The sequence below is a fragment of the Homo sapiens genome, chromosome 19, assembly GCF_000001405.40.
Source record: "Homo sapiens chromosome 19, GRCh38.p14 Primary Assembly".
Classification (NCBI taxonomy): domain Eukaryota; kingdom Metazoa; phylum Chordata; class Mammalia; order Primates; family Hominidae; genus Homo; species Homo sapiens.
In genome coordinates, this window is record NC_000019.10 from 37,271,491 (window position 1) to 37,409,024 (window position 137,534).

General features: G+C 48.2%; 2 protein-coding genes across 76 annotated transcripts, besides 20 other annotated features; both read left to right on the plus strand.

The window, feature by feature from the left end:
• Positions 1,594-2,131: an enhancer, noted in NCBI's record as "H3K27ac-H3K4me1 hESC enhancer chr19:37763986-37764523 (GRCh37/hg19 assembly coordinates)". NCBI's record gives its function as "activates a minimal SCP1, AML or CMV promoter by ChIP-STARR-seq in naive and primed H9 embryonic stem cells {active_cell/tissue: H9 hESC(naive and primed)}" and the evidence as "EXISTENCE:reporter gene assay evidence [ECO:0000049][PMID:30033119]".
• Positions 2,132-2,668: an enhancer, noted in NCBI's record as "H3K27ac-H3K4me1 hESC enhancer chr19:37764524-37765060 (GRCh37/hg19 assembly coordinates)". NCBI's record gives its function as "activates a minimal SCP1, AML or CMV promoter by ChIP-STARR-seq in primed H9 embryonic stem cells {active_cell/tissue: H9 hESC(primed)}" and the evidence as "EXISTENCE:reporter gene assay evidence [ECO:0000049][PMID:30033119]".
• Positions 9,202-9,733: an enhancer, noted in NCBI's record as "H3K27ac-H3K4me1 hESC enhancer chr19:37771594-37772125 (GRCh37/hg19 assembly coordinates)". NCBI's record gives its function as "activates a minimal SCP1, AML or CMV promoter by ChIP-STARR-seq in primed H9 embryonic stem cells {active_cell/tissue: H9 hESC(primed)}" and the evidence as "EXISTENCE:reporter gene assay evidence [ECO:0000049][PMID:30033119]".
• Positions 9,734-10,264: an enhancer, noted in NCBI's record as "H3K27ac-H3K4me1 hESC enhancer chr19:37772126-37772656 (GRCh37/hg19 assembly coordinates)". NCBI's record gives its function as "activates a minimal SCP1, AML or CMV promoter by ChIP-STARR-seq in primed H9 embryonic stem cells {active_cell/tissue: H9 hESC(primed)}" and the evidence as "EXISTENCE:reporter gene assay evidence [ECO:0000049][PMID:30033119]".
• Positions 15,315-16,297: an enhancer, noted in NCBI's record as "H3K27ac-H3K4me1 hESC enhancer chr19:37777707-37778689 (GRCh37/hg19 assembly coordinates)". NCBI's record gives its function as "activates a minimal SCP1, AML or CMV promoter by ChIP-STARR-seq in naive H9 embryonic stem cells {active_cell/tissue: H9 hESC(naive)}" and the evidence as "EXISTENCE:reporter gene assay evidence [ECO:0000049][PMID:30033119]".
• Positions 25,568-26,079: an enhancer, noted in NCBI's record as "H3K27ac-H3K4me1 hESC enhancer chr19:37787960-37788471 (GRCh37/hg19 assembly coordinates)". NCBI's record gives its function as "activates a minimal SCP1, AML or CMV promoter by ChIP-STARR-seq in naive H9 embryonic stem cells {active_cell/tissue: H9 hESC(naive)}" and the evidence as "EXISTENCE:reporter gene assay evidence [ECO:0000049][PMID:30033119]".
• Positions 41,347-92,965, plus strand: ZNF875 (zinc finger protein 875). 71 transcript variants are annotated; one of them, NR_138103.2, is made up of 9 exons: positions 41,347-41,822; positions 52,043-52,080; positions 52,718-52,775; positions 53,306-53,446; positions 75,700-75,826; positions 76,287-76,382; positions 86,472-86,549; positions 87,051-87,171; positions 90,619-92,957. NR_138103.2 is itself a non-coding variant. In XM_047438686.1 (9 exons), exons 6-9 carry the CDS (start codon positions 53,432-53,434, stop codon positions 92,283-92,285), a joined length of 1,905 nt encoding a protein of 634 aa, XP_047294642.1. In that variant the 5' UTR covers positions 46,392-46,696; positions 50,695-50,742; positions 50,948-50,989; positions 52,043-52,080; positions 52,718-52,775; positions 53,306-53,431; the 3' UTR covers positions 92,286-92,965. The 71 variants fall into 71 exon arrangements, 42 of the variants coding, with proteins under 42 accessions (XP_047294642.1, XP_047294639.1, XP_047294641.1 ...); NR_138111.1 differs by lacking the exons at positions 41,347-41,822; positions 87,051-87,171 and adding exons at positions 46,392-46,696; positions 50,695-50,742 and having other exon boundaries at positions 90,619-92,965; XM_047438686.1 differs by lacking the exons at positions 41,347-41,822; positions 86,472-86,549; positions 87,051-87,171 and adding exons at positions 46,392-46,696; positions 50,695-50,742; positions 50,948-50,989 and having other exon boundaries at positions 90,619-92,965.
• Positions 46,154-46,253: a silencer, noted in NCBI's record as "silent region_10554". NCBI's record gives its function as "represses an Ori minimal core promoter by ATAC-STARR-seq in GM12878 lymphoblastoid cells {active_cell/tissue: GM12878}" and the evidence as "EXISTENCE:reporter gene assay evidence [ECO:0000049][PMID:35858748]".
• Positions 46,434-46,643: an enhancer, noted in NCBI's record as "active region_14541". NCBI's record gives its function as "activates an Ori minimal core promoter by ATAC-STARR-seq in GM12878 lymphoblastoid cells {active_cell/tissue: GM12878}" and the evidence as "EXISTENCE:reporter gene assay evidence [ECO:0000049][PMID:35858748]".
• Positions 46,755-47,652: an enhancer, noted in NCBI's record as "H3K27ac hESC enhancer chr19:37809147-37810044 (GRCh37/hg19 assembly coordinates)". NCBI's record gives its function as "activates a minimal SCP1, AML or CMV promoter by ChIP-STARR-seq in naive H9 embryonic stem cells {active_cell/tissue: H9 hESC(naive)}" and the evidence as "EXISTENCE:reporter gene assay evidence [ECO:0000049][PMID:30033119]".
• Positions 48,725-49,373: an enhancer, noted in NCBI's record as "OCT4-NANOG-H3K27ac hESC enhancer chr19:37811117-37811765 (GRCh37/hg19 assembly coordinates)". NCBI's record gives its function as "activates a minimal SCP1, AML or CMV promoter by ChIP-STARR-seq in primed H9 embryonic stem cells {active_cell/tissue: H9 hESC(primed)}" and the evidence as "EXISTENCE:reporter gene assay evidence [ECO:0000049][PMID:30033119]".
• Positions 49,374-50,022: an enhancer, noted in NCBI's record as "OCT4-NANOG-H3K27ac hESC enhancer chr19:37811766-37812414 (GRCh37/hg19 assembly coordinates)". NCBI's record gives its function as "activates a minimal SCP1, AML or CMV promoter by ChIP-STARR-seq in naive and primed H9 embryonic stem cells {active_cell/tissue: H9 hESC(naive and primed)}" and the evidence as "EXISTENCE:reporter gene assay evidence [ECO:0000049][PMID:30033119]".
• Positions 62,166-63,108: an enhancer, noted in NCBI's record as "H3K27ac-H3K4me1 hESC enhancer chr19:37824558-37825500 (GRCh37/hg19 assembly coordinates)". NCBI's record gives its function as "activates a minimal SCP1, AML or CMV promoter by ChIP-STARR-seq in naive H9 embryonic stem cells {active_cell/tissue: H9 hESC(naive)}" and the evidence as "EXISTENCE:reporter gene assay evidence [ECO:0000049][PMID:30033119]".
• Positions 62,904-63,013: an enhancer, noted in NCBI's record as "active region_14542". NCBI's record gives its function as "activates an Ori minimal core promoter by ATAC-STARR-seq in GM12878 lymphoblastoid cells {active_cell/tissue: GM12878}" and the evidence as "EXISTENCE:reporter gene assay evidence [ECO:0000049][PMID:35858748]".
• Positions 63,109-64,050: an enhancer, noted in NCBI's record as "H3K27ac-H3K4me1 hESC enhancer chr19:37825501-37826442 (GRCh37/hg19 assembly coordinates)". NCBI's record gives its function as "activates a minimal SCP1, AML or CMV promoter by ChIP-STARR-seq in naive H9 embryonic stem cells {active_cell/tissue: H9 hESC(naive)}" and the evidence as "EXISTENCE:reporter gene assay evidence [ECO:0000049][PMID:30033119]".
• Positions 63,224-63,323: an enhancer, noted in NCBI's record as "active region_14543". NCBI's record gives its function as "activates an Ori minimal core promoter by ATAC-STARR-seq in GM12878 lymphoblastoid cells {active_cell/tissue: GM12878}" and the evidence as "EXISTENCE:reporter gene assay evidence [ECO:0000049][PMID:35858748]".
• Positions 93,944-94,144: a silencer, noted in NCBI's record as "peak3463 fragment used in MPRA reporter construct". NCBI's record gives its function as "represses an SCP1 promoter by STARR-seq MPRAs in K562 erythroleukemia cells {active_cell/tissue: K562}" and the evidence as "EXISTENCE:reporter gene assay evidence [ECO:0000049][PMID:32103011]".
• Positions 98,979-99,118: an enhancer, noted in NCBI's record as "active region_14544". NCBI's record gives its function as "activates an Ori minimal core promoter by ATAC-STARR-seq in GM12878 lymphoblastoid cells {active_cell/tissue: GM12878}" and the evidence as "EXISTENCE:reporter gene assay evidence [ECO:0000049][PMID:35858748]".
• Positions 99,139-99,188: an enhancer, noted in NCBI's record as "active region_14545". NCBI's record gives its function as "activates an Ori minimal core promoter by ATAC-STARR-seq in GM12878 lymphoblastoid cells {active_cell/tissue: GM12878}" and the evidence as "EXISTENCE:reporter gene assay evidence [ECO:0000049][PMID:35858748]".
• Positions 99,359-99,668: an enhancer, noted in NCBI's record as "active region_14546". NCBI's record gives its function as "activates an Ori minimal core promoter by ATAC-STARR-seq in GM12878 lymphoblastoid cells {active_cell/tissue: GM12878}" and the evidence as "EXISTENCE:reporter gene assay evidence [ECO:0000049][PMID:35858748]".
• Positions 99,609-121,576, plus strand: ZNF527 (zinc finger protein 527). 5 transcript variants are annotated; one of them, NM_032453.2, is made up of 5 exons: positions 99,609-99,736; positions 102,668-102,741; positions 107,630-107,756; positions 108,787-108,882; positions 116,816-121,576. In NM_032453.2, exons 2-5 carry the CDS (start codon positions 102,709-102,711, stop codon positions 118,387-118,389), a joined length of 1,830 nt encoding a protein of 609 aa, NP_115829.1. In that variant the 5' UTR covers positions 99,609-99,736; positions 102,668-102,708; the 3' UTR covers positions 118,390-121,576. The 5 variants fall into 5 exon arrangements, with proteins under 5 accessions (NP_115829.1, XP_005259386.1, XP_005259385.1 ...); XM_005259329.5 differs by lacking the exon at positions 108,787-108,882; XM_005259328.6 differs by lacking the exon at positions 99,609-99,736 and having other exon boundaries at positions 107,630-107,746.
• Positions 99,699-100,008: a silencer, noted in NCBI's record as "silent region_10555". NCBI's record gives its function as "represses an Ori minimal core promoter by ATAC-STARR-seq in GM12878 lymphoblastoid cells {active_cell/tissue: GM12878}" and the evidence as "EXISTENCE:reporter gene assay evidence [ECO:0000049][PMID:35858748]".
• Positions 121,577-137,534: the final 15,958 nt, after the last annotated feature.

Consider the following 137,534-nt stretch of genomic DNA (forward strand, 5'->3'; position numbering starts at 1 on the left):
CAAGTGTCAGGGACCCATCCCCGGGCAACGGTGGCTTTCACTTTGACCCAAGCGGCGGCTTGGGCCTCGCGCATGCGCACTGGCGAGGCCGACTCCCCCCGCTCCAGCCCCCCTTACTCCGCAGAGTCAGGCTGCGGACCCTTTAAAAAATGGCGGCGACGCGGCGGCTGCGGGGCCTGGGGCGGCGGTGCTGGAGGTTGCGGCGGCGGCGGTGGCGGCGCAGCCCGAGGCGGCGGGTGGGAAGAGGACTGCCAGAGGGGCCTGCGGGAGACCCAGGGTCGGACCCATAGGAGTCCTGTGGTGAGGACCTCCTTGATCGCTCTTCTGCTTCGGTTCCCGCGAAAGGAGGAGCTTCGGGATGCCGGCTGGGCTGCGCGGACTCCTCTTGGGGTCCGATGATGGATCCAACCGGGTGATCGGGAATGGGGTTCCAATGCAGTGAGGCCGAAAGGGTCTCGCCGGGGCACAGAAAGATCCCCAGGGCCGCAAGGCGTGCTGTCGGCTGCAAAGGCACCGACCCATGAGCCCACTGCCTCCCTCCCTCCTGGCAGGAGCAGGGGCCTGCCTTCATCTCCAAGGCCCGAGGGCTCCGGCATCCCGACGCGGCTTCCGGCGACACGGGCCAAGAGAGACAGAGGCGAGTCCGAGCTGGTGCCAGCGTGTCCACATGTGGCACTGTCGTCCCCCAAGAGCACATGCAGGTAGCGTGTGTCTTTGAGGCCGTAGGGGGCGACGACGAGACGGACAGTGATGTCCAGGCGTGCGCCCGGGGGGCCACTGGAGACCTGCCCCACAAAGCGGAGGAAAAGCCAAGCGCACCTGAAAACCTGCGAGACAGGGCCTGTGCGCGAGTCCACGCCACGTTCAGGGAGGCCCGCCAGAGGAGCCGAGAGGTTTGGACAAAGTACACCCCACCCCCAGCCCGCCGCCGGCTAGGTACCCCTGACGCAACCTCCCCTGCACCCAGCCAAAACCCAGTCCCGTTGGCTCCCTGACATCCGTGGCAGCCAAAAGATTCGGTGCTAGAAGGCACTTTCCCCAGGAGCGGAGGAACCGGTTGGCCCTCAAGAATCAGAGAGGAAGTGCAGGTGGGATGCAACACCGCCTTTCCTAGAAGGCCAATGTCAGGAGCGGTGGGCTTGCCTCCGCCTCTTCCTGGACCGAGCGTGCAGCCATCACTTGGGCCATGGAGACCGAGAGAGCTTCCCTGTCCCACACAGGTATGGAAGCCCAGAGCTCCAGGATCACCACAGCTGCCCAATCATCCAGAAAGAGGTGTGGAGAGGGAAACAATCATGACGCGGACCGCCACGAGGTTTCTCCCTGATGGACGGGGAAGTCTTGTTTGTGGAAGACACTGAGCCACACTAAGAAGCCGCCAGGCTTCTCAGAGACGGGGCAGACACAGCAAGAGGGAGGTCAGAGCAGAGGCCAGAGCCCAGGCAGGATACGGGGGGGCCATGCCACCACCACCGGCATCCGGGGAGGAGTGTCAAACGGGTGACTCGGCCAGGAAGGCCAGCCTTTGAGAGACAGACATGCTTGCCCCATCCCCTTGCCGGCTTCCTTCTCCGTCCCTGCGTCGAGCTGTGGCTACATTTCTCGATGAGGGCAGAGGGCGACAGGCGTGACAACCACCTTCTTGAAGCTCTGCGGGCACCCTTCCTGCGGGTGGACAATGAGCGCCTGGGAGGCCGTTGTCCTTGGTTGGGGAGCGCTCGTCTGGATCCAGCCTAGCAAAGAGGCTGCTCCGGATGGGGAGGGGATGAAAACCCTGCGGGTCCGACACCCATGCCCACGTTGCCCAGGCCTTCACAGACCCCCAAACTGGAACCGCCGGGACGACGACTGCCAACCGGCCACACGACCCAGGCAGAGACGCGGGGAGACGCTGACCAGAAGAAAGGCCGACGTGCAAGAAATCCACCCTCCGGCGCACAGGGCCCATGTGTCCCAAGGCGCACGCATACACAGACGGACAGAGACAGAAAGAGAGGGCGACCGAAAGAGCGAGAAGGGAGAGAGACAGAGAGAGAGAGAGAGAGAGAGAGAGAGAGAGAGAGAGAGAGACAGAAGTCGGCACACAGACACGCACTGCGCGCGCACACACACAGACACACACACAGACGCATCCCCCCAACACACACACACACACCCATAACGAACACACACGTACAGCAGGGAACACCCACCCGCAGGCAGCCCCTGAAGCTGCCGGGTTCTGCTCTCCGCGACTAAGAGCCACCGGTGAGAGAGCAGCCCACGGGCACACAGGCGGACCTGTGCTCGTCATCACAAGGGCTCCACTTTTGGGGAGACTCACCCGCACACCGTCCGCGCACGCCTGAGGCTGGGATCCCGCGCTGCCTCGCCGGCGATCTGTCTGAGGTTTCTTCCTCCTGGGGTTTCTTCCTGCTGGTGGACCCTCCGCGAATCCCGGCCTCCGGAGACCGTCCTGGTAACTACCCTGGCCAGGACTGGTCTCAGCCCAGACTCAGACGCACGATCACACAGGGCTGCTACTTCGCCAAGTGTCAGGGACCCATCCCCGGGCAACGGTGGCTTTCACTGTGGCCCAAGCGGCGGCTCGGGCCTCGCGCATGCGCACTGGCGAGGCCGACTCCCCCGCTCCACCCCCCCTTACTCCGCAGAGTCAGGCTGCGGACCCTTTAAAAAATGGCGGCGACGCGGCGGCTGCGGGGCCTGGGGCGGCGGTGCTGGAGGTTACGTCGGCGGCGGCGGCGGCACAGCCAGAGGCGGCGGGTGGGAAGAGGACTGCCAGAGGGGCCTGCGGGAGACCCAGGGTCGGACCCATAGGAGTCCTGTGGTGAGGACCTCCTTGATCGCTCTTCTGCTTCGGTTCCCGCTGAAGGAGGAGTTTCGGGATGCCGGCTGGGCTGCGCGGACTCCTCTTGGGGTCCGATGATGGATCCAACCGGGTGATCGGGAATGGGGTTCCAATGCAGTGAGGCCGAAAGGGTCTCGCCGGGGCACAGAAAGATCCCCAGGGCCGCAAGGCGTGCTGTCGGCTGCAAAGGCACCGACCCATGAGCCCACTGCCTCCCTCCCTCCTGGCAGGAGCAGGGGCCTGCCTTCATCTCCAAGGCCCGAGGGCTCCGGCATCCCGACGCGGCTTCCGGCGACACGGGCAAAGAGAGACAGAGGCGAGTCCGAGCTGGAGCCAGCGTGTCCACATGTGGCACTGTCGTCCCCCAAGAGCACATGCAGGCAGCGTGTGTCTTTGAGGCCGTAGGGGGCGACGACGAGACGGACAGTGATGTCCAGGCGTGCGCCCGGGGGGCCACTGGAGACCTGCCCCACAAAGCGGAGGAAAAGCCAAGCGCACCTGAAAACCTGCGAGACAGGGCCTGTGCGCGAGTCCACGCCACGTTCAGGGAGGCCCGCCAGAGGAGCCGAGACGTTTGGACAAAGTACACCCCACCCCCAGCCCGCCGCCGGCTAGGTACCCCTGACGCAACCTCCCCTGCACCCAGCCAAAACCCAGTCCCGTTGGCTCCCTGACATCCGTGGCAGCCAAAAGATTCGGTGCTAGAAGGCACTTTCCCCAGGAGCGGAGGAACCGGTTGGCCCTCAAGAATCAGAGAGGAAGTGCAGGTGGGATGCAACACCGCCTTTCCTAGAAGGCCAATGTCAGGAGCGGTGGGCTTGCCTCCGCCTCTTCCTGGACCGAGCGTGCAGCCATCACTTGGGCCATGGAGACCGAGAGAGCTTCCCTGTCCCACACAGGTATGGAAGCCCAGAGCTCCAGGATCACCACAGCTGCCCAATCATCCAGAAAGAGGTGTGGAGAGGGAAACAATCATGACGCGGACCGCCACGAGGTTTCTCCCTGATGGACGGGGAAGTCTTGTTTGTGGAAGACACTGAGCCACGCTAAGAAGCCGCCAGGCTTCTCAGAGACGGGGCAGACACAGCAAGAGGGAGGTCAGAGCAGAGGCCAGAGCCCAGGCAGGATACGGGGGGGCCATGCCACCACCACCGGCATCCGGGGAGGAGTGTCAAACGGGTGACTCGGCCAGGAAGGCCAGCCTTTGAGAGACAGACATGCTTGCCCCATCCCCTTGCCGGCTTCCTTCTCCGTCCCTGCGTCGAGCTGTGGCTACATTTCTCGATGAGGGCAGAGGGCGACAGGCGTGACAACCACCTTCTTGAAGCTCTGCGGGCACCCTCCTGCGGGTGGACAATGAGCGCCTGGGAGGCCGTTGTCCTTGGTTGGGGAGCGCTCGTCTGGATCCAGCCTAGCAAAGAGGCTGCTCCGGATGGGGAGGGGATGAAAACCCCTGCGGGTTCGACGCCGATGCCCACGTTGCCCAGGCCTTCACAGACCCCCAAACTGGAACTGCCGGGACGACGACTGCCAACCGGCCACACGACCCAGGCAGAGACGCGGGGACACGCTGACCAGAAGAAAGGCCGACGTGCAAGAAACCCACCCTCCGGCGCACAGGGCACATGTGTCCCAAGGCGCACGCACACACAGACGGACAGAGACAGACAGAGAGGGCGACGGAAACAGCGAGAAGGGAGAGAGAGAGAGAGAGAGAGAGAGAGAGAGAGAGAGAGAGAGAGAGAGAGGTGAGAGAGAGTCAGAAGTCGGCACACAGACACGCACTGCGCGCGCACACACACAGACACACACACAGACGCACCCCCCCAACACACACACACACACCCATAACGAACACACACGTACAGCAGGGAACACCCACCCGCAGGCAGCCCCTGAAGCTGCCGGGTTCTGCTCTCCGCGACTAAGAGCCACCGGTGAGAGAGCAGCCCACGGGCACACAGGCGGACCTGTGCTCGTCATCACAAGGGCTCCACTTTTGGGGAGACTCACCCGCACACCGTCCGCGCACGCCTGAGGCTGGGATGCCGCGCTGCCTCGCCGGCGATCTGTCTGAGTTTTCTTCCTCCTGGCGTTTCTTCCTGCTGGTGGACCCTCCGCGAATCCCGGCCTCCGGAAACCGTCCTGGTAACTGCCCTGACCAGGACTGGTCTCAGCCCAGACTCAGACGCACGATCACACAGGGCTCCTACTTCGCCAAGTGTCAGGGACCCATCCCCGGGCAACGGTGGCTTTCACTGTGACCCAAGCGGCGGCTTGGGCCTCGCGCATGCGCACTGGCGAGGCCGACTCCCCCGCTCCACCCCCCCTTACTCCGCAGAGTCAGGCTGCGGACCCTTTAAAAAATGGCGGCGACGCGGCGGCTGCGGGGCCTGGGGCGGCGGTGCTGGAGGTTGCGGCGGCGGCGGTGGCGGCGCAGCCCGAGGCGGCGGGTGGGAAGAGGACTGCCAGAGGGGCCTGCGGCAGACCCAGGGTCGGACTCATAGGAGTCCTGTGGTGAGGACCTCCTTGATCGCTCTTCTGCTTCGGTTCCCGCTGAAGGAGGAGCTTCGGGATGCCGGCTGGGCTGCGCGGACTCCTCTTGGGGTCCGATGATGGATCCAACCGGGTGATCGGGAATGGGGTTCCAATGCAGTGAGGCCGAAAGGGTCTCGCCGGGGCACAGAAAGATCCCCAGGGCCGCAAGGCGTGCTGTCGGCTGCAAAGGCACCGACCCATGAGCCCACTGCCTCCCTCCCTCCTGGCAGGAGCAGGGGCCTGCCTTCATCTCCAAGGCCCGAGGGCTCCGGCATCCCGACGCGGCTTCCGGCGACACGGGCAAAGAGAGACAGAGGCGAGTCCGAGCTGGTGCCAGTGTGTCCACATGTGGCACTGTCGTCCCCCAAGAGCACATGCAGGCCGCGTGTGTCTTTGAGGCCGTAGGGGGCAACGACGAGACGGACAGTGATGTCCAGGCGTGCGCCCGGGGGGCCACTGGAGACCTGCCCCACAAAGCGGAGGAAAAGCCAAGCGCACCTGAAAACCTGCGAGACAGGGCCTGTGCGCGAGTCCACGCCACGTTCAGGGAGGCCCGCCAGAGGAGCCGAGACGTTTGGACAAAGTACACCCCACCCTCAGCCCGCCGCCGGCTAGGTACCCCTGACGCAAACTCCCCTGCACCCAGCCAAAACCCAGTCCCGTTGGCTCCCTGACATCCGTGGCAGCCAAAAGATTCGGTGCTAGAAGGCACTTTCCCCAGGAGCGGAGGAACCGGTTGGCCCTCAAGAATCAGAGAGGAAGTGCAGGTGGGATGCAACACCGCCTTTCCTAGAAGGCCAATGTCAGGAGCGGTGGGCTTGCCTCCGCCTCTTCCTGGACCGAGCGTGCAGCCATCACTTGGGCCATGGAGACCGAGAGAGCTTCCCTGTCCCACACAGGTATGGAAGCCCAGAGCTCCAGGATCACCACAGCTGCCCAGTCATCCAGAAAGAGGTGTGGAGAGGGAAACAATCATGACGCGGACCGCCACGAGGTTTCTCCCTGATGGACGGGGAAGTCTTCTTTGTGGAAGACACTGAGCCACGCTAAGAAGCCGCCAGGCTTCTCAGAGACGGGGCAGACACAGCAAGAGGGAGGTCAGAGCAGAGGCCAGAGCCCAGGCAGGATACGGGGGGGCCATGCCACCACCACCGGCATCCGGGGAGGACTGTCAAACGGGTGACTCGGCCAGGAAGGCCAGCCTTTGAGAGACAGACATGCTTGCCCCATCCCCTTGCCGGCTTCCTTCTCCGTCCCTGCGTCGAGCTGTGGCTACATTTCTCGATGAGGGCAGAGGGCGACAGGCGTGACAACCACCTTCTTGAAGCTCTGCGGGCACCCTCCTGCGGGTGGACAATGAGCGCCTGTGAGGCCGTTGTCCTTGGTTGGGGAGCGCTCGTCTGGATCCAGCCTAGCAAAGAGGCTGCTCCGGATGTGGAGGGGATGAAAACCCCTGCGGGTTCGACGCCGATGCCCACGTTGCCCAGGCCTTCACAGACCCCCAAACTGGAACTGCCGGGACGACGACTGCCAACCGGCCACACGACCCAGGCAGAGACGCGGGGACACGCTGACCAGAAGAAAGGCCGACGTGCAAGAAACCCACCCTCCGGCGCACAGGGCACATGTGTCCCAAGGCGCACGCACACACAGACGGACAGAGACAGACAGAGAGGGCGACGGAAACAGCGAGAAGGGAGAGAGAGAGAGAGAGAGAGAGAGACAGAGAGAGACGTGAGAGAGACACAGAAGTCGGCACACAGACACGCACTGCGCGCGCACACACACAGACACACACACAGACGCACCCCCCCAACACACACACACACACCCATAACGAACACACACGTACAGCAGGGAACACCCACCCGCAGGCAGCCCCTGAAGCTGCCGGGTTCTGCTCTCCGCGACTAAGAGCCACCGGTGAGAGAGCAGCCCACGGGCACACAGGCGGACCTGTGCTCGTCATCACAAGGGCTCCACTTTTGGGGAGACTCACCCGCACACCGTCCGCGCACGCCTGAGGCTGGGATCCCGCGCTGCCTCGCCGGCGATCTGTCTGAGGTTTCTTCCTCTTGGGGTTTCTTCCTGCTGGTGGACCCTCCGCGAATCCCGGCCTCCGGAGACCGTCCTGGTAACTGCCCTGGCCAGGACTGGTCTCAGCCCAGACTCAGACGCACGATCACACAGGGCTCCTACTTCGCCAAGTGTCAGGGACCCATCCCCGGGCAACGGTGGCTTTCACTTTGACCCAAGCGGCGGCTTGGGCCTCGCGCATGCGCACTGGCGAGGCCGACTCCCCCCGCTCCAGCCCCCCTTACTCCGCAGAGTCAGGCTGCGGACCCTTTAAAAAATGGCGGCGACGCGGCGGCTGCGGGGCCTGGGGCGGCGGTGCTGGAGGTTGCGGCGGCGGCGGTGGCGGCGCAGCCCGAGGCGGCGGGTGGGAAGAGGACTGCCAGAGGGGCCTGCGGGAGACCCAGGGTCGGACCCATAGGAGTCCTGTGGTGAGGACCTCCTTGATCGCTCTTCTGCTTCGGTTCCCGCGAAAGGAGGAGCTTCGGGATGCCGGCTGGGCTGCGCGGACTCCTCTTGGGGTCCGATGATGGATCCAACCGGGTGATCGGGAATGGGGTTCCAATGCAGTGAGGCCGAAAGGGTCTCGCCGGGGCACAGAAAGATCCCCAGGGCCGCAAGGCGTGCTGTCGGCTGCAAAGGCACCGACCCATGAGCCCACTGCCTCCCTCCCTCCTGGCAGGAGCAGGGGCCTGCCTTCATCTCCAAGGCCCGAGGGCTCCGGCATCCCGACGCGGCTTCCGGCGACACGGGCCAAGAGAGACAGAGGCGAGTCCGAGCTGGTGCCAGCGTGTCCACATGTGGCACTGTCGTCCCCCAAGAGCACATGCAGGTAGCGTGTGTCTTTGAGGCCGTAGGGGGCGACGACGAGACGGACAGTGATGTCCAGGCGTGCGCCCGGGGGGCCACTGGAGACCTGCCCCACAAAGCGGAGGAAAAGCCAAGCGCACCTGAAAACCTGCGAGACAGGGCCTGTGCGCGAGTCCACGCCACGTTCAGGGAGGCCCGCCAGAGGAGCCGAGAGGTTTGGACAAAGTACACCCCACCCCCAGCCCGCCGCCGGCTAGGTACCCCTGACGCAACCTCCCCTGCACCCAGCCAAAACCCAGTCCCGTTGGCTCCCTGACATCCGTGGCAGCCAAAAGATTCGGTGCTAGAAGGCACTTTCCCCAGGAGCGGAGGAACCGGTTGGCCCTCAAGAATCAGAGAGGAAGTGCAGGTGGGATGCAACACCGCCTTTCCTAGAAGGCCAATGTCAGGAGCGGTGGGCTTGCCTCCGCCTCTTCCTGGACCGAGCGTGCAGCCATCACTTGGGCCATGGAGACCGAGAGAGCTTCCCTGTCCCACACAGGTATGGAAGCCCAGAGCTCCAGGATCACCACAGCTGCCCAATCATCCAGAAAGAGGTGTGGAGAGGGAAACAATCATGACGCGGACCGCCACGAGGTTTCTCCCTGATGGACGGGGAAGTCTTGTTTGTGGAAGACACTGAGCCACGCTAAGAAGCCGCCAGGCTTCTCAGAGACGGGGCAGACACAGCAAGAGGGAGGTCAGAGCAGAGGCCAGAGCCCAGGCAGGATACGGGGGGGCCATGCCTCCACCACCGGCATCCGGGGAGGACTGTCAAACGGGTGACTCGGCCAGGAAGGCCAGCCTTTGAGAGACAGACATGCTTGCCGCCCCATCCCCTTGCCGGCTTCCTTCTCCGTCCCTGCGTCGAGCTGTGGCTACATTTCTCGATGAGGGCAGAGGGCGACAGGCGTGACAACCACCTTCTTGAAGCTCTGCGGGCACCTTCCTGCGGGTGGACAATGAGCGCCTGGGAGGCCGTTGTCCTTGGTTGGGGAGCGCTCGTCTGGATCCAGCCTAGCAAAGAGGCTGCTCCGGATGGGGAGGGGATGAAAACCCCTGCGGGTTCGACGCCGATGCCCACGTTGCCCAGGCCTTCACAGACCCCCAAACTGGAACTGCTGGGACGACGACTGCCAACCGGCCACACGACCCAGGCAGAGACGCGGGGAGAGGCTGACCAGAAGGAAGGCCGACGTGCAAGAAACCCACCCTCCGGCGCACAGGGCACATGTGTCCCAAGGCGCACGCACACACAGACGGACAGAGACAGACAGAGAGGGCGACGGAAACAGCGAGAAGGGAGAGAGAGAGAGAGAGAGAGAGAGACAGAGAGAGACGTGAGAGAGAGACAGAAGTCGGCACACAGACACGCACTGCGCGCGCACACACACAGACACACACACAGACGCATCCCCCCAACACACACACACACACCCATAACGAACACACACGTACAGCAGGGAACACCCACCCGCAGGCAGCCCCTGAAGCTGCCGGGTTCTGCTCTCCGCGACTAAGAGCCACCGGTGAGAGAGCAGCCCACGGGCACACAGGCGGACCTGTGCTCGTCATCACAAGGGCTCCACTTTTGGGGAGACTCACCCGCACACCGTCCGCGCACGCCTGAGGCTGGGATGCCGCGCTGCCTCGCCGGCGATCTGTCTGAGTTTTCTTCCTCCTGGGGTTTCTTCCTGCTGGTGGACCCTCCGCGAATCCCGGCCTCCGGAGACCGTCCTGGTAACTGCCCTGGCCAGGACTGGTCTCAGCCCAGACTCAGACGCACGATCACACAGGGCTCCTACTTCGCCAAGTGTCAGGGACCCATCCCCGGGCAACGGTGGCTTTCACTGTGACCCAAGCGGCGGCTTGGGCCTCGCGCATGCGCACTGGCGAGGCCGACTCCCCCGCTCCACCCCCCCTTACTCCGCAGAGTCCGGCTGCGGACCCTTTAAAAAATGGCGGCGACGCGGCGGCTGCGGGGCCTGGGGCGGCGGTGCTGGAGGTTGCGGCGGCGGCGGTGGCGGCGCAGCCCGAGGCGGCGGGTGGGAAGAGGACTGCCAGAGGGGCCTGCGGGAGACCCAGGGTCGGACCCATAGGAGTCCTGTGGTGAGGACCTCCTTGATCGCTCTTCTGCTTCGGTTCCCGCGAAAGGAGGAGCTTCGGGATGCCGGCTGGGCTGCGCGGACTCCTCTCGGGGTCGGATGATGGATCCAACCGGGTGATCGGGAATGGGGTTCCAATGCAGTGAGGCCGAAAGGGTCTCGCCGGGGCACAGAAAGATCCCCAGGGCCGCAAGGCGTGCTGTCGGCTGCAAAGGCACCGACCCATGAGCCCACTGCCTCCCTCCCTCCTGGCAGGAGCAGGGGCCTGCCTTCATCTCCAAGGCCCGAGGGCTCCGGCATCCCGACGCGGCTTCCGGCGACACGGGCAAAGAGAGACAGAGGCGAGTCCGAGCTGGTGCCAGCGTGTCCACATGTGGCACTGTCGTCCCCCAAGAGCACATGCAGGCAGCGTGTGTCTTTGAGGCCGTAGGGGGCGACGACGAGACGGACAGTGATGTCCAGGCGTGCGCCCGGGGGGCCACTGGAGACCTGCCCCACAAAGCGGAGGAAAAGCCAAGCGCACCTGAAAACCTGCGAGACAGAGCCTGTGCGCGAGTCCACGCCACGTTCAGGGAGGCCCGCCAGAGGAGCCGAGAGGTTTGGACAAAGTACACCCCACCCCCAGCCCGCCGCCGGCTAGGTACCCCTGACGCAACCTCCCCTGCACCCAGCCAAAACCCAGTCCCGTTGGCTCCCTGACATCCGTGGCAGCCAAAAGATTCGGTGCTAGAAGGCACTTTCCCCAGGAGCGGAGGAACCGGTTGGCCCTCAAGAATCAGAGAGGAAGTGCAGGTGGGATGCAACACCGCCTTTCCTAGAAGGCCAATGTCAGGAGCGGTGGGCTTGCCTCCGCCTCTTCCTGGACCGAGCGTGCAGCCATCACTTGGGCCATGGAGACCGAGAGAGCTTCCCTGTCCCACACAGGTATGGAAGCCCAGAGCTCCAGGATCACCACAGCTGCCCAATCATCCAGAAAGAGGTGTGGAGAGGGAAACAATCATGACGCGGACCGCCACGAGGTTTCTCCCTGATGGACGGGGAAGTCTTCTTTGTGGAAGACACTGAGCCACGCTAAGAAGCCGCCAGGCTTCTCAGAGACGGGGCAGACACAGCAAGAGGGAGGTCAGAGCAGAGGCCAGAGCACAGGCAGGATACGGGGGGACCATGCCACCACCACCGGCATCCGGGGAGGACTGTCAAACGGGTGACTCGGCCAGGAAGGCCAGCCTTTGAGAGACAGACATGCTTGCCGCCCCATCCCCTTGCCGGCTTCCTTCTCCGTCCCTGCGTCGAGCTGTGGCTACATTTCTCGATGAGGGCAGAGGGCGACAGGCGTGACAACCACCTTCTTGAAGCTCTGCGGGCACCCTCCTGCGGGTGGACAATGAGCGCCTGGGAGGCCGTTGTCCTTGGTTGGGGAGCGCTCGTCTGGATCCAGCCTAGCAAAGAGGCTGCTCCGGATGGGGAGGGGATGAAAACCCTACGGGTCCGACACCCATGCCCACGTTGCCCAGGCCTTCACAGACCCCCAAACTGGAACTGCCGGGACGACGACTGCCAACCGGCCACACGACCCAGGCAGAGACGCGGGGAGACGCTGACCAGAAGAAAGGCCGACGTGCAAGAAATCCACCCTCCGGCGCACAGGGCCCATGTGTCCCAAGGCGCACGCACACACAGACGGAGAGAGACAGAAAGAGAGGGCGACCGAAAGAGCGAGAAGGGAGAGAGACAGAGAGAGAGAGAGAGAGAGAGAGAGAGAGAGAGAGAGACAGAAGTCGGCACACAGACACGCACTGCGCGCGCACACACACAGACACACACACAGACGCATCCCCCCAACACACACACACACACCCATAACGAACACACACGTACAGCAGGGAACACCCACCCGCAGGCAGCCCCTGAAGCTGCCGGGTTCTGCTCTCCGCGACTAAGAGCCACCGGTGAGAGAGCAGCCCACGGGCACACAGGCGGACCTGTGCTCGTCATCACAAGGGCTCCACTTTTGGGGAGACTCACCCGCACACCGTCCGCGCACGCCTGAGGCTGGGATCCCGCGCTGCCTCGCCGGCGATCTGTCTGAGGTTTCTTCCTCTTGGGGTTTCTTCCTGCTGGTGGACCCTCCGCGAATCCCGGCCTCCGGAGACCGTCCTGGTAACTGCCCTGGCCAGGACTGGTCTCAGCCCAGACTCAGACGCACGATCACACAGGGCTCCTACTTCGCCAAGTGTCAGGGACCCATCCCCTGGCAACGGTGGCTTTCACTGTGACCCAAGCGGCGGCTTGGGCCTCGCGCATGCGCACTGGCGAGGCCGACTCCCCCGCTCCACCCCCCCTTACTCCACAGAGTCAGGCTGCGGACCCTTTAAAAAATGGCGGCGACGCGGCGGCTGCGGGGCCTGGGGCGGCGGTGCTGGAGGTTGCGGCGGCGGCGGTGGCGGCGCAGCCCGAGGCGGCGGGTGGGAAGAGGACTGCCAGAGGGGCCTGCGGGAGACCCAGGGTCGGACCCATAGGAGTCCTGTGGTGAGGACCTCCTTGATCGCTCTTCTGCTTCGGTTCCCGCGAAAGGAGGAGCTTCGGGATGCCGGCTGGGCTGCGCGGACTCCTCTTGGGGTCCGATGATGGATCCAACCGGGTGATCGGGAATGGGGTTCCAATGCAGTGAGGCCGAAAGGGTCTCGCCGGGGCACAGAAAGATCCCCAGGGCCGCAAGGCGTGCTGTCGGCTGCAAAGGCACCGACCCATGAGCCCACTGCCTCCCTCCCTCCTGGCAGGAGCAGGGGCCTGCCTTCATCTCCAAGGCCCGAGGGCTCCGGCATCCCGACGCGGCTTCCGGCGACACGGGCAAAGAGAGAGGCGAGTCCGAGCTGCAGCCAGCGTGTCCACATGTGGCACTGTCGTCCCCCAAGAGCACATGCAGGCAGCGTGTGTCTTTGAGGCCGTAGGGGGCGACGACGAGACGGACAGTGATGTCCAGGCGTGCGCCCGGGGGGCCACTGGAGACCTGCCCCACAAAGCGGAGGAAAAGCCAAGCGCACCTGAAAACCTGCGAGACAGGGCCTGTGCGCGAGTCCACGCCACGTTCAGGGAGGCCCGCCAGAGGAGCCGAGAGGTTTGGACAAAGTACACCCCACCCCCAGCCCGCCGCCGGCTAGGTACCCCTGACGCAACCTCCCCTGCACCCAGCCAAAACCCAGTCCCGTTGGCTCCCTGACATCCGTGGCAGCCAAAAGATTCGGTGCTAGAAGGCACTTTCCCCAGGAGCGGAGGAACCGGTTGGCCCTCAAGAATCAGAGAGGAAGTGCAGGTGGGATGCAACACCGCCTTTCCTAGAAGGCCAATGTCAGGAGCGGTGGGCTTGCCTCCGCCTCTTCCTGGACCGAGCGTGCAGCCATCACTTGGGCCATGGAGACCGAGAGAGCTTCCCTGTCCCACACAGGTATGGAAGCCCAGAGCTCCAGGATCACCACAGCTGCCCAGTCATCCAGAAAGAGGTGTGGAGAGGGAAACAATCATGACGCGGACCGCCACGAGGTTTCTCCCTGATGGACGGGGAAGTCTTCTTTGTGGAAGACACTGAGCCACGCTAAGAAGCCGCCAGGCTTCTCAGAGACGGGGCAGACACAGCAAGAGGGAGGTCAGAGCAGAGGCCAGAGCCCAGGCAGGATACGGGGGGGCCATGCCACCACCACCGGCATCCGGGGAGGAGTGTCAAACGGGTGACTCGGCCAGGAAGGCCAGCCTTTGAGAGACAGACATGCTTGCCCCATCCCCTTGCCGGCTTCCTTCTCCGTCCCTGCGTCGAGCTGTGGCTACATTTCTCGATGAGGGCAGAGGGCGACAGGCGTGACAACCGCCTTCTTGAAGCTCTGCGGGCACCCTCCTGCGGGTGGACAATGAGCGCCTGGGAGGCCGTTGTCCTTGGTTGGGGAGCGCTCGTCTGGATCCAGCCTAGCAAAGAGGCTGCTCCGGATGGGGAGGGGATGAAAACCCCTGCGGGTTCGACGCCGATGCCCACGTTGCCCAGGCCTTCACAGACCCCCAAACTGGAACTGCCGGGACGACGACTGCCAACCGGCCACACGACCCAGGCAGAGACGCGGGGAGAGGCTGACCAGAAGAAAGGCCGACGTGCAAGAAACCCACCCTCCGGCGTACAGGGCACATGTGTCCCAAGGCGCACGCACACACAGACGGACAGAGATAGAAAGAGAGGGCGACGGAAACAGCGAGAAGGGAGAGAGAGAGAGAGAGAGAGAGAGAGAGACAGAGAGAGACGTGAGAGAGAGACAGAAGTCGGCACACAGACACGCACTGCGCGCGCACACACACAGACACACACACAGACGCACCCCCCCAACACACACACACACACCCATAACGAACACACACGTACAGCTGGGAACACCCACCCGCAGGCAGCCCCTGAAGCTGCCGGGTTCTGCTCTCCGAGACTAAGAGCCACCGGTGAGAGAGCAGCCCACGGGCACACAGGCGGACCTGTGCTCGTCATCACAAGGGCTCCACTTTTGGGGAGACTCACCCGCACACCGTCCGCGCACGCCTGAGGCTGGGATCCCGCGCTGCCTCGCCGGCGATCTGTCTGAGGTTTCTTCCTCTTGGGGTTTCTTCCTGCTGGTGGACCCTCCGCGAATCCCGGCCTCCGGAGACCGTCCTGGTAACTGCCCTGGCCAGGACTGGTCTCAGCCCAGACTCAGACGCACGATCACACAGGGCTCCTACTTCGCCAAGTGTCAGGGACCCATCCCCGGGCAACGGTGGCTTTCACTGTGACCCAAGCGGCGGCTTGGGCCTCGTGCATGCGCACTGGCGAGGCCGACTCCCCCGCTCCACCCCCCCTTACTCCGCAGAGTCAGGCTGCGGACCCTTTAAAAAATGGCGGCGACGCGGCGGCTGCGGGGCCTGGGGCGGCGGTGCTGGAGGTTGCGGCGGCGGCGGTGGCGGCGCAGCCCGAGGCGGCGGGTGGGAAGAGGACTGCCAGAGGGGCCTGCGGGAGACCCAGGGTCGGACCCATAGGAGTCCTGTGGTGAGGACCTCCTTGATCGCTCTTCTGCTTCGGTTCCCGCGAAAGGAGGAGCTTCGGGATGCCGGCTGGGCTGCGCGGACTCCTCTTGGGGTCCGATGATGGATCCAACCGGGTGATCGGGAATGGGGTTCCAATGCAGTGAGGCCGAAAGGGTCTCGCCGGGGCACAGAAAGATCCCCAGGGCCGCAAGGCGTGCTGTCGGCTGCAAAGGCACCGACCCATGAGCCCACTGCCTCCCTCCCTCCTGGCAGGAGCAGGGGCCTGCCTTCATCTCCAAGGCCCGAGGGCTCCGGCATCCCGACGCGGCTTCCGGCGACACGGGCAAAGAGAGACAGAGGCGAGTCCGAGCTGGTGCCAGCGTGTCCACATGTGGCACTGTCGTCCCCCAAGAGCACATGCAGGCAGCGTGTGTCTTTGAGGCCGTAGGGGGCAACGACGAGACGGACAGTGATGTCCAGGCGTGCGCCCGGGGGGCCACTGGAGACCTGCCCCACAAAGCGGAGGAAAAGCCAAGCGCACCTGAAAACCTGCGAGACAGGGCCTGTGCGCGAGTCCACGCCACGTTCAGGGAGGCCCGCCAGAGGAGCCGAGAGGTTTGGACAAAGTACACCCCACCCTCAGCCCGCCGCCGGCTAGGTACCCCTGACGCAAACTCCCCTGCACCCAGCCAAAACCCAGTCCCGTTGGCTCCCTGACATCCGTGGCAGCCAAAAGATTCGGTGCTAGAAGGCACTTTCCCCAGGAGCGGAGGAACCGGTTGGCCCTCAAGAATCAGAGAGGAAGTGCAGGTGGGATGCAACACCGCCTTTCCTAGAAGGCCAATGTCAGGAGCGGTGGGCTTGCCTCCGCCTCTTCCTGGACCGAGCGTGCAGCCATCACTTGGGCCATGGAGACCGAGAGAGCTTCCCTGTCCCACACAGGTATGGAAGCCCAGAGCTCCAGGATCACCACAGCTGCCCAGTCATCCAGAAAGAGGTGTGGAGAGGGAAACAATCATGACGCGGACCGCCACGAGGTTTCTCCCTGATGGACGGGGAAGTCTTCTTTGTGGAAGACACTGAGCCACGCTAAGAAGCCGCCAGGCTTCTCAGAGACGGGGCAGACACAGCAAGAGGGAGGTCAGAGCAGAGGCCAGAGCCCAGGCAGGATACGGGGGGGCCATGCCACCACCACCGGCATCCGGGGAGGACTGTCAAACGGGTGACTCGGCCAGGAAGGCCAGCCTTTGAGAGACAGACATGCTTGCCCCATCCCCTTGCCGGCTTCCTTCTCCGTCCCTGCGTCGAGCTGTGGCTACATTTCTCGATGAGGGCAGAGGGCGACAGGCGTGACAACCACCTTCTTGAAGCTCTGCGGGCACCCTCCTGCGGGTGGACAATGAGCGCCTGTGAGGCCGTTGTCCTTGGTTGGGGAGCGCTCGTCTGGATCCAGCCTAGCAAAGAGGCTGCTCCGGATGTGGAGGGGATGAAAACCCCTGCGGGTTCGACGCCGATGCCCACGTTGCCCAGGCCTTCACAGACCCCCAAACTGGAACTGCCGGGACGACGACTGCCAACCGGCCACACGACCCAGGCAGAGACGCGGGGACACGCTGACCAGAAGAAAGGCCGACGTGCAAGAAACCCACCCTCCGGCGCACAGGGCACATGTGTCCCAAGGCGCACGCACACACAGACGGACAGAGACAGACAGAGAGGGCGACGGAAACAGCGAGAAGGGAGAGAGAGAGAGAGAGAGAGAGAGACAGAGAGAGACGTGAGAGAGACACAGAAGTCGGCACACAGACACGCACTGCGCGCGCACACACACAGACACACACACAGACGCACCCCCCCAACACACACACACACACCCATAACGAACACACACGTACAGCAGGGAACACCCACCCGCAGGCAGCCCCTGAAGCTGCCGGGTTCTGCTCTCCGAGACTAAGAGCCACCGGTGAGAGAGCAGCCCACGGGCACACAGGCGGACCTGTGCTCGTCATCACAAGGGCTCCACTTTTGGGGAGACTCACCCGCACACCGTCCGCGCACGCCTGAGGCTGGGATGCCGCGCTGCCTCGCCGGCGATCTGTCTGAGTTTTCTTCCTCCTGGGGTTTCTTCCTGCTGGTGGACCCTCCGCGAATCCCGGCCTCCGGAGACCGTCCTGGTAAATGCCCTGGCCAGGACTGGTCTCAGCCCAGACTCAGACGCACGATCACACAGGGCTCCTACTTCGCCAAGTGTCAGGGACCCATCCCCGGGCAACGGTGGCTTTCACTGTGACCCAAGCGGCGGCTTGGGCCTCGCGCATGCGCACTGGCGAGGCCGACTCCCCCGCTCCACCCCCCCTTACTCCGCAGAGTCAGGCTGCGGACCCTTTAAAAAATGGCGGCGACGCGGCGGCTGCGGGGCCTGGGGCGGCGGTGCTGGAGGTTGCCGTGGCGGCGGTGGCGGCGCAGCCCGAGGCGGCGGGTGGGAAGAGGACTGCCAGAGGGGCCTGCGGGAGACCCAGGGTCGGACCCATAGGAGTCCTGTGGTGAGGACCTCCTTGAGCGCTCTTCTGCTTCGGTTCCCGCTGAAGGAGGAGCTTCGGGATGCCGGCTGGGCTGCGCGGACTCCTCTTGGGGTCCGATGATGGATCCAACCGGGTGATCGGGAATGGGGTTCCAATGCAGTGAGGCCGAAAGGGTCTCGCCGGGGCACAGAAAGATCCCCAGGGCCGCAAGGCGTGCTGTCGGCTGCAAAGGCACCGACCCATGAGCCCACTGCCTCCCTCCCTCCTGGCAGGAGCAGGGGCCTGCCTTCATCTCCAAGGCCCGAGGGCTCCGGCATCCCGACGCGGCTTCCGGCGACACGGGCAAAGAGAGACAGAGGCGAGTCCGAGCTGGAGCCAGCGTGTCCACATGTGGCACTGTCGTCCCCCAAGAGCACATGCAGGCAGCGTGTGTCTTTGAGGCCGTAGGGGGCGACGACGAGACGGACAGTGATGTCCAGGCGTGCGCCCGGGGGGCCACTGGAGACCTGCCCCACAAAGCGGAGGAAAAGCCAAGCGCACCTGAAAACCTGCGAGACAGGGCCTGTGCGCGAGTCCACGCCACGTTCAGGGAGGCCCGCCAGAGGAGCCGAGAGGTTTGGACAAAGTACACCCCACCCCCAGCCCGCCGCCGGCTAGGTACCCCTGACGCAACCTCCCCTGCACCCAGCCAAAACCCAGTCCCGTTGGCTCCCTGACATCCGTGGCAGCCAAAAGATTCGGTGCTAGAAGGCACTTTCCCCAGGAGCGGAGGAACCGGTTGGCCCTCAAGAATCAGAGAGGAAGTGCAGGTGGGATGCAACACCGCCTTTCCTAGAAGGCCAATGTCAGGAGCGGTGGGCTTGCCTCCGCCTCTTCCTGGACCGAGCGTGCAGCCATCACTTGGGCCATGGAGACCGAGAGAGCTTCCCTGTCCCACACAGGTATGGAAGCCCAGAGCTCCAGGATCACCACAGCTGCCCAATCATCCAGAAAGAGGTGTGGAGAGGGAAACAATCATGACGCGGACCGCCACGAGGTTTCTCCCTGATGGACGGGGAAGTCTTCTTTGTGGAAGACACTGAGCCACGCTAAGAAGCTGCCAGGCTTCTCAGAGACGGGGCAGACACAGCAAGAGGGAGGTCAGAGCAGAGGCCAGAGCCCAGGCAGGATACGGGGGGGCCATGCCACCACCACCGGCATCCGGGGAGGAGTGTCAAACGGGTGACTCGGCCAGGAAGGCCAGCCTTTGAGAGACAGACATGCTTGCCCCATCCCCTTGCCGGCTTCCTTCTCCGTCCCTGCGTCGAGCTGTGGCTACATTTCTCGATGAGGGCAGAGGGCGACAGGCGTGACAACCACCTTCTTGAAGCTCTGCGGGCACCCTCCTGCGGGTGGACAATGAGCGCCTGGGAGGCCGTTGTCCTTGGTTGGGGAGCGCTCGTCTGGATCCAGCCTAGCAAAGAGGCTGCTCCGGATGGGGAGGGGATGAAAACCCCTGCGGGTTCGACGCCGATGCCCACGTTGCCCAGGCCTTCACAGACCCCCAAACTGGAACTGCCGGGACGACGACTGCCAACCGGCCACACGACCCAGGCAGAGACGCGGGGACACGCTGACCAGAAGAAAGGCCGACGTGCAAGAAACCCACCCTCCGGCGCACAGGGCACATGTGTCCCAAGGCGCACGCACACACAGACGGACAGAGACAGACAGAGAGGGCGACGGAAACAGCGAGAAGGGAGAGAGAGAGAGAGAGAGACAGAGAGACAGAGAGAGACGTGAGAGAGAGACAGAAGTCGGCACACAGACACGCACTGCGCGCGCACACACACAGACACACACACAGACGCACCCCCCCAACACACACACACACACCCATAACGAACACACACGTACAGCAGGGAACACCCACCCGCAGGCAGCCCCTGAAGCTGCCGGGTTCTGCTCTCCGAGACTAAGAGCCACCGGTGAGAGAGCAGCCCACGGGCACACAGGCGGACCTGTGCTCGTCATCACAAGGGCTCCACTTTTGGGGAGACTCACCCGCACACCGTCCGCGCACGCCTGAGGCTGGGATCCCGCGCTGCCTCGCCGGCGATCTGTCTGAGGTTTCTTCCTCTTGGGGTTTCTTCCTGCTGGTGGACCCTCCGCGAATCCCGGCCTCCGGAGACCGTCCTGGTAACTGCCCTGGCCAGGACTGGTCTCAGCCCAGACTCAGACGCACGATCACACAGGGCTCCTACTTCGCCAAGTGTCAGGGACCCATCCCCGGGCAACGGTGGCTTTCACTGTGACCCAAGCGGCGGCTTGGGCCTCGCGCATGCGCACTGGCGAGGCCGACTCCCCCGCTCCACCCCCCCTTACTCCGCAGAGTCAGGCTGCGGACCCTTTAAAAAATGGCGGCGACGCGGCGGCTGCGGGGCCTGGGGCGGCGGTGCTGGAGGTTGCGGCGGCGGCGGTGGCGGCGCAGCCCGAGGCGGCGGGTGGGAAGAGGACTGCCAGAGGGGCCTGCGGGAGACCCAGGGTCGGACCCATAGGAGTCCTGTGGTGAGGACCTCCTTGATCGCTCTTCTGCTTCGGTTCCCGCGAAAGGAGGAGCTTCGGGATGCCGGCTGGGCTGCGCGGACTCCTCTTGGGGTCCGATGATGGATCCAACCGGGTGATCGGGAATGGGGTTCCAATGCAGTGAGGCCGAAAGGGTCTCGCCGGGGCACAGAAAGATCCCCAGGGCGCAAGGCGTGCTGTCGGCTGCAAAGGCACCGACCCATGAGCCCACTGCCTCCCTCCCTCCTGGCAGGAGCAGGGGCCTGCCTTCATCTCCAAGGCCCGAGGGCTCCAGCATCCCGACGCGGCTTCCGGCGACACGGGCAAAGAGAGACAGAGGCGAGTCCGAGCTGGTGCCAGCGTGTCCACATGTGGCACTGTCGTCCCCCAAGAGCACATGCAGGCAGCGTGTGTCTTTGAGGCCGTAGGGGGCGACGACGAGACGGACAGTGATGTCCAGGCGTGCGCCCGGGGGGCCACTGGAGACCTGCCCCACAAAGCGGAGGAAAAGCCAAGCGCACCTGAAAACCTGCGAGACAGGGCCTGTGCGCGAGTCCACGCCACGTTCAGGGAGGCCCGCCAGAGGAGCCGAGAGGTTTGGACAAAGTACACCCCACCCCCAGCCCGCCGCCGGCTAGGTACCCCTGACGCAACCTCCCCTGCACCCAGCCAAAACCCAGTCCCGTTGGCTCCCTGACATCCGTGGCAGCCAAAAGATTCGGTGCTAGAAGGCACTTTCCCCAGGAGCGGAGGAACCGGTTGGCCCTCAAGAATCAGAGAGGAAGTGCAGGTGGGATGCAACACCGCCTTTCCTAGAAGGCCAATGTCAGGAGCGGTGGGCTTGCCTCCGCCTCTTCCTGGACCGAGCGTGCAGCCATCACTTGGGCCATGGAGACCGAGAGAGCTTCCCTGTCCCACACAGGTATGGAAGCCCAGAGCTCCAAGATCACCACAGCTGCCCAATCATCCAGAAAGAGGTGTGGAGAGGGAAACAATCATGACGCGGACCGCCACGAGGTTTCTCCCTGATGGACGGGGAAGTCTTCTTTGTGGAAGACACTGAGCCACACTAAGAAGCCGCCAGGCTTCTCAGAGACGGGGCAGACACAGCAAGAGGGAGGTCAGAGCAGACGCCAGAGCACAGGCAGGATACGGGGGGACCATGCCACCACCACCGGCATCCGGGGAGGAGTGTCAAACGGGTGACTCGGCCAGGAAGGCCAGCCTTTGAGAGACAGACATGCTTGCCGCCCCATCCCCTTGCCGGCTTCCTTCTCCGTCCCTGCGTCTAGCTGTGGCTACATTTCTCGATGAGGGCAGAGGGCGACAGGCGTGACAACCACCTTCTTGAAGCTCTGCGGGCACCCTCCTGCGGGTGGACAATGAGCGCCTGGGAGGCCGTTGTCCTTGGTTGGGGAGCGCTCGTCTGGATCCAGCCTAGCAAAGAGGCTGCTCCGGATGGGGAGGGGATGAAAACCCTGCGGGTCCGACGCCCATGCCCACGTTGCCCAGGCCTTCACAGACCCCCAAACTGGAACCGCCGGGACGACGACTGCCAACCGGCCACACGACCCAGGCAGAGACGCGGGGACACGCTGACCAGAAGAAAGGCCGACGTGCAAGAAACCCACCCTCCGGCGCACAGGGCCCATGTGTCCCAAGGCGCACGCACACACAGACGGACAGAGACAGAAAGAGAGGGCGACCGAAAGAGCGAGAAGGGAGAGAGACAGAGAGAGAGAGAGAGAGAGAGAGACGTGAGAGAGAGACAGAAGTCGGCACACAGACACGCACTGCGCGCGCACACACACAGACACACACACAGACGCATCCCCCCAACACACACACACACACACCCATAACGAACACACACGTACAGCAGGGAACACCCACCCGCAGGCAGCCCCTGAAGGTGCCGGGTTCTGCTCTCCGCGACTAAGAGCCACCGGTGAGAGAGCAGCCCACGGGCACACAGGCGGACCTGTGCTCGTCATCACAAGGGCTCCACTTTTGGGGAGACTCACCCGCACACCGTCCGCGCACGCCTGAGGCTGGGATGCCGCGCTGCCTCGCCGGCGATCTGTCTGAGTTTTCTTCCTCCTGGGGTTTCTTCCTGCTGGTGGACCCTCCGCGAATCCCGGCCTCCGGAGACCGTCCTGGTAAATGCCCTGGCCAGGACTGGTCTCAGCCCAGACTCAGACGCACGATCACACAGGGCTCCTACTTCGCCAAGTGTCAGGGACCCATCCCCGGGCAACGGTGGCTTTCACTGTGACCCAAGCGGCGGCTTGGGCCTCGCGCATGCGCACTGGCGAGGCCGACTCCCCCGCTCCACCCCCCCTTACTCCGCAGAGTCAGGCTGCGGACCCTTTAAAAAATGGCGGCGACGCGGCGGCTGCGGGGCCTGGGGCGGCGGTGCTGGAGGTTGCGGTGGCGGCGGTGGCGGCGCAGCCCGAGGCGGCGGGTGGGAAGAGGACTGCCAGAGGGGCCTGCGGGAGACCCAGGGTCGGACCCATAGGAGTCCTGTGGTGAGGACCTCCTTGATCGCTCTTCTGCTTCGGTTCCCGCTGAAGGAGGAGCTTCGGGATGCCGGCTGGGCTGCGCGGACTCCTCTTGGGGTCCGATGATGGATCCAACCGGGTGATCGGGAATGGGGTTCCAATGCAGTGAGGCCGAAAGGGTCTCGCCGGGGCACAGAAAGATCCCCAGGGCCGCAAGGCGTGCTGTCGGCTGCAAAGGCACCGACCCATGAGCCCACTGCCTCCCTCCCTCCTGGCAGGAGCAGGGGCCTGCCTTCATCTCCAAGGCCCGAGGGCTCCGGCATCCCGACGCGGCTTCCGGCGACACGGGCAAAGAGAGACAGAGGCGAGTCCGAGCTGGAGCCAGCGTGTCCACATGTGGCACTGTCGTCCCCCAAGAGCACATGCAGGCAGCGTGTGTCTTTGAGGCCGTAGGGGGCGACGACGAGACGGACAGTGATGTCCAGGCGTGCGCCCGGGGGGCCACTGGAGACCTGCCCCACAAAGCGGAGGAAAAGCCAAGCGCACCTGAAAACCTGCGAGACAGGGCCTGTGCGCGAGTCCACGCCACGTTCAGGGAGGCCCGCCAGAGGAGCCGAGAGGTTTGGACAAAGTACACCCCACCCCCAGCCCGCCGCCGGCTAGGTACCCCTGACGCAACCTCCCCTGCACCCAGCCAAAACCCAGTCCCGTTGGCTCCCTGACATCCGTGGCAGCCAAAAGATTCGGTGCTAGAAGGCACTTTCCCCAGGAGCGGAGGAACCGGTTGGCCCTCAAGAATCAGAGAGGAAGTGCAGGTGGGATGCAACACCGCCTTTCCTAGAAGGCCAATGTCAGGAGCGGTGGGCTTGCCTCCGCCTCTTCCTGGACCGAGCGTGCAGCCATCACTTGGGCCATGGAGACCGAGAGAGCTTCCCTGTCCCACACAGGTATGGAAGCCCAGAGCTCCAGGATCACCACAGCTGCCCAATCATCCAGAAAGAGGTGTGGAGAGGGAAACAATCATGACGCGGACCGCCACGAGGTTTCTCCCTGATGGACGGGGAAGTCTTGTTTGTGGAAGACACTGAGCCACGCTAAGAAGCCGCCAGGCTTCTCAGAGACGGGGCAGACACAGCAAGAGGGAGGTCAGAGCAGAGGCCAGAGCCCAGGCAGGATACGGGGGGGCCATGCCACCACCACCGGCATCCGGGGAGGAGTGTCAAACGGGTGACTCGGCCAGGAAGGCCAGCCTTTGAGAGACAGACATGCTTGCCCCATCCCCTTGCCGGCTTCCTTCTCCGTCCCTGCGTCGAGCTGTGGCTACATTTCTCGATGAGGGCAGAGGGCGACAGGCGTGACAACCACCTTCTTGAAGCTCTGCGGGCACCCTCCTGCGGGTGGACAATGAGCGCCTGGGAGGCCGTTGTCCTTGGTTGGGGAGCGCTCGTCTGGATCCAGCCTAGCAAAGAGGCTGCTCCGGATGGGGAGGGGATGAAAACCCCTGCGGGTTCGACGCCGATGCCCACGTTGCCCAGGCCTTCACAGACCCCCAAACTGGAACTGCCGGGACGACGACTGCCAACCGGCCACACGACCCAGGCAGAGACGCGGGGACACGCTGACCAGAAGAAAGGCCGACGTGCAAGAAACCCACCCTCCGGCGCACAGGGCACATGTGTCCCAAGGCGCACGCACACACAGACGGACAGAGACAGACAGAGAGGGCGACGGAAACAGCGAGAAGGGAGAGAGAGAGAGAGAGAGACAGAGAGACAGAGAGAGACGTGAGAGAGAGACAGAAGTCGGCACACAGACACGCACTGCGCGCGCACACACACAGACACACACACAGACGCACCCCCCCAACACACACACACACACCCATAACGAACACACACGTACAGCAGGGAACACCCACCCGCAGGCAGCCCCTGAAGCTGCCGGGTTCTGCTCTCCGAGACTAAGAGCCACCGGTGAGAGAGCAGCCCACGGGCACACAGGCGGACCTGTGCTCGTCATCACAAGGGCTCCACTTTTGGGGAGACTCACCCGCACACCGTCCGCGCACGCCTGAGGCTGGGATCCCGCGCTGCCTCGCCGGCGATCTGTCTGAGGTTTCTTCCTCTTGGGGTTTCTTCCTGCTGGTGGACCCTCCGCGAATCCCGGCCTCCGGAGACCGTCCTGGTAACTGCCCTGGCCAGGACTGGTCTCAGCCCAGACTCAGACGCACGATCACACAGGGCTCCTACTTCGCCAAGTGTCAGGGACCCATCCCCGGGCAACGGTGGCTTTCACTGTGACCCAAGCGGCGGCTTGGGCCTCGCGCATGCGCACTGGCGAGGCCGACTCCCCCGCTCCACCCCCCCTTACTCCGCAGAGTCAGGCTGCGGACCCTTTAAAAAATGGCGGCGACGCGGCGGCTGCGGGGCCTGGGGCGGCGGTGCTGGAGGTTGCGGCGGCGGCGGTGGCGGCGCAGCCCGAGGCGGCGGGTGGGAAGAGGACTGCCAGAGGGGCCTGCGGGAGACCCAGGGTCGGACCCATAGGAGTCCTGTGGTGAGGACCTCCTTGATCGCTCTTCTGCTTCGGTTCCCGCGAAAGGAGGAGCTTCGGGATGCCGGCTGGGCTGCGCGGACTCCTCTTGGGGTCCGATGATGGATCCAACCGGGTGATCGGGAATGGGGTTCCAATGCAGTGAGGCCGAAAGGGTCTCGCCGGGGCACAGAAAGATCCCCAGGGCGCAAGGCGTGCTGTCGGCTGCAAAGGCACCGACCCATGAGCCCACTGCCTCCCTCCCTCCTGGCAGGAGCAGGGGCCTGCCTTCATCTCCAAGGCCCGAGGGCTCCAGCATCCCGACGCGGCTTCCGGCGACACGGGCAAAGAGAGACAGAGGCGAGTCCGAGCTGGTGCCAGCGTGTCCACATGTGGCACTGTCGTCCCCCAAGAGCACATGCAGGCAGCGTGTGTCTTTGAGGCCGTAGGGGGCGACGACGAGACGGACAGTGATGTCCAGGCGTGCGCCCGGGGGGCCACTGGAGACCTGCCCCACAAAGCGGAGGAAAAGCCAAGCGCACCTGAAAACCTGCGAGACAGGGCCTGTGCGCGAGTCCACGCCACGTTCAGGGAGGCCCGCCAGAGGAGCCGAGAGGTTTGGACAAAGTACACCCCACCCCCAGCCCGCCGCCGGCTAGGTACCCCTGACGCAACCTCCCCTGCACCCAGCCAAAACCCAGTCCCGTTGGCTCCCTGACATCCGTGGCAGCCAAAAGATTCGGTGCTAGAAGGCACTTTCCCCAGGAGCGGAGGAACCGGTTGGCCCTCAAGAATCAGAGAGGAAGTGCAGGTGGGATGCAACACCGCCTTTCCTAGAAGGCCAATGTCAGGAGCGGTGGGCTTGCCTCCGCCTCTTCCTGGACCGAGCGTGCAGCCATCACTTGGGCCATGGAGACCGAGAGAGCTTCCCTGTCCCACACAGGTATGGAAGCCCAGAGCTCCAGGATCACCACAGCTGCCCAGTCATCCAGAAAGAGGTGTGGAGAGGGAAACAATCATGACGCGGACCGCCACGAGGTTTCTCCCTGATGGACGGGGAAGTCTTCTTTGTGGAAGACACTGAGCCACGCTAAGAAGCCGCCAGGCTTCTCAGAGACGGGGCAGACACAGCAAGAGGGAGGTCAGAGCAGAGGCCAGAGCCCAGGCAGGATACGGGGGGGCCATGCCACCACCACCGGCATCCGGGGAGGAGTGTCAAACGGGTGACTCGGCCAGGAAGGCCAGCCTTTGAGAGACAGACATGCTTGCCCCATCCCCTTGCCGGCTTCCTTCTCCGTCCCTGCGTCGAGCTGTGGCTACATTTCTCGATGAGGGCAGAGGGCGACAGGCGTGACAACCGCCTTCTTGAAGCTCTGCGGGCACCCTCCTGCGGGTGGACAATGAGCGCCTGGGAGGCCGTTGTCCTTGGTTGGGGAGCGCTCGTCTGGATCCAGCCTAGCAAAGAGGCTGCTCCGGATGGGGAGGGGATGAAAACCCCTGCGGGTTCGACGCCGATGCCCACGTTGCCCAGGCCTTCACAGACCCCCAAACTGGAACTGCCGGGACGACGACTGCCAACCGGCCACACGACCCAGGCAGAGACGCGGGGAGAGGCTGACCAGAAGAAAGGCCGACGTGCAAGAAACCCACCCTCCGGCGTACAGGGCACATGTGTCCCAAGGCGCACGCACACACAGACGGACAGAGATAGAAAGAGAGGGCGACGGAAACAGCGAGAAGGGAGAGAGAGAGAGAGAGAGAGAGAGAGAGACAGAGAGAGACGTGAGAGAGAGACAGAAGTCGGCACACAGACACGCACTGCGCGCGCACACACACAGACACACACACAGACGCACCCCCCCAACACACACACACACACCCATAACGAACACACACGTACAGCTGGGAACACCCACCCGCAGGCAGCCCCTGAAGCTGCCGGGTTCTGCTCTCCGAGACTAAGAGCCACCGGTGAGAGAGCAGCCCACGGGCACACAGGCGGACCTGTGCTCGTCATCACAAGGGCTCCACTTTTGGGGAGACTCACCCGCACACCGTCCGCGCACGCCTGAGGCTGGGATCCCGCGCTGCCTCGCCGGCGATCTGTCTGAGGTTTCTTCCTCTTGGGGTTTCTTCCTGCTGGTGGACCCTCCGCGAATCCCGGCCTCCGGAGACCGTCCTGGTAACTGCCCTGGCCAGGACTGGTCTCAGCCCAGACTCAGACGCACGATCACACAGGGCTCCTACTTCGCCAAGTGTCAGGGACCCATCCCCGGGCAACGGTGGCTTTCACTGTGACCCAAGCGGCGGCTTGGGCCTCGTGCATGCGCACTGGCGAGGCCGACTCCCCCGCTCCACCCCCCCTTACTCCGCAGAGTCAGGCTGCGGACCCTTTAAAAAATGGCGGCGACGCGGCGGCTGCGGGGCCTGGGGCGGCGGTGCTGGAGGTTGCGGCGGCGGCGGTGGCGGCGCAGCCCGAGGCGGCGGGTGGGAAGAGGACTGCCAGAGGGGCCTGCGGGAGACCCAGGGTCGGACCCATAGGAGTCCTGTGGTGAGGACCTCCTTGATCGCTCTTCTGCTTCGGTTCCCGCGAAAGGAGGAGCTTCGGGATGCCGGCTGGGCTGCGCGGACTCCTCTTGGGGTCCGATGATGGATCCAACCGGGTGATCGGGAATGGGGTTCCAATGCAGTGAGGCCGAAAGGGTCTCGCCGGGGCACAGAAAGATCCCCAGGGCCGCAAGGCGTGCTGTCGGCTGCAAAGGCACCGACCCATGAGCCCACTGCCTCCCTCCCTCCTGGCAGGAGCAGGGGCCTGCCTTCATCTCCAAGGCCCGAGGGCTCCGGCATCCCGACGCGGCTTCCGGCGACACGGGCAAAGAGAGACAGAGGCGAGTCCGAGCTGGAGCCAGCGTGTCCACATGTGGCACTGTCGTCCCCCAAGAGCACATGCAGGCAGCGTGTGTCTTTGAGGCCGTAGGGGGCGACGACGAGACGGACAGTGATGTCCAGGCGTGCGCCCGGGGGGCCACTGGAGACCTGCCCCACAAAGCGGAGGAAAAGCCAAGCGCACCTGAAAACCTGCGAGACAGGGCCTGTGCGCGAGTCCACGCCACGTTCAGGGAGGCCCGCCAGAGGAGCCGAGACGTTTGGACAAAGTACACCCCACCCCCAGCCCGCCGCCGGCTAGGTACCCCTGACGCAACCTCCCCTGCACCCAGCCAAAACCCAGTCCCGTTGGCTCCCTGACATCCGTGGCAGCCAAAAGATTCGGTGCTAGAAGGCACTTTCCCCAGGAGCGGAGGAACCGGTTGGCCCTCAAGAATCAGAGAGGAAGTGCAGGTGGGATGCAACACCGCCTTTCCTAGAAGGCCAATGTCAGGAGCGGTGGGCTTGCCTCCGCCTCTTCCTGGACCGAGCGTGCAGCCATCACTTGGGCCATGGAGACCGAGAGAGCTTCCCTGTCCCACACAGGTATGGAAGCCCAGAGCTCCAGGATCACCACAGCTGCCCAATCATCCAGAAAGAGGTGTGGAGAGGGAAACAATCATGACGCGGACCGCCACGAGGTTTCTCCCTGATGGACGGGGAAGTCTTGTTTGTGGAAGACACTGAGCCACGCTAAGAAGCCGCCAGGCTTCTCAGAGACGGGGCAGACACAGCAAGAGGGAGGTCAGAGCAGAGGCCAGAGCCCAGGCAGGATACGGGGGGGCCATGCCACCACCACCGGCATCCGGGGAGGAGTGTCAAACGGGTGACTCGGCCAGGAAGGCCAGCCTTTGAGAGACAGACATGCTTGCCCCATCCCCTTGCCGGCTTCCTTCTCCGTCCCTGCGTCGAGCTGTGGCTACATTTCTCGATGAGGGCAGAGGGCGACAGGCGTGACAACCACCTTCTTGAAGCTCTGCGGGCACCCTCCTGCGGGTGGACAATGAGCGCCTGGGAGGCCGTTGTCCTTGGTTGGGGAGCGCTCGTCTGGATCCAGCCTAGCAAAGAGGCTGCTCCGGATGGGGAGGGGATGAAAACCCCTGCGGGTTCGACGCCGATGCCCACGTTGCCCAGGCCTTCACAGACCCCCAAACTGGAACTGCCGGGACGACGACTGCCAACCGGCCACACGACCCAGGCAGAGACGCGGGGACACGCTGACCAGAAGAAAGGCCGACGTGCAAGAAACCCACCCTCCGGCGCACAGGGCACATGTGTCCCAAGGCGCACGCACACACAGACGGACAGAGACAGACAGAGAGGGCGACGGAAACAGCGAGAAGGGAGAGAGAGAGAGAGAGAGAGAGAGAGAGAGAGAGAGAGAGAGAGAGAGAGGTGAGAGAGAGTCAGAAGTCGGCACACAGACACGCACTGCGCGCGCACACACACAGACACACACACAGACGCACCCCCCCAACACACACACACACACCCATAACGAACACACACGTACAGCAGGGAACACCCACCCGCAGGCAGCCCCTGAAGCTGCCGGGTTCTGCTCTCCGCGACTAAGAGCCACCGGTGAGAGAGCAGCCCACGGGCACACAGGCGGACCTGTGCTCGTCATCACAAGGGCTCCACTTTTGGGGAGACTCACCCGCACACCGTCCGCGCACGCCTGAGGCTGGGATGCCGCGCTGCCTCGCCGGCGATCTGTCTGAGTTTTCTTCCTCCTGGCGTTTCTTCCTGCTGGTGGACCCTCCGCGAATCCCGGCCTCCGGAAACCGTCCTGGTAACTGCCCTGACCAGGACTGGTCTCAGCCCAGACTCAGACGCACGATCACACAGGGCTCCTACTTCGCCAAGTGTCAGGGACCCATCCCCGGGCAACGGTGGCTTTCACTGTGACCCAAGCGGCGGCTTGGGCCTCGCGCATGCGCACTGGCGAGGCCGACTCCCCCGCTCCACCCCCCCTTACTCCGCAGAGTCAGGCTGCGGACCCTTTAAAAAATGGCGGCGACGCGGCGGCTGCGGGGCCTGGGGCGGCGGTGCTGGAGGTTGCGGCGGCGGCGGTGGCGGCGCAGCCCGAGGCGGCGGGTGGGAAGAGGACTGCCAGAGGGGCCTGCGGCAGACCCAGGGTCGGACTCATAGGAGTCCTGTGGTGAGGACCTCCTTGATCGCTCTTCTGCTTCGGTTCCCGCTGAAGGAGGAGCTTCGGGATGCCGGCTGGGCTGCGCGGACTCCTCTTGGGGTCCGATGATGGATCCAACCGGGTGATCGGGAATGGGGTTCCAATGCAGTGAGGCCGAAAGGGTCTCGCCGGGGCACAGAAAGATCCCCAGGGCCGCAAGGCGTGCTGTCGGCTGCAAAGGCACCGACCCATGAGCCCACTGCCTCCCTCCCTCCTGGCAGGAGCAGGGGCCTGCCTTCATCTCCAAGGCCCGAGGGCTCCGGCATCCCGACGCGGCTTCCGGCGACACGGGCAAAGAGAGACAGAGGCGAGTCCGAGCTGGTGCCAGTGTGTCCACATGTGGCACTGTCGTCCCCCAAGAGCACATGCAGGCCGCGTGTGTCTTTGAGGCCGTAGGGGGCGACGACGAGACGGACAGTGATGTCCAGGCGTGCGCCCGGGGGGCCACTGGAGACCTGCCCCACAAAGCGGAGGAAAAGCCAAGCGCACCTGAAAACCTGCGAGACAGGGCCTGTGCGCGAGTCCACGCCACGTTCAGGGAGGCCCGCCAGAGGAGCCGAGACGTTTGGACAAAGTACACCCCACCCCCAGCCCGCCGCCGGCTAGGTACCCCTGACGCAACCTCCCCTGCACCCAGCCAAAACCCAGTCCCGTTGGCTCCCTGACATCCGTGGCAGCCAAAAGATTCGGTGCTAGAAGGCACTTTCCCCAGGAGCGGAGGAACCGGTTGGCCCTCAAGAATCAGAGAGGAAGTGCAGGTGGGATGCAACACCGCCTTTCCTAGAAGGCCAATGTCAGGAGCGGTGGGCTTGCCTCCGCCTCTTCCTGGACCGAGCGTGCAGCCATCACTTGGGCCATGGAGACCGAGAGAGCTTCCCTGTCCCACACAGGTATGGAAGCCCAGAGCTCCAAGATCACCACAGCTGCCCAATCATCCAGAAAGAGGTGTGGAGAGGGAAACAATCATGACGCGGACCGCCACGAGGTTTCTCCCTGATGGACGGGGAAGTCTTCTTTGTGGAAGACACTGAGCCACACTAAGAAGCCGCCAGGCTTCTCAGAGACGGGGCAGACACAGCAAGAGGGAGGTCAGAGCAGAGGCCAGAGCACAGGCAGGATACGGGGGGACCATGCCACCACCACCGGCATCCGGGGAGGACTGTCAAACGGGTGACTCGGCCAGGAAGGCCAGCCTTTGAGAGACAGACATGCTTGCCGCCCCATCCCCTTGCCGGCTTCCTTCTCCGTCCCTGCGTCGAGCTGTGGCTACATTTCTCGATGAGGGCAGAGGGCGACAGGCGTGACAACCACCTTCTTGAAGCTCTGCGGGCACCCTCCTGCGGGTGGACAATGAGCGCCTGGGAGGCCGTTGTCCTTGGTTGGGGAGCGCTCGTCTGGATCCAGCCTAGCAAAGAGGCTGCTCCGGATGGGGAGGGGATGAAAACCCCTGCGGGTCCGACGCCGATGGCGACGTTGCTCAGGCCTTCACAGACCCCCAAACTGGAACCGCCGGGACGACGACTGCCAACTGGCCACACGACCCAGGCAGAGAGGCAGGGAGAAGCTGACCAGAAAAAGACTGACCAGAAGAAAGGCTGACATGCAAGAAACCCAGCATGCGGCGTACAGGGCACATGTGTGCCAAGAGTGACGCACAGACAGATGGACAATGACAGAAAGAGAGAGCGAGGGAAAGAGCGAGAAGGGAGAGAGACGTAAGAGAGCGATAGAAGTGGGCAGACAGACACGTAGGCGCGCGCACACATACACACACACACACACACACGCCCGTAAGGCATAGAGACCTACAGCAGTTAACAGCCACCTCCAGGCAGCCCCTGAAGCTGCCGGGTTCTGCTCTCCGTGACTACCACCCACCGGTGAGAGAGCAGCCCCAAGGGCACACAGGCAGACCTGTCCTCGACATCACAAGGGCACCACTTTTGGGGAGACTCACCGGCACACCGTCCGCGCACTCCTGAGGCTGGATTCCCGCGCTGCCTCCCCGGCGATCTGTCTGAGATTTCTTGCTGCTGTTGTTTTTTCCTGGTGGTGTACCTTCCGCGAATCCCGGGCTCCGGAGACCGCGGTGTTAACTTCCCTGGCCAGGACTGGTCTGAACCCCGACTCTGACGCACTATCCCACAGAGCTCCTACTTTCCCAGGTCTCAGGGACCCATCCCGGGGCAACTGTGGCGGTCCCTGTGACCAAAGCGGCGGCTCGGACCTCGCGCATGCGCACTGGCGAGGCCGACTCCCCCGCCCCCCTTGTTACTCCGGAGACTAAGGTCGCGGATCCTTTGCAAAATGGCGCCGACGCTGCTGCTGCTGGGAGTGGGGTGTCGACGGCCGCAGCAGTGTTGGAGGTATCGTGTGGGGTGAGGAATGGGAGAGGTTCCTGTGGGAGACCCAGGGTCGGACCCATAGGATTCCCGTGTTCAAGACCTCCTTGATCTGTCTTCTGCTTCAATTCCCAGTGGCGGAGTAGCTTCAGGGCGCCGGCTGGCCTCTCCGGAGTCCTCTTCGGATCTGATTATGGATCCGACCCGGTGATCAGTAATGGCGTTACGATGTAGTGAGGTGGGAAAGGTCTCGCTGGGGCACAGAAAGATCCCATGGGCCCCAAGATGTGGTGTCTACTGAAATTACACCGACCAGTGAGTCCACTGGCTCCCTCTTTCTTTGGTGAAACCGTGGCCTGCTTTAATCTTTAAGGCCCAGGGGGTCCGGAATCCCTACACTGCTTTGCTTGACATGTGCAGAGAGAGACAGAGGCGAGTCCGAGGGGGAGCCAGTGGGACCACAGGTGGCACTGGTATCCCCCAAGAGCAGATGGAGTGAGCTTGTGTCTCCGAGGCCGTATGGAGAGATGCTGAGACGGACAGTGGTGTCCCGGGATGCGCCCGCGGACCACTGGAGACCTCCTGCACAAAGCTGAGGAAAAGCCTAGCACACCGGAAAACCTGCGAGACAGGGCCTGTGCCCGAGTCCAAGCCACATTCAGGGACGCCTGCCAGAGGAGCCGAGAGGTTTCGACAAAATACACCTCACCTTCACGCCGCCACTGGGTAGGTACCACTGATGCTGCCTCTCCTGCACCCAGCAAAACCCTGTCCCTTTTGCTTCCTGACATCCGTGGCAGCCAGAAGATTCAGTGCCTCAAGGCACTTTCCCCAGGAGCAGAGGAGCCAGATGGCCTTGAAGAATCAGAGAGGAAAGGCAGGTGTGATACAACACCACATTTCCTAGAAGGTAATAGGCCAGCCACCTTCGCCTCCTGCTCTTCCTATACCAGTCAGGCAGCCATCACTTGTGACATGGATACCAAAGGAGCTTCCTTGTCCCAGGCAGGTATGGAAGCCCAGAGCTCCGGGCTTCCTGCCCAATCATCCAGAAATAAGTTTGGAGAGGGAAACAATCATGAAACCCATCCTCACGAAGTTTCTCCCTGATGGACTGAGAAGTCTTCTTTGTTGAAGACATTCAGCCAAAGAAGCCTCTAGGCTTCTCAGAAACAGGGCAGACAGAGCAAGAGGGAGGACAGAGCAGAGGCCAGAGCCCAGGCTCCATACAGCACAATGCCACCACCTTGGGCATGTGTGGAGGAGTGCCAAACCGGTGATTTGGCCAAGAAGACCAGTATTCGAGTGCAGAGATGCTTGCTACATCTCCTACCTGGCGTTCTTTTCTTTCCTTGTTTCCAGCAGTGTCTAGATATCTCAATGAGGGCATACGGCGAGAGGAGTGAGACCCATCTTCTTTGAGGTCGGTGGGCACCTCTCATGCAGGTGGATATTGAGCTTCTGTGAGAATTTTGTCCTTTGCTGGAGTGTGGTCGTCTTGATACTAGCAATGAGCCCGCTCACGATGGGGAGCCGATTTAATCCCCTGCGGGTCCGACGCAACTCCCCACGTTGTCCAGGCCGTCACGAACCCAAACTGGAACCACCGGGAAAACGAATGATAACCGGCCAGATGACCCAGGCAGAGACGCGGGGAGAGGCTCACCAGAAGAAAGGCCGTACAAGAAACTGCCCTTCAGCGCATATGCATCCAAACACACACGCACACGAGCACACACAGACGGAAACAGGTAGAGATTGATAGAGAAAGGAGACAGAGAGAAACAAGAGAAAGAAAGAGACAGAACCCAGACATACTGCAGTGGCACAGTAACATTCATCCCCAGGCAGCCCCTGAAGCCTCAGGGTTCTGCTTTCCGCGACAACGACCCTGGGGTGAGAGAGCAGCCCTTGGGCATACAAGCAGACCTGTCCTCGAGATCGCAAAGGCACGACTTTTGGGGAAACTCACTGGCACACCGTTCGCGCAGGCCTGAGCCTGGAATCCTGCGGTGCTTCCCAGGCGCTCCTCCTGAGGTTTCTTCCTCCTGGTCGACCCTCCGCGAATCCTGGCCTCCGGATACCATCCTGTCGACCCCGTGGCGAGGACTGGCCTTAGCCCGGAGTTCGACGTGCTGCCACAGAAGGCTCCTCCTTCGCGAAGCGTTCAAGGACTCATCTCCAGGCAGCGGTGGCGGTCTCTGTGACTTGAGCATCCGCTGATGATTCGCGCATGCGCTTTGGCAAGGCTGACTGCGCTCTACTCTGGGTCAGGCTGCAGCTCCTGAAAAAAAATTGCTGGGGCTGTGTGTGTGAATGGGGGTGTGCATGTATGTCTTCGGACGAACGTCCCCTGTTCGCTGGAGGGCGGTTTCTTGCACGTCGTCCTTTTTGGTGAGCCTCTTTCTCGGTCTCTGCCTGGGTCGTGTAGCCGGTCGTGTGACCGGAACCGGCAGTCATTTTCCTGGCGGCTGCACTTTTAGTTTCTGAAGGCCTTGGCGAGGTTTGGTGCTGTGTCAGACCCGCAGGCGTTCAAGTCACCTGCCCATTCTGAGTGGCAGAAATCCTAAAAATCCTCCACCCAGGAGCAGAGGACCCGGATGTCTCTCAAGAATTAGAAAGGAAGTGCAGATTATTGCAAAGCACATGGTAGCTAACACTGGATAAATGAGATGAACATTGGTTTGCTAATTACCCATATTTACGCCCCAGGGAAGGAGGGCCCAGCACACCATATGGGATACCGTGTTGCACTTAGGAACAGAGTAATCAGGTGGAGGCTATACCAGGAGGCTTTGTAGTAGCAAGAGTATGGGAGGTAACCCCTGGTTCTTGAAGGAGGGTGTGATTGGCCTGTTTGAATAATTCTGCAGGCTGGCTGGAACCTGACGCCCGCTACTATGCAGTAAGCAGGTAATGTGCCGGTCCTCTGAGGGAAGTGATTCGGCTAGGGCACCTTATTCAAAGGAGTACAACAGGGCAAGGAATTTGCAGTTAATCCATTCAGGCCTCCTTGTTTTCCCCCCAATGTCAGGGCACATATAATATTGAGCCTTAATCTTAGGTCTTATACCACACTTGACCCCTTGATGTCTTGACATCTCTTGGCGATACTGATACTTCTAGAGTGTAGAACTGTTACTGGATGGAAGGTCTTGACTGTAAGTTGTCCACGTTTCTGGCTTGTTGAAGAAAGCATTAAACAAACTACACGAAGCAACAAAAGAACGAAGCCACGAAAGAAGAAAGAAGCAACGAAACCGCAGATTTATTTAAGCGAAAGTCCACTCTACAGAGCCAGAGCCGGCTAGAGCAAGCGGCCGAAGAGCCCAGATTACAATGTTCTTTAGAGTTTTTATTAAGCCAAAGAATTTGATAACACCAATAAGTGCCCTTTCGAGGCCTCCAATTGGTTACACACTGTGAAGGATTGGCCCATGGCTGAACTCAGAGGCTGAACTGGAGACTTCTGTGTTGTTATCACAGGAGTGAGGATGTGGCCTGTGTGCTGCTTAACCTGGCCTAGAACTTGCTGCACCTGCTGTTCTTTTGCTTCCACCTTAACCCTTAGTTTATGCTAATTTTCTATTCTCCTGCCTCAGAAGTGCCTCCTTAGGAGGCCAAGCAGGCTCTTACCTGCTTCAGGTGAGCAGGTAACCAGGAGGGAGCGGACCACAGTTGCTATCATGTCTATGATTAGTGTTTGGAAACCTGTGCAGAGCCTTTGGCTCCACTTGGATGGGATAGCCAAGAGAACAGATATGTGGTTTTTGGATCATGATATGTCTGAATATTTGTGTAACCTTATGTATTACCATCAGTTTTTATTTGTTAGGCATGGTTATTCTTGCTCGTATTATTATTATTATTATTATTATTATTATTATTATTATTATTTTGATAGAGTCTCACTCTGTTGCCAGGCTGGAGTGCAATGCTGCCATATTGGCTCACTGCAACCTCTGCCTCTCAGATTCAAGCGATTCTCCTGCCTCAGCCTCCCAAGTAGCTGGGAATACAGGCACGTGCCACCACACCCAGCTAATTTTTGTATTTTTAGTAGAGACGGGGTTTCACGGTGTTGGCCAGGATGATCTCAGTCTCTTGACCTTGTGATCCACCCAACTTGGCCTTCCAAAGTGCTGAGATTACAGGCATAAGCCATCATGCCCAGCCAAAAATTTTTTTAATAAAATAAAATATGTGAGTATTGGCCAGGTGCAGTGGCTTATGTCTGTAATCCCAGCATTTTGGGAGGCTGAGATAGGAGGATCACTTGAGGCCAGGAGTTCAAGACCAGCCTGGACAACACAGCAAGACCCCACCTCTAAAGAAAAAAAGTGTGTGTGTGTGTGTGTGTGTGTGTGTGTGTAATATGACATAAACAAGTGTGGGTATATCAATCATTGTTCACCAGTTACTGATGCTGTATAACACACCACTCCAAACTTAGTAGTATAAGACAACCATTTTACTGTGCTCACTGATTCTGTGGGTTAGGCATTTAGAGAGCTCACAGAAGAGATGGTGTGCCTCTGCTCCTGATGTCTCTGGCCTCAACCAGGAGGATTCAAAAGCTGGGAATAACCTGATGCCTGAGGGCTGCAAACCTATGAAGCCTGCTTTGCACACATGTCTGGCACATGCAGTGGGAGGACTCAAAGACTCAGACTAGTAGCCTCCCCACATGACTTGGCTTCCTCATAGCATGGCAGCTCACAGCACTTGGAACTTCTTACATGATAGCTCGAGACTTCAAACACAGGAGTTTCAGCTAATGAGGTGAAGGCCACAGTGCCTCTTATGACTCAGCCTTGGGAGTCACACAGCATTGGTTACAAACAATAAACAAATCCAGATTCACGGGCAGAGGAGTTAGACTCCACCCTTAAAGTGGGAATTGCAAGATTCTAGAACAACATATGAGACAAGCCTATTGTTGCAACCATCTTTGGAGAATACAATCTGCAGCAATCACCTTTGGAGACTAGGAAACCAATGCAGTATTCTGAAACTCGTAATTCTGAAAACTAATGAATATGAATGGAAAGAATCAAGCATTTATCCTCCCTTTCCTACACATGCTATCCCTCTAAGTAATCAGATAGTTGATGTGTGGGGATTTTATTTTTATAAAAGGATTCCTGTAATGGAAATTTCAGTAATGGAAATAAAAGGATTCCAGTAATGGCTGAAAGAGAGACACAATAAGAAAGTGATCATTTTGCAGCTCCTAACAACAACGAATCTAGGCAATGATCATGAATGAATGCATGACATTATGCAAAAGGCAATCACTTTACAATGGATAAATCACATTGATGACACTTAAGCCCACTACCAAATCTAATCACAAAAACAGTGACAAGCAGACCTTGCCAAAATAATTGAACTTGAATTTGACCAAGCTTCTAGAGCAGAATTTCTCAACTCTGACACTATTTACACTTTGGACCAGATGATTCTTTGGGATTGGAGAAGGCTGTCCTGTAAGGTGTATGGGATGTTTAGCAGCATCCTGGCCTCTAGCCAATAGGTGGCAGCAATACCATCCTTCCTTGCAGTTGTGACGACCAAAAATATCTCCAAACATTGCCGAATGTCTTCTAGAGGTAAAAATAAAAACAAACAAACAAAAAACAAAACCACAACTGGTTGAGAACCACTGCTCTAGTTAATGACCAGATATTTTAGAGAAAATATACAGCATCTAATTTGTTAATCAGTACCATGGGGGTGTACTCAAAGGCAGTATGTGGGAACTCTATATGATCTAGTGTTTGATTTCTCCAAAATATAAATAGCAAGAAAAAAGGGAAGTCAATAGATTAAAAGACATATAAGAGCCGGCTGGGCGCAGTGGCTCAAGCTTTTAATGCCAGCACTTTGGAGGCCGCGGCGGGCAGATCATCTGAGGTCAGGAAAAGTTCTTAAAAGAACTATAAGAAAAAGAGTTTTAAGAAAAGTTCTTAAAAGAACTATATTTCATACTGAAATATTTATAGATGAAATGTCTAGAATTTTCTCTAAAATAATTGAGTGTAAATGGAGATGAAGCAAAACTGGCCATGTGTTACTTGTTAAGGCTGGGTTCACTGTACTAGGCTCTCTGCACATATAATGCTGGAAGTATCCATAATAAAGAGCTTGAATTTAAAAAAAAATTACCTCCTTCCAAGTACTACTCAAATCAGCAAGCACTAATTTGGAAGGACATCCATAAGGTCTTCCCTAGAAACACAAGCTAAAAAAAAATTACATATAATTCTAGTAAAGGCAAAAGGGAACAAAAGTCACTCAGTATATGTGTGTGTGCATGTCTGAGCAAGGAGAGAGGTAAAGGAAACTTACCAGACTTTTAAAATGGATAACCTTGGGGAGTTGAGAATATAAAATAACAAGAAATATACATATATTTGTCTCTGCCCCTAGCTCCTGGTCTAGAGCTCCTTAAAACCCTTGGGTACTAGGAGGATCATCTGTTCTAATATCTGGTCTTTGACCCTAGTTCCTGACAGAGTTCTCAAATCCCTTGGGATTTCCTGGCTGATAGGAACATCTTATGTTCTAATGAGGGGACTTCTTGGTGGGCTCCTGGATGGCCAAGGGATGTGATATGAGGGTTGGAATTTTCAGCCCCACCCCTTGACCTCCGGGGAGGGGACAGCAGCTTAAGGTTGAGTTGACTGACAATGGCCAATGATGTCATCAATCATGCCTATGTAATGAAGCCTCCATGAAAATCCAAAAGGACTGGGTTCAGAGAGCTTCCAGATTGCTGAACACGTGGGGGTTCCTGGAGGATGATGTGCTGGGGAGAGAGCATTGAAGCCCAATGCCACTTCCCACATATTTTGCCCTAGGTATTTCTTCATCGAAAACCTTTGTAATATCCTTTTTATTGCAAAAAAAGGATGCAATATCCTTTTTATTACTCTGTTACACCGGGTCCTCTTTTGGACTCCTCTGGCTGGAAGGAAAGCGTTTCTCTCATAATTTTTGCTCCCTGAACCTATCACACAGCTCTGAGACTTCCTTCCTTCCAAAGCCAGAAGATAAAGGGGGAAAATACCCCAGCAAACCTGTGGTCATCACGTCCATTCTTCACGTTTTTAACTCCCTTCACATCTGCCTGCTATTATTTGTATTTCTGAGTCTTCAGGTGGTTTCTTTTTGTATTCACTCTGGGGTGTTAAGTAGAAATCGGTGAGAGAGATGCTGAAATGTGCTTATCTCATCTTGGCCAGTAATAGAAGTCTGCCTTGTATATGTTATTGTATGTATGTGTATATATTAAGTTGTATATACACATATTAAATATATATACATATGTTATATTTATATACCCATACATTTGTTTCCTCATGCAATTTGTCCCAGCAGAAGTAAAAACTCATAAAGATATAAGTAAAAGAATATTTACAGAAGCATTATTTTTGGTGGCAAAAGTACTTTAATATCCTAAATGCTCGTATAATGGAAGATAATTTAACTCTTACAAAGAATGAGTTAGCTCTTTATCTACTATAAAGGTATCCTAATATCTTTATCCCTGAACTGATAACTGTGGCAGAGATCGCGCCACTGCACTCAAGCCTGGGTGACAGAGCGAGACTCCCTCTAAAAAACAAACAAAAAAAATAGTTTGTGGGACCAATTCCAATCCAGTCCAGGGGAGCACACACTGGCGACCAACATCCCCCATCAGGCCCCTTCTGGGTCGAGAGAATGCGCCTGGAACAGACTGGGAAACTCCAGCAGGCAAAGTAAGGTGCCAGGAATAAAGACACTGCCTGACACATTCTCCATGTTCCCTACACCTACTCCTCTCCCCACCACGCTTCCATCCAGCTCCAATTTTGCCCTTTCCCCAGTAGCCTCAGATTGAAACCTTGCAAGGAAGAAGCCGATTCTCAAAGTCACAGGCTTAGGAATCCGAGCAACAAAGAAAAATGAGCCCCTGCTCCCCCAACTCCCCCCTACTCCCCTCAGCACTGCTGCCCTGCACCTGCCCCCTCCTCCATAATTTGAACTGTCCTCCCAGAAGCTGGAGAGACGGCCCGCCTGTCAGGAAAGAAAGGACCAGCATGCGGCAAATGCCTGGGGTATGTAGGAGCAGACGGCGAGATTAGCGCAGGGATGTAAGAAACAAGACCAAAGAAGACTCCGCGGCAGACGGCACACTAGGCCTTCATAGGGGCGTGCGCTGGACAGGACCTCGCCAGTTACCGAAAGAATTGTCTGAGAAAGGCTCTGATCTGACCCGAAAGGCCCTTGGTTCCCACGGCAACGCCTCAGCGTCTGGCAGTAACAGGCTCTGTGCCCGGGCTCTCTGGATCTGCAGGTCCCGCCTCCGCCAGCCTCTCACAGCCCGGAGGCACCTCCCATTGGCGCCTGACGGGTTGGTTAGGGCGGCTTTTCTTCCGGCTGTGACAAATCCAGCCTGAGGAGCGCTCCTGTGTCTTTCTTAGTTGTTTCTTCCCGCCCACCTGCCCCTCAAAGCCACAACCCACTTGCACACCACCGTGTGGACACCTAAAAGCGACCGTCTAGATCTGAACCGCGCTGAGGGAATGGTCAGCTTCTCTCCCATTAGATGGCTTGGCCCAAAGGACCTAGCGACTGCCCAGACAAAAATTTCTTCTGACATGCTGCATGTGTCTGTGGTCTCTAAGAGTCAAAACCAAAGCCAAAAGAAAAAGACAACCCCGCCCCCCGCGAAACAACAACAACAACAACAACAACAACAACAAACACCACCACCAACCCACCTTTCACGAGAGGAGTCCTTGAGAAGAGCCTCTCCAGCCAGAACCAGGTAAAGGAATCTGTGCACTTGGCGGGACCCAGAACACACAGTGGCAGGGACTTGACAGCCACACTCTTACCCCATAGAATCTCCACCACTGACACACAGATCAGGATGTGTCACCCTGAGAGATGACACCACAGTTCTGGGCTTTCACAGATTGATTCCACACTCTCTCACTGATTCCACACACATCCCATTACTCACACCAGATTCCCTCATCACTGACCCTACATACCTACAATCATTGATTCCATGGACCTCATCACTATCCCAAAGACCACCTATCACTAATCTACAGACCCTCCCCTGTCACCCCAGGGACCTCAGATTTCCCATCCCCGATTCCAGGATGTATAGAACCTCATCTCTTACCCCCACAGACCTATTGATAAGAGAATACACTCATGGGAGACTGTGTTGACCATTTTACACATCCATTGTGTGTGTGTGTGTGTGTGTGTGTTGATTAATGGACTTAGGTAAACTTTAGCATTTTGGTAGGCAATGCAGTTTTTCAATGCCTTTTCATTTTCTTTCTTTTTCTTGTACATCTTTAAAGGCCTTACTCCAGGCAGTGTGAATTGCAATTTATTAATGCCTATCCCTTATTGAGTCCTTGTCATACATATTTGTTATTGATCATAATTCACAATTCTTATAACTCAGAGACACCAAAGACTCGCATAAAAAGAATGGATGTGGGTTTTTATTTATTTATTTATTTATTTTGGTTTCTGTAGATTACAAAAGTCATTCATTTATATCAAGTCACGAAGTGTATGCTTTGTTTTCTAAAAAAAATTCTAATTAAAAAAAATTTTTTTTAGACATGGTCTCCCTCTTTCACCCACGATGGAGTGCCGTGGTATAATCATGGCCACCACAGCCTCGACCTCTTGGGCTCAAGAGATCCTCCCACGTTAACCTACCTAGTAGCTGAGACCACAGGCATGCACCAATACGCCCACCTAATTATTATTATTTTTTTTATAGATATGTGGGTCTCACTATGTTGCAGAGACAGGTCTCAAACTCCTGGGCTCAAATGATACTCCCACCTTGGCCTCCCAAAGTGTTGAGATTACAGGTGTGAGCCACTGCACCCAGCTGATAAAATCTTAAAAAGAGTAAAATACTTTGGCATCTAATGGAAAATTTCCACTGAGATGATGCATCAGAAATTAAGGTAGAATAAGATGGTCCTAGGGCATCTGAAACAACGGAAACTCAATCTTGGACTGGGTATGGTGGCTCATGCCTGCAATCTCAGAACTTTGGGAGGAAAAGGTGGGGGACTCACTTGAGGTCAGAAGTTCGAGAGCATTCTAGCCAACATGGTGAAACACTGTCTCTACTAAAAATATAAAAATTAGCCTGGAGGTTGCAGCGAGCTGAGATCGTGCCACTGCACTCCAGTCTGGGCAACAGAGGGAGACTCTGTCTCAAAAAAAAAAAAAAAAAAGAAGAAGAAGTAGAATAAACAAAATCTTAATTTATTCATCAAGTATAAAAATGTGGACTAGACTCTGGAGGAATAATACATAAAAAGACATAGGCACTATTTTTTTTTGAAGTTTTATTGAGAAATATTAATAACATATCACAGAAGCCACCCATTGAAAGTGTAAAATTCAACGGTTTTCAGTATATTTGCACAGTTGTGCAAACAGCACCACAGTAAGTTTTAGATCATTTTCATTACCTTGAAGTAAACCCCATATCCCTCCAGTTCCCCCCAACTCCCCTAACCCCGGGCCACCACTAATCTACTTTCTGTTTCTATGTATTGGTCTATTTTGGATATTTTATTTAAATGGAATTACACAACATGTGGTCTTTTGTGACTGGCTTCTTTCACTTAGCATCATATTTTCAAGGTTTATTAAATGTTGCATGTGCAGAGGGGGCACTTTACATAAGGATAAACCTGGGAGTGGGTGCGTACTGATTTTGAAACTTCACTCCAAAATTGTAAAAGGGAAATGATTGATTTCAAATAGAGGAAAAACCTGTTCAAGCTAAAATCCTCCGTTTTCACCAGTTTGTAATGTGGGGTTTTATTGCGAAGAATGGCAAGGTTTTTATACATATTTTCTGCAAATTCTCCCTGTGTTTGGGAACAGTCACAGAATGTGGAGGTATGGGCTTCTGGACTCTGTGGCTGGAGATTCGAGTCCAGGAGAACTCAAGTCTCAGGGTAGGCAGAGAATAACAGTGCAAGAGTGCCAATGGAACCCTTTGAAATGGAAAATTTAAAATGTTCCCTCCCAAAGGAGTCCCAGATAACCACACAAAAGAGGAGTTTGCTGAGTCAGTCCGTCGCGATTCTCCAATAGGATGCAGACAGACTGGGAAAGAAGAAAGTTTATTTCTGCAACCGATTACATGGAGAAGGGCCAAGTAACTCACCAGACCAACTCAAAGTTACAAGTTTTTTTCTAGTGTTTATAGACATCTTAAGGTCCACGGTATGTGTGGGACTGCACCTACAAGCAGAAGTGTTGCATTCAATCAACATCTAATCTTTAACTAGGGCCTAGGGTCTGGAAAGATTTCTCTAGAGTCTTGGAAAGTTTCTGAATCTTAAGACAGGCTGAGGTGAATGTGTAAGAATGCTATTATTATTCGATCAGACTTTAGGATCTGAGAAGACCAAGGCAGGGTCTTAATGGGTTCGTTTTCGCATTCCATCCCTGATACTCAGGCACCAGTTTCTCCATTTCTTCAACGTTTAACTTATGCATTCATCAAAATTATAGTAAAGGGTTAGTGGAAACTGTTCTGGTTGCTAATGGAAACCTGGCCTGCCACACTGTGATCGGAACTAAAGCCCACTACAGAACACTGAAAATGCCTGCAAAACACTGACTTTACTGACAAGTCAATTAAATTACAGAAAAGCAAGTTCACCTCCCTGCCCGCTCTGTCCTCCGGAATTGCTAGGTAGAAACGTGCACATTGTCCTAGGTTCAGTTTTGCAAAGACGGAGTCCGTCAGAGAAAGCATTTGTTTGATTTCATGCATTTGTGTTTCCTTTGTCCATTTCCTTTATATTTATTTATTTGTTTATTTATTTTTTTGAGACGGAGTTTCGATCCTCTCGCCCAGGCTGGAGTGCAATATCGCGATCTCGGCTCACTGCAACCTCCCCCTCCCGGGTTCAAACGATTCTCCTGCCTCAGCCTCCCAAGTAGCTACGATTACAGGCATGTGCCACCACGCCCGGCTAATTTTTGTTTTTTTAGTAGAGACGGAGTTTCACCATGTTGCCCAGGATGGTCTCGAACTCCAGAGCTCAGGCAATCCACCCGCCTCGGCCTCCCAAAGTGCTGGGATTACAGGCGTGAGCCACTGCGCCCGGCCTATTTTATTTTAAGACGGAGTCTCACTCGGTCGCCCAGGCTGGAGCGCAGGGGCGCGATCTCGGCTCACTGCAACCTCCGCCTCCCGGGTTCAAGCGATTCTTGTGCCTCTGACTCCTGAGTAGCCGGGATTACAGGCGCCCGCCACCACGCCTGGCTAATTTTTGTATTTTTAGTACAGACGGAGGTTTCGTCATGTTGGCGGCCGGACTGGTCTCGAACTCCTGACCTCAAGTAATCCGCCCGCCTCGGCCTCCCAAAGTGCTGGAACTACAGGCGTGAGCCACCGCGCCCGGCCCCATTTCCTTTTATTTTATTCTTTTCAGACGGAGTTTCGGTCTTGCCGCCCAGGCTGGAGGGGAGTGGCGCGATCTCGGCTCACTGCAATCTCCACCTCCCGGGTTCAAACGATTCTCCTGCATCAGCCTCCGGAGTAGATGGGATTACAGGCGCACGCCACCACGCCCGGCTACATTTCCTTTATTTTATTTTTTATAATTTACTAACCTGGTTTTTTTTTTTTTTTTTTTTTTTTGAGACGGAGTCTCGCTCTGTCGCTCAGGCTGGAGTGCATTGGCGCGATCTCTGCTCACTGCAAGCTCCTCCTCCCGGGTTCACGCCATTCTCCTGCCTCAGCCTCTCCGAGTAGCTGGGACTACAGGCGCCCGCCACCACGCCCGGCTAATTTTTTGTATTTTCAGTAGAGACGGGGTTTCACCGTGGTCTCGATCTCCTGACCTCGTGATCCGCCCGCATCCGCCTCCCAAAGTGTTGGGATTACAAGCTTGAGCCACCGCGCCTGGCACTAGCCTGTTTTTTGATAACAAGACTGGCGGTGCACAAAGTTGGGTCTCTGTGTTCACCGGGAGGTGGGCATTGGCCAGGTGGGACGGTCTCCAGCGCCTGGTGCAAATCTCCACCAAAGTGCAGGAAACAGCATCAACTATTACTGCAAAGTTTTGGTTTGGCGCAGCGGGTAGACGTTCCAGCGCTGAAATGCGCAAGAAAGTTTTTGCTGCGCATGTAGGCGGGTCAGGCCCAAGCGCTTCTTATTGGCTAATGTGGAGCGAACCTGCACATCCATTGACTGAAAGCTCCGTCTATTTGAGGCTAACCGAGAGCGTCCCTTCCTTTTGTGTTGCCTGGAAACAGACTGTCCGCCTACTAACATCTGATCGCGTTTCCCATTGGTCGCCGTTTCCGGAAGCCCGCCCTCCCGTTTCCGGAAGCCCGGCACAGGCTGGGTCTGCAGATGGCGTCCGAGTGCACAGTGGCCAGTGTGATTCCGCAGTCTTGGGCTGTTCGGCCAAGCGCCCACCGGACGTGGGACGCTGGAGGGTCAGCAGCGTGGAGTCCTGGCCTTCAGCGTCCGCGGCTGGGAAATCGGCCATCGCCACGGCGGGAACTAGGACTGGCTGCGTCCCGGCCCTTCCCCATCCGTCCACCGGACTCGTGGGCGCCCGCACTGACTGTGATGTAGTTTCCTGACCTCTGACACGTATTGTCTCAAGATTAAAGGTAAAAACGGGACTTTTTCAGCCCACTCGGGTAAAATGCCCTTTTATTTCTAGGCAGGTGTTTTGTTGCAGAACGCCTCGAAGGGAGGGAGTGATCAGTAGGTTGAAGTTTATTAAATAAAATACATTACTAGTTTATATTATGTTTATAATAAAGCACCCCAACCTTTAAAAAAAATCTCACTTTTTGCCAGTTGTATTATTTAGTGGACTGTCTCTGATAAGGACAGCCAGTTAAAATGGCATTTTGTTGTTGTTGCTAATCAAACCAATTTTTAGTTTTGGTGGTTGTCCTAACAGCAGCAACTTCTCAGGCTTTATGAAATCATATTTGTTTTCTTTTTTTTTTTTTTTGAGACAGAGTCTCGCTCTGTCGCCCAGGCTGGAGTGCAGTGGCGTGATCTCGAGTCACTGCAAGCTCTGTCTCCTGGGTTCACGCCATTCTCCTGCCTCAGCCTCCCGAGTAGCTGGGACTACAGGCGCCCGCCACCACGTCCCGCTAATTTTTTGTATTTGTAGTAGAGACGGGGTTTCACTGTGTTAGTCAGGATGGTCTCTATCTCCTGACCTCGTGATCCTCCCGCCTCTGCCTCCCAAAGTGCAGGGATTACAGGTGTGAGCCACCGCGCCCAGCTTATAAAATCATATTTCTTGTGGAAAATTTCTGTGAAAGGCACAGCGAGTTAGTTTGGAATTGTTTTAAAGGAAGTAAGTTCCTGGTTTTGATATCTTAGTAGTAGTATTTTCCCCAATGTCTTTGAAATCTAATTTTTGGGGCACGTATGTAGAGTAACTTTTGTGAAAGAAACAACCAGTTAAGGAGGTTTTGGGATTTCCTTTATGAACTATAATGCTGGTTTAGATTTTTTTTTTTTTTTGAGACGGAGTTTCGCTCTTGTTGCCCAGGCTGGAGTGCAATGGTGTGATCTTGGCTCACTGCAACCTCCGCCTCACGGGTTCAAGCTATTCTCCTGCCTCAGCCTCATGAGTAGCTGGGATTATAGGCATGCACCATCATGCCTGGCTAATTTTGTATTTTTAGTAGAGATTGGGTTTCTTCATGTTGGTCAAGCTGGTTTCGAACTCCCGAGCTTGGGTGATCCGCCCGCCTGGGCCTCCCAAAGTGCTGGGATTACAGGTGTGCTCCACTGCAGCCGGCATATATATATATATATATATATATAATAAAAATGGTAATGACACTATCTCCTAAATCCTTTAAAATGTTAATTGGTGGATCTCTGACTTTTGTAGTATTTATTTCATAGTGTGAATGAGACACCTATAGGCGGCAGGTCTCTATCTTCATGAAGTGTGAAGATTTGGTGCTTTATAAAATAGCCCCCACATTGTTCATAGGCCTTATTCTTGATTCTCAGCTCCCCTCTGCTTCTGACATTGTTACTAAAATTAAGCTATGTTTTTGTGGTTATGTGAGAGCTGTGGAAATGTCCAGCATTAGCCACTAATGTTTCTCCTTGATATTTCTCCATATCTTAATACTGACCCTCAATCCGTTACTCAGATGGGTGTCCTTTTCCTGGATGTCTGGAAACTAAGACCGGCTATCCCTCTGACCTCCCTGCTGAACAACCATTTTTTTCCTCTCTCTCTTCTCTTGTCTACACTTGAGTTGGTAACCTCAGCTCTTTCATGAGCAGCCTTGATTCCTTTGACTCCCTCTAACTCAGAGTTTATTTTATTTATTTATGTTTTTTTGAGACGGAGTCTCGCTCTGTCACCCAGGCTGGAGTGTAGTGGTGTGATCTCAGCTCACTGCAAGCTCCGCCTCCTGGGGTCACGCCATTCTCCTGCCTCAGCCTCTCCCAGTAGCTGGGACTACAGGCACCCGCCACCACGCCCAGCTAATTTTTTGTATTTTCAGTAGAGATGGGGTTTCACCGTGGTCTCGATCTCCTGACTTCGTAATCCACCCGCCTCGGCCTCCCAAAGTGCTGGGATTACAAGTGTAAACCACCGCACCCGGCCATAACTCTGAGTTTATTACCTGCAGTTCCATCAGCCAAGTTTAGGGCCCATGAGAAGGGCCCATGAATGAAATTTTCACATACCTCTAGCCAAAATATAGTGTTTCCTTCCATCTTGAATACAGGCTGTAGAGCCCTTGGGTATGGGGCATTATTAGCAGTCAGACCACAGCAGTTTTTATGTCATCTGACAGCATCTCCAAATAGCCTTCATGGTTGTCACTGCTTCCCAATGACAATTCCAAATAACAGTTCCCAGTGATGATGTGCTACTTGCTATTGTTACTTAATGTGTTAAAGTGGCTGTTACAGACACTATTACTATGTCAGGAATTACACCAAAATTTAGTAGCTCAAACCATCATTTTATTATGTTTGTGGATTCTCATGCTTATAGTCAGGATTTCAGACATGGCACAAGGGTAGCCCACTTGTCTCTGTTCCGTGATGTCTGGCCTCAGCACAGAAGACTCAACAGCTGGGGTCTGGAACCATCTGGAGGCTTGTTCCTTCACATCTGATACCTGGCTTGGGATGTTGGAAGAGGGGGCTCAGCTGGGACTGAGTCCCTACATGTAGTGTTTCCATATGGCCTTGACTTCCTTACAGCCTGGTGTGGGGAAAAGAAAGAGGGATCAGACTGTTACTGTGTTTGTGTAGAAAGAAGTAGACATAAGAGACTCCATTTTGTTCTGTACTAAGAAAAATTATTCTGCCTTGAGATGCTGTTAATCTGTAACCCTACCCCCAACCCTGTGCTCACAGAAACGTACTCTGTTGGCTCAAGGTTTAATGGATTTAGGGCTATGCAGGATGTGCTTTGTTAAACAAATGCTTGAAGGCAGCATGCTTGTTAAAAGTCATCACCACTCCCTAATCTCAAGTACCCAGAGACACAAAACACTGTGTAAGGCCGCAGGGATCTCTGCCTAGGAAAGCCAGGTATTGTCCAAGGTTTCTCCCCTTGTGATGGTCTGGAATATGGCCCCGTGGGAAGGAAAAGACCTGACGTTCCCCCAGCCCGACACCTGTAAAGGGTCCGTGGTGAGGAGGATTAGTAAAAGAGGAGGGCCTCTGCACTTCAGATAAGAGGAAGGCATCTGTCTCCTGCTCGTCCCTGGGCAATGGAATGTCTCTGTGTAAAACCCGATTAACTGCTCTTTAATGCACCAAGATTTTTATGTATGTGCACATCAAAGCACAGCACCTTTTTCTTAACCTTGTTTATGACACAGAGATATTCACATGTTTTCCTGCTGACCCTCTCCCCACTATTACCCTATTGTCCTGCCACATCCCCCTCTCTGAGATGGTAGAGATAATGATCAATAAATACTGAGGGAACTCAGAGACCAGTGCCAGCATGGGTCCTCTGTATGCTGAGCGCCAGTCCCCTGGGCCCACTTTTCTTTCTCTATACTTTGTCTCTGTGTCTCTTTCTTTTCTCAGTTTCCCGTCCCACCCGACAAGAAACACCCTCAGGTGTGGAGGGGCAGGCCATCCCTTTCACCTGGCAGCCTCAGGGTAGTCAGAATTCTTAGGAGGCACAGGGCTCCAGGTCAGATGCTGAGTGATCTTTTATGAGGTAGCACAGCAAATCCACCCAGGATCGGGGAGAGAGGACATCGATTCTGCCTCTCAAAGGGAGGAGTGGCAAGAAATGTTGAGCCATTTTTTAAAACTACCACAGCAACATGCCTATTAATATGTCAGAAAAAATTAAAGCATCCTGATAGCTGCATTTCTAAGTAATTGGTCTCCTTTGAAATTCTGTGAATTGTGTTTTTGGTAGTATATGGCATTATTCTGAGGAGGGGTCAAAGACTCTCCCGTATGTTAGAACGGTCCTGCACAGAACAGGCTAACCCCCACCCACGTCCCCCAGTGTTTGAAATGCATAGTGTTTGCTGTGGTTTATTGGTCAGGGCAGGAGTTTCTCATTTAAATTGGCCTGTAACTTTTTTTTTGGTCTGATTTCCTTCTGTTTGTGCTGATATTCTCACCTCAATAGGAATCAGGAGCTTCTTTTGCTGTTCTTCTGTTTTGGATGCATTGGAAGGTAAGTTTCCTTGTGAACCATATTTTGGACTCATTTTGTAGGCTTTGCCAAATGGCCTTTTTACGCTCCCATTTTGCATTTTCTTTGGATATTCTCATAGATTCTCAGGGATATTTTCATATTTTACTATTCATGAATTTAGAAGTGTGTTTACTTTCCTGAGTTTTCATTTTCTTCTTTTTCTTCCGTTGTATGTAATTTACAGAGCAAATACCCACCAGAGAGAATACCGTAAGGGATGTGGAAAGTGAGTTTCTTTGCGCTTATCCAGTGATTGATTTTCAGTCAATGAGCATTCAGTATATGCCTGGGACTCTGGCTTTATTTATTAGCTTTCTGATGCTGAACCCATCAGTGAACTACTCTGTATATTTGATTCATCATGAAATGGTGACACCCAGGGTGGCTGATTTCCAGGTTTACATCAGTTGCCCCAGGGGAAGTGCCTGGCCCTTGTCTGGTTGTTGCTGCTCTAACTTTGCCCTGTTAATTGAAGAAATGCAGCTGTAAACACTTCCTGGGGTGTTGCTGGCATTTACTGTCCTCACAGTTTACAGGGAAGCCCATATTTTCAGCCTCTTCCTCTGCTTTCTGCCATTTCTAAACCATCTCACCCGATCTGGTGTAATCTTCATTGTGTGTGAGTTTGCACAGATGTAATTTGGGCCTACATGTGTCCAAAGCCTAATGCCCACCTCCCACCTCCACGAAAATCTGGAGCTCAGGACCCACTACCCTCCCCCACCCACTGCAAGCTTGAACATTTGATGGTGGAAACCCCGCCCTGAGTTTGTATTATGGTGGGTTCTCTTGGGTCTTGTTCTCTGTGGGTCTGTCCTGCGTTATAGTGTGTGGAGCCGGGGGGATTTTCACTGTGTTCCTAAAGGAGGGTCACAAGGAGTTGTTGGGCAAACGGTCTGATATTTCCTTTTTTTTTTTGAAACAGAGTCTCACTCTGTTTCCCAGGCTGGAGTTCTGTGGCACCGTGTTGGCTCACTGCAACCTCCGTCTCCTGGGTTCAAGCAATTCTCTTGCCTCAGCCTCCAGAGTAGCTGGGATTACAGGTGCCCACCACCACGCCTGGCTAATTTTTTAATATTTTTAGTGGAGACGGGGTTTCATCGTGTTGGCCAGGCTGGTCTCGAACTCCTGACCTCAGGTGATCCGCCCGCCTAGGCCTCCCAGAGTGCTGGGATTACAGGTGGGCACCTGGCCAAGGGGCTGATATTTCTTAAGGGCTTTCCCCAAGAAGGAAGAAGCCAAACCTACTCAGGCAAATCTTGTTTATTTATTCTTCTAGGTCCAGATTTGGAACAAGTCTCTCTAGAGATTGAACAGGTAAGGCTCACCTTTCAATAGTTACACCAAGAAAGGCCTAGCTGATGACTTAAGCTATGGTTTTGGGCTGCACGAGAGTGGTCAGGTGGACAGTAGGGAAGTCTACATGTAACCCAAACGGAAAAGAGAAAAGGCCCCTGAGAAATCAGGGGAAAGTGCCACAGTGTCTCTTTCTTGATGATGTCACTGGCATGTGGGTTACCTTCCCACTGTGTCCCCCAAAGGACATGAGGCCACAAACTGAAGTGCCCATGAACAGAGGAGCTGTGGGGACGGTGGTTTGATCGCTCCGTTCAAATGCACACCCCGGTGCATGTGCATCTCTTCTGATGCAGGGCCCCAGTGGGTAAGCTCTGTGCTTCTCCACACAGTGGATCAGGAGTGGAAACATTCTGTCTGTTTAGCGCTTGATGGTTTGGTGGTGACCTCATGTCATGGTGATTAGAGCCAATGATCCTAACAGTTTAAAATTGTTGAGCTTGTGGGTAGGTATTTGGGAGATAGTATGTGTGTTACCTAGTGTTTGTCATCTGCAGTGGTTTTGTTACTTTTTGCATAAACTGCGGAGAACGTTTACTAACTGCAGATGATAGAGAAATCACCAGTCACTCTAAAATCCTCCCATTTCTTGGTCTAGAGCTGCGCCTGGAACCCGCCGCAGGGAGGAGACCTGAAGACCAGAGGAAACACAGCAAGTAGGCCCTTTAAACCACTCACCTGTGTTGTCTTCTAATTTATTCTGTTTTATTTTGTTTCCATCATTTTAAGGGGTTAAAATCATCTTGTTCAGACCTCAGCATATAAAATGACCCATCTGTAGACCTCAGGCTCCAACCATACCCCAAGAGTTGTCTGGTTTTTTTAAAATTACTGCCAGGTTTCAACTGCAGATATCCCTGGAAGGAATATTCCAGATTCCCTGAGTAGTTTCCAGGTTAAAGTCTTATAGGCTTCTTCTGTTTTGAGGAGGAGTTCCTGTCAGAGAAAAACCTGATTTTGGATTTTTAGCTTTAATGCTTGTGAAACGCTATAAAAAATAATATTCTACCCCTAACATTAAAGTACTGTTAGTGAGAAATTAAAATTCCTTCAGGAGGATTAAACTGCCATTTCAGTTACCCTAATTCCAAACGTTTTGGTTGTTAGAATTTTCTTTAATGTTCATGAAGAAGTGTTTTATATTTTCCATCAAGATTGAACCTCTCTCTCTTTTTTTTTTTTTTAGACAGAGTCTCGCTCTGTTGCCCAGGCTGGAGTGTAGTATGGCGATCTCTGCTCACTGCAAGCTCTGCCTTCCGGGTTCACACCATTCTCCCACCTCAGCCCCTGGAGTAGTTGGGACTACAGGCTCATGCTACCACACCTGGTTAATTTTGTTTTTGTGTTTTTAGTAGAAACGGGGTTTCACCGTGTTGGCCAGGATGGTCTGGATCTCCTGACCTCGTGATCTGCCCACCTCAGCCTCTCAAAGTGCTGGGATTACAGGCCTGAGCCACTGTGCCCGGCTGTTTTTTCATTTCTATTATGATTTGTTCTGTGGAATGTCAGTGACTTAGCGGTATGTTTTTCACATTTTTATAAAGCTGAATAGTTCTGTATGTCAGCTCAGCACCCCTAGTGTCAGCCATGCTACTCTCCTGCTGTGCATAGATGGGGGCCCGTCCACACCCGAATCTCCTGGGTTCCCGCTGTCAGCACCCGAAGGTACCCACCAGATGTGTCTGTCGCTTCCCTCCATCCACCTCTATTGTGGTTCTCATGTTTCTGCCTCCCTAGAGACCATTTCTCTCCAGAGCAGTGCTTTCCAATAGAAATACAATGCCAGACACATACGTCATTTTAGATTTTCTAGTAGTCACTTTAGAAAAGTTAAAAAGAAACAGGTGAAATTAATGTTTTATTTCACCTAAAATGTTAGCATTATCCAAAATATCACTTCAACATCTTATCAAAATAAAAATTATTAATGAAATCATTTACTTTTTTTTTTTTTGAGACAGGGTCTTGCTTTGTTGCCCAGGCTGGAATGCAGTGGCACCAGCATAGCTCACTGCAGTCTCAAACTCCTGGGCTCAAGAGATCCTCCTACCTCAGCCTTCCAGGTAGTTTGGACTACAGGCACACACCACCATGCCATGCTAATTTTTTTTTTTTAAAGGCTGGGTCTCACTCTGTCAGCCGGGCTGGAGTGCAGTAGCACAATCTTGACTCACTGCAGCCTCGATATCTGGGGCCGAAATGATCCTCCCACCTCAGCCTCCCAAGTAGCTGGGACCACAAACATGTGCCACCACGCCTGAATAATTTTTGTATTTTTTTGTTAAGACAGGGTTTCAGCATGTTGTCCAGGCTGGTCTTGAACTCCAGAGCTCAAGTGATCCACCCACCTTGGCCTCCCAAAGTGCTGGGATTACACGCGTGAGCCACTGCACTTGGCCTGATTTTTTTTTTCTGAAGAGATGAGGTCTTGCTATGTTGCCCAGACCGGTCTCAAATTCCTGGCTCAAGCAGTCCTCCTGTCTTGGCCTTCCAAAGTGCTGGGATTACAGATGTGAGCCACCACACTGGCCCATTCTTTCTTTTATACTGAGTATTCAGAATTTTTTTAAAATGTGTTTTCCACTTACAGCATTTCTCAGGTTGGACTAGCCATCTTTCAAGTGCTCAGCAGCCACATGTGGCAAGTGCCTGCCTTATTGGACAGCACAGCTCTGGAGGGTGATTTTATGTACATCCCCACTGCTCTCTCTGCCTCCTTTATTCCCATCTACCCCACACCCCTGCAGTCTGTGACTATCGTGTCCCTCCTCTCTTCCTGTCTCTTGTAATCCTTTAATATGGAGAATTATTTCCAATTCCTTAACATCCTGCCTGATTTTTTTCTGTCTTACATTCAAGGGTCACAGTTTTCCTCTCACCCTCATTTCAGTCTTTTCCCATAACATGTGACGTGCCTTTTTGTCTTGGTTGGGTATTTATTTGCAATACAAGAATGATTGTTTTCTTTGATACATTAGTGACTCACATACTTTTCATGTTTTTTGAGTACCTCTTTCTTGAAAGAATTTCAAATTCTAAAGTTAAATTAGAAAGCTTTTTTTTTTTTTTTTTTTTTGAGTTGTAGTCTCGCTCTGTCGCCCAGACTGGAGTGCAGTGGCGTGATCTCATCTCACTACAAACTCTGCCTTCCAGATTCAAGTGATTCTCCTGCCTCAGCCTCCCGAGTACCCGGGATTACAGATGTGCACCACCATGCCTGGCTAATTTTTGTCTTTTTAGTAGAGCCAGAGTTTTGCCATTTTGGCTAGCCTGGTCTTGAACTCTTGACCTCAAGTGATCTGCCCGCCTCAGCCTCCCAAAGTGCTGGGATTACAAGGGTGGGCCACCATGCACAACCTAGACAGCTTATTTTATTTTATTATTATAATTTTTTTTTTTTCGAGATGAAGTCTTGCTCTGTCTCCCAGGCTGGAGTACAATGGCAGGTCTCGGATCCCTGCAACCTCTGCCTCCTGGGTCCAAGCAGTTCTCCCTGCCTCAGCCTCTCGAGTAGCTGGGATTACAGGTGCCCACCACCATGCCCAGCTAATTTTTGTATTTTTAGTAGAGACAGAGTTTCACCATGTTGGCCAGGCTGGTTTTGAACTCCTGACCTCAGGTGATCCGCCCACCTCGGCCTCCCAAAATGCTGGTATTACAGGCATGAGCCATTTTCCCTGGCCAGGAAACTTATTTCAAAAGGTGTGTATAGAGCCCCTTATGTTTCTACTTGATTTTTAAATGACAGGTCTATATGTTTTAGGATGTAATATCTCACTGTGTGTTGCTTTGCATCATTGAACATTTTTGGTAATTATTTTTATTTTCTATATATTTTAGAGATTTCATTAAACTAATACGGAATTTCATATTCAGGGGCAGGCATAGTGGCTCATACCTGTTTTCCCAGCACTTTGGGAGGCCGAGGCGGGCAGATCACCTGAGGTCAGGGGTTTGAGACCATCCTGGCCAACATGGCAAAACCCCGTCTCTACTAAAAATACAAAATTATTCGTGTAGTGGTGCAGGCCTGTAATCCCAGCTACTTGGGAGGCTGAGGCAGGAGAATCGCTTGAACCCGGAGGCAGAGGTTGCAGTGAGCCGTGATCTTGCCACTTCACTCCAGCCTGGCCCACAGAGCAAAACTCCTCAAAAAAAAAAAAAAAAAATCATACTCGCTCGTATCAAAAATGAAAATTTATTTTTACAAATTTCTATGTGAGTGATAGAATTATTTTAATGTCAGAAAGGTTCATAAGAAATGGGTGTAGTGATTGTGTTCTTTCCTGTGCTCGAATGGAAAATGATGAGGGAACACAATGTTAGAGTTGCAGTGAGAAGGGGCGGAAAGACCAGGTGCGGTGGCTCATGCCTGTAATCTCAGCACTTTGGGAGGCCAAGGCGGGCGGATCACCTGAGGTCAGGAGTTCAAGACCAGCCTGACCAACACGGAGAAACCCCATCTTTACTAAAAATACAAATTAGCTGGGTGTGGTGGTGCATGCGTGTAACCCCAGCTATTTGGGAGACTGAGACAGGAGAATCACTTGAACTGGGAGGTGGAGCCTGCAGTAAGCCAAGATCGCACCATTGCACTCCAGCCTGGTTAACAAAAGCAAAACTCTGTCTCAAAAAAAGAAAAAAAGAGAAAGGGTGGAAAAGAGGGATTCCAGAGTGCCAGGCACACAGATTTTCTGGAAGGTTTACATGAGGACTGCTGTGGTTTGAATGTGTTCCCCAAAGTTCATGTGTTGGAAACTCAACCCCTAATGCAACAGTGTTGATCAGTGGAACCTTTAAGAGGTGATTAGGTCATGAAGGCTCTGCCCTCATGAATGGATGAAGGTAGGGTGGGTTAGTTATCTTGGGAGGGGGTTCCTGATAAAAGGATGAGGTTGGCTTCCTCCCTTTCTGTCTTTCCCCTTCTCCCTCTCACATGTGGTCACTCTCTTGCCCTTTTACCTTCCAGCATAGGACAACACAGCGAGACCTTCACCAGATGCAGGCCCCTCACTTTCCCAGTGTTCAGAACCATAAACCAAGTGAACCCTTATAAATCACCCAGTCTGTGGTATTCTGTTATAGCAACACAAACAGACTAAGACAGGGACACTCAGTGAGCTCTTCTCTCTACTTGATGGAGCACTCCCTGCGTGGTGCCTTGTATTTGTAGACATGATGCTGTAAATGCTCTTTGAGTGTCTCGAAGGCTTTTATGTTTGAGGAGTTTACAGAGAAGCCCGTACAGGGTTCAGGTCCATTCTGTTGCTTCTTTGCTCCTTAGTTCCTCCCCTAATCTGATGTTAAATTAGATCATAGTGTGGTCCTTGGACCAATAGTATCAGTAGCACCTGAAAATCATGCTGGAAATACAGATTCACAGGCTGCTCCCCAGAATACTGAAGAAGAAACTCTAGGAGTGAGACCCAACAATCTGTGTTTAACAAGTCCCCAGGTGAGTCTGATGCACAAAGAAACGTGAGCTGCTGTATTAGATGGTGTTGAGTTCATGCCACCGAATCACTGACACACACATCTGCTCACTGCTTGCTCTTCGCACAGGCCCCTGGATCCTCCTGGAATCCCTGATCCCTGTTGCTCCCTTGCGGAGTTTTCTAGTCCCTCTTATTTGAAGCATGTCTTTCAGAGCCTCGCACCACCCAGCTTGGGTATCTGGTGAATTCTGTGGTCTGCATGTCCATGTTTTTGACATTCTGGGAAGGGTGGCCCAGGCTGTGATTTGCCATCTACTGCTGCAGGCTATGGATGGTATTCAGAAGGGAGGGGAGATGCTGTGTGCGTGTTCTGAAGGGTTTCCCACTAAATGGAGAGACTGACTCTCTCCATAAGTATTTGATTTTTACTTTATCTCCTCGTTGACTTCACAGTGTAAGTGCAGTTTGTCTCTACTGGGTGATGCATGCAGATAAATGTTTATGTGAACATAAGAAGTCTGCATGTGTGGGTGAACTCTCCACATCATGTCATTTATTGTCCATCATTACGTATCTGTGGTGTCTAGCACATTCCTCTACCTTATTTTCTGTCATTGTACCTACTTCTACCTGAACACGTATTAAATATCTTATTAAAAATACACAAATATTATGTTTCCTCAGTGGTTTTTTCCCCCTCACATTGGGCCCTCCTCTTCAGTGGACTACAGTGTGGTACCTGCAGGTCTCAGGCCTTCTGGGAGGTTCCAGCTTTTCCTGGATGCTCTCTCTCTCTGGCCAGCTCAGGCTGGAGCAGTGGGTGTTGGTGCCATCCTGTGGCTATAGGTGATAAACCAGGTTGTGTTTTGACCCCTAGTCTTGAATCCTGGAGTTCTCACATGCGTGGATTTAAATGCTGTGTCTTTCTAAGGGCAGATTGTGCCCATTTTCCTTCTCTGCCTCTCAAGGGACTGTTTGCTGTGTTTATTGACTTACCATTAAAAAAAATCATATACATTGATGAATTAGATTGTACTCCATAAATTATATATGTTTGAAAAATAAAGAATATTTTTTCAATTTTTTTCTGATTTTTACCTATCTTTTAAATTGTATATATTTATGGGGTACAAAATGATGTTATGATTTTTCCATACAGTGTGGAATGTTTAAGTCAAATTATCCTATCCATTACCTCAAATACTTGACTTTTTTTGGTGATGAGAATGGTGTTTATCACTTTCACTCATCAGCTCCTGATGTCTTCCATGCTAGGGACAGGAAAGGCTCAACACTTGACTTTCCCTCCTGTTTTCTTAGCCACTGTCAACCCTTGAATGTACCCTCCAGGGTTGCCTGTCACCTTTTACACCTAGCCTGATCCTTGTGCACCCACTTTCCTCTCAGGGACTGTCCTTAGGGAGTGACTTTATGCACAGACTTAATGTGCTCTTCCTGCCTCCTTCATCCCCATAAGCCCCCATCTCAGCCCCATCTGATTATTTCCTCCCTCTCTCATTTCCTGTTATTCTGTTGGTTTTCTAACCTGAAGGGTAACTGCTTACTCCTTAGTTTTCTGCCTTAATTTCTAAGTCATAGGCTACTTTCAGGCTAAAAGTTTTCCTCCAGCCATGGTTTTAGTCTCATTCTGTAAGTCTTGGTTTTTAGTTTTATTCATTTAAAATTAATCTTTAATAACTTTTTTGACTCATTGGTGACAGAGTAATTCCCTCTCTTCCCACCACACCACCCTCTGTCCCCAAGATTCTGGAAGTTTGTTCTTCCCCTTTTGTGATCATTGTTACTTAAAACTTTGAGTTTTTCAAATTAGAAGTTTCTTCTATAAATGTATATAGAGCTTGGCTGGGCGTGGTGGCTCACGCCTGTAATCCCAGCGTTTGGGAGGCTGAGGCGGGTGGATCACGAGGTCAGGAGATCGAGACCATCCTGGCTAACATGGTGAAACCCGATCTCTACTAAAAATACAAAAAAATTAGCCAGGCGAGGTGGCAGGCGCCTGTAGTCCCAGCTACTCGGGAGGCTGAGACAGGAGAATGGCGTGAACCTGGGAGGCGGAGCTTGCAGTGAGCCGAGATGGCACCACTGCACTCCAGCCTGGGCGACAGAGTGAGACTCTGTCTCAAAAAAAAAAAAAAAAAAAAGTGTATAGAGCTAATAACTCCTTGCTTTTTTTTTTTTTTTTTTTGAGAGTCTCGCTCTTGTTGCCAAGGCTGGAGTGCAATGGCACAATCTTGGCTCACTGCAACTTCTGCCTCCTGGGTTCAAGTGATTCTCCTGCCTCACCCTCCCAAGTAGCTGGATTACAGGCAGTGGCCACCACGCCCATGTGGGGAAAAGCAAGAGAGATCAGATTGTTACTGTGTCTGTGTAGAAAGAAGTAGACATAGGAGACTCCATTTTGTTATGTACTAAGAAAAATTCTTCTGCCTTGAGATTCTGTTAATCTATAACCTTACCCCCAACCCCGTGCTCTCTGAAACATGTGCTGTGTCAACTCAGAGTTAAATGGATTAAGGGCGGTGCAAGATGTGCTTTGTTAAACAGATGCTTGAAGGCAGCATGCTCCTTAAGAGTCATCACCACTCCCTAATCTCAAGTACCCAGGGACACAAAAACTGCAGAAGGCCGCAGGGACCTCTGCCTAGGAAAGCCAGGTATTGTCCAAGGTTTCTCCCCATGTGATAGTCTGAAAGATGGCCTCGTGGGAAGGGAAAGACCTGACCGTCCCCCAGCCCGACACCCCCAGCCCGACACCCGTAAAGGGTCTGTGCTGAGGAGGATTAGTAAAAGAGGAAGGAATGCCTCTTGCAGTTGAGACAAGAGGAAGGCATCTGTCTCCTGCCCGTCCCTGGGCAATGGAATGTCTCGGTATAAAACCCGATTGTATGCTCCATCTACTGAGATAGGGAAAAACCGCCTTAGGGCTGGAGGTGGGACCTGCGGGCAGCAATACTGCTTTGTAAAGCATTGAGATGTTTATGTGTATGCATATCTAAAAGCACAGCACTTAATCCTTTACATTGTCTATGATGCAAAGACCTTTGTTCACGTGTTTGTCTGCTGACCCTCTCCCCACAATTGTCTTGTGACCCTGACACATCCGCCTCTTCGAGAAACACCCACAGATGATCAATAAATACTAAGGGAACTCAGAGGCTGGCGGGATCCTCCATATGCTGAACGCTGGTTCCCCGGGTCCCCTTATTTCTTTCTCTATACTTTGTCTCTGTGTCTTTTTCTTTTCCAAATCTCTCGTCCCACCTTACGAGAAACACCCACAGGTGTGTAGGGGCAACCCACCCCTACACGCCCAGCTAATTTTTGTATTTTTAATAGAGATGGGGTTTCGCAATGTTGGCCAGGCTGGTCTCGAACTCCCGACCTCAGGTGATCTGCCCACCTTGGCCTCCCAAAGTGCTGGGATTACAGGCGTGAGCCACCATGCCTGGCCAACTTCTTGCTCTTTTTGCCACTACTTTTAAGCTGATATATTTGGAACTGAGGTAGCCTCATTCTACAGGTTTAGATCTGAAGTATTTTAACTATTGCTTCTTCCAGTGTATTTTCTGGTTTGCAGGCCAGTTTCTTCTTTAACTCATCAGTGACACAGTGGTTTGTATGGCTTTTAATTTCAAAGAATATTTTTTCAATTTGCTTTTTTGTTTTTTGCTGATTTTTATCTATGCTAATTTTAACTAGACATGTTCCCTTGATGGGCATGACTAGATTTTTTCTTCCCCACTGCGTTTATAATTTAGATGGATTTTCACATCTCAAGCCAGTTAAGAGTGTGGAAAATAGGACTCCTTAAAGCACAGATAATGACAAGTGGTTCAGATTTACAAGGGTAACTCAGGTGAGAGTGTATCATTGTACTTGGCACACAGCACTGAGTAACTATCACCTTTCATTTAAATGAATGCAGCTGTAAATGCTTTCCTAGATGTCTTGTTGATGTTTGTTAATTTCTGTAGAGTTTCATTCTGCCCCTTTCACTGTTTATCACTTGATCCTTATCACTTGAGAGTCCCCTTATTACTTGACCTGCTGTTACATTATGTTTGATTTATTACAAATACCCCATCAGCCTGGGTCTCTCTTTACTCCCTTTGTACACCTACATCTAAACATAGTGATTTGGATTATCTCAGGATCCCACATCCTCACTGTACCCCCACCCCCACCCCTACCATATCTTTCTTAAGTTTTCTAGTCCCTGCTTTTCATTTGTGCTTCTTAAATCCCAGCCCCATGCCTGACTGTGGTTCCCACTGAGTTCTGTGACAAGCATTCTACATTTATAGATATTAAATCTTTGGCCGGGTCATTTACCTGGGCTGGAATAGGGCTCTCGGCTGATCCTCCTTCCTAAACACCCTCTCAATGGGAGAGGCTGATACCCAACATGCAAACCTTGTTTTTTACTTCTCCAGGCAAAGGGATGTTGGAAGACATTCTGGAGGGGGTAGGGTGTGAAGATTTACAAATAATCTTTGAATATCTGCTTCATGATAGGTCTTGGAGGTGCCTTGTGGGTGTGGCTTTGGAGGGATGGTTACGAGGAAATTGTGGATATTAAGGAAGTCAGGAAAGGAAAAGATGACTCACTGACAATTCAACAATTGTCCTAAGGGACTTTCTGGCTGCTTGATGCCCTAGAAGCCAGGCCCTCACTTCTGTAAATGCTGGGGACTGTGGATACAGAATTTAAAGGGTCACCAAAAAAACTCAGTAATCAAGATAAACAATATTTTAATGTAATATCTTTAAAAATAAAATCAATGCAAAAAGAAAACACCCCTGTTGAACAAAACGGTCAGACTTATGCCTCCTTTCCAACACCGCCCCACCTCCACCCCACCCTCCGGAAGTTTCCTCCAAGCCGCACCTGTACCCCAGCCTCCAATAAAAACCTCGGGAATTTCCTGATCAAGCTTCGGATCCCCACCACCACCAGGGGATCTTTTGCTGTTCACCCCAAGTTCAGTCTGCATCCCCTAAAATCCTAGGGACACGCGACCAGTCTCCCCCATCTGCATTCCGGGAGTTTGCCCCAAACCAATCCTGCTCTCCGCGAAAATAGCCTTGGGGTTCCCTGTCCTGGTACACCCTCCTACTCTAGGGGACAAAGGGCCGGTGTCGCCTCCAAACTGGTGGTTCCCGCAGAGCATCGTCTCTCCCTGAGCCGCGTCTGTCCCGACCTGGCACCTGCTCAGGGAAGGGCGCATCAGGGCGGAGACTTGCGTAGTGAGCTCAGCTCACCCGCACCTTGAAGGTCAGCGCACACTGGCCACCCGCAGAGCACCGGGACCACATTTTGCAGAATCCTTCGGCAGTCCCGCGATGCCTTCGCGGTCAGCAGATCTCATTGGTTTACAGAGAAACTTGTCAACGTCACTTGGGCATCTTAAGAGTGGGTTCGTAAACTTGGTTGTGTGCGCTGTGCAGATGTCAGTCACCCTGTGTGGTGGGCAAAGCCGACTTCTCCGCCTCTGTAGCTCCGAAACTACAATCCCCAGAGGCCTCTGCGGTCACTTCCGCTCCCCTCCCTACCCTTCAGTGTGTAGCGTTGACGTCAGAAACACTTCCGGTCGGTGGCCCAGGCGCGTTAAGCTGGTTGGGACCCGGGAAGGCCTCCCTCTTAAGGTCTTTCCCACACCTCTGCACCTTGTTACCTGACTTTCGGCTTCAGGATCCGCAGCGTGCACCCGCGTTCCGTGAGTGCCCTATAGGCAGTCAGCATGCCCCTCTGCGTGTCCCTGTGTTACGGGGACGCCGGCTGGGAGCCGCAGAGCTATCTCAGAACTAGGGCGCTCTCCTTTGGGCACCTCCAGGCCATTTTCCTTTCATTCGAGCCCACAGGGTTAGAGATAAACCCTCACTCCGTTGCTTGGGGACAAGGGCTTCACTCCCTGTCCCGAGCTTGCGGCTGAGCTTGAGGGTGGCTGGGTCATCCTGGCCCCCCACTGGATGGGAATTGGCTGCTCTGGTGATTTCTGTGACATCCCAGACCCCAACTGTGGGGCTCTGGAGCGGACTGCGCTTCACTTCGTGGGGAGGGTGTTTCCACCTAGGCCACTCTTATTTCTCTTCACATCCCCAGATCTGTCTTCTGAGACTTTGCCCTTCTCCAGGAAGAGCACTCAGGAGACCAGGAAAATGGCCACAGGGCTCCTGAGAGCCAAAAAAGAGGTGAGAATTAACTGTAATTCTATCTTGGCTGTCAACAGAATGGGTCCCATTACCTTTTCTTGTCCTGGAGGCTGCCTTGTTGGTATTGGGCAAAGTCATTCCTAGCCCTAGTCATTCCTAGTCCATAGAACAAGGAGGATTTTGATATAGTCTTGTAGAGCGTCCGATTCTGTCGCTGTTCAGGGCGCCACTTGTAACCTGCACGGACCTGGTGGACTGAACAAAAGGAATAAAAGACAAGAAACAAAAAAGTATATTTGGAAGAAGGGGTCGGGGGCACTTTGTCTCTAGTGGACAAGGGCCCTGAGCTTTACACAACCCTCCCGTATTTATTGGTAAAACAGATAACAAGTTAGGGGGTGGTGATTGTCAGGTAATTGTCAGTTGGCCGTTTGGTTCGCAATTGCAAGACTGCATCCTTCCAACAATAGGCGCTAGATTTCCTGGTAGATCACTTCAAGGAGCCAGGCGCCAGGCAGTGATGGCTCTCAGCACATCTTTTGGTGGCAGTGTGCGTTTGCTCACATCCTGCATTCATGATAAACAGTTTACCGTTTAATCATATAACCTCCAGTGGAATGCTGAGTTGGTCACAATCCCTTTGGTCTTTTCGGCTCCAAACATAGTCTGACCTGAATTTTACCTTTGAGTTCATTCCTAGTCCTGGAAGAGTGCCTCGTTCTAACAGGAGTCTTCCCTCAGCATTCCTTTCTGCTCCATCCTTACCGCAGTCACTCATGAAGTAGTTAATTGTGAACAACACATATGGAGCAGTTTAAATAAAAGTAAAGAGACATACATGCGTAATTGTTCAGTGATGTGGATGAAGGGCAGGGACAGCACAGATGCCTGTGATTTCAAATGGTTAGGGAGGCCTCCTAGAAGTAGGGCTGTCTCAATTGCCCCTGACTGGTTTGTTAAGTTGGAGATTGGGGGGAAGGCATTCCAGTGGGAGGCGGCAAGGAAGCATAGATAGTTTCAGAGGCTGGACTCTCAGTGTGGAAGGATTATGGTGGCCAGTGGACTTGCTTAAGATTGAATTTTTTTTTTTTTTTTTTTTGAGACCGAGTCTCACTCTGTCATCCAGGCTGGAGTGCAGTGGCGCCATCTCGGCTCGCTGCAGACTCTGCCTCCCAGGTTCACACCATTCTTCTGCCTCAGCCTCCTGAGTAGCTGGGACTACAGGCGCTTGCCACCATGCCAGGCTAATTTTTTGTATTTTTAGTAGAGACGGGGTTTCACCGTGTCAGCCAGGATGGTCTCGATCTCCTGACCTCATGATCCACCCACCTCGGCCTCCCAAAGTGCTGGGATTACAAGTGAGATTACACCACACCCGGCTACCTATGCATATTTAAAAATCAACCTTGGCCAGGCGTGGTGGCTCAGGCCTGTAATCCCAGCACTGTGGGAGGCTGAGGCAGGCGAATCACGAGGTCAGGAGATGGAGACCATCCTGGCTGACACGGTGAAACCCTGTCTCTACTAAAAATACAAGAAATTAGCTGGGCATGGTGGCAAGCGCCTGTAGTCCCAGCTACTCGGGAGGCTGAGGCAGGAGAATCGCTTGAACCTGGGAAGCGGGGGTTGCAGTGAGCTGAGATCGCACCACTGCACTCCAGCCCGGGCAACAGAGTGAGACTCCATCTCAAAATAAATAAATAAATAAATATACATATGTTAAGATACAGACTATCTATTCACACATAGAACAAGGAGAATTTCGATATAGTCTGACCTGAATTTTACATTTGAGAGCACTTTCAGCTTCTGGCAATTGGGACATTTCCAAAATTCCAGATTCCCTGCTTCTCTGAAAATAAATCTGCCCTAAATCTGCACTGTTCTTTGGTGTCAGACAATTTGAGCTGAACAACGTCTTTATCATTTGGACGTGACCTTCAGAGTATCAGCTGCACTTTCTGCAGTGTCCTTTATACTGAGGTTGAAACCATTGACTACCTAACATTTCACCCCCCTCTCATTTTTATTACCTACCTGACCCCTGAAGGGTTTGCCTTTTCCACCTCTCGGTCAGGGTGGGGACAAATCAGAAAATGCTGAGTGCCAGGCTGAGCAGGGTAGACTTTGTCTTTGAGTAAGCTGAGTTTTGAAGGATGTTAAGAAGGGACTTGACATAAGGAAGTCAATGGTATGTGGGAAATAGTGATTGACTGTGTATAAGGACTTAAGGGGAAGCGTTCTTCTTTTTTTTGAAACGGATTCTCGGTCTGTCTTCCGGGCTGGTGCGATCTCAGCTCACTGCACCCTCTGCCTCCCAGGTTCAAACGATTCTCCTGTCCCAGCCTCCCGAGTAGCTGGGATTACAGGTGGCGCCACCAGGCCCAGCTAATCTTTTGTATCTTTAGTAGAGACGGGATTTCACCATGTTTGCCAGGCTGGTCTTGAACTCCTGACCTGGTGGTCCGCCTGCCTCGGCCTCCTAAAGTGCTGGGATTACAGGTGTGAGCCACAGCCCCCGGCCGAGGGGAAGCTTTTCTAAGCCCTGAGATTGGTGACGATGATGCCCCTGACTTAATTGAATGCAATTAACATTCATTAAGCACCAACACAGTTGCCAGGCTGTTTAACAGTCATTTTTGATATGGGTTAACTTGGTTATTTCAGATTTGCCTTGACTATCCTTATCAAGAAATCTGAGTGGAATTTAGACAGGAAAAGAGATTTCTTAATTCTGGACTCCAGTGGTGGGGATTATGCATTCCTGGATGTTATCAGAGCAACACTGAGAATTCTGTTTCTCATTTCTAAAATAGTTAATTCATTTGAGAGTGTTAATACCAGGAATACATAAGAAATCCAATTCAGGACATTTCCCAAGGTAACATTGAATATTTTTTGTGCGTACTTTCTCTTTTCTTTGAGGCGGAGTCATGCTCTGTCACCCAGGCTGCAGTGCAGTGGCACGATCTTGGCTTACTGCAGTCTCCGCCTCCTGGGTTCAAGCGATTCTCCTGCCTCAGCCTCCCGAGTAGCTGGGATTACAGGTGCATGCCACCACGCCCGGCTAATTTTTATGTTTTTAGTAGAGATGGGGTTTCGCCATGTTGGCCAGGCTGGTTTCAAACTCCTGACCTCAGGTGTTCCACCCACCTCTGCCTCCCAAAGTGCTGGGATTACAGGTGTGAGCCACTGCACCCAGCCTTTTTGTGTGTACTTTCTTCACCACTCCCAGTGTTACCAGGGAAGCATTCTTTCTGATTGGCTGGGAAAAGTCAGAAGTTTGTGGTAGCTGACTTTTCCTGTGCCACCTCCTTCATTCTCAGTAGGTCTACCCGGAACTGCCTCCTGTATATAAACAACTTGTTCTTCAATGTAGCTTTTTAACATAGTATTTACTCAGGAAAAATTAAAGGGCATGAGCATTTAAATAGTTGTTTAAGATGAAACCTCTGTGTCTCTCATGCCTAGCACACATGAAATGTTTGGTGCATGAAGGAATCACAACCTTAAGTAAACGATTTGAAGGAACTAAGTAACAAAGGAGTTTCTGTTGTTTGCTTTGGTTTGTTATTTTGGGCATGTGGTTAATCACATGTTTCAGGAGCGTTGGGTAGAATTTCCAGATACTCTTGATATGCATGGCATCTGAATTATACAAAATAATCAAAGCAAGACTATCTTAGGACATTAGGTATTACTGCCAAGGACCTTTGCCTGAGAGGATAAATTAAAATTTGTGTTAAATTTGTAACAATGAGATGAACTGGCAGGCACATTATGTTATTTTTTTTCTTAGCATTTTTCCTTTTCCTTGGTGCCATACAACAAACTTGAGTGTCTGCTATGTGCAGAACACTCAGTAGATTACAGTTAATGATGGGTAAAACACAGTCTGCACACTCAGGAGTCTTCCATTTTATTTTAGGATTCCTTTCTCATTTGGATTTAATTTAATTTTATATGCGCTCACACCCCTGCAAACATATTTTGACAGGCCCTAATGGTAAAATCATAATGGAGTAAAGTTACTGGCAGTGTATCTACCCAGCTCTATTTTTAAAGGTGTAGAAACAGCCAACACTTATCCCACTGAAAATAATTTCCATAGTAATCCATTGAATGGATGAACTCATCCATTGTTTCCCAATTTTTGGACTCCTGTTTCCAATGTTTAACTGTTGCAAATAATACTTCTATGATCAGCTTTGTACATGAAATTCTTATATAGGTTTTTATTCTCATACAAAATATGACAAGGTGAATAGACATGACTGTTTTGAAGCATTGGGCACCCACAGCAGTTGGAGATTTGAACCCTGCCAGTTTTTTTTTTTTTTTTTTTTGAGACAGAGTCTCGCTCTGTCACTCTGTCCCACTGCATCAGGCTGGGATGCAGTGGTGCAATCGATCTCGCCTCACTGCAACCTCTGCCTCCCAGGTTCGAGCAATTCTCTTGCCTCAGCCTCTTGAGTAGCTGGGATTACAGGTGCCCGCCACCACACCAGGCTAATTTTTGTATTTTTAGTAGAGACAGGGTTTCACCATATTGGCCAGGCTGGTCTCAAACTCCTGACCTCAAGTGACCCACCTGCCTTGGCCTCCCAAAGTGCTGGAATTACAGGCATGAGCACCGCGGCTGGCCCTGAACCCTGCCAGTTCTAAAGAATTTGAACTTCCAATTACTTCTTTCTTTTCTGAGACTCCCTTCTTCACCATGTGTTTCTTTATACTGTGCAATTTTTATTTTATTTTATTCATTTATTATTATTATTATTTTTGAGATGGAGTTTCATTCTTGTTGCCCAGGCTGGAGTGCAATGGCATGATCTCAGCTCACTGCAACCTCCGCCTCCCAGGTTCAAGTGATTCTCCTGCCTCAGCCTCCCAAGTAGCTGGAATTACAGGCATGTGCCACCGTGCCCAGTTCATTTTGTATTTTTAGTAGAGATGGGGTTTCACCATGTTGGTCAGATTGGTCTTGAACTCCTGACCTCTGGTGAACTACCCGCCTCGGCCTCCCAAAGTGCTGGGATTACAGGTGTGAGCCACCACGCCCAGCCCTACTGTACAACTTTTATTTGCTTTTATTTTAATTATTACACTGTGCAGATTTTGATTACCGGGGTAGACCTGCCAACTTAGGTCTCTTTCTTCTCTCACATGAAAGCTCACATAGTATCCTGATTTGTTTCCAAATGTTGACATGGTCCTTTGCCACCCACTACATGTTTCTGTAATCCTCGTTTTCCCCAACATTGCAGTAACATCACTTTTCAGAAACCTTTAGTGCCTCATTTCAGTGTCTTAGATATTTAGGACAGTCTTCATTTCAAATATTGTATCCTGTTGTCTGATGTCATGTTCTGATTATTCAGTCTGAAAGTGTGTTTATTGTTACCACAGGGGAGTCATCTTATGTGTACTTTTTTTTTTTTTTTTTTTTTTGAGACGGAGTCTGGCCCTGTCGCCCAGGCTGGAGTGCAGTGTCACGATCTCAGCTCACTGCAAGCTCCGCCTCCTGGGTTCACGCCATTCTCCTGCCTCAGCCTCCCGAGTAGCTGGGACTACAGGTGCCGACCACCACGCCCGGCTAATTTTTTGTATTGTTAGTAGAGACGGGGTGTCACCTTGTCAGCCAGGATGGTCTCGATCTCCTGACCTCATGATCTATCCACCTCGGCCTCCCAAAGTCCTGGGATTACAGGCGTGAGCCACCGCGTCTGGCCTTGTGTACTTTTAACTTAGATACATTTACTTTTTATCCACTCAGCTGAAAAAAGAGGAGAAAAATAAAAGTAGGTCAGGTCAATCTGTTTCCTTTCCCATTTAATGAATTCATGCCCAGGAGTGAGTGAGAAATGGGAGGACTGAATCTGCTGTTCTCCAAGACTAGCTTAGGAGTTTCTGACATCATGGGCATCCCAGCAAGCCAACGGTCACATTAGTCACCACGTATTTTTCATATCACGTGATCCCTCTATCAGTGTATCAGCCTTTGCTGTATAATGAACAATCCTAAACATCAATGGCTTAAAACAAAATCACTTATTAGCACATAATTTGGTAGGTTCATATTTTGGGCTGGCCGCAGGTAGGTTTTGCAGATTTCACCTGGTCTTGTCATTTTGCTGCAGTCGGCTGGCATTTTGACCAGGGCTGGAGGACTATCCATGTGTGACAGGAAGCTGGTTGGCTGGGGTGCCTAGTTTCTTCTTGGTTCTCTTCCATGTGGGCTTGGGCTTGGTCAAATGGTCTTGGGTTTCTCTATGCAGGAAGAGAGGACAGCCCCAATTAACAAGTAGTTTTAACGTTTTGGCTTTTGTCATGTTCACTGATGTCCTTTTGGCCAAAGGAAGTCACATGGCCAAGTCCAGAGTCGTCATAGAACGGGATAACATAAGGGAGTAGATACAGGGAGACATGATTTATTGGTCCCAATGATTCATACCCTTACCATGTGCAAGATTAACTCACCCCCCTCCCAAGATCCCCAAAAGTTTCATCTTGATTCAAAAGTCCAGTATCTTATGTGTAACAGTCTGGATGTAGCTAAAGCTTCTTCACTGGATCCTTTTTGAGTCAGATACCTGTATACTAAAAAGGCAAGTCATTTGTTTCCCTCCACCCCAAACATTCCCTACCTAACATACAGTGGTGAGAGAGAGATACTGCAGTAGATGCTCCCATTCAGAAAGGACAGGAATTAAGCATAGAGGAGGCCTCTCCATTTTGAACTGTTTCAGATCCTTTGGACTTCCTTGAAAGCTCTATGGGTTTCCCATGTACCAGATTTGGGACTGCTCTATTAAACAAAAGCTGAAATCACAGTCAGACAGGCCTCACATCTTTGGCAAGGTGTCGGTGCTATGGGACAATGCCCATAAGAATCTCAGAAGCCTTTTTGTCCAGCGTGGAGACTCCACTAGGCATCCCCTTAACACTTCAGAGGTTCTAAAGTTTGGGTCTTTTAGCCAAACTTTTGATTCGAACTTTACTCTGAGTTTATTTTTTTATTTTGAGACATGTGCTGGCTGGAGAGACTGAAGATGTAAAATAATTTTATTTCCAAGCTAGCAAGTCCTGACTTGTCTATATTTCCTCTGAATTACGCTTGCAAGCTGTATAATTGCTTCTTCAGCTCTTCTGTTTCTGGACATTATTATATGTCACTAGAAACATCCAACTGAATTTTTTTTTTTTTTTTTTTTGAGATGAAGTTTCACTCTTGTTGCCCAGGCTGGAGTGCAATGGAGCGATATCGGCTCACTGCAACCTCCACCTCCCAGGTTCAAGCAATTCTCCTGCCTCAGCCTCCCGAGTAGCTGGGATTACAGGCATGCGCCACCACACCTGGGTAATTTTGTATTTTTAGTAGAGACGGGGTTTCTCCATGTTGGTCAGGCTGGTCTCAAACTCCCAACCTTGGGTGATGCGCCTGCCTCGGCCTCCCAAAGTGTTGGGATTACAAATGTGAGCCACCACGCCTGGCCCAAGTGAAACTTTTAACAGGCTTTTTGGAGATCTCTTTAGCTAGATCCAAAAATTCATCAGGTATATTTTCTGTTTTCCAAGTTCATGCAGGCAATAGCTTTGCTAATATATAATACTAGTTGCCTTGTTCAAGCTGCCATATCAGTTTCATCACTCCTTTCCCAGTCCCCACTAGCAGTTTGTTTACTGGTTTTCCAGCCTGTGCTAATAGTTTTCCTGGATGCTTTCCAAGCCTCTGCCCATGTCCTGCTCCCAAAGCTAATGCCACATGTTTTAGGTATTTTGTTATGGCAGCACTTCACTTCTGTGTACCAACTTAGTGGCCTAAAGAACATAGCGGCTTAGGCCTGGTACAGTGGCTCTCACCTGTAATCCCAACACTTTGGGAGGCCGAGGCGGGCGGATCATGAGGTCAGGAGTTCGAGACCAGCCTGGCCAACATAGTGAAACCCCGTCTCTACTAAAAATACAAAAATTAGCCGGGTGTGGTGGTACACACCTGTAGTCCCAGCTACTTGGGAGGCTGAGGCGGGAGCAGGAGAATCGCTTGAACCCAGGAGGCAGAGGTTGCAGTGAGCCGAGACCACGTCATTGCACTCCAGCCTAGGTGTCAGAGTGAGACTATCTCCAAAAAATAAAGAATAAATAAAATAAAACCAAAAAAAAAAAAAAACCAAACAAACTTAGCAGCTTAAAATGAAATCATTTTTTCAAAATCCTGTGGGTCAGCAAGTAGGCCCGGCATGGCTGAGCTGATCCTCTTGGCATCCTCATGTGGCTGTAGTTAGCTGGCTGCTCAGCTACAGCTGGATGGTCTCAACCTGTCTGGTGGTTGACAGCTTGGTTGGCTGGGATGCTTCAATTCCTGGTTCTTCTCCATGTGGCCTCTTCAGCAGGCAAGCTCAGGTTATTCACATGGTGGTCTCAAGGTTTCTTGCACAGCGAGAAGGCCAGCCCTGAACTCAGATGCCTCTCAAACATCTGCTTGCATCATGTTTGCTGGTGTCCCACTGGATAAAGCAGGTCCCATGGCCAAGCCCAGGGTTAATTTAGGAGGAGACTGCATGAAGGGTAGAAACAGGGAGGCATGATTCACTGGGGCCATCACTGTACCCATCCACTGGTTAGATACAATGCTTTTGGCCGCAAGCAACAGTAAACCTAATTTAGGCTGTTCTAAACAATAAGTAACTTAGCCTATATAAAAAGAAGTTCACAGAGAGAGTGCACTTTGGGGTTGGTCCTTCAGCTCCATAAGCTTCCCAAGGACTGGGGTGCTTTCATCTCTGCAGTCTACCCTGTTCTCTACAGTGTCAGCCTCATCCAGGCTGGTTCCCCTCAAAGCCATAGGATGTCTGCCAATAGCAACTTTGTTTAATTCTCACAATGGCCCCATAAGGTAAGTACTATTATAATATCGATTTTATAGGAAATTGAGACACAGATATTAAGATATCAACGCAAAGTCATAGGGGAGGGAGGAGAGAGGGGACTGTAATTTGAACACAGTTTGTCTCCAGAGTTTGTGCTTTTAGCCACTGAGTAGTTGTTAAACTTTAGTGTGCATCAGAATTACTTGGAAGCCTTGTTCAAACATTGCTGGGCTCCCCCCGCAATTTCTGATTCAGTAGCCCTAGGATGGGGACTGAGAATTTTTATTTCTAACAAGTTCCCAGGGGATGCTGGTGCTGCAGGTTCAGGGAACACACATTGAGCCAGTGCACTAAGCCCTGCTGCCTCTTTTGGGTAATCTGTGCCCATGTTTCTGAGCATCAGGAAAAGTGCTTAATTCCTGTGACTCCATCTTACAAATGACGAAGTCTTTTGCTAGAATCCTACGGTAAGGCTTCTTGTGGCCTGTTGGTTACCATTCATTTTTCATATATTTATTTTTCAGCTGGCAAGCAGATGAATTAACTCCCCCAAGCTTCTAGCTGTGTTTCTACTCAGTGGGAGAGATTTGGAGTGAATCATGAGGGTCAACCACACAGTGTCTACAATGCTCCCTACATGCATGGTTCACAGACAAACCATGAGTTGTTCCGGGGCTGGAGGAATAACGGTTGTATTAAATGTGTTAAAGTAACACTAATTGCTCTGTGATGTAGCTCCTTCGTGGGAGATTTTCAAGGGGTGTATGTGTGTATGTTCTGAGAAGGGGTTGTAAAAGCAAATCACAACAGGGACTAGGCAGATACCTGAATAGCCTTTTTCTCTCCAGTGTTTAATGATGAACAGTTTCAGACATATGGAAAAAACCAGGAAGCCTTGTACATTGAACACTCACATACCCATCACCTAGATTCTCAGTGAGTACCTCCTTCTCATGAACTTTTCCTGATCCTCAATCCTACAGTGACCTCTCCCTCTTGAGATTACTCTGACCCAGTGATTCACAACCATCACACTACTTTTAGGAGCCTTTGAAAGTACAAAAGCCCCATCCCCTGGTTTTACGGATTTGTGGTGGGACTCAAGAATCCATAATTTAAAACACCACCCAGGTAGCTCTAAAATATAGCCAGAGAGAGATGAGGTATGAGAACCAAAGCCCTCACTCATCTGTGCTCTTCTCTTGCGATTAAGTACATTGGGACTGGCTGGGTTTGGGGACAGCTATCGATATAACTGAGTGTAGGTAGAGTCTTAAGGCCATTTCATAGTCCAGCCAGTGTAGAATAGTGGAGCTGGTAGGGGACAGGAAATGTAGGGAGGATTCCCTGGGAAGGGTACAGTGTGGAATTAGTTTTAGAGACACAATGTCATACCCTCAAGGAGTGATGGAGGCATTCTGAGAAGGGGATGCAAAATCAAAGAGACAAGGCATGTACCTAAATGAATGACGCTGGTGAGGCAGTCTCCAATAGTGTGTTGCGGCTGATAGACCCCCAGCATGAGTCACCGTCAGCCAACTGTGGTCCTACAGCAGTGCAAAGCCCAGGGTGGTCAGATTTATGGATTTTTAACATAACCCATAGATTGAGATTTTCATATGAAATCTTCCAACATTTAATTGATATAAACACAAGTTTTAAAGCAGTATATGGGTCAAATTAAACCCCTCTATGGACTGCAGATTGTACCTAAAGAGAATAAGTGTTGGGCAGGGAAGAATCCCAGTGCTAGATTTCCAGACTCATTTGGAAATCTCACCGAACTTCCATGCCAAGGACGGTTATATATTCCCATCCTCCAAAGTACAGCTTTCTAGGTAGCAGAGGTTCGTTTGAAACTTTGTTGCTTGTCTAATAATAATAAATCATTTTTGGTTATTTAAAAATATTTGACTGCTAAGTGTTTGCAGATTCTGTTGTAGACACCAGGGCAATCACAGTGATCCAGCCATGCACATGGAACTGATGTCTTAGTGGGAAGTCAGAAAATAGAAATGAATATAATGTATTATCTTAGAGTTAAGGCAACACAATAAAGCAGGAGAGGGGAATGAAACCCGCATGAGAGCATGGAATTTTACATAGAACGGCCAGGGACTGCACTGGGCATTTTGTCTGAGCCCTTCACAGTAATCCTAATCCTCACCACAAGCTGTGAGATAAGCACTGTTATTTTTAGTTCGCAGGAGAAACTGACGTGCTGAGCAGCTAATTCAGTGCCTGAGGTTACACTAGTTGTGGACAGAGATGGGTTCCAAATCCAGATAGTATGGGTTGAATCCACGCTCTTCATCACCACCCACTTTCCCTCCTTAGGCCTGAGCAGGCACGTGGCAGCATTTGGTAGAGGAAGGAGTGAGCCCTGCTGTAGGAACTATATATATTGGTGAGTTATTTGCCCCCAAGCCCCAGAGGCACCACTGCTTCAAGTAGAACAAATAGTGAGACCAAGTAGTCTCAGAAAATTTTCAAACTCAGCAAGATAATTCTTTACTATTTAGTTGTACTTGTGTGGTGTCTTCTTCTCCCTGCCTAGTTTTGAAACGCCCTCTAGGTAAGGGCTTTGGTTTTGTTTGCTCTTATCCTCCCTAGCAGCTAGCCTGGGATATTGACAGTAAGTAACAGGTGCATAAATGATGCTGGCTCGGCAGAGATAGGAGAATAATGGTCTTTCACTCCTTGGTGCCAAGGTCACAATCCAAAGTAGGGTCTAGAAATCTTTCCTACTTCCCTCAGGGAAGCCTTTTGACCTCTCATTCTTTTTTTTTTTTTTTGAGACAGAGTTTTGCTCTTGTTGCCCAGGCTGGAGTGCAATGGCGCAATCTCGGCTTACCGCAAGTAACTGGGATTACAGGCATGCGCCACCACACCTGACTAATTTTGTATTTTTAGTAGAGACGGGGTTTCTCCATATTGGTCAGGCTGATCTCAAACTCTCGACCTCAGGTGATCCGCCCACCTTGGCCTCCCAAAGTGCTGGGATTACAGGCATGAACCACCGGGCCTGGCCTTGACCTCTCATTCTAAAGTGTGGGAGGGAAAGACAGGCTCCTGGGTGAGCAGAGGTGTGTTTTGTGTTAAAGGCGTTCGTGGCATTCAGGGATGTGGCTGTGTACTTCACCCAGGAGGAGTGGAGGTTGTTGAGCCCTGCTCAGAGGACCCTGCACAGGGAGGTGATGCTGGAGACTTATAACCATCTGGTCTCACTGGGTAAGAATGGCCTCCCTTGGCACTTAAAATCTGCCCTACAGAGTATTTTCCACTCATCGTGAGGAAGGGCTACCTGCAGAGCACCTTTCCCTTAGAGTTGAGCTTGAAAACAATTTACTTTTTTCCTCTGGGTAAATCTGGATTTAGTAGAATTGAAAGCAGACAGATTGATTTATTCATGTTATGGATGACACTACATTTCCAGGCCTGTTTCCCAAGGCTTGTGCTCTCTCTTTATTTTGCTTCAAACCCAGGAAATTTTTCATACACCAAGTGTTCATAATATGCCATCTTTCTGACTGGAGTCACCTTTCCTTAGTCAACCCTTCTACTTCAGAGAGAGAACTATTCATAGGTCTTTTTTATCCTCTGGGTTTCCTCACCCATTTCAGCTCTGAGTTCTAGAATGCCCTCTTGAGCCCATAACCAACAATGTCCTCATTTTCTTCCCTATGAACAGAAATTCCATCTTCTAAACCAAAACTCATTGCTCAGCTGGAGCGAGGGGAAGCGCCCTGGAGAGAGGAGAGAAAATGTCCACTGGACCTCTGTCCAGGTGAGTGTTGAGTGTGGGGTAGACGGGATAATCCACAGCTTGGCAGATAGGAAGGAGGAGGCATCTCTCAGATACTGGGAAGAAGCTCTTCTTCAGGCCTCCTAAGCCAAGAGAAACGTTGCCTGACATGGTCTTCTTTCCGGAACATAATCTTCAGTTGAGGGAGGGACTTCCCTGGTTCCCTTGTCTCTTCCCTACACCAGGAAGCCTCCCTTCCTCATTTGTCTTCTCCGTAATGCTTAGTCTTTCCTCATTCACTGTCTTCTTTCTCACCTGATCTTAAAAATTGCATCTACCCATGAATGTTAAGTCTACGACACTTCTAGATACTTTCTAGCTACTCTTATGCTAAGATTAATTGATTAACTCCACCTCTCCAATTCCCATAACTTATTACACAATACTTAAGCTATGACTAATAATAAAATACATACTCATGTGCCAATGTCCCAGCTTAAGAAATAAAAAATGACCTAAACAGTCGAAACCCCTATTTCCCCTTCCCTGATGGTATCCTCTACCCATCCCTCCAATGGAATTGTTTTTCAGTATTAGGGATTTGTAATTCTCATGCATGGCTTTATCATTTCCTTCATATGTATGAATCGCTAAATCATCTATATTGTTGTTTGGCATATTTTAAAACTTTATATCAATGTCATCATATTATGTATGTATTTTGTTTTCTTCCCTGAGACTAATTTTGTACTATGTTGGTATATGTAGCTCTGCTTCATTCATTTTTGTGGCTATATAATATTGTATTTTATGCATAATTATAATACAATTCATTTATCCATTCCATTTTTGTTGGACAGTTACAGTTCTAACAGTGTATTCTTTTGACCCACTAAAGAATGTTGCTGTGAACCTTCTCATAGATATGTCCTTGGGCACATAAGCACCCGTTTATCTAGGATATGTACCTAGGAATAGGACAGCTGAGTAAAAGAATATGCACCTGGTCAGTCTGACAAGGTAATGCCAAACTATTCTCCAAAGTTGTTGTATTAGTGTTCTAGGGCTGCCACAACAAAGTACCACAAACTGAGTGGCTTAAACAACAGAAGTTTATTTTCTCACAGTTCTGGAGGCTAGAAGTAGAGATGAAGGTGTTGGTAGGGTTGGTTCCTTTTGAGGGTTGTGAGGAAGAATCTGTCCCATGCCTCTCCTCTAGCTTCTGGAGGTTTGCTGGCAATCCATGGCGTGGAGGAGCAGAGTCCCAGTCTCTGCCTTCATCTTCATATAGCATTCTCCCTGTGTGTGTGTCTCTGTGTCCAAATTTTCCTTGTTTGTAAGGACATTATTCATACTGGATTAGGACCCACTCTAATGACCTCATCTTAACTAATTACATCTGCAACAACCCTGTTTCCAAATAAGTTCATCTTTTGAGATATTAGGGGTTTGGACTCCAATATGTCATTTTTTGGGGAAACAGAACTCAACCTATAGCAATTGCTTACACTCACATAGCATTTTATTGTTTGAGGATTCTAGTTGCCCTACATCCTTCCTAATACTTTGTGTGGTCAGACTTTAGGTTTTGATCATCTTTTGGGTATGAAATGGCCTCTCATAGTAGTTGTAATTTGATTAGTTTTGAGTTTGAGCATCTTTTTATATGTTCATTCCTTGACTGGCCTTGGTGTTTGCTCTTCTGTGAAGCCTTTTCAATTCTTTTGCTTTTCTTCTTGTTGATTTGAATTTGAATTTTTAAAAATAAATCATTGAGGTGAACTCTTTATCAGATGTTCCAATCTGTGGCCTACCTCCTTGCTTTTTTTATTTTTTTTTATTGAGATGGAGTCTTGCTCTGTCACCCAGCCAGGAGTGCAGTGGCATGATCTCAGCTCACAGCAACCTCTGCCTCCCAGGTTCAAGCGATCCTGCTGTCTCAGCCTCCTGAATAGCGGGGACTACAGGCGTGTGCCACCATGCCTGGCTGGTTTTTGTATTTTTAGTAGAGACGGGGTTTCACCATGTTGGCCAGGCTGGTCTTGAACTGCTGACCTGAAGTGATCCACCTGCCTTGGTCTCCCAAAATGCTGGGATTACAGACGTGAGCCACCACGCCCGGCCCCCACTGGCCTTTTTTTTTTTTTTTTTTTAATACAGAGTCTCGCTTTGTTGCCAGGCTGGAGTGCAAAGGCGCAATCTCGGCTCACTGCAACCTCCGCCTATCAGGTTCAAGGATTACAGACGTGAGCCACCACGCCCGGCCCCCACTGGCCTTTTTTTTTTTTTTTTTTTTTTTTAATACAGAGTCTCGCTCTGTTGCCAGGCTGGAGTGCAAAGGCGCAATCTCGGCTCACTGCAACCTCCGCCTATCAGGTTCAAGCAATTCTCCTGCCTCAGCCTCCCGAGTAGCTGGGACTACATGCATGCCACCACGCCCGGCTAACTTTTTTGTATTTTTAGTGTTAGCCAGGATGGTCTCCATCTCCTGACCTCATGATCCGCCCACCTCAGCCTCCCAAAGTGCTGGGATTACAGGCGTGAGCCACTTTACCTGATGCCCTGCTTGCTATTTAAACAAACTGTGAAATAATTTGTCTCAATTTATAAAAATAATACAGAGAGTTTCCATTTACTCTTCACCCTGCTTTCCCCAATGATAATATCTTATATAACCACAGTACATTTCAAAACCAGGTAACTGACATTGGTACAGTACTATTGAGTAAACTAAAGACTTTATTCAGATTCAGATTTCATCAGTTTTTGCATGTACTCTTTTTTTTAATTGTTGCTCTATAGTAGTATGAAATTTCATTACATAAATAAGATTTATGTAGCCACCATCACCACAATAAAGATGTAGAACTCTTCTATCACTACAAAGAAAACTCTCCTGTGCTATCTTCCCTCCAATCTTAACCCCTGGCAACTACTGATCTGTTCCCCATCACTATAATTCTTTTTGCTTTTTTTTTTTTTTTTTTTTTTGAGACAGAATTTTGTTCTTGTCCCCCAGGCTGGAGTGCAGTGGTGCAATCCCAGCTCACTGCAACCTCGGCCTACTGGACTCAAGCGATTCTCCTGCCTCAGCCTCCTGAGTAGCTGGGACTACAGGCATGTGCCACCATGCCTGGCTAATTTTGTATTTTTAGTAGAGACGGGGTTTCACCATGTTGGCCAACCTAGTCTCGAACTCCTGACCTCAGGTGATCCACCCACCTCGGCCTCCCAAAGTGCTGGGATTACAGGCGTGAACCACTTGTGCCCAGCCTCAAATTTTATTTCTACTAAAATATATAATTATTCTTATGCTACATTTCTTCATGTGTCAGTCTTTTTAAATTTGTGTATTTTAATTAATTTGTCCACTTAACCTCAGCAGTTAAATTTGTTGGCATAATGTTCATAATATTCCCAAATTTCTTTAAAAGTGTGTATATTTCTCTAGTGGTGCTTCCTCTTTCATTCCCCATATTGTGATTTAAAACATTTTGGGGGTATTTTATCTAAAGGTTTATTAATTTTATGGATTTTTGCAAAGAGTCAACTTTTGGTTTCATTGATTTTCTGTAGTATTAATCTATATCCCATTTAAGTGATTTTTATTTGTATCTTTTTCTGCATTCTACTTTCTTTGGGTTTAATTTCCTCTTCTTCTTACTTCCTGAGGTAGAAGCTTAGGTCATTGGTATAGACCTTCTTTTCTAATACAATCACATATATATCTGTACATTTATTTCTAAGCCTTGCTTTAGCTGAATCCTACAACTTTTGGTGTGTTGTGTTTTCTTTATCATTTAGTTCATGATATTTTCTAATTTTCTTATTTTTTAACCTATTGGTTGTTTAGAAGTGAGCTGCTTAATTTCCAGATATTCAGGTATTTTCTAAATGTTTTATTTTTATTGGTTTTCAATTTAATTGTATTTTGTTGAGAGAATGTATTCTGTATATTTTCAATCTTTCAAAGTCTGTTGAGATTAATTTTATGGCACAGCATATGATCTATTTTTGTGAACATCCTATGAGCTCTTAAAAGGAATGTGTATTCTGCAGTTGTTGAGGGTACTATCCTATAAATGTCAGATAGGTCATATTGGTAATATTTTTCAGATGATTGATATCCTTACTGAGTTTTTGATCTTATTTTTCTATCCATTACTGCAAAGGTGTGTTAACATATCATTGTGGATTTGTCTATGTCTCTGTAGTGATCTCTAAGGTTTTGATTCATACAGTTAGTAATTTTGCTATGAGGCACATGTACATTAATAATTGTTACGTCTTCTTATTGACCTTTTTATCATTATGGAATTTCCTCCTTTGTTTTTTAGCAATACCGCTTGTCTTCAGGTCTGTTATCTGATATTAATATAGCTACTCCAGGCTTTTTTTTTTTTGAGACAGAGTTTTGCTTTTGTTGCCCAGGCTGGAGTGCAGTGGCACTTTCTCGGGCGTGGCTTGGAGATGCCACGACCAAACACCTCTTAAAGGCCTCCTGGCTTCAAGTGATTCTCCTGCTTCAGCCTCCTGAGTAGCTGGGATTACAGGTGCCCACTACCACGCCTGGCTAATTTTTTTCCTATTTTTAGTAGAGACAGGATTTCACCATGTTGGCCAGGCTGGTCTCGAACTCCTGGCCTCAGGTGATCCACCTGCCTCTGCCTCCCAAAGTGCTGGGATTACAGACGTGAGCCACCATGTCTGGCCCATTCCAGCTTTTTAATATTTACTCTTTCCGTGGCATACCTTTGTCCATTCTTTATATTTCAATCTTTTTATTTGCGTCTTTGTATTTAAAATGAGTCTCTTATAGACAGCATATAGTTGATTTTTTTCTTCTTTATCCAGTTTGCCAATCTCTACGTTTTGTTGGAGTATTGAATGCATTAGCACTCAAATGTTATTGTTGATAAGTAAGGTTATTTCTACTTTTGCCAGATTTTTCTTTGTTTTCTCCAATGTGTTTTTACTTGCTCTGTTTTCTTTAGCCTACTTTTGTTTTAATGTTTTAATAAAATACTTTTTAGATTCTTTTTTCTTTTTTTTTTTTTTTTTTGAGACATAGTCTCACTCTGTCACCGAGACTGGAGTGCAGTGGTGAGATCTTGGCTCAGTCATCCTCTGCCTCCTGGGTTCAAGGGATTCTCCTGCCTCAGCTTCCCGAGTAGCTGGGACTAGGGGCGCACGCTACTACGCCCAGCTAATTTTTGTATTGTCAGTAGAGATGGGATTTCACCATGTTGGCCAGGCTGGTCTCGAACTCCTGACCTCAAGTGATCTGCCTGCCTCAGCCTCCCAAAGTGTTCAGATTACAGGCGTGAGCCACCGCGCCCGGCTCCTTTTTCGATCTTCATGTTAATTTCTCTCAGCTATCTAGCTATGTATCTGCCTTGTGTGTGTTCATGACTTTTCCAGGGCTTACAATATGTATTTTTAACTTAAACCAATTAGAGTTATTATTTGTTTAAGGTAATGTAAGAATCTCACAAGAGTATGTTTACATTCCCCTCATCTTCAGTGCTGTTGTCATATACATTATTTCTGTAAACATCCTAAACCCAATACTACAGTGTTAAAATTTTTAAGCCATCGTATAGTAATACGTATTTTTAAAGAAATTAAGGTAAATGTATGTAGAAATATGTGTGTGTGCTTTATATCTGTCACATTTCTTATGCTCTTCACTCCTTAATGTAGATACAAGTTGCCATCTGATACCATTTTCCTTCATCCTGAAAGACTTCCTTTAACATTTAGTACAGTTACCTGGCATTGGATTTTCCATTTTAATCTGAAAAGATTATTTTCTCTCCAGTTTGCGAAAATTAACTGGAGATAGAATCGCTGGTTAACATATTTTTCTCTGGCATTGCAGTGTCTTCTGGCTTTCATAGTTTTGTAATTTTTGTTGAGTAATTATTATATTGTTCTTTTATATTTTGATCTTCTCTGGCTGTCTTCAAGATTTTCTCGTTATCTTTGGCCTTCAGCAGTTTGACCGTGATGTTTCTATGAGCCGTTTTCTTTGTGTTTCTACTACTTAAGCATTATGAAGCTTCTTGGCTCTCTAAGTTTTATTTTCTATTCACTGTGAGAAGTACTTGGCTATTATTTCAATATTTTTCCTGTCCCTTTTACTCTTTCCTCTCATTCTAGGACTCCCAATTTACCTGTATATTGGACTGCTGGAAATGTGTTTCTGAAGATTCATATTGTCTCATAAGCTTCTGTTCATTTTTCTTCAGTCTTTTTTCTCTTTTTTGAGGGGTGGGTGGATATATGTAATTTCTATTCTTTTATTTTCAAATTCACTAATCTTTCTTCTTTTTCTGTTTGCTATTAAACCTGTCTAGTGAATTTTTAAATTTCAGTTGTTTTTTTCTTTCCCCCTCCCCTCCTCTCCCCTCCTCTCCCCTCCCCTCCCCTCCCCTCCCCTCCCCTCCCCTCCTCTTGTTTCTGTGGGTTTTAGGAGTGCTCTCAGGCAAGAAAGCCACAAACAAAATTATTACCCCTTTCTGTTGCAATTTTTTGAGCATAAACTCTTCCCCATCTTCTGGCTGGTTATGTATATTTTCCAGTGCCTTTGAGTAGTTATTTGTTATATTTTATCCAGTCTTATTATTTTCTGCTGCAGGGTTCTTGTGACCATTTCAGTCTGCTGGCATTTTCGTTAGTGGGCTTCCTCATACTTATTTTTGAATTGATTTTTGGAAATTGCTTCAAAATTACAGAATATTTGCAAAAATAAAAATAGTAGAATAAATATATATGGTGCAGTGAGTTGTATGTGGTTTGTCCCCACCACAACTCATGGTGAAATTTAATTGCCAGTTTAACGGTATTGAAAGGTGGTGGGGCCTTTAAGAGGTGTTTGGTTGTGGCATCTCTGCCCTCTCGAATGGCTTATGCAGACTGGGTTAGTTCTTTTGGACTGGGTTGGTTCTCGTGAGATCAAGTTGTTATAAAACAAGGCTTCCTCTGATGTTTGGCCTCTTTGCATGCACTTGCTTTCCCTTCCTCTTTCTGCTGTGATTTGAAGCAGCATGAGACCATCACCAAATGGGCTACCATCCAACCTCCAGAATTGTGAGCCAAATAAACTTTTTTGTAAATTACCCAGTCTCAGGTATTCTGTTATAGCAATACAAAACAGATTAAGACATATGGCATATATGTTATTATATAAATGGCATCATAAAATGACCTACTATTTTACTTAGTTTGCTTTATCATTTATTCATGTGCTCTTTTGCATGCATACCCTTCCTCCTTCCTTCCCCTTTCTCAGTACATATGTATGTATGTGTATATGTATATGTATGTTCATATGTGTTTGTTTTGTTTTTGTCTTTGTTTTTGTTTTTGTTTTTTGAGACAGAGTCTCGCTCTGTCACCCAGGCTGGAGTGCAGTGGCACGATCTCGGCTCACTGCAACCTCCGCCTCCTGGGTTCAAGCGATTCTCCTGCCTCAGCCTCCCAAGTAGCTGGGATTACAGGTGCACGCCACCATGCCTGGCTAATTTTTGTGTTTTTAGTAGAGACAGGGTTTCACCATGTTAGTCAGGCTGGTCTTGAACACCTGACCTCATGATCTGCTCACCTCGGTCTCCCAAAGTGCTGGGATTACAGGCGTGAGCCACCACCCCCGGCCTGTAAGTGTTTGTTTCTGTGAATTTTCTAAGAATGTCGATATTGTCTCATATAACCACAGTGTGGTTATCAGCCTCAGTAAACTTAACTTTGATACAGTCATTTTGCCTGTTATCTACCATTCGTATTATAATTTTGTCAACATATAGAATAATATGGTTTTTTACTTTCCAGAACATAATCTAGTCCAAGGTTAGTTAGTTCATTTTCATGTCATGTCTATAATTATTATTAAGGGAAGGGAATTATTATTTCAATAATCTTTCTCTGTCTTTTATAACATTGACATTTCATTTGTTTATTTAATTTTAGATTCAGAGTGTACATGTGCAGGTTTGTTACATGGGTATATTATGTAATGCTGGGGTTTGGGGCTTCTATTGAACCTATCACCCAAATAGTTTACATAGTACCTGATAGGTAGTTTTTCAGCCCTTACCTCCATCCTTTTTCCCCTGTTTTGGAGTCCCCAGTGTCTATTATTTCCATCTTTATGTCCGTGTGTACCCATTGTTTAGCTCCTACTTGTGAGAACATAGGTTATTTGATTTTCTGTTTCTGCATTGATTCACTTAGGATGATGGCCTCTAGCTGCATCCATGTTGCTGCAGAGGACATGATTTCATTCTTTTTTATGGCTGCATAGTATTTCATGGTGTGTGTGTACCACATTTTATTTATCCAGTCCACTATTGATGGGCCTATACGAAGATTCCATGACTTTGCTGTTGGGAATAGTGCTGCGATAAGCATACGAGTGCAGGTGTCTTCTGGTAGAACAATTTATTTTCCCAGTCTTGGGATTGTTGGATTGAATGGTAGTTCTATTTTTAGTTCCTTGAGAAATTTCCATACTGTTTGCCATACAGGTTGAACTAATTTACATGACCACCAACAATATATAAGCATTCCCTGTTCTGTGCATCCTCACTAACATCTGTTTTTTTGTTTGTTTGTTTGTTTGTTTAACTTTTTAATAATAGCCATTCTGACTGGTGTGAGATGGCCTATCTTCTTGTGGGTTTTCTTTTCCCATCCTTCACTGGTACCAAGATCTCTTTGTGGTTGTAATTTGTATTTCTCTGATGATTAGTGATTTTGAGCATTTTTTATGTTTGCTCCCTGTTTGTGTACCTTCTTTTGAGAAGTATCTGTTTATGTCCTTTGCTCACTTTTTAATGAGGTTATTTGGGTTTTTGTTGTTGATTTGTTTAAGTTCCTTATGTTTCTGCATATTAGTCCTTTGTAAGATGCATGGTTCGCAAATGCTTTCTCCCATTCTGTAGGTTGTCTTTTTACTCTGTTGATTGTTTCTTTTGCAGTGCAGAAGCTCTTTTGCTTAATTAAATCATATTTGTCCATTTTTGTTTTTGTTGCAATCGCTTTTGAGGACTTAGTCATAAGTTCTTTGCCTTGGCCAATGTCCAGAGAAGTTTTTCCTAGTTTTCCTTTAGGAATTTTATAGTTTGAGGTCTTACATTTAAGTCTTTCATCCATCTTGAGTTGATTTGTGTATATGAGGGGGAAGGGTCCAGTTTCATTCTCTTGCATGTGGCTGGACAGTTTTCCCAGCATCATTTATTGAATAGGGTGTCCTTTCCCCATTGTTTATTTCTGTCAGCTTTCTCGTAGATCAGTTGGTAGTAGGTGTGTGGTTTTATTTCTGGGTTCTCTGTTCTGTTCCGTAGATCTATATGTCTATTTTTGTACTTACACCGTGCTGTTTCAGTTAATATAGCCTTGTAGTATAGTCAAAGTCAGGTAATGTGATATTTCCAGCTTTGTTCTTTTTGTTTAGGATTGCTTTGGCTAGTCAGGCTTTGTTGGTCCCATATGAATTTTAGAATTGTTTTTTCTAGTTCTGTTAGAATGTTAGAATGACAAATGATGTTGGTAATTTGATAGGAATTGCATTGAATCTGTAGATTGCTTTGGGCAGTATCATCATTTTAACTATATTGATTCTTAACAATCTATGAGCATAGAATGTTTTTCCCTTTGTGTCATCTGTGATTTCTTTCATCAGTGTTTTGTAGTTCTCCTCGCAGAGACCTTTCACCTCTTTGGTTTGATGTATTCTTAGGCATTTTGTGTGTGTTTGCATTCGTGTGGCTATTGTAAATGGGATCTTGTTCTTTATTTGGCTCTAAGCTTGAATGTTACTGGTGTATAGAAATGCTATTGATTTTTGTACATTGATTTTGTATCCTGGAACTTTACTGAATTTTTTTTTTTAATCAGGTTTAGGAGTCTTTTGGAGGGACCTTTAGAGTTTTCTAGGTATAGGATTATTTTCTAGGTATAGGATTTTCTAGGTAAAGGATTCTTGGCGAACAGAGATAATTTGACTCCCTCTTTTCCTATTTGGATGCCTTTTATTTCTCTGTCTTGCATGATTGCTTTCTCTAGGACTTCCAGTACTAAGTTGAATACGAGTGGTGAGAGCAGACATCCTTTTCTTGTTCCACTTCTTAGGGGGAATGGTTTCAGCTTTCGCCCATTCAGTATGAAGTTGGCTGTAGGTCTGTCACAGATAACTCTTCTTATTTTGAGGTATGTTCCTTTGATGCCTAGTTTGTTAAAGATTTTTATCATGAAGGGGTGTTGGATTTTATCCGATGCTTTTTTTACATCTATTAAGATGATCTTTTTTTTTTTTTTTTTTTTTTTTTGTTTGAGACGGAGTCTTGCTCTGTCACCCTGGCTGGAGTGCAGTGGCGCGATCTCGGCTCACTGCAAGCTCCGTCTCCCAGGTTCACACTATTCTCCTGCCTCAGCCTCTCTGAGTAGCTGGAACTACAGGCGCCCACCACCAAGCCTGGCTATATTTTTGTATTTTTTTAGTAGAGATGGGGTTTCACCGTGGTCTCAATCTCCTGACCTCGTGATCCGCCCGCCTCAGCCTCCCAAAGTGCTAGGATTACAAGCATGAGCCACCACACCTGGCCGGTTTTTGTTTTTAATCCTGTTTATGTGATGAATCACATTTATTGAACACTGACATTTTAGAATACAATTCCTCAGTTCTCACTTTTTTTTTTTTTCTTTTTTGAGATGAAGTCTCACTCTGTTGCCTAGGCTGGAGTGCAGTGGCGCGATCTCGGCTCACTGCAACCTCCACCTCCTGGTTTCAAGCAGTTCTCTGCCTCAGCCTCCCGATTAGCTGGGACTACAGGTGCGTGCCACCATGCCTGGCTAAGTTTTGTATTTTTAGTAGAGACAGGATTTCACCATCTTGGCCAGGCTTGTCTTGAACTCTTGCCCTCAGGTGATCCACCCACCTTGGCCTCCCAAAGTGCTGGGATTACAGGCGTGAGCTACCGCGCCTGGCCAGTTCTCACTTTTTAAAATAGCTTTACTGAGGTATAATTTACATGCCATAAAATTACTTATTGTATGTATACAGTTCAATATATATATATTTTTTTTTTGAGATGGAGTTTCACTGTTGTAGCCCATGCTGGAGTGCAGTGGCACAATCTCGGCTCACTGCAACCTCTGCCTCCTGGGTTCAAGTGATTCTCCTGCCTCAGCCTCCCGAGTAGCTGGGATTACAGGCATGTACCACCAGGCCTGGCTAATTTTGTATTTTTGGTAAAGACAGGGTTTCTCCATGTTGGTCAGGCTGGTCTCAAACTTCCGACCTCAGGTGATCCGCCACCTCAGCCTTCCAAAGTGCTGGGATTACAGGCGTGAACCGCCGCACCTGGCCTGTGTGTGTACAGTTCAATAATTTTTAGTAAACTTATAGAGTTATATGATTGTCACCTCTATTCAACATTTCTGTCACACCAGAAAGTTCTCATGTGCCCATTTGCATTCATCCGTCCTCCCATCAGAGGAAACCATTGATTTGTTTACTGTCTATAGATTTGCTGTTTCTAGACGTATAAGAATGGCATTGTGAAATATATAGTCTTTTCTTTTTTTTTTTTTTAGATGGAGCCTTGCTCTGTTGCCAGGCTGGAATACAGTGGTGTTATATCGGCTCACTGCAACCTCTGCCTCCTGGGTTCAAGCAATTCCCCTGCCTCAGCCTCCTGAGTAGCTGGGACTACAGGTGCACACCACCACACCTGGCTAATTTTTTGTATTTTAGTAGAGACGGGGTTTCACCATGTTGGCCAGGATGGTCTCAATCTCCTGACCTTGTGATCCACCCGCCTCAGCCTCCCAAAGTGCTGGGATTACAGGCATGAGCCACCATGCCTGGCCCTTTTCATTGTTTATTAACCATTTGCATATCTTTTTTAGTAAAATGCCTATTCAATTCTTTTCTTTATTTTAAAATTAGATTGTGTTCTTATTGAATTGTAAGAATTTTTAGTATATTCTAGACACAAGTCCTATATCAATATAGGATTTTCAGATATTTCTCCCTGTCTGTGGCTTATCTTTTCATTTTCTCAATGGTGTCATTTCAGGCACAAAAGTTTTAAATGCTGATTAAGTTTAACTTACCAATTTTTAAAATGGGTTGTGCTTTTGGTGTTGTAACTAAGAACTTTATTCTTAACTCAAGGTTATGAAGATTTTCTTCACTGGTTTCTTCTAGAAGTTTTACAGTTTTAGCTCTTACATTTAGAGCTACAATCCATTTTAGTTAATTTTTATGTATCAAATGAGGTGAAAATCTAAATTCATTTTCTTGCATATGAATATTCAGTTGTCCTTACAATCTCATATAAAGAGTATCCTTCCTCCCATTGAATTACCTTGGCACCTTTATCAAAAATCAGCTGACTGTGAATCTAAGTGTTCATTTCTAGTCTCCTGATTTTGTTCCATGATCTCCATCTTCCTCCTATGACAGTAGCACACTATCTTCATTACTGTAGCTTTATATTAAGTTTTGAAGTTAGAAGTATACACTCCCCAACTTTATTTTCTTTTTCAGAAATTGTTTTGTCTATTTTATGTCCTTTGAATTTCAATGTAAGTTTTAGGATCAGATTGTGAATTTCCAAAAGGGAAAAAAACCAAAAGCCTGCTGTGGTTGTGATACCATGATTATGTTGAATCTGCAGATAAATTTTGGTGAGAATCACCATCTTAATAATAGTAAGCCTTCCAATCTATGACTGTCTCCCTATTTATTTGGAGCTTTAACTTCATTCAACAATGTTTGTTAATTTTCTTTTTAAAAATCTTTCTTCTTTTCCTCCTTTCCTTTCCTTTTCTCTTTCTCTTCTCTTTCTTTCATCCCACTATGTTGCCCAAACTGGCCTCTAACTTCTGGCCTCAAGCAATCCTCCCACCTCAGCCTCCTTAAGTGTTGGGATTACAGGCATGAGCCACCGTGCCCAGCCTTAATTTTCAGTTTACAAACTTTGTGCTACTTTGTCACATTTATTCCTTAGCATTTTATTATTTTTATGCTATCGTGAATAGTATTGTTTTCTCAGTTTCATTTTTAGAATAGTCATTGCTAGTATATAGAAATATAATTATTTTTTATATATTTATCTTATATGACCTAAGTACAATTATGACTTCTAGTTGCTTTTTTGAAATTTTATGCTTACAAAATTATATAATCTGTGAACAAGAGATTTTTTTTACTTCTTCCTTTCTAGTTAAGATGCCTTTCATTTATTTTCTCCTCATTTTGTTTGTCTTCTCCTTTTTTTTTTTTTTTTTTTTGAGACAGAGTCTCACTGTGTCACCAGGCTGGAGTGTGGTGGCACGATCTCAGCTCACTGCAACGTCCGCCTCCGGGGTTCAAGCGATTCTCCTGCCTCAGCCTCCCAAGTAGCCGAGACTACATGTGTGTGCTACCATAGCCAGCTAATTTTTCTATTTTTAGTGGAGACAGGGTTTCGCCATGTTGGCCAGGATGGTCTCAATCTCTTGACCTCGTGATCTGCCCGCCTCGGCTTCCCAAAGTGTTGGGACTACAGGCGTCATAAGTTTTTGAGAACACGTGCAATATTTGCCACTTCTTCTTTCTTCTTCTCCTTTTCCTTCTCCTCCTCCTCCTCCTTCTTCTTCCTTCCTTTCTCTTTCTCTTTTCTGTGTCTCCCTCTTTTGAATTCAACCCCTTAAAAAGGTAAAAACCATTTTTAGCTGGCAGGCCATACAGAAACAGGTTTCAGGCTGGATTTGGCCTGTCAGGTGAGTTTGCCAACTCCTGCAATAGAAAATGTAATGCATAGGGCTAGACACAGTGGCTTATGCCTGTAATCCCAGCACTTTGGGAGGCTTAGGCTGACCTGAGGTCAGGAGTTCAAGACCAGCCTGGCAAACACGGTAAAACTCTGTCTCTACTAAAAATACAAAAATTAGCTGGGCGTAGTCTTGGACGCCTGTAATCCCAGCTACTCGGGAGGCTAAGGCAGGAGAATCGCTTGAACCCTGGAGGCGGAGGTTGCAGTGAGCTGAGATCGCACCACTGCACTCCAGCTTGGGTGAAAGAAAGACTCCGTTTAAAAAAAAAAACAAAAAAACAAAAGAAAGTGTAATGCATGAAGTGAAATGAAAAATAGATGCTGGGAAGGATGTCTAACTGGGAGATAGCTTGTGATGTAAATATGTAAATATATTATGAATGACCAGTGGGCAAGGCAAAATTGCCTACACAGCCCTACCTATGGCCCCTCTGAAAATGTTCTTTCTTCAGCAGAATCGAAGCCAGAAATTCAACTTAGTCCCTCCTGCCCTCTGATTTTCTCCAGTCAGCAAGCTCTCAGCCAACATGTGTGGCTGAGTCATCTCTCTCAGCTGTTTTCAAGTTTATGGGCAGGAAATCCTCTCCACCTGGGAAAACACTATCCAGAAGATCAGAAACAACAGCAGGATCCATTCTGCTTTAGTGGCAAAGCAGAATGGATTCAAGAGGGAGAAGACTCCAGACTCCTGTTTGGGAGAGTAAGCAAAAATGGCACTTCAAAGGCACTTTCCAGCCCACCTGAAGAACAACAGCCAGCACAGTCCAAGGAAGACAACACAGTGGTGGATATAGGGTCCAGCCCTGAACGGAGGGCAGATCTAGAGGAAACAGACAAAGTATTGCATGGTTTAGAAGTCTCAGGATTTGGAGAAATCAAATATGAAGAGTTTGGGCCAGGCTTTATCAAGGAGTCAAACCTCCTTAGCCTCCAGAAGACACAAACTGGGGAGACACCTTACATGTACACTGAGTGGGGAGACAGCTTTGGCAGTATGTCAGTCCTCATCAAAAACCCAAGGACACACTCTGGGGGAAAGCCTTATGTGTGCAGGGAATGTGGGCGAGGCTTTACGTGGAAGTCAAACCTGATCACACATCAGAGGACACACTCAGGGGAGAAACCTTATGTGTGCAAGGATTGTGGACGAGGCTTTACTTGGAAGTCGAACCTCTTTACACATCAGCGGACACACTCAGGGCTCAAGCCTTATGTGTGCAAGGAATGTGGGCAGAGCTTTAGCCTGAAGTCAAACCTCATTACCCACCAGAGGGCGCACACTGGGGAGAAGCCTTATGTTTGCAGGGAATGTGGGCGTGGCTTTCGCCAGCATTCACACCTGGTCAGACACAAGAGGACACATTCAGGAGAGAAGCCTTACATTTGCAGGGAGTGTGAGCAAGGCTTTAGCCAGAAGTCACACCTCATCAGACACTTAAGGACACACACAGGAGAGAAGCCTTATGTATGCACAGAATGTGGGCGTCACTTTAGCTGGAAATCAAACCTCAAAACACACCAGAGGACACACTCAGGGGTTAAACCTTATGTCTGCCTGGAGTGCGGGCAGTGCTTTAGCCTGAAGTCAAACCTTAACAAACACCAGAGGTCACACACGGGGGAGAAGCCATTTGTATGTACGGAGTGTGGGCGAGGCTTTACCCGGAAATCAACCCTGAGCACGCACCAGAGGACACACTCAGGGGAGAAGCCATTTGTATGTGCTGAGTGTGGACGAGGCTTTAATGATAAGTCCACCCTCATTTCACACCAGAGGACACATTCAGGGGAAAAGCCTTTTATGTGCAGGGAGTGTGGCAGAAGGTTTCGGCAGAAGCCTAACCTGTTTAGGCACAAGAGGGCACACTCAGGTGCCTTTGTGTGCAGGGAGTGTGGGCAAGGCTTTTGTGCTAAGTTAACTCTCATTAAACACCAGAGAGCACACGCAGGGGGGAAGCCTCATGTGTGCAGGGAGTGTGGGCAAGGCTTTAGCCGGCAGTCACACCTCATTAGACACCAGAGGACACATTCAGGAGAGAAGCCTTATATTTGCAGAAAGTGTGGACGGGGCTTTAGTCGGAAGTCCAACCTTATCAGACATCAGAGGACACACTCAGGATAGAAACTTTATGTGTATAGGGAATGTGGTACAGCCTTTAGCCAGGAGTCATACTTCATCAGACACCAGAGGACACACACAGTGCTGTGGCTTTTTCAGCCATTGCTAGATACCAAAGTGGAGACATTCTGTGTGTGATTATGCATGAGACTGTACTGGTAAGACTTGTATCTCCATCCACCTGAAGGAGAATTGCTGGCTCATTTTCAGGAGCCCTGCCCTTCCTCACTGTGGATGGTGGGTTGTGGAAACCCGGTCAGGTAATGATAGTGGCAGGAGGCAGTCAAATGCCCAGGCAGATAGGGGTGGGTACCTGGTGAAACCCAACCTTAAAGCTGAAGACAGTCCCGGCTAAATCCTCATACTGAATTGAGAACCTGTCTTCCCATTTGGTGTGCTTTCCTCCGATTGATCCCAACCCTTCACCTATTTTACGTATACCTGCCCTTTCCTAATTGGTTTTTACACTGCTGTGCCCACCTTTTGAGTGGTGCCTTTGCATACTTACAAATCAGTCAACGTGTATTCCCCTATTCTGAGCCCATAAAAGACCCAGACTCAGCTGCAGTGAGGAGAGAAATCACCCTGCTGTGGGGGTTGGGGACCACTCCCTGCATCCCCTCTCCACTGAGAGCTGTTCTTTTGCTCAATAAAATTCTTTTCTACCCATCCTCACCCTTCAATTGTCAGTGTATCCTCATTCTTTTTGGACTCAGGACAAGCGCTCAGAACCACTAAACATGGGTATAAGCTATAATACAGGCAGGCCAAGAGGGCAGGGCACCTCCAGCAGCAGGCCCAGGGCTAAGTGAGATCCAGGCAGAGGGCTGTCGCTGGCTGTGGAGGTCCTCAGTTGGCAATGTGGCTGAGAAAATTCCTGTGTCAGTAACTTGACGGAGAAAGTACTTTTAAATGGGTTGAAATTAGGAAATGAATACTATTCCAGTGTCATTTTACAGGTACACTGGAACATTCCTTCCACTGTACCCTGGATGTTACAGAAACTATTGCGGGAATGAAGGAGGACCAGAGAGACCATGGGGTGAGACAGGAGGATTTATTTATTTATTTTTTTGAGACAGAGTCTCGCTCTGTCACCCAGGCTGGAGTGCAGTGGCGCGATCTCGGCTCACTGCAGGCTCCGCCCCCCAGGTTCACGCCATTCTTCTGCCTCAGCCTCCCGAGGAGCTGGGACTACAAGTGCCTGCCACCTCACCCGGCTAATTTTTTGTATTTTTAGTAGAGATGGGGTTTCACTGTGTTAGCCAGGATGGTCTCGATCTCCTGACCTCATGATCCGCCCGCCTCAGCCTCCCAAAGTGCTGGGATTACAGGCATGAGCCACCGCGCCCAGCCGACAGGAGGATTTATTGAGTGCACTCAGACCCAGAGGATTAACATCCAAAAACTGGGCCCAGAACAAAGACAGCATTTGACTTTTATACACACTTCTCAAAGTGGGTGGGCTAACTTGAAACAAGCTTACAGTGGTGCAAAACGTAGTGGTGCAAAAGCCAGGATACAGAGGCAGAGCAAAGGCAGTTAATCAAATTGTGACAGGTGTATAACTCAGGATTACATATGACCCTTGCTTATGCAGCCCAGATGGCTGTTATCTAGGCTTGCTCAAAAGAGCCTTGCATGGGCTTATCTCATAACCTTTGCTATGGTGCCCAGATGGCTGCAGCCCAGGCCTGCCTCAGGCATGTCTTAAAACTTTCACTGTGCTGCTTAGATAAAACAGAATACTTGAAGTTAACTAGTTACAGAAAACAGGAATCTATAACCTCATAAAACTTGCAGAGCAAGGTACAATCACACGGAGGGAGGTGGGATTCGAGGGGGATCTTTACTTTTTCTTATCCTTATGTTGAGGGAGTGCTGGGAGAGTCTCCAGAGCACATTCCTTCAAGCCTTTGCTTCTTTGATAATGTTATCGAGACCTCGCCTGGGTCCAGGCTTTGCCTGCTACCGCCTTTAGGATGAGTCAGCCTAGTATGGAAAGCTTATTTTTCTCTTTTTAAATTTTATTTTCTTCTTTCTCTAATTTCTGCCTCAAGACAACAATACTAGAGCTTGTCTTTTGATGTCCATCTGTCCTAACTGGGAACAAGAGACTTGGAAGACACCGTGGCTGATTTACTATGTGTTCCCCAGACCATGACCCCACAGAGTCAGCCTCAGGGGAGAGTTTGGGGAATGGTTAATTCATGGAGACAGGGATAGTCCATGGGTAGAAGAGGGTTTTATTATATCTAGGTGACTGCAAGTATCCTAGCTCTAGGTTTTAGGAAGAGGTCCATTTTTAAAAATAACTTTGCTTAAGCCTTTTGGGGTTTTGTCTGGTTTCTGGGTTGAATCCACATTGAAGATATTTTTATTGACTGATGTATTTAGACTAGAAGTGTATTGTTGTTTTATTTATAAAACACACAATATGCAGAAATAGAAAATGAAATTAATTTCTATTCTCCTTTGAATTACCAAACAACATCCTACAGGTAATTCTTGAGTTTAAATATTTCCAACCATTGTAAAATGTACCATTCTTCTGGTTGGGAACATATATTTTTTAATGGCAGTGTTCAACAAATTAACTTTAAATACTAGGTTAGGTCCCAGTTTGTTTGTTTTTTGTTTTTTTTCATGGAACTAGACTGAATGATTCTGAATTTTATTTGGAAAATAAAATTTCCAAGAATCATTAGGAAAATATAGAAACTATATAGTAACATGTCTTGTTCATATATAAGTTTTTAGAATAGCTCTTTAGAACCATATTTTAAAAAACAGAAAAACAAACCCATCCATATATGAGCATTTTGAATGCGATAAAGCAGGATTTCAAATCAGCGTGAAAATGGCAATCGTAAGATTCAGTGTTTGTGTTGTTGGCTATCAATTTAGGGAAAAAATAAATGTAGATTTATTTGTTTATCCAAAGGAGTTACAGTTAGGGCATCACTGTCCAAAATGGTAAGAGATGTTAGGATCTTAATTTTTGTTCAACATCTAAGTGAGTGAGTAGAGTTAGAAGATCTGGTAAAAAATTATGAAGTATTATCCTAGGTGGAGTACTTGGCATGGCTGGCTTTTCCCAGCCCTCCCCCATGGCAATTCATGGGCTGGCTTTCATACTTCTTAACAGAAAAATACTTTGAGGCCGGGTACAGTGTCTCACACCTGTAATCCCAGCACTTTGGGAGGCCAAGGCAGGCAGATCACAAGGTCAGGAGTTTGAGGCCAGCCTGGCCAATATGGTGAAACCCCATCTCTACTAAAAATACAAAAATTAGCCAAGCGTGGTGGTGGGTACCTCTAGTCCCAGCTACTCAGGAGGCTGAGGCGGGAGAATCGCTTGAACCTGGGAGGCGGGGGTTACTGTGAGCTGAGATCACACCACTGCACTCCAGCTTGGGTAACAGAGCGAGACTCCATCTCAAAAAAAAAAAAAAAAAAACTTTTTGAGATAAACTATTTTATAATAGTTTAAAAACTATTGAGTTTTAATCCCCTAGAGTCTTAGAATTTAATTATTCTCTTCCATAAAATTGTGTCACAAAACGATTTCAAAGTTAAACATGTTCTTTTTGTGTTTAACTTTTAGAAAGAATATCACAGCTTTCAATTTATTTTTATTTTATTTAAAGACCAGTGTGGCTGGGTGTGGTAGATCACACCTGTAATCCCAACATTTTGGGAGACTGGGGCGTGTGGATCACTTGAGGCCAGGAGTTCGAGACCAGCCTGGACAACATGGTGAAACCCCATCTCTACTAAAAATACAGAAATTAGCCAGGCCGTGATGGTGCATGGCTGTAATACCCACTACTCAGGAGGAGAATCGCTTGAGCCCAGGAGGCGGAGATTGCAGTGAGCTGAGATTGGCCACTGCATTCCAGCCTGGGCGACAGAGTGAGACTGTCTCAAAAATAATAATAAAGAACAGTGTGATAGTATACAGCTTTCAATTTAATTCATCCATATAACTAAGATTTTGTCTTAAATTGTTAAAAATTCTTAGCAAAAAATAGAACAGATGCTACCTGAAGACTTAAATATATTTAAAAAGATACAAACCCCAGGATATGGTTTCTATGGAGCCACGCAAAGAGAACAGGAATTGTAAGAAAGGGGTAGAAGGCTACATTCTATCCTTTGGCCCAGCCCCAGCCCCAACCGTGTTGATTGTTAAACTCACATTAGGCCCTCTGCTCAGAACCTCTCAGGAGAGAAAATTGAGGCAGATAACCTGAGCTGTCCACCTGGGCCTGGCCTGGTACTAAAATCTGTGTGCAAATTTGGAACCTGATTAGGAGGCAAGCACCACAAAGTATTCAGTTATGTGGCTTCTTCTGAGTCTGGTGTTTTGATGATTTTCCAGTCTGTCTAGAAAGCCATTCACTAGTGCTTTATCTTTCCCATCCTGAGATGACAGCTCTAGATGTTTAAAACCAACAGAAACCTGTCCCAGAGTAACCACTGTCCATCCTACCATTCTCACGGTAAGTAGTAGACTACACTACACAAAGAAAATTTTGAAGAACAGATGGTAAACAGTATGAGACAATATCACCTCAAATCCACAAGTCTGTTAGGGTCACCATTAAAATGTTCAATTTTAAAAGAGGTCATAGTAAGTTTTTATTTGTTTATTTATTTTTAAATTTTTATTTATTTTTATTGAGATGGAGTCGCACTCTGTCACCCAGGCTGGAGTGCAGTGGTGCGATCTTGGCTCACCACAACTTCCGCCTTCCAGGTTCAACTGATTCTCCTGCCTCAGCCTCCTGAGTAGCTAGAATTACAGGTGCATACCACCATGCCCAGCTAATTTTTGTATTTTTAGTAGAGACAGGGTTTCCCCATGTTGGCTAGGCTGGTCTCGAGTCCTGACTTCAGGTGATCCACCTGCCTCGGCCTCCCAGAGTGCTGGGATTACAGGCCTGAGCCACCACGCCTGATCTAAGTAAGTTTTTAAATAGCTATTTCATTTAATTCTAATTATTATGTAACAGTGGTTATCTAAGTGTGGTCAGATAATGTTTGGGGGCCAGGCACAGTGGCTCATGCTTGTAATCCCAGCCCTTTGGGAGGCTGAGGCGGGCGGATCACTTGGGGTCAGGAGTTCGAGACCAGTCTGGCCAACATGACAAAACCTCGTCTCTACTAAAAATACAAAAATTAGCCGGGCATGGTGGCGCACACCTGTAACCCCAGCTACTCGGGGGCTGAGGCAGGAGAGTCACTTGAACCCGGGAGGTGGAGGTTGCGGTGAGCCGAGATTGCACCACTGCACTCCAGCCTGGGCAACAGAGCAAGCAAGACTCTGTCTCAAAAAAAAAAAAAAAAAAAAAAAAGAGACCCGAAAGAATGAAAAACAAAAGTATTTCATTCTGGAACTAGACACAGAATGAAGACATTGTGTGAGGACCTGAGCTGCTGCAGCTACCTTGCAACCACATAAAGCAACACTGCCAATACATTGAGGACTGCAGAGCAGGAGGAAGGATTCTTGCTACAATTGGTCACCTGCTAAGCCAACTGAACTTCTTGCTAAGTGGGGAAATAAATATCTTTACTGTATAAGCTACTTTCAGTTGAGCATATAACTGTATAACTTCCTATTAAAAGCATCTTAATTGAAATTCCCAAATTCGTATCTCTAGTACCAACATTTCACTGAGCTCCACACACATATATCTAAATGCCTACTTGATATCACTCTTTTGAAATCCAACAAGCATCTGCGACTTAACATGATACCTCACCACCCACCCCATCCTAGATAACTGCCACATACTCATTTTCCCCTATCTTAGTAAATAACACTACCATTTTTCCAGGGGCTCAAGACATTTAGGCATTATATTGAACTTCTCTCTTTCCCTATATTCACAACCAAGCATCAGCAACTTCTGTTAGTTCTACACTCAAACTGTATCCCAATCTGACAATTTCTCATTGCCTCTTCCAGTGATGACCCTAATTCAAACCACCATCATCATAAGACCATTGGTCTCCAAAATAGTTTATACATAAATGAGCCTGTCATTGACATGTAGAGACCTGGGTCAACAGTACAGATGGAGGTCCCCAGCCAGTCCCCTTCTGTTCCCACTGCCATCCTTGTCCCACATCGTAAGAGGTCTTCTATTCCCACATGTGGACACTCCAGCTTGCATATCTAAGCTCTGTCTAGCCTTACCAAATTGCTCTCATTTGGCCACATTTTGTGGATAGGCAGCACATTCCACCTTTGGAAGACAGATCAAGGGAAGGGTCTTTGGACACAGAGGAGATACAGGCTCTGGAAGCAGGCTGGAGTCCATTTGAACAGGAAATCCTGGGGATTTGGATACCCAGAGCATGGTCTGAAAGAAGGTTGTGAGATCTTTGCAGGCATGTTTCTGCCTATGGACTTTCACCAGGAAGGAAACTGCTTGACTAGAGGAGGGCCAAAGTGTGGCCTTTTGTATGTTTAATAATATTAAAATGTTAAATATATTATTTTGACCAATTGAGAAATAATAATAATAATAAAATAGGCCGGGTGCGATGGCTCATGCCTGTAACCCCAGCACTTGGGGAGGCCGAGGCAGGTGGATCACAAGTTCAGGAGATGAAGACCATCCTGGCCAACATGGTGAAACCCCATCCCTACTAAAAATACAAAAATTAGCTGGGCGTGGTGGCAGGTGCCTGTAATCCCAGCTCCTCAGGAGGCTGAGGCAAGAGAATCGCTTGAACCCGGGAGGCGGAGGTTGCAGTGAGCGCCGAGATTGCCTCAATAAAAGATACCACAGACCCCGCCCATGGCAGGAGATGGGGGTGAAGGAACAGTAAGACCAGGAGACAGTCAGATACACATCGGATCAGTGGTATCCTCACAGTAACAGAAACGGTCACCCCCAATGTCAGCCACAGTCTCTTTCATCCACAATCACTTTCACATTCAGCTACCCACAATCACGGGACGTGATTTAAAATACAGAAGCTCCCTGCACTGACAAAATCCGCCGCTCCTTTCGTCGGCAAGCATAAAGGTGTGCAGCAACAGTCACACACGAACCACCACACCCAAGCATTCAACCAGTCAGCCCCGCGCGCAGCCTGGCCGCTTTCCCCAACACAGCAGCTCAAGGTCACTGGAGAGCCTACGACCGCACACAGCCCTCTCCGGTACCTGCCCCCGTGGCGCAGGCGCGCAGTGGAGGGGGCCGCGGGGTTCTCTGGGAGATGTAGTTCAACGATGACGGCCGTGGCGCAAAGCGTTCTGGGGCTCGTGGTTCGCGGGGTCCATGGGGAACGCGGTGTCGCTGGTTCAGATCTCGCAGAGCTCAGAGTCCTGCATGCCTCAGTCCTCGCCTCGCTCCTCCTCGCGGAGGATTCTGGGAGGTGACGTCGCGGGTCTCGGTCGCGGGGCCCGTTTGCAGAGCCCGCGGCGCCGGGAGGTGAGTGGGGCCGGGCCCCGGGCGGGAGCGGGAAGTCAAGGGCGGGCTCCGGGTGGCCCGGCCGCGCCAGGGATGGGAACCCGGCAGGAGTCGCTGGGGAGGCCGTGTGTGTTTCACTGTATTACCAACTATGTGACAGGCTGCGGGTGTGACAGAATGTGATCTTGTGTCACTGTGTGTGTGTGTTTGTGCGCGTGCGCCCGCTTGTGTGTGACTGTAACCATCTGTGTCTGGGGGTGAAACTGTGAATATGTGTGTTTGTGTGTGACTGTCTCTGCAGGTGTAGCTGTGTATGTGTTTATGAGAGACTGGGGTGTGACATTGTGTGTTTGTGTAAATGCATGTGTGTGGTTATGTGACCACCTGTTTCTGCGGATACAATTGCGTTTGAATGTGTGTGACAGCAAGTGTGATTGTGCGACTATGACCATCTGTCTCCGCAGGTATAGTTTTGTATCAGTAATTGTGACAAGATGTGTGACTTCTGTGGTATGCTACTTTGTGTGTGATTGTGTGTGATTGTTTATCTCTGTTGGTGTAGTTGTATGTTACCATCTATCTTTGTGCTTATGTGGCTGTGTATTGTGTGAGATTATGGGTGTGTTTGTGTGACTCTATACATTTGTGATTGGGTGAGAATTTGTGTGTATATATGAGATTGTGGGATTGATGTATGAAGCACAGAAATATTAGAATTACCCAAGTTCACACAGTTAACAAGTGACAGCACCAGAACTCAAACCCAAGCAGTTTAGCTCTAGAGGTCTCGCTTTTTTTTTTTTTTTTCTCTTGAGATGGAGTCTCACTCTATTGCCCAGGCTGGAGTGCAATGATGCGATCTCGGCTCACTGCAACCTCCGCCTCCCAGGTTCAAGTGATTCTCCTGCCTCAGCCTCCCAAGTAGCTGGGATTACAGGCGCGCACCACCACGCCCAGCTAGTTTTTGTATTTTTAGTAGAGACGAGGTTTCACCATGTTTGGCCAGGCTGGTCTCCAACTCCTGACCTCATGATCCGCCCACCAGAGCCTCCCACAGTGCTGGGATTACAGGCGTGAGGCGCTGCGCCCTGCTGCAGTTTTTATGGACAATTTCAAGCTGCACTACACTAAGGAAATAACTGCTAGGGACTGAGTTGCCTAGTGCAAAGTAGTCCAGAATTAGGGGGTGAAATTAGGGGGTGATGTATACTGAATTCTAGGTCAACCACAGTTGTCCCTTTCTTTTCTTTTCTTTTCTTTTCTTTTTTTTTTTTTTTTTTTTTTTGAGACAGAGTCTTGCTCTGTCCTGTAGGCTAGAGTGCAGTGGTGCAATCTCGGCTCACAGCACCCTCTACCTCCTGGGTTCAATCAAGCCTCCCACCTCAGCCTCCCAAGTAGCTGGGACTACAGACACATGCCACCACGCCCAACTAATTCTTGTACTTTTTGAGGAGATGGGGTTTTGCCATGTTGCCCAGGCTGGTCTTGAATTCCTAGTCTCAAGTGATTTGCCCACCTTGACCTCCCAAAGTGCTGGGATTACTGGTGTGAGCCACTGTGCCCAGCCTGTCTCTATTTTTACAATGAAGAAATGTTGGCTCTAAGAGGACAAGGAACTTACTTCAGATTGCCCAGTTTGTTGTTGCTTTAGTATTAAAATTTGGCGATGTTTCCCTCAGGCTGCATTTCTGTAGAGAAATAAAGGTAACACCTGCCATCTCTAAAGATGCCTCTCTAAGGAATATATGGCATTGATTACTCGGGTTGTGTTGAATATTTCCCATTCAGACATCGTGGCCTCTCAAAAGAGGACTGGTTTTGAGGTCACATTTCAGTTGGACCCCGGACTTTGAGTTGGTTGTTTAAGCTTCTGGAACCTCCCTTTTACTACCAGTAAAGTGGAGATATTAATACCTATCTTTGTAGTTTTGTGGAGCAGTAGTAGTTCTGAGGATTAAATGAGATAATGACACAATGAGATAACCATGTGTGACAGTCTCTCTATCTTTGTGCTAATACGGCTGTGTGTGTGAGAGAGAGAGATTATGCCACCGATTGTGTAAATGTGTATATGTTTGTGATTGGGTGAGAATTTTATGTGTATGTGAGATCACGGGATTATGTCGGACCTAGTCTGATTGTGAGGCACAGGAAGATTAAAATTACTTGCCCAACACAGCATGAGTTAACATTGTATATTTATATTACATAAGGCACAGTAAAATTTATTTATTCATTTATCTAATTTTTTGAGAGACTACAATGGTCTGGTGGTGTTCTGTCATTAGAATACACCTGTGAACCAAACAAAACCTAGTTCTCTTGGATCTTACAATCTTGCATGGGAAGAGAAACAATAAAGAAACAAAGCAGTATGTAACATGTCCAGTGGTGATAAATGCTGAGAAAAAAATAATTCAGGGTAAAGAAAAATGGAGTACCTGGAACAGGGGTTCCCTTGAGGTAGAATTTTCAGGGAAGTCCCTCTGATGAAGGGACACCTGAATGCAGATAGGAATAAAGAGGAGTGGCCCATGCTGGTGTCTGGGAGAAGGTTCCAGACGGAAGGAAAAGTCCACAACCCTGAAGAAGGGGTGTACAGTGTTTGAGTAACAGTAGGAAGACATGTGCCTGGAGTGTGGCGAGTAAGGGGCGGAAGGGTAGGAAATTAGGTCAGAGGTGCAGCCAGGGGCCAGATCATGAACCACCTTGTTGGCCGTAGGACAGACTTTGGATTTTGTTGAGTTCAGGCTATGCGTCCTTAATATATAAGTCAAGACTTTGGGAGTTAAGTTCAGCATTGGATTCCACCCCGCCACCCTGGCCAGATCTTGGAAAAGGTGAGGCTGGCCCATGTAGGGAGAAGAAAGGGGCAGTAGTATTTTTGTGGGTCTTGGACCAAAAACACAGGGCTGGCACATCATCATTTCTTCATTAACTCTCCCTTCTCAGGACTTTGTTCTTCTTCAGAAGAGAAAACTGAAGAAGGAGGAATGGCTGTGGGGCTTTGTAAAGCCATGTCCCAGGTAAGCATGCTCTTTCACTTTGTTTTCAGACATTTGACCTCATTTTTCAGGACTTTGGGACCACAGGGAAAATCACAAATAGCCCAATGAGCACCCCTTCCACTTCTCTCTCCACCTTTTGTTCATATAATCCTTCTACAAAACATTTAATATCTTTTTTAGTCAGTGTTATGCTCAAATGTGTGATGGAGCAGAGCTATCCTCTTTAGATGGATGATGATTTGTTGAGTCGGCAATGAGTGCAAGTGAAATAAGGGATAGAGTTTGATTACTGAGTGATCTATTAAATAGGGAGGTCAAGGATGGCCTCTCTGAGGAAGTGACATTTAGCAAAACAAAACTTCAGTGAAAGTAGCAAGTAAGTTTTGTGGAGATCTGGGGAAGAGCTTTAAAAGAAGGAGTACAAAGTTATTATGGTGGGAACATGTTTGGTGTATTCCAGGAATAGCAATGAGTCTGTCCTTGGAGGGAAATGAGCACTGTGATGTCAGAGGTATAGCTGGGAACCAAATTACGTAGGCCCTTTCAAGTCATGATCTGAACTTTGAATTTGGTTCTAAGTGAAGGAGAGCCATTGGAACGTTTGTGATCTGATTTGATTTATGCCTTAAAGTGAAAACAGATAGCAGGGGAGTACAGGTGGAAGCAGAGAGGCCAGTCAGGAGACTCTTTTAGTAATCCAGACAGGAGGTGATAGCAGCCTGGATCATGGTGGTGGCATTGGAGCTAGTGAGATTCTGGGTATAGACTGGAGATAGAAAATGCGATTTGATCAAGGATTCGTTGTGGCATGTGAGAGGAAGAAGTCAGGATGCCTACAGAGATTTTTGGCTAGGCAGCTACATGAATGGGCATCCCATTTACTGAGCTGGAAAGACAATGTGAAGTGGGATGGATATCAATAATTGAATTCTGGATATATTTAGAGACCTTTTGGATATCCAAATGGAATGCTGATTATACATCTGGAGTTCAGGACTACAGATGTGAATTTGGGAGTCCTTAGTGTATTTTCTTTCTTTCTTTCTTTCTTTCTTTCTTTCTTTCTTTCTTTCTTTCTTTCTTTCTTTCTTTCTTTCTTTTCTTTCTTTCTTTCTTTCTTTCTTTCCTTTCTTTCCTTTCTTTCTTTTCTTTTCTTTTTTTTTTTTGAGATGGAGTGTTGCTCTGTCGCTCAGGCTGGAGTGCAATGGCGCAATCTCGGCTCACTGCAGCCTCTGCCTCCTGGGTTCAAGCGATTCTCCTGCCTCAGCTTTCCGGGTAGCTGGGACTATAGGCACACACCACCACGCCCAGCTAATTTTTGTATTTTTAGTAGAGATGGATTTCACGATGTTGGCCAAGATGGTCTTGATCTCCTGACCTCGTGATCTGCCTGCCTCGGCCTCCCAAAGTGCTGGGATTACAGGGGTGAGCCAGTGTGCCCGGCTGTCCTTAGTGTATTTAAAACATGAGACAGGATGAGATTATCTTGAGGGCAGTTTTGTGGTGAACGTAGATAGGAAAGAGATCGAAGGACTGGCTTTAGGATGTTCAACATTCAGAGCCACACAAGAAGAGGAGGAACCAGCAAAAGAGACTGAGAAGAACTGATGTAGAAGGAAAACCAGAAGAGTGTGGGTTCTGGAAGCCAAGAGGAGAAAGTGTTTCAAGGATGGGATGATCAACTGAGCTAAGTTCCTCTGAGAGGGACTGAAGAAGACGAAGACTGAGAACTCACCGTTGGATTTGGTAACATGGAAATATTCTTGACAAGAGCTACTTCATGGAATGACTGGGATGAAGACATCATTGTGGTGGGTTTAAGAGAGAATGGAGGCCGGGTGCGGTGGCTTATGGCTGTAATCCCAGTACTTTGGGAGGCCAAGATGGCGGGACCATCGCCTGAGCCCAGGAGTTCAAGACCAGTTATGTATGCAGGGCAACACAGGGAGACTCCATCTCTAAAAAAATTTTTAATACTAAAATCCAAAAACATAGGCATGGCGGCAGATGCCTATAGTCCCAGCTGCTTGGGAGACTGAGGTGGGAGGATCGCTTGAGCCCAGGAGTTTGAGGCAGCAGGGAGCTATGATTCATGTGGTACACATTACAGCCTGTGCAACAGAAACAGAGTGAGACCCTGTCTTAAAAAAAAATAAAAAATAAAAATAAAAAGGCTAGGTGCAGTGGCTCATGCTCATGCCTATTATCCCAGCACTTTGGGAGGCTAAGGCAGGTGGATGACCTGAGGTCAGGAGTTCAAGGCTAGCCTGGCCAACATGGTGAAACCCCATCTCTACTAATAATACAAAAATCAGCCAGGTGTGGTAGCGCATGCCTGTAATCCCAGCTACTCAGGAGTCTGAGGCAGGAGAATCGCTTGAACCCAGGAGGTGGAGGTTGCAGTGAGCCAAGATCGCGCCATTGCACTCCAGCCTGGGGCCTGGGTGACACGAGTGAAACTCCATCTCCAAAAAAAAAAAAAAAAAAAAAAAAGGCAGGAAAAAGAGAATGGAAAACGAGGAAGGTGAGAACAAAGACAGTGAATTTAGACTTACAGTAGTGTAGCCAGCAGGCACATATGAGTACTCTAAATTGTGATACACTGTAAGTGCAAAGTATATACCAGATTTTGAAGATTCAGTACAAAAAAGAGTGTAAGAAGTCTCATTAATTTTTTATATTGATTACATGTTGAAATGATAACATTTTAGATATGTTGGGTTAAATAAAAATGATATTTTTTCTATTTATTTTTTTCTTGTGACTACTGGAAAATTTCAAATTACATATGTGACTCAAGTATTTCTGGTGGATAACACTGGTCTAAACAACTTACGGGAAGAGTTTTGTTATTAAGAGGAGTAGAGAAATGGGACAATAGCTAAAGGGAGATCATGGAAGGGAACTTATTTATTTATTTATCTATGTATTTATTTGCAAGAGGGAAGATATTGCATCAGTTTTTTTGCTGATTGGAATGATCCAGTAAAGTGAGAATAGTTGGTAGTAAAAGGGAGAGAGGCGAAAATGTCTTCGTGTGGGCAAGTGGACGGACTGGTCTTTGAAGCCTAGAGTTTTATTCATAGTCACAGAGGGCAGACAGAATATACAGGTATGAGTACAGATACAGAAGGGTAAGTACATATGGTGGCTGGAGGATGAGGAAGTTAAAAGTGAGATCGGGATGAGTTGATGGTGGTTCGAGAGAGAGTTATGAAATAGTTATCAGGAGAGGAGGAGAGTGAATTTATTAGGGAAGCATAGTAGAGTGGTTTTGCAGTGCTTTTGAGGACATTCTGGCCATATGCAAGAAGTACTTTGTGTCAACATGTTTTATCAATCAGGGTTCTAGCAAGGCAATCAAAAGGCAACTATTTAAAAGATATTATCAGGACATAGAGAAACTATAAAGGATCATGCTGTACTCTGGGGCTCATAACAGCATAGCTCTCTTACTAACCCTAGATCTTTGAATCCAGAGACAGAGAGCTGGGTGGAGGGGCCCCTGACAGGTGCTCTGAACTTTGATTGAAAGACAGAGACCACCCAGGGTGGGACTCCCACCCAGGGAGGGAGCCAGGGGAATAAGTATTCTGCCTTACTTACCTTCCTTTCATCTCTTGCTTGTGGCTGAACCCAACAGAATATGGGATGGGACAACGGAGTTTATTGATACAGTCAGCCTCCTAGGACTCAGAAAAGAGTAGAGGAGCACATGGAAGTTATACAACACTATGGAGTTGTGTAAATTTTTCCCTAGACACATTCAGCCATAGCCATAATTCCACTATGTAGAATAACCATATTTGATATTTCTTTTCTTTTTTTTTTTTTGAGACGGAGTCTTGCTCTGTCACCCAGGCTGGAAGTACAGTGGCACAATCTTGGCTCCCTGCAGCCTCCTCCCGAGTTCAAGCAATTCTCCTGCCTCAGCCTCCCGAGTAGTTGGGACTACAGGCACATACCACCATGTCCAGCTAATTTTTGTATTTTTAGTAGAGACGGAGTGTCACCATTTTGGCCAGACTGGTCTCGAACTCCTGACTTCAGGTGATCTGCCTGCCTTGGCTTCCCAAAGTGCTGGGATTACAGGCGTGAACCACTGCGCCTGGCCTGATATTTCATTATTTTTGATTAAAAAAAGAGAACATACTGTACATACTGGAACCCTATCATTTTTAAGCACTGAATACTCTTTCTTCATATGGATATTTTATAGGAAACTTCACCATTTATTCCCTGAGTAGCAAATATTTACTGAGAGTTTACAATGTGATCAGTTTTGTAATAGATACTGGATATATATCAGCTTATAAAACAAATCTCTCTCCCTTCACTCAGCCTACAGTTCAGTGCTATAGCCTAAACTCTATTTTTGAACATGTAAGTTTTTTCCAGATTTTTTGCATAACCTTCCAATGAAAATTCTATCTAAGTTGCTTCACATATACCTCATTATTTCTTCAGGATATGTTCCTGGACGTTTCTCCTTACATATAAAGTCTAACTTTCAGGCCATACCCTTTTGTTAAAGCCCAATTCAAGGCCTTTCTCCTATTCTGCCCCACCTGATGTCTCAATTTGGGGAATATAAAGGAATCCCCCATATAAGATTTTCTTTATACTTAGCATATGTAACATACAACTTAGTCTTTGCTGTTTCTTGTTATAAGCTAATTTTGTGTATATATGTCTTTTTTATAAAAATGTAAAATTTTCAAATGGTGAGTCTGTTTCTAATATTTCTCTTCTCTTAAAGTATTTGACAAACCTCAGCATGTAATTGTTCTCCAATAATTATTTTCCTCGCATCACTTAGAGCTTTGAACTCTGGCCAAATTCATCTTTTTTGCTAGGACCATATAGGTGTCTGGGCACCTGGTGAACAAGAATTTTTTTATTTCAGGGGTTGGTGACCTTCAGAGATGTGGCGCTAGACTTTTCCCAAGAAGAGTGGGAATGGCTGAAGCCATCTCAGAAGGATTTATACAGAGATGTCATGTTGGAGAACTACAGGAACTTGGTATGGCTTGGTAAGGATGTTTCTCCCCCATAATTTAAAAATCTTCCTCTGGGGTGTTTTTGCTTCCTCTGTTGAGAATATCTAGGACATCTTAAGACATCTTAAAAGCACTTACTTGCCTTTCTACTTCCTGTTCCCAGGAAATGATTTGAAATATATATTTGCTTAAATTTTAATTAATTAATTTACTTTTGGCAGACATTCTGAACACATGAAGTAATTTCTTTTTTTTTTTTTTTTTTTGAGACAGAGTCTTGCTCTTGTCGCCCAGGCTGGAGTGCAGTGGTGCGATCTCAGCTCACTGCAACCTCCGCCTCCTGGATTCAAGCGATTCTGCTGCCTCAGCCTCCTGAGTAGCAGGGATTACAGGCGCCCACCACCACACCCAGCTAATTTTTGTACTTTTACTAGAGATGGGGTTTCTCCATGTTGGCCAAGCTGGTCTCGAACTCCTGACCTCAGATGATCCACCCACCTTGACCTCCCAAAGTGTTGGGATTACAGGCGTGAGCCACCGCGCCCAGCATATGAAGTAATTTCATAGAGTTGGAAATGAGTAGTTCCCTTTGCCGTAGAATGGTGGTTTGGAACAGCAACATCAGCATGTCCTGGGAATTTGTTAAAATGCAAATTATGAGGCCCCATTCTAGACCTACAAAATCAGAAACTGTGGGAGTAGGCTCAGTAGTCTGGGTTTTAATAAACTCTCCAAATGATCCTGATGTCTGTTAAAGTTTGAGAGCCACTGTAGTTTCTGATGCAGTAGTTCTGGGTTGCGGCCTGAGAATGTGCATTTCTAATTAGTTCCTAGGTGATGGCTGCAGCTGCTGTAGCACTTTGAGAACCACTGTCACGGCAGAAGCTTCATCCTCCTCCTCATCCATACAAGCGTCATTCCATTCTCTAGCTCTTCCTCTAATGTCCATTCTTGCCTGATGATCAAGATATTGGGTCTGCGTCCTAGACAGCTGTGGCATGTTGATTTGTTTGTCTGTATGTCTTTCTGTCTCTTGCTCTCATTTTTCTTCCCCTGTGAACAGGACTCTCCATTTCTAAGCCCAACATGATCTCCTTACTGGAGCAAGGGAAGGAACCGTGGATGGTGGAGAGAAAGATGTCACAGGGTCACTGTGCAGGTGAGTGACAGATCACCAGGCAGGGAGGACTATTGTAAGGTACTCAACCAAGTAGTAAGTAGGAAACTGTTTTGAGCTTCAGGTGGGATGAGAACTGAAATCTCCATAGTATGTGCTTCCCTAGAAACCTCACCACACCCTGGGGTTTTTTCTTTTTCTTTCCATCAAATTATACTCTCCGGTCTTCCACCTATACCTTGAATCTCAATCCTTCTCAGCTCTTCTTTTCCTTTTATGGTTAGAATTGTATTACATTTCTAGATTTCTTTTTCAGAGTTTTTATTTTTATCAGAATTATCAAAGATATGTACACACAGTGTTTAAAGAATCAAGTAGTAGTATTAGGTTGGTGCAAAAATAATTGCAGTTTTGCCAAAAAACGCAATTACCTTTGCACCAAAAAGCCTATACAAGGCTTTTTCCCTTAAAGAAGGAATTCTTGTTCCCGGCTCCCCAGTTTCCCTCTTCCTAGAGCGATCCACTTTCTTTTCTTTTGTAGTTTATTTTGGTGTTCCCTTCATGTCTCCAAAAATATGTTAATGTTGCTACTCTTGATTTTTTTTCAGGGTGAGCCCTTATTCGGTATCTTCTTATAAGAAAATAAGGAGTTAGCACTTTCTTCTCCTGAATCCAACACATAAGGCACACACACAAATACACACATTTCCCATCCCCTATCTTATCAATGTCATCATTTTGATTAAGTCACTATTCAGCATTTATTTTATTATGGCCATTTAGTGCTAGTCATAGCTGTGCTGTGCATATGGCAAGTTACTTTTTCTCTACTCCTTTTTATTTTTCCTGGAGTTAATAATGACTTGGGAATTTTGTTTGTTTGTTTGTTTGTTTTTGCTCAGTTTATATATACATAACCCTAATCCAGTTCCCGACTTACCATCAATTGTCTGAGTCTTTCAAGATACTTGGACATATTAGGTGATCTATCCACTTCATCTTCTTGGAGAAATCTCTCCTGGAATCCTCAGATACGCTTCACTCTACACAAATGGCTCATTATATTTGCATGCACTCAATTTGGATCTATCTGATTTATCTGATATTTTCTCATAATTAGATTGAGGTAGTGCATTTTTGCAAAGAATGTCACAGAAATAATGTTGTATCTCTCTCAGTGCATCATTCCAAAGGATGTATAATATCGATATGTCTTATTATCGGTGATGTTAACTTTGCACACTTAGTGAAGGTAGTGTCTGCTTGGTTTCTCCATTATAAAGTTCTTATTTTTCTATTTGTAGTTAATAAATATCTTGGGGGAGATACTTTGAGATTATTCAGTTTCTTCTGTAATTTTTGCCCATTTATTTTAGCATTTATTGCTGGATCTCTTCAACTATTATTACTGTGGTATTAACCTAATGTTGATTTGTTCCATTTCCCTCTTTTCTTTGTGTATATTAATTGGGATTGTTCTGAAGGAAGAGCTGCTCTTTCTCCTCCATTTACTTATATATTCAATTATATTTATGGATTTTTTTCCTATGAGGTAAATCTAATTTACCTCATAAAATTTAATGACTTCATAAAATTTAAATGGATTTATTTTTGGATTTATGGATTTTTATTTCTATGAAGTAAATCCAATGAATCATTATGTTTCTCAAATCGTTCCAGCTTTGAATGTTGGAATCTCCTTCACATTGGTTCCTTTGACCTTCTGACATGCCCCCATGCATTTTTTGGGCACGTCCTTCCTTCTGGCACAAGGTATTCCAGGTTCTCTTATTTTCCTTGCCCCAGCCTTGAATCAACCACTTCTCCAAGGAGCCCTCATTGCTTTATTGGGAAATGGTGTTTAGAAACCAAGCTAGGTATGCTCTAGGCTACTGGGATATCACTCTTTCTGGCCCTGACAGCAGCTAAAGCTAGGAAACAGATAGATAGATAGGTAGATAGATAGATAGATAGATAGATAGATAGATAGATAGATAGATATTTACACACACACCCCTATATTTATTTCTGCCTCTTTTTTTCCCATTTTTTATTACCTCTATCTTTTTATATACTAAAACTATCAGTTTATATTAATAACTTGATTTCTAGTCCTGCTTTACAGGGTTTATTGTAGCCTTCCTCCTTGACTTATTTGTAATTTCTTTTTCTGATAATGAGAAAAAATATATTTACCTATTTGTTCAATTTTAGTATACACATAAAGTAGTTTCAGAATTTCTAACTTACTTCTCTGTGAGAAACAAATTTACCAACTAGATTTAGGTATTTGTATATAGTACTTTTTGTTTTAGTCTTATAGTGTCCAGTCAAAATACTATTTCCAAAATTACTTAGGTTGGTTATTTCAGGTCCATTTGTTACTGTTTTTGTTTGAGATGGAGTCTCGCTCTGTCACCAGGCTGGAGTGCAGTGGGCAATCTCGGCTCACTGCAAGCTCCGCCTCCCGGGTTCAAGTGATTCTCCTGCCTCAGCCTCCCGGGTAGCTGTGACTACAGGCGCATGCCACCACGCCTGGCTAATTTTTGTATTTTTAGTAGAGACAGGGTTTCACCATGTTGGCCAGGATGGTCTCAATCTCTTGACCTCGTGATCCGTGCCAGCCTTGGCCTCCCAAAGTGCTGGGATTACAGTTATGAGCCACCATGCCCGGCCGTATATACGTAGTTTTATAAGGAATTGCTACATTCCCCTCCAGAAAAGTTGTCTGCTTAGTTTTTTTCCTGCTGTAACAAATTAGCACACATTTAGTGGCTTAATCCAACACAAATTTATTGTAGCTCTGGAGGTCAGAAGTAAAAAGTAGGCCTTACAGAGCTAAAATCAAGATGTCAGCAGCCTATATTCCTTCCTAAAACTGTATGGGAGAATGCGTTTCCTTGATTTTTTATGCTTTTTTTTTGAGATGGAGCCTTGCTCTGTCACCCAGGCTGGAGTGCAATGGCACGATCTTGGCTCACTGCAACCTCTGCCTTCCAGGTACAAGGGATTTTCCTGCCTCAGCCTCCCGAGTAGCTGGGATTACAGGTGCTCACCATCATGCCCAGATAATTTTTGTAATTTTAGTAGAGACAGGGTTTCGCCATGTTGGCCAGGTTGATCTCAAACTCCTGACCTCAGGTGATCCACCCTTCTTGGCCTCCCAATGTGCTGGGATTATACAGGTGTGAGCTACCACACCCAGCTGATTTTTTTTTTTTTTTTGAGACAGAGTTTTTCTCTTGTTGTCCAGGCTGGAGTGCAGTGGCGCAATCTTGGCTCACTGCAATCTCCACCTCCTGGGTTCAAGCGATTCTCCTGTATCAGCCTCCCAAGTAGCTGGGACTACAGGTGCGTACCACCACACCCAGTTAATTGTTGTATTTTTAGTAGAGACCGGGTTTCACCATATTGGCCAGGCTGGTCTCGAACTCCTGACCTTGTGATCCACCTGCTTCGGCCTCCCAAAGTGCTGGGAGTACAGGCATGAGCCACCGTGCCCAGCCTATTTTCCACTTTTTAAAATAACTTTAAGTGTAGGGCTTATATACAATACAGATTTGAGTTTTACTATATAAACCAATCTGATTTTCTTTTCATTTTAATAAGTGAAAGTCTAATTACATTTTTGGTAAATTTGGGCTTAATCCTATATATTGTCTTATGTTATATTTTCTGGGTTTTATAGTTTTTAAAAAGCACTTTCAGGCTGGGTGTGGTGGCTCATGCCTGTAATCCCAGCAGTCTGGGAGGCTGAGGTGGGTGGATCACGAGGTCAAGAATTCAAGACCAGCCTGGCCAACATGGTGCAACCCCGTCTCTACTAAAAATACAAAAATTAGCTGGGCGTGGTGGTGTGTTCCTGTAATCCCAGCTACTCAGAAGGCTGAGGTAGGAAAATTGCTTGAACCTGGGAGGTGGAGGTCGCAGTGAGCTGGGATCGCGCCACGGCACTTCAGCTTGGGCGACAGAGCAAGACTCCATCTCGGAAAAAAATTAAAAAGTAAAAATAAATAAATTAGCCTGACATGGTGCTGTGCACTTATTATTCCAACTACTTAGGAGACTGAGGTAGGAGGGTCACTTAAGCCTCGGAGGTCAAGGCTGCAATGAGCTGTGATAGTGCCACTGGACTCCAGCCTAGGCTAGGTGACAGAGCAAGACCCTGTCTCAAAAAAAAAAACAAAATGTGTACCTTGAAGTAAAATTGCTGGAACATGGAAGTGCATGTTTTAATTTACAAGATACTCAACTTGTTCTGGGAAGTGATTGTATCAGTTTATGCTCGTACTAACAATGACAGTGTCTGAGAATGGCATTTCCTTCCTCTCTTGATATTCTTCAACTTAAGCTTTTGATATTGTCCTTAATATTGTCTAAGTGAAATTTCTGCTGATATGAGGAAGGGAAATGCTGTTATGGTTTTAATTTACTAGTGATATTATTGAGCATCTTTCCAGGAATGCATTGTCTATAAAGTTTTTCTCTTCTGTGAATTACCTGCTCATACATTTTTTTGTTTTGTTTTTTGAGACAGGTTCTCACTCTGTTGCCCAGGCTGGAGTGCAGTGGCATGATCTTGGCTCACTGCAGCCTATACCTACGGAACTCAAGCAATCTTCTCACCTCAGCATGCACACCACTGCACCTGGTTAATTTTTTTGTTTATTTTTCTTGTAGAGACGAGGTCTCACTGTGTTGCCCAGGCTGGTCTAGCACTCCTGGGCTCAAGCGATCCTCCCATCTTGGCATCCCAAACTGTTGGGATTACTGGCATACTTCCACTTTTGGAGAATTAGATTATTTTTCTTTTTCTTACTGATTTGTAGTAGAACTAAATTCTGGGCATTATTCATTTTTCTATGATATATGTTTTAGTTGTTTTTTCTCAGATTGTCCCTTGCCTTTTGACTTTGTGTTTTCTCCCGCACACAAGTTTTCAAGGTTAATGTCAAATTCATTCCTTTCAACCAGATGTCGTCAGGATGGTAGTGAGGAGGTCATGCTCCCCTTCACTGTGTTCTCTGTGTCTTGCAGGTTTTTAATGCTGTAAGTGTGTTTCTCTTGATATTTTTTTCATGACCTTTTCCACAATGATAGGGAATTTTACAAGTCAACCCTGGTTGAGTTCTTTCACAGAGATTTTGGTGGAAGAAAGGTATAAAATGCAAGGGCTTAGGTCCTATTATTGGTTTTGGAATGTTCTTTTTTTGTTCATAATTTTCTTTTATATTATTGATTACTTTTGTCCAAGTTTATTTAAAATAATTTTCTTAAGTTCTGAAATAAAATCCTTATGGAATTCTGGTTGAAACTGATCTGATGTAAATTAACCTGTGGTAAAAACATATGCATATATTATTTTTTTGCTTTGTTGCAATTATATATTACATGGGTTCATTTAAATCTTCCTTAGAAGAATTTCGTAACATTTTGTAGGACTTTTTTTGTGTTCTTGCCAACCTTACTCCCTTCTCTCTTCCAATTACTTACATAGCAGTTGTAATCTCAACTCACTGCCTTCACCTCAGGTTCTCTTCCACTGTCTTATCACTTGTAATCTGGCTTCTGCCCTTCTAGTTTAGCTACATCCAGGTACCCTTCTTCATTTTCATATCCTTCAGCTTATTGAGATGTATAAGATAGTTCTTACCACTATCCATTTTCTCTTTTCAGAGCTCTGTTCTCCCTTTAATGGACTCTTTCCCCTGTTTTTCTGTTGTTTCCTCGTTTACCATAAGATCTTTGTTGTATTAATGTGGATCTCTGTCCAGTTCTGTGTAGTAGAACTTTCTTTTCTCTTCTTTTCCTTTTTTTTTTTTTTTTTTTTTTGAGACAGTCTAGCTTTGTCACCCAGGCTGGAATGCTGTGGCGTGATCTTGGCTCACTGCAACCTCCACCTGCCAGTTCAAGCAATTCTCGTGCCTCAGCCACCTGGGTAGCTGGGATTATAGATGTGAGCCACTGCGCCCAGCTAATTTTTGTATTTTCAGTAGAGACGAGGTTTCACTGTGTTGGCCAGGCTGGCCTTGAACTCCTGGCCTCAAGTGATCCACCAGCCTCGGCCTCCCAAAGTGTTGGGATTACAGGCGGGAACCCCCATGCTTGGCCTCTAGTAGAAATTTCTCTGATGATGGAAATAATCTATATGTGTGCTTTCTAATACAGTAGCCACTAGCCACATTTAGCTTTGAGTGCATAAAATGTGGCTAGTGTGAGTAAGGAACTGACTTTTTAAAATGTTATTTAAATTTAAATTGCTGCTTATACTTAGTGGCTACCGTATTGGATAGCACAGCTCTATACAGTCTTTTAATCAAGGGGATCCAATCTGTAAGTCTATATGTAAAGATAGTGGTTGGAGCTCCAGGCACCTCAGAGTCTCCCATGTTGGAAAATAACTGTAGTCTTCTCCCATCAGGCTTCTTTTATTCAGCATTAAGTTAGTTATTGTATAAATCTGCTATTTGCCTGGAGTAAAGACTTATTTTTGGTAAGATGGAGTATAGTGGCTTCAGGTGATGCCTACAAGAGATGAGATCCAGGCAAGTGAGTGAGGGAACAGAAGTAGTTGTATTTCTAGGGAAAGAATGAATGGTATGGACCTGACAAAGGACAGGCGAACAAGGCCTCTCAGGCCTGGGTGTAGACAAGTAAGAAAATCCAAGGCGGTATATAGGACGGACTGGTAGGGATGAGGCTTTCCTTGGGTGAAGGGTGTATTGGAAAGAAGAAAGATACAGATGAATAATATTTCCTTTTCAATTTTGTTCTGACCTATACTGGAGACAGCTTTACTTTTCAACAGATGAGAAACTGTTATGGCAAAGACTGTATCTATTTAACCCCCAAATGCCAAAATACGTAGTTCTAAAATAATCCGTAACCACATCTAAACATGAAAATGTCTCTGTCACTGAAATAGTCACTATATTTTGGAATCCTGATTATAGCCTTGAACACCAAGCTCATATTCTCCGAGAATTATTCCTTAACTAAGCTAGTGAGTTTTGATCTCTTTTTTCCTGACATTTATACCTGTAATAATCTATATCATATTAGCTTATCCTTCATTATGTGCCATATGGAATTATCACCTGCACAGGCTTGAGCTCTCAGAATTTACAAAAGGTAGAAAGACCTTGTGTCAGGCTTTCCCCCCTCTACTAGGTACTTCAGACCTACTAATAGGTTCTATGTATTTGAATATATTGGCTGATTATTGTGGTGTGAAAGGACTTTCTCATTTTTTGAGATCATCTTCTAAAAAATAGTTTTATTTCTACCTTACCCAACCAATATCCTCTCCTGAAAGTATCACGTATCTTCTCAATAGGCATCATTTTCCCTTAATGGTGAGAAAAGCTGACCACTAGGTTTCTTTTAGTCACTGAGAAAAAATATATATAAATTTTTCCTGGACCCTGATAAAAATCTTAGAAGTTGTTGAACAGCATTAGTGGAAAAAGTTGCTATGAGATTAATCTGGCAGCAGTCATCCATTTAACAACATGCTGACATTGTCTGAGGCATTGGATGCAATAGTAGAAGAAAAAGGGGTGAACATCCATCCCTGCCCTCATGGAGCTTTCAGTCTTATGAATACCAGTGCAGAATGGACAGGAGGGCTTAAAGACTAGAGGCAGGGAAACTGGCTGTGATCTAATCAGACATCCTCAACTCCTTATCTTGTTAGCATTTAGCTTTGCCTGCCTTTTGATGACCTGCATTTTACCTGTGTCCCCAACTACCACCTCCCTATCGTCAACACATATACCTTCCCTTCTCAGCTCTCTTTATTCTTTGTGCTTCCATTGTCTTTTGTTCATATTGCATGGCCATATTTGGGAGCTATTAGAACCACAGACTTTCTACCCTCCTTCCCCCCAGTTAAATTCTTCCATTTCTTCTCTAACAATTTTCTTCCTCATAGCAAAAGAACAAAGGAGACATTTGCTTTCTTGATATTTTTCAGACTGGGAGTCTTGGTGTGAAATTGAGGAATTATCTCCAAAATGGTTCATTGATGAAGATGAAATATCCCAGGAGATGGTAATGGAAAGGCTAGCAAGTCATGGCCTTGAATGCTCCAGTTTCAGAGAAGCCTGGAAATATAAGGGTGAATTTGAGCTACATCAGGGAAATGCGGAGAGGCATTTCATGCAAGTGACAGCTGTTAAGGAAATCTCTACTGGGAAAAGAGACAATGAATTTAGTAATTCTGGGAGAAGCATACCCCTGAAATCAGTATTTTTAACACAACAGAAAGTTCCTACCATACAGCAAGTACATAAATTTGATATTTATGATAAACTCTTCCCCCAAAATTCAGTCATAATTGAATATAAAAGACTCCATGCTGAGAAGGAATCTTTGATAGGTAATGAATGTGAAGAATTCAACCAGAGTACGTACCTTAGTAAAGATATAGGAATTCCTCCTGGGGAGAAACCTTATGAAAGTCATGATTTTTCAAAGCTCTTAAGTTTCCACTCATTATTTACTCAACATCAGACCACTCATTTTGGAAAATTACCCCATGGATACGATGAATGTGGTGATGCCTTTAGCTGTTACTCATTCTTTACTCAACCTCAGAGAATTCACAGTGGAGAAAAACCATATGCATGCAATGACTGTGGAAAAGCCTTTAGCCACGACTTCTTTCTCAGTGAACATCAAAGAACTCATATTGGGGAGAAACCTTATGAATGTAAGGAATGTAACAAAGCTTTCAGACAGAGTGCTCACCTTGCTCAACATCAGAGGATCCACACTGGAGAGAAACCGTTTGCGTGCAATGAATGTGGGAAGGCCTTTAGCCGTTATGCCTTCCTTGTTGAACATCAGAGAATTCACACAGGTGAGAAACCATATGAATGTAAAGAATGTAATAAAGCCTTCAGACAGAGTGCTCACCTTAATCAACATCAGAGGATTCACACTGGAGAGAAACCCTATGAATGTAATCAGTGTGGAAAAGCCTTCAGCAGACGCATAGCCCTTACTCTACATCAAAGAATTCACACAGGAGAGAAACCCTTCAAATGTAGTGAATGTGGGAAGACCTTTGGCTATCGCTCACACCTGAATCAACATCAGAGAATTCATACCGGAGAAAAGCCCTATGAATGCATCAAATGTGGGAAGTTTTTTAGGACTGACTCACAACTTAATCGACATCATAGAATTCACACTGGAGAGAGACCATTTGAATGCAGTAAATGTGGGAAAGCCTTCAGTGATGCTTTAGTTCTAATTCACCATAAGAGAAGTCATGCAGGAGAGAAACCCTATGAATGTAACAAATGTGGAAAGGCCTTCAGTTGTGGCTCATATCTTAATCAACATCAAAGAATTCATACTGGAGAGAAACCCTATGAATGTAGTGAATGTGGGAAGGCTTTTCATCAGATCTTGTCCCTAAGACTACACCAGAGAATTCACGCTGGAGAAAAACCTTATAAATGTAACGAATGTGGGAATAATTTTAGCTGTGTCTCAGCCCTTAGACGACATCAGAGAATTCATAATAGAGAAACGCTCTGATTATAACAAGTATAGGAAAGAAAACATGTGGTTACCACTCAATCCTTATTAAATATTAGTGAGTTCTTTTTGGTTAGTAATTCTTTGAATGTAGTTCATATTTCAGTTCATGAGTATCCGTTATTTGAAGTAGCTCAGTAGTAGACATCTGTTACTTTTTTTTTTTTCAGACAGAGTCTCGCTCTGTTGCCCAGGCTGGAGTGCAGTGGTGTAATCTTGGCTCACTGCAGCCTCTGCCTCCTGGGTTCAAGCAATCCTCCTGCCTCAGCCTCCTGAGTAGCTGGGATTACAGGTGCCTGCCACCATACCTGGCTAATTTTTGTATTTTTAGTAGAGACGGGGTTTCACCACATTGGTCAGGCTGATCTCGAACTCCTGACTTTAGGTGATCCACACGCCTCAGACTCCCAAAGTGCTGGGATTATGGGCGTGAGCCACCGCGCCTGGCCACATCTGTTACTTTTTGATCTGTTCTATACCTGGCTTAGCCCACCCTCAATGCATATGATTCAGATGAAACTGTTAATCAGGGACAGCAGTGGACTGGTCACAGGCTGGCCAATTATTTCCCCCAACCTAGTGATAAGGGATTGGCAAATGGCCCTGTCTGGATCAATGAAGTCCTTTGCGGGTATTCCTATGGGCAGTAAGAGAGGTTTTATTCTGGAACTGCAAGTTTCAAGGATTTAATAAGATTAAAAACTCACCAGTAGCCTTTTTGCCACTCATGAGGAAAGCTTTCCCAAAGAGAAATCTAACAGAGGAAAATGGAGATGAGAGACAGAAATATGATGATACAGCTTGATCTCCTGGATCCAGTCATTCCTGACAGCTACACCATCACCATCCTTTTTCATTTTTTGTGATCCAATAAATTTCCTTTTTTTGCTTAATTTGGATTATATTTTTGCCTCATGGAATTAGAGTGCTGATTCACACATTCTATGTTTGCTATACATAAAAGAAAGCCTTAATTTTTTACGTGGCATAATTATTTATCCTGAGGAGCAACCTTCTGATATAACAAGTTTATGAAAGTTGAATACACAGCCTTCATAAAACTGAGATAATTGTTACATTTTATTTGTCGATAAAACTATTTTAGTGTTTCTTAGTTTTTTTCACATTATGGCTGAATATTTTAAAATTCACCAAGTAAAATTCTTTAACAGGCTTCCCCTTAAGGAGTTAAAATCATTTGTCACAGTGACTCACCATTTGCCTGTAAAGAGAGAATGGAAAGCTAAGAGAATAATACTTTCATTTGTTTAATGAATGGCTCTTCATCTTCAAGGAATTACTTGATTTTCTTCTTTCAGTATGGGTCTAAACATATTCTGTGGCAGAATATAATAACAATTAAATTGTAAATGAGGTCTTTTGTGGGTGGGCTCTAAATTTGGTTTAAGACCCAGTGCGGTGGCTCACGCCTGTAATCCGAGCACTTTGGGAGGCCGAGGTGGGCAGATCACCTGAGGTCAGGAGTTCGAGACCAGCCTGACCAACATGGAGAAACCCCGTCTCTACTAAAAATACAAAATTAGCCGGGTGTGGTGGTGCGTGCTTGTAATCCCAGCTACTCAGGAGGGTGAGGCAGGAGAATCACTTGAACCTGGGAAGTGGAGGTTACAGTGAGCGAAGATCGCGCCATTGTACTCCAGCCTGGGCAACAAGAGCGAAACTCCTTCTCAAAAAAAAAAAAAAAAAAAAAATAAATAAATAAATAAATAAATAAATTTGGTTTAAGAAGTGTATGGATAACTTCTTTGCAGCTAGAGATATCAAACAAAGATATTGCTGGCAGAAAGAATGAGTCATTTTTAACAAATGGTAAAAGTAAAGCAGTTAATGCCTAAAATTTTTAGAGACTAAATCATTTCCATTATTGGGAGTAATGAGGAAGATGAAGGTGTAGGGCAATACGTTTCTTTTTTATCTGAGTGGATATAGGGAAATAAACTGGTGATATGGCAGCTGGGCCATCTTGAATAGTGAGAACCAGTAAGAATATTGGGTATTGCCTGAAGAGCATCTGTAAAAACATATCAGAACAAATGAAAGAGGAAAGAATGAAGGATTTATATGTGTGCATAGAGTGAATATATGTGTGCATAGAGTGAAATATTCAACTTATACTTATTTCTAATAAAATCTGAAAATTATTTTTCATAAATATTCAAATTCCCTTTAAACAGCTTAAAATACAGATTTAGTGACTCAGTACTTCAAACCTTGAATAGAAACAAATATGATTATAAAATATTTCCAAACTTATGTTACATCTAATCTGAAACATATTAATATTATAAGCTTAATTCATGTCATCATTTCTTTATTTTTTATTATATTTCCTGGAGGTATAAGGATATTTATTTTTATAATTTCCAAGCACTGAGTAATAATTTATTTCAGAAAGTTTCAGAAGGTTACAGTAAACTTTACCAAACTTGAAGAAGAATGACTCAGATCAGTAAGAAGAGTCTGAGTTACTCACTAATTGATTTTTATTTTATTTATTTATTTTTTTTGAGACAGGGTCTCACTCTGTTATCCAGGCTGGAATGCGGTGACACAATCATGGCTCACTGCAGCCTCAACTTCCCAGGCTCAAGCGACCCTCCCACCTCAGCCTCCTGAGTAGCTGGGACTACAGGTGTGCTCTACCACACCTGGCTAAGTTTCGCGTTTTTCTGTAGAGATGGGGTTTCGCGAGTTGCCCAGGCTGGTCTCCAACTCTTGGCCTGAAGTGATTTGCCCATCTCGGCTTCCCAAAGTGCTGAGATTATAGGGATGAGTCACTGTGCACAGCTACTAATTGATTTTTGATCTATGTATGGCACCTGATTTCATCCTCGAGAGTGACGTAAACCTAAGCTACTGGTTCATTCTCTGTTTATATAGTTAAACTTCACTTGTAATGTTGATAAAATCTTTTGTACCCATGTGTTTAGCTTCAGTGTATTTTACAATCTGATGTTTCTCCTCACAATGAAGTACTAAATTTTGTTTCTTTTCAACTGTACAACCCATTGTCTTGTGATATATTGACCTGATCTCTTAGGATTAGTGAAAATTTATGCTTTATTAATATTTGATTGTTATTAGGACCATCTAGAGATTTCTGTTTATGTGTGTGTATGTGCATCTGAAGATGTGTATTTTATTTAAATTTTTTGTATTAAGTGCCTACTGTGTGCCAGGCTTTGTTCTAATCTAAGCAATGGAGATACAGCAGTGAACCAAACAGACAAGAATTCCTGCCTTCAGAGAGCTAATTTCTAATAAGGAAGACAATGAAAAAGATATGTAAGTAAAATATATAATATGTAAGAAAGTAAATTCCAAGGTGAAAAAGATGAAAAAAGGGATGGGGAGCCAGGGAAGGCCCTTCTGAAGTTAACTTTTGAGTGAAGACCTAAAAGAGAAATATCTATCTATCTGTCTATCTACCTATCTCTATCTATCTATCTATCTATCTATCTATCTATCTATCTATCTATCTATCTATCTATCTATCTACTCATCCATCCATCTATCCAAACTACATATATATACCCACCTATAGACACATTTATATGCCTTTATAGCTAATGGGAAGGAAATCTTTAGTGGTATATATACATTTACACTTTATACTTACTAATTTATTCTCATTTTATCATGTCTACATATTTGTGTGTTACATTTTAACACTTGACTCAGATGAATTATGGCCTTTTACAATCTAAACAAATTTCACTTAATTATAGTGTATTTAATGTTGGTGCTTAATTGTCAGAATGTAGCCACTGGGGATTAATTTAAGAAAACTCCTTGCTCCCTCCAGTACATGAATTTTGGACAAAATTGCTGCCATTATGATTGAGCCCGTTTTAGAGATCGCTGGGGAAAAAAATGTTTCCTTTTTAGAACATGGTTTCATGCTGATTTCTGGTTCTGTCTCAATATATTTTGTTATACCCTACTAAGATTTTCAACTTTATTCACAAAACTCGAGACAGGGAGGTAATAGATTGGATGGTGGAGAAAAGTAGATTGCTGGAAGCCATGAGGTGGCGATACTTCACTAACAGAGGAATAAGTCGCCTTCCTGGACAGCTTTCTTAGACAGGTATTTACACAGCAATTTCTCACATATTCTTTGAGAAAGAGTAGTGAAAGTATCAGCTCTTTGGATATTGGGACAAGTATGGACTTTGGAGTTAGACCTACATATGGATGTCAACTCTTTGTCAGGAGAGCTTGAATAAGTGATTCAGGCTCAGTTTAGTCATCTGTAACACTGGAATAATAATTCTAGCCTTTTGATTTTTTGTGAGGATTAATTGAAAGAATGTAATTTGTAAACAGTTAACAATGGGGTTATTATTAATGATAAAATCAATCACAAAGAGTTGGACTGTGTCCCTGAAAGCCAGCTACTCATGGGGGACGGAATTGTGAATTTAGCCCACGTCCTTCCTCTACGTACATGGGTTGAGTCCCAAACAGCAGTGGCCCCAGCCCATCTTTCTGATCCTGGAGTGGTACCTGCAGCTCTAGAGTCTCCCAGAGCTCCCTCTATATATACGTATTTCTTTTCAAGACGGAGTTTTGCTCTTGTTGCCCAGGCCCGAGTGCAATGGCACAATCTCGGCTCACTGCAACCTCCCCCTCCTGGGTTCAAGCGATTCTCCTGCCTCAGCCTCCCGAGTAGCTGGGATTACAGGTGCCTGCTACCATGCAAGGCTAATTTTTTGTCTGTGTGTTTTTAGTAGAGACAAGGTTTCGCCATGTTGGCCAGGCTGGTCTTGAACTCCTGACCTCAGGTGATCCGCCCGCCTCGGCCTCCCAAAGTGCTGGGATTATAGGCGTGAGCCACCACGTCCGGCCTTGATATTTGAGACTGTTAGGACTCTGACTTTGTTCTTTTTTTTTGAGTCAGAGTCTCGCTCTGTCTCCCAGGCTGGAGTGCAGTGGTGCGATCTTGGCTCACTGCAATCTCCACCTCCTGGGTTCAAGCGATTCTCCTGCCTCAGCCTCCCGAGTAGCTGGTATTACAGTCACCTGCCACCATGCCTGGCTAATTTTTATATTTTTAGCAGAGACAGGGTTTCACTATGTTGTCCAGGTTGGTCTCAAACTCCTGACCTCGGGTGATCCACCCGCCTCAGCCTCCCAAAGGACTGGGATTACAGGCACCCAGCCAGGATGCTGACTTTTATTAACAGAGGCCAGGAAAAGAAAAAAATAGGCATAGCTCTTGGTTTTGTTTTTTTTCATTTTGCATTTTTTTTTAGACTTCATAGCACATTATCAAAATAATTTACTGTCACACTAATTTCTTGATTTGTTCCCCCCCCATCATTCCCAATTCCTATTCTTCATAGGCACACACACAGGTATGTTTGATATACATTCTTAAATGAATGTGCATTCCCATAATACGAATGGTACTATGCTACAAATTCATTTTTTTCTAGTGAGAACTGATTTTTAGATTTTTCATGTTTCTCTGTGCACAGTGCTCTAATGCTGTTCATCCCTTCTAACATTTGTGTAGTAATTCCTTGTGTATATTTACTACATTTTACTTATCTATTCCTGTAGTGATGGATGCAACTCCTGGCTACCACAAAGAATATTCTTGCAGACTGGAACTAGGTTAGACTATTTGCCTGGCAATTGCCTAGTGGGATAAAGAGTTTTTCGTACACTCAATGTTACCAGGAACAACCAGATTGCTTTCTAGAATGGCTGCAACTGTTTACATTCTCACCAGCAGCACCTCTTTCTACATCCTTGCAAACACTCGTTCTTTAATGTGTTCATTTGCATTATTAAGGACTACTGGTGAATTAGAGCACATCTCTGTATACTTGCCACTCACTTGGACACTCTATGAAGTGTTTATTCTTACCCTGTTTATCCCTTATCAAATAATTTATCAACTCCATTCATAAAAGTTAAGATTTAGTTGAAAATCCATCTGGCCTTGAGACTTTTTTTTTCCCCTGAAGGAATGTCTCTATATATGACTTCAGTTTATTAGGTTTATTCAAGTGTATTCATTTTGTTAGGTTATCAACTTTTCTTACAAATAGTCCTTTATAATATTTTTATTATTTTAACTTCATGTTTCTTATTTGCATCTTTTTCGTTTTCTTATTTGAATCTTTGCTCATTTTTTGAATATCAGCCTTAAAAGAGGTTTATATAACTTATTGATCATTGATCTTTTCAAAACCCTGTCTCAGTTTTGTTATCCTTTTCTCTTACTTTTTTCTAATTCTCTATTTTATTGATTTCTTTATCTTTATAATTTCTTTTTTGTTTCTTTTAGTGTGCTGTGTTCCTCTTATTCCACACTTGTAAATTGACAATTTGATTTTTATTTTTGATAAATGTATTTAAAGCTGTAATTTTCCTCTAAGTACTACATAAGCTATGTCTCACAATTTTGGCGTTTAATGTTTTCATTGTTATTCATTTTCACATGTTTTGTAATTTATGTATTCTTTTTTAATTCAAAAGGCTTGGCTATCTTTTTCTAATGCTATTGCAGGATAGTCAGATGTTTACATTTGTTCTTTGGAACTGAATGAGGCTTCGCTTACTGCCTCATATGTGATCAATTTTCATAACTGTCACTTTTTAAAATTATTATTTATTTATTTATTTATTTTTGAGATGGAATCTTGCTGTGCTACCCAGGCTGCAGTGCAGTGGCACGATCTCAGCTTATTGCAACTTCCACCTCCCAGGTTCAAGCGATTCTCCTGCCTCAGCCTCCCGAGTAGCTGGGACTACAGGCGTACGCCACCACACCCAGCTAATTTTTGTACTTTTGGTAGAGACGGGGTTTCACTATGTTGGCCAGGATGGTCTCCATCTCTTGACCTCATGATCCACCCACCTTGTCCTCCCAAAGTGCTGGGATTACAGGCGTGAGCCACTGTGCCTGGCCTCCATATACTTTAAAAATAAATGTGACAGCTCGGGCATGGTGGCTCACGCCTGTAATCCCAGCACTTTGGGAGGACGAGGTGGGTGGATCATGAGGTCAAGAGATCGAGACCATCCTGGCCAACATAGTAAAACCCCGTCTCTACCAAAAGAACAAAAATTAGCTAGGTGTGGTGGTGTGCACGTGTAGTCCCAGCTACTCGGGAGGCTGAGGAGGAGAATCGCTTGAACCTGGGAGGTGGAAGTTGCAGTGAGCCGAGACTGATCCACTGCACTCCAGCCTGGGCGACAGAGCAAGGCTCCATCTCTAAATAAATAAATAAAGTATAGGTATTACAGGCTTTTGGGGTGTAAATTCCCCGTCTGTTAGCTCAAGCCAACCAACTATTGGATTTTTCTCAATTTGATAGGTAGAACATGATTTCCCAGTGTAGTTTTAATTTGTTTTTTTCTTATTATGAATGAGTTTGCACTTCTTTTCTGTGAACTCTCATGATATTTTTGCCCAATTTTCAACTGGACTCTAGCGTTTTTCTTGTATAGCAGGGAAATTAGCACTTTATGTGAGTTGCAAATATTTTCTTCCAGTTTGCTATTTGTCTTTTGAATTTGTTTATGGTCCTTTTGCCATGAAAAATTGATAATATTATCTAATTTGCCAGTTTGTTCCTTTAAGTCTTCTTAGTTTTGATTCACGTTTAAAAAAAGGCCCTCTGCATCTTGGGTGTGTTAGTTCATTTGGTGCTGCTATAACAGAATACCTGAGATGAGTAATTTAAAAGGAATATAAATTTATTTTCTCATAAGTCTGGAGTCTGGGACGTCCAAGATCAGGATGCTGGCATCTGATGAGGGCCTTCTTGTTGCATCCTCACATGGCAGAAGGCAGAAGGGGCAAGAAAGCAAGAGAGAGCTCCCTTCAACCTCAAACCCTCTTATAAGGCCCCTAATCCCATCCATGAGGACTTTGCCCTTATGACTTAATTACCTCTTAAAGGCCCCACCTCTTAATACTGTAACATTGGAGATAAGATTTTAACCTATGAATTTTGGAGGGGACATACACATTCAAACCATAGCATTCCACCTGTAGCACCCCCCACCTCCCAAAATTTTGTTTTTCTCACATGAAAAATACATTAATTCTATCTTAATAGCCCCCAAATCTTATTCCAGCATCATCTCAAAAGTCTAAGGTCCAGAGTCTCATCCAAATCAGATCTAGGTGAGACTCAAGGCATGGTGCATTTTGAGGGAAATCTACCTCCAGTGTAAGCCTATGAAATCAAACAAGTTTTGTGCTTTCAAAATACAATGACATAGAGTAGACATTTTGATTCCAAAGGAGAAATAGGAAAGAAGAAAGATGTAACAGGTCTCAATGAAGTCCAAAACACAAAAGGGCAAACAGTATTGAATCTTTAGGCTTGAGAATAATCTTTGACTTCATGTCCTACTTTCCACACACTAGGGAAGCAGTTGGGCTCCCAAATCCCTGAGCAGCCCCACCCCCACAGCTTTGCTGAGTGCAGCCCATTCTTCAGCTGTCACATGTTGAAGTTGCGTGCTTGCAACTTTCGCAGGCTGGTGATGCACACGGGTGGCTCTACAGTTTGGGGTCTTGAAGGCTGCCCCCCATCTGCATGGCTCCACTAGGAGTTGCCATAGTGGCGACTCTCTGTAGTGGCCCTGAGGCTGTCCAAGATATTCTTTAAAATCTAAGTGGAGGAAGCCATGCCTCCACAGCTCTTGCGCTGCACACCTGCAGAATTAGCACCATGTGGCCATTACCAAAGCTCACCACTTGTGCCCTCTGGGGCAGCAACCTGAGCAACATCCTGGGCCAGCTTGAGCCACAGCAGAGGCAGCGGAGTGCTGTGCTGGAATGCAGGGAGCAGAGACCCGAGGCAGCCCTGGGCAGTGAGCCTCAAGGTACCATGGGCACCCTGGCCTCTCTCTCAAAACCGTTCTGCCCTCAAAACCCTGCTATTCTGGGCCTTTGGTGGGCATGGCAACCTCAGAGATCTCAAAAATGTCTTTGGGGTCATCCTCCCACTATTCTGATGAACAGAACCTGGCTTCCGTCTAGCCATGCTAATCTTACTGAATAGCCACTTGGCCACACCCTTGGTTTTCATCTAAATACCCTTTTTTATTCTTTACATGGCCAAGCTGAACATTTTTCAAATCTTTATATTCTGCTTCACTTTTAATTATAAATTGTGTCTTCAATTTTTTTCTCTTTTCTCACATTTTACTAAAAGCAATTAAGAGAAGCCATGCAGCTCCTTCAATACTTTTCTTCTGCCAAATATTCTACCTAGTTCATTGCTATTAACTTCTTCCTTGATAGAGCCCTCAGGGATGGACAGAATTCAGCCAAGTCTTTTGCTATTTTGTAACAAAGATGGCCTTTCCTTCAATTTCCAATAAGATATTCCTCATTTCCATCGATACCTCATCAGAATAGCCTTTATGGTCCATATTTCTACCGACATTCTGTTCATGACCACTTAAATAATCTCTAATATGTAGGCTCTCTCTACAGCTCTCGTCTTCTGAGCCCTCACCAGTATCATTCTTAATGCTTCATTTATGGCAATATAGGCTTTTCCTAGCCTGCTTCTCCAAATTCTTCCCGCCTCTGCCCATTACACAATTCCAACGCCCCTTCCACATTTTTAGGTATTTTTAATAGTACACCCCACTTCTCTATTTTAGTCTTTTTTGCCTCCTTAACAGAATACCACAGACTAGGTAAATAATAAAGAACAGAAATTTATTTCTTACAGTTCTGGAGTCTGGGAAATTCAATATCAAGGTCCTGGCATCTAGTGAGAGCCTTCTTGCTCCGTCCTCACATGGCAGAAGGCAAAAGGGGTAAGAAAGCAAAACAGAGCTTCCTTTAACCTCAACTCATTTTCTTTTTTTTTCTTTTTTTGAGACAGAGTCTTGCTCTTGTTGCCCAGGTTGGAGTGCAATGGCACGATCTTGGCTCACTGCAACTTCCACTTCCTGGGTTCAAGCAATTCTCCTGCCTCAGCCTCCTGAGTAGCTGGGATTACAGGTGCCCACCACCACGCCAGGCTAATTTTTGTGTTTTCAGTAGAGATGGGGTTTTGCCATGTTGGCCAGGCTGGTCCCGAACTCCTGACCTCGTGATCTGCCTGCCTCAGCCTCCCAAAGTGCTGGGATTCCAGGCGTGAGCCACCGTGCCCAGCCAACCTCAAGTACTTTTATAAGGGTCCTAATCCCATACATGGCCTCACCTCTTAATATTGTCACATTAGGGATTAGGTTTTAACCTAGGAATTTTGGAGGGAACACAAACATTCAAACCATATCCCTGAGATAATTTTAAAATTTTCCCATGATTTCCTCCTGTTATGTTTTTGCTTTCATTTTTTTCCTTTAATTTTTTTTGTGTGTACAAATCCAACTTTACCCCTCTACAGTTACCTAGTTTCCAATGATCATTTACAAATAATTCAACATTTGCCACATATTTGAAATGTCACCTTTAACATATACCTAATTACTACATGTATTTGGGTACATTCATGTATTTCCTATTCTGTTGCAATAATTTGTTCAAGTCTACTGTCTGCTTGTTTCTTGAGAGAAGAGTTTTGAAATCTCTGCTATAATTATGAATTTGTCCATTTCTCTTTTTTTGTTCCATCAGTTTTTGCTTCATGTATTTTGGAGTTTTTTTGACTAAATGCATAAACGTTTGGGATTGTTATGTACTGTTAATTGATCCTATTGTTACAAAATGACATTCTTTGTCCCTGTTAATATTCTTAGCTCTCAAATCTACTTTGATAGTGGTATATCTACTCCAGCTTAGTATTTTTTAATTTTTCAGACTGGGTCTTGCTCTGTCACCCAGGCTCGAGCCCAGTGGTGCAATCACAGCTCACTGCAGCCTCGACCTCTGGGCTCAAGTGATCCTCTCACCTCACCCTTCGGAGTAGCTGGAACCACAGGCACACACCACCATGCCTGGCTAATTTTTTGATTTTTTATAAAGACGAGGTCTCCCTGTGTTGCCAGGCTGGTCTTAAACTGGGCTCCTGCCTCAGCCTCCCAAAGTGTTAGGTTTACAGGCGTGAGCCACAGCACCTGGTCTACTTCAGCTTTTTAAAATTAGCATTAGCATGGTATATCTTTTTCTTTTTTTTTGTTTTGCTTTTAACCTATTTATATTTTAATATAACCTTATTTATTATAATTTAAATATGACCTTTGTAATTTAAATATAACCTTTATAGTTAAAATGGGCATCATATAGTTGGGTGTTTTTTTAATTCAGCCTGAAGATCTCTGTTTATTGGGATGTTTAGACCATTTACACATTTTATATAATTTATTGAGTAAAAATCACATAATATGAAAGTAATCATTTTAAAGTGAACAATTCAGTGGCATTTAGTACATTCACAGTGTTGTGCAATAGCCACTTCTAATTCCAAAACACTTCGATCATTCCAAAGGAAAACCTCTTACCAATTAAGCACTTTCTCCCCCATTCTCCCCTTCCTCTATTCCCTAGTAACCACTAATCTGTGTTCTTTCTCTATGGATTTATTTATTTTAGGTATTTCATATAAATTGAATCATGCAATATGTAACCTTTTGTATCTACTTTCTTTAGCATAATGTTTTGCAGCTTCATCCATGTTGTGGCGTTATGCATACTCCATTCTTTTTTATGGCTGAATAATATTCCATTGCATGAATTACCACACTGGTAATTTTGTCTATTTGGTAACTTTCATCTATTTGGTAACCTGGTAACTTTATTCATCTGTTGATGGACATCTGGGTTATTTCCACCTTGTGGCTATTGTAAATAGTGCTGCTATGAACATGTGTGTGCATGGTCTTGTATTCAGTTCTTTTGGGTATATACCTAGGGGTAGAATTATTAAGTCATACGGTAATTCAATGTTTAGCTTTCTGAGGAACTGCCAAATTGTTTTCTACAGTGGCTGAACTATTTTACATTCCCACCAGCAATGTATCAGTTTTCCAATATCTTCACATCCTCACTAACACCCAGTTTCCTTTTTTTGATTATTGCCATTCTAGTAGATGTGAAGTGGTACCTTATTGTGGTTTTCATTTACATTTCACTAATGACTAATAAGGTCAAACATCTTTTCATATGCTTACTGGTCATTTGTATATCTTCTTTGGCTAGATGTCTACTCATGTCTTTTACCCAAAGTCTAATTTTGTTGTTTGTCTTTTCATTGTTGAGTCATAAAGAGATCTTAATATGTATTAGATAATAGACCTTTATCCTATACCTAATTTGCAAATATTTTCCTCCATCTTTAGGCTATCTTTTTACTGTCTTCATAATGTCCTGTGATGCATCACAGTTTCTAATGTTTATGAAGTGCAGTTTAACAAATGAGATGTGAGCAAAAGGGATGAGTGTAATTTCTGGACTGCAACCCTAGAAAGCACTGTGCCTGCTTCCTCTGCCCTCTCCTGCCCTATTGGCTGGGAGATGCTGAGAGTTTTAACATCCCCCTTTGCCCCAAAGATGGATACTACTCACTATGGAAGGCAGAGCTATCCCACCAGCCCTGGACTGCTCAGCCCTAGATTCTTACACGAGGTACAAATAAATATATGGTATTCAGGTCATTGAATATGTATTTTGGGGTCTTTACTATATCAGCTTAACCTATACTCTAATTTTACAACTCCAGTGTGCCATACAAATAGTACCATTTTCTGGTTGTGCCATGATGAAGGCTGGGAAGCACTATGACCTGGACCATTTGTTCTTGGTCCCTTTTGCTGACCCTTCCTTCTCACTGCCATCAAGAGGGCAATCCTTTCCTCCACACCATCCAGGTAATTAGCTTATAGTGGTCCCAAAGATAAAGGTCGAATACCCCAGCTCTTGCAGAAAATTTGAGCATATGTTGGCCATAGGAAGCCATTGCCTTGCCTTGGGTAGCACCTGGGATAAAGGTTGGTGAGCCCTGGTGCTGGAAATCCCCAAATATGGCCCCTTCCAGGGGCCCGACACCCATGAAAGACTGTACTTGCATCATGGGTTGTCCTGACATAGAGTTCCCTCTCCCTTCCTAGCTGGGAGTCAGGAGTTCCACCTCCTCCAAAGACAGACATTTTCATTGTTGTTCCCTCAAGTCCTCACGGTCACTTTCTCCTGCTCTGGCTGGCTTGGGACAAAACTGAACCTCCCAGTTTATCTTCCAGCCTCTGAGCTCCGTTATGATACAGTGAGCTGCCAAAATTAAGGTGAACTGCAGATCTAACTTCTTTGCTTGTCGGTCCCCTTGGACATGCATCCTCAGAGCGCTCCTCTCCCAGGAGGAGCCTCCCACCCCTGGGGCTTCCTCACAGCAGCACCTTCGAGCTGAGGTGGTGGGCAGGAGCTCCTTGGAACCCTCCCTTCCTCCATCCGAAGAGCTTGTTCCTTTCCACCTCTGACTTCGGTGTCCTCTGCTCCTCCTCTCCCGGCATCGCCCCTTCCCTGTGCAGGGGCAGCGATTGGGGCCTCAGCCTTAGTTCTTCCAGCTGGACCCTGGGATGGTGCGGGGCTGTGGCTCTGGGAAGTATCTTGGCCTGCACGCGGTTTACATCATTGGGAGCACAGGCCTCGCCCTCCGAACTACGAGGCCCAGAGCCCTTCGCGCCGAGCGTTTCCCGCCTTTCCCCTGTCTCAAGTCATTGCCCAGAGGCCACTGCGGGCCGTTCCTGCCTGTCCGTGGAGCTGCGGCCCCCGTGTTCCCAGGGTGAACGAGCACGTGCGAGGCGGTGGTGCTTGTATCCGGGATAACCAGGTAGGGCGGCTGCATGCTTCATAGAGGCCAGCCTGTGCCGACCGGGAGCTGTAGGACGGTCTGTGTCTGGGGCTGCTTATGGGTATTCGCGTGCGTCTGCCGGTGCGCGGTCCGAGCCTACTCACGAGAGCGTGTGTGTGTCTTCTGTCTCGTGTTGCTATGAGGTTTGCATCTGTGTGGCTGGAATAGCTTGTTTGTGGGGGCCCGCGCGTGACCTGTGTGTGCGTTACTGTGTGTGTCTCAGGCAGGATAGTGACGGGCCGTGTGACTGTGACGCCATCATCAGGTTGGTGAGATGGCGTGACCGCGTGCTGCCTATCAGTCTCCTGTATGTTCCTCCACCATCTATCTTGATATTCAGCCTGTGATAGTCTTTGGTCAGCTTCCATGCCTGGGAGGCTTTTTTGGCCAGCCACGCCCGGCTGTTAAATTGTGACAAAGTGGTATAAAGCACTGCTTGCACAGGGTCATGGATTAAAAGGGTAACGTCTGGGCCAGGCGCGGTGGCTCACGCCTGTAATCCCATCACTTTAGGAGGCCGAGGCAGGCGGATCACGAGGTCAAGAGTTTGAGACCAGCATGGCCAACATGCTGAAACCCCGTCTCTACTAAGAATACAAAAATTAGCCGGGCGTGGTGTCGGGCGCCTGTAGTCCCAGCTACTTGGGAGGCTGAGGCAGGAGAATGGCGTGAACCCAGGAGGCGGAGCTTGCAGTGAGCCGAGATCGCGCCACTGCACTCCAGCCTGGGGGACAGAGCAAGACTCTGTCCCGGAAAAAAAGAAAAAAAAAAGGTAACGTCTTCCAACAAGGGATGTGGTATTACTTTTGCTGGATCACATGTCTTATCTACCTTTTTGGAGATAATTTGTATGTAAGTAACACATACATAAGTATTATTTCTTTTTACAATAGGCCACCTTGTATTATTTTTAACCTCTCCCTCATAGCATCACTCCCTCTGTTCCTCTCTTCCTGCAGAGGTAACTACTATAATGGATTAGAAAAGTATCCTTCCCGTATATTTCCTTAGAATTTTAGTGCATATATCCCTAAACAATATTTTCTGGATTTCATTAATGCCGAAGTGTAAATTTTAACATTCGGATATCAGAATACATCTTACGGTTGCTAAAGTGTCGTATTTTAATGATGTATTTCTTACTTGCACATGAAATAATAGTGTGTCAATAATTGATAACATCTTAGCATCCTTGAAATATAGTATTACTGTTTTGCCTGATTTTGAAATGTATTTAAGTATTATATAATATATATTCTTCTACAGCTTGCTTTTTACCTTCAACATATTTGTGCAATTTATTTGTGCTTGATATTTATAGCTTTGTTTATAAAACAATGGTAATTGTTTTATAAATAATCTATTTTCATTCTCCTGTTGGTAGATACTACAGTGTCGCTATAACACTGCTGTTAATGTGTGAAAGAGGTTTTATTGGTTCATACCTAGAAGTGAATTTTTTGGGAGTTGGCGGTATAGTTGTCCTCAGCCTCACTAATATTGTTAGTTAACATTCCCACTATTAATGTATGAGTTCATTTTTCCATTTGATTCTTTCCTTCACCAATCCCTATTGTCAGGTGTTTTTTCCAAAGACTAATTTTTTTAGAGCAATTTTAGGTTCACAACAAAATTAGGCAGAAAGTACAGAGATTTTCCATATGCCTTCCCCCAAAACCTGGATGGCCTCCCCCATTCTCAACACCTCCCATCAGTGTGGTATATTTGTTATAACTGATGAATCTACATTGATACATTGTTATCACTCAAAGTCCATAGGGTTCACTGTTGGTGTTGTACAGTCCATACAGCATAAACCTGTAGCATAGAAGTTTTGGCATGCTCCCTGGGGCGAACCACAAGTCAAAGGGTGAAGTGGGAGAGGGAAGAAAAAACTGAACCTGTCATAATCCCTATCACTCAGTGTTTTTAAGATAATCCTTTCCCCAAATTGTACTTTCATCTACACAAAACTATGCAGGGTCAATTCATGAGACTCACCACTTGCTCTACAGTATGATTTCCAATCTTTTAGTCAAAGGAAGCACAGGTCTCTGAGTCTGTTGAAGAGATTCAAATCCTAAACACAACTCAGCCTGGTTGTGGCCCTGGTCATTTTAATTTTTATATTCTGTCTCTCTTAAATAGAGACAAGGTCTCTCCCTCTCTTTTATTTTATATATATATGTATACATATTTTTATTATACTTTAAGTTTTAGGGTACATGTGCACAACGTGCAGGTTTGTTACATATGTATACATGTGCCATGTTGGTGTGCTGCACCCATTAACTCATCATTTAGCATTAGGTATACCTCCTAATGCTATCCCTCCCCTCTCCCCCCACCCCACAACAGTCCCCGGTGTGTGATGTTCCCCTTCCTGTGTATGTTACATATGTATACATGTGCCATGTTGGTGTGCTGCACCCATTAACTCATCATTTATATTAGGTATATCTCCCAATGCTATCCCTCCCCCATCCCCCCACCCCACAACAGGCCCCAGTGTGTGATGTTCCCCTGCCTGTGTCCAAGTGTTCTCGTCGTTCAAGTCTCACCTATGAGTGAGAACATGCAGTGTTTGGTTTTTTGTCCTTGCGATAGTTTGCTGAGAATGATGGTTTTCAGCTTCATCCATGTCCCTACAAAGGACATGAACTCATTTTTAATGGCTGCATAGTATTCCATGGTGTATATGTGCCACATTTTCTTAATCCAGTCTATCATTGTTGGACATTTGGGTTGCTTCCAAGTCTTTGCTATTGTGAGTAGTGCCGCAATAAACATATGTGTGCATGTGTCTTTATACCAGCATGATTTATATTCCTTTGGGTATATACCCAGTAATGGGATGGCTGGGTCAAATGGTATTTCTAGTTCTAGATCCCTGAGGAATCGCCACACTGTCTTCTACAATGGTTGAACTAGTTTACAGTCCCACAAAGAGTGTAAAAGTGTTCCAATTTCTCTACATCTTCTCCAGCACCTGTTGTTTCCTGACTTTTTAATGATTGCCATTCTAACTGGTGTGAGATGATATCTCATTGTGGTTTTGATTTGCATTTCTCTGATGGCCAGTGATGATGAGCATTTTTTCATGTGTCTGTTCGCTGCATAAATGTCTTCTTTGGAGAAGTGTCTGTTCATATCCTTTGCCCACTTTTTGATGGGGTTGTTTTTTTCTTGTAAATTTGTTTGAGTTCGTTGTAGATTCTGGATATTAGCCCTTTGTCAGATGAGTAGATTGCAAAAATTTTCTCCCATTCTGTAGGTTGTCTGTTCACTCTGGTGGTAGTTTCTTTTGCTGTGCAGAAGCTCTTTAGTTTAATTAGATCCCATTTGTCAATTTTGGCTTTTGTTGCCATTGCTTGTGGTGTTTTAGACATGAAGTCCTTGCCCATGCCTATGTCCTGAATGGTATTGACTAGGTTTTCTTCTAGGGTTTTTATGGTTTTAGGTCTAACATTTAAGTCTTTAATCCATCTTCTCCCTCTCTTTTAAATAGAAACAGGGTCTCACTCTCTTGTCCAGGCTGGAGCACAGTGGCATGACCATAGCTCACTGCAGCCTCGAACTCAAAGAACTCCCAGCCTCTACTGATCCTTCCACCTCAGCCTCCCAAGTAGCTGCACCACCATGTCCAGCTATTTTTTTTTTTTTTTAACTTGTAGAGACAGGGTTGTGACTTGTTGTTCAGGCTGGTCTTAAACTCCTGAGCTCAAGCAATCTTCCCACCTTGGCCTTTCAAAGTGCTGGGAATACGAGTGTGAGCCACCGCGCTGGGACTCATTTAATTTTATAAAGAACATATATTCTACCACCCTATTCTACTGTCAGAATTTTATTAAAATTACCTGTGTTCTTTTCATACCATAGATTAGACCTAAAATGGATTCCCACTTCACCCCCTACTGCTGCTTTGATTCCTGTTTCCCTGCACATACAGTGGGCCACACCTGCAAAAATCACAAGGCTGACTTCAGGAATCAGTTTTGATCTTCGCTGTTGTACCTTAAAATTTTTTTTAACTTTTATTTTAGATTCAGGGAGTACATGTACAGGTTTGTTACATGGATATATTGCATGATACTGAGGTTTGGGGTACAAATGATCCTGTCACCCAGATGGTGAGCATGGTACCCACTAGGTAGTTTTTTAGCCCTTACCCCACTCCATCCCTCCCCCCAGTAGTCCCCATTGTCTATTGTTCCCATCTTTATGTCCATGTGTACCCATGTAGTACCCTTATTAACTGTGTTGTGGAGCTTACACATGAGAAAGGCACTTTCTTGGATTCGTGTACATGGCTCAAGAGAAAATGGTTAGAACTGATAGAGACCCTGCCAGGCCGGTAGCTCATGCCTGTAATCCCAGCACTTTGGGAGGGCGAAGGCGGGTTAATCACTTGAGGTCGGGAGTTTGAGAACTGATAGAGACCTTAATTACCTGGTCGCTGTTTTTTCAACTGGGATTCCAGGAAGGAATCTCTGGTTAGATCCCACAGTATTCACAACTGATCCTTCCTGCTGTTGACTGATGGGAGCAAAGCTCCACCCAGATTACCTATCTCAATTAGGTTCTTTGAAACTCAGGCCACGTTAGGGATAAAAACAATGGAATTCTATCTGTACAAGTGACTGTTACTCTAGTATAGGGCAATCCCATTTCTCCTTTAAATATCATCTCTTTTTTAAAAATTTTTAGAGTTGGGGGTACATGTGCAGGTTACCTGGGTATATTGTGTGATGCTGAGGTCTGGGGTATAAATGACCCTGCCACCCACGTACTGAGCACGATACCCACTGGTTACTTTTTCAATCCTTGCCCCCTTTTATGTTTTCATTGACTCTTATGTTTTGGTCTTTGAAGATTGCTTAACTGATTTTCTCCCAGAAGTCAGCTTTAAAATCCCATTCCAGAAGCTTACTGACAATTTATAAGGCCAGAAAAGTAAAAAGCAAGCATATAGATTGGAAAGAACAAAACATAACTGGCCCCATTTGCAGATGATATTATTTCTACATAGAAAATCTAAAGGAATTTACAAACAAGAATATCACACACACACATCCAGTGAAGCAGTTAAGTTTAAATCTAATACATTTACCGGAGCTAAAAATTACAAAACAATGATTAAAACTGATGAACTCAAAGAAGACCTACATAAGACACATACTGTGTTTATGGAGTGGAAGGCTTAGTATAGTAAAGACTTCCATTCTTCCACAATGAAATAAAGGCTTAATGCAATTTCTATGAAAATTTAAGCAGGGCTTTTGAAAACACAGACAGGCTGATCCAAAATTTATATGGAAGAGCAAAGAAAGTGGAATAGATAAATAAATT

Bases quoted from the DNA above. Each gene is read 5' to 3' on its own strand.
- ZNF527 (NM_032453.2), top strand. From the start codon at position 102,709: ATGGCTGTGGGGCTTTGTAAAGCCATGTCCCAG. The intron at 102,742-107,629 runs GTAAGCATGCTC...TTTTTATTTCAG, and splicing joins TTTGTAAAGCCATGTCCCAG to GGGTTGGTGACCTTCAGAGA. The intron at 108,883-116,815 runs GTGAGTGACAGA...GATATTTTTCAG, and splicing joins GTCACAGGGTCACTGTGCAG to ACTGGGAGTCTTGGTGTGAA.
- ZNF875 (XM_017026672.2), top strand. From the start codon at position 63,546: ATGGGAATTGGCTGCTCTGGTGATTTCTGTGACATCCCAGACCCCAAC. The intron at 63,768-75,699 runs GTGAGAATTAAC...TTTGTGTTAAAG, and splicing joins TCCTGAGAGCCAAAAAAGAG to GCGTTCGTGGCATTCAGGGA. The intron at 75,827-76,286 runs GTAAGAATGGCC...CCCTATGAACAG, and splicing joins TAACCATCTGGTCTCACTGG to AAATTCCATCTTCTAAACCA.